At 43.3% G+C, this 144,179-nt stretch overlaps 2 protein-coding genes across 3 annotated transcripts; both read right to left on the bottom strand.

Annotated features, from left to right (window-relative positions):
- Positions 1-26,646: 26,646 nt before the first annotated feature.
- DCAF7 (DDB1 and CUL4 associated factor 7) lies at positions 26,647-33,574 on the bottom strand. The gene is made up of 7 exons (XM_069751364.1): positions 33,350-33,574; positions 31,515-31,673; positions 31,316-31,427; positions 28,462-28,580; positions 27,999-28,208; positions 27,743-27,860; positions 26,647-27,081 (listed from the first exon to the last, which is right to left on the bottom strand). Exons 1-7 carry the CDS (start codon positions 33,485-33,487, stop codon positions 26,909-26,911), a joined length of 1,029 nt encoding a protein of 342 aa, XP_069607465.1. The 5' UTR covers positions 33,488-33,574; the 3' UTR covers positions 26,647-26,908.
- A 15,057-nt stretch (positions 33,575-48,631) lies between these two features.
- On the bottom strand, positions 48,632-91,733 carry LOC138664562 (voltage-gated inwardly rectifying potassium channel KCNH6-like). 2 transcript variants are annotated; one of them, XM_069751362.1, is made up of 11 exons: positions 91,617-91,733; positions 84,854-85,279; positions 78,292-78,691; positions 76,924-77,123; positions 62,224-62,476; positions 61,576-61,769; positions 61,316-61,415; positions 57,996-58,289; positions 50,204-50,384; positions 49,905-50,103; positions 48,632-49,818 (listed from the first exon to the last, which is right to left on the bottom strand). In XM_069751362.1, exons 2-11 carry the CDS (start codon positions 85,025-85,027, stop codon positions 49,549-49,551), a joined length of 2,265 nt encoding a protein of 754 aa, XP_069607463.1. In that variant the 5' UTR covers positions 85,028-85,279; positions 91,617-91,733; the 3' UTR covers positions 48,632-49,548. The 2 variants fall into 2 exon arrangements, with proteins under 2 accessions (XP_069607463.1, XP_069607462.1); XM_069751361.1 differs by lacking the exon at positions 91,617-91,733 and having other exon boundaries at positions 84,854-85,477.
- Positions 91,734-144,179: the final 52,446 nt, after the last annotated feature.

Genomic DNA, 144,179 nt, shown 5'->3' with positions numbered 1-144,179 from the left:
GAACGGTATAAACGCCTCCCCCAAAAGAAATTCATGAATAGCTGGTTTTTGGTCATTCTGCCTCACAAAAATCGGAATAAAAAGCGATCAAAAATAGTCACGTGCCCGAAAATGTTAGCAATAAAAACGTCAACTCGTCCCGCAAAAAACAAGACCTCACATGACTCTGTGGACCAAAATATGGAAAAATTATAGCTCTCAAAATATGGTAACGCAAAAAATATTTTTTGCAATAAAAAGCGCCTTTCAGTGTGTGATGGCTGCCAATCATAAAAATCCGCAAAAAACCCGCTATAAAAGTAAATCAAACCCCCTTTCATCACCCCCTTAGTTAGGGAAAAATTAAAAATTTTTTAAAAAATGTATTTATTTCCATTTTCCCATTAGGGTTAGGGTTAGGGCTGGGGCTAGGGCTAGGGTTAGGGCTAGGGTTAGGGTTAGGGCTAGGGTTAAGGCTACAGTTAAGGTTGGGGCTAAAGTTAGAGTTAGGGCTAAAGTTAGGGTTTGGATTACATTTACGTTTGGGAATAGGGTTGGGATTAGCGCTAGGGGTGTGTCAGGGTTAGGGGTGTGTTTAGGGTTACCGTTGAGATTAGGGTTAGGGGTGTGTTTGGATTAGGGTTTCAGTTATAATTGGGGGGTTTCCACTGTTTAGGCACATCAGGGGCTCTCCTAACGCGACATGGCGTCCGATCTCAATTCCAGCTAATTCTGCGTTGAAAAAGTAAAACAGTGCTCCTTCCCTTCCGAGCTCTCCCGTGTGCCCAAACAGGGGTTTACCCCAACGTATGGGGTATCAGTGTAATCAGGACACATTGGACAACAACTTTTGTGGTCCAATTTCTCCTGTTACCCTTGGGAAAATACAAAACTGGGGGCTAAAAAATAATTTTTGTGGAAAAAAAAGATTTTTTATTTTCACGGCTCTGCGTTATAAACTGTAGTGAAACACTTGGGGGTTCACAGTTCTCACAACACATCTAGATAAGTTCTTGGGGGGTCTAGTTTCCAATATGGGGTCACTTGTGGGGGGTTTCTACTGTTTAGGTACATTAGGGGCTCTGCAAACGCAATGTGACGCCTGCAAACCATTCCATCTAAGTCTGCTTTCCAAATGGCGCTCCTTCCCTTCCGAACTCTCCCATGCGCCCAAACGGTGATTCCCCCCCACATATGGGGTATCAGTGTACTCAGGACAAATTGGACAACAACTTTTGGGGTCCTATTTCTCCTGTTACCCTTGGGAAAATACAAAACTGGGGGTAAAAAATAATTTTTGTGGGAAAAAAAAGATTTTTTATTTTCACGGCTCTGCGTTATAAACTGTAGTGAAACACTTTGGGGTTCAAAGTTCTCACAACACATCTAGATAAGTTCCTTGGGGGGTCTAGTTTCCAATATGGGGTTACATGTGGGGGGTTTCTACTGTTTAGGTACATTAGGGGCTCTTCAAACGCAATGTGACGCCTGCAGACCAATCCATCTAAGTCTGCATTCCAAATGATGCTCCTTCCCTTCCGAGCTCTGCCATGCGCTCAAACGGTGGTTTCCCCCACATATCGGGTATCAGCGTACTCAGGACAAATTGGACAACAACATTTAGGGTCCAATTTCCCCTGTTACCCTTGGAAACATACAAAACTGGGCGCTAAAAAATAATTTTTGTGGAAAAAAAAATTTTTTTTATTTGCACGGCTCTGCGTTATAAAATTTAGTGAAACACTTGGGGGTTCAAAGCTCTCACAACATATCTATATGAGTTCCGTAGGGGGTCTACTTTCCAATATGGGGTCACTTGTGGGGGGTTTCTACTGTTTAGGTACATTAGAGGCTCTGCAAATGCAATGTGACGCCTGCAGAAGATTCCATCTAAGTCTGCATTCCAAATGGCGCTCCTTCCCTTCCGAGCCCTCCCATGTGCCCAAACGGTGGTCCCCCCCCCCACATATGGGGTATCAGCGTACTCAGGACAAATTGAACAACAACTTTTGCGGTCCAATTTCTCCTGGTACCCTCGGGAAAATACAAAACTGGGGGCTAAAAAATAATTTTTGTGGGAAAAAAATGTTTTTTTTTTATGGCTCTGCATTATAAACTTCTGTGAAGCCCTTGGTGGGTCAAAGTGCTCACCACACATCCAGATATGTTCCTTAGGGGGTCTACTTTCCAAAATGGTGTCACTTGTGGGGGGTTTCAATGTTTAGGCACATCAGTGGCTCTCCAAATGCAACATGGCGTCCCATCTCAATTCCTGTGAATTTTGCATTGATAAGTCAAACGGTGCTCCTTCCCTTCCGAGCTCTCCCATGCGCCCAAACAGTGGTTTACCCCCACATATCGGGTATCAGCTTACTCAGGACAAATTGTACAACAACTTTTGGGGTCCAATTTCTTCATTTACCCTTGGGAAAATAAAGAATTGGGGGCAAAAATATTATTTTTGTGAAAAAATATGATTTCTTATTTTTACGGTTCTGCATTATAAACTTCTGTGAAGCACTTGGTGGGTCAAAGTGCTCACCACACCTCTAGATAAGTTCCTTAGGGGGTCTACTTTCCAAAATGGTGTCACTCCAAAACGCATCATGGCGTCCCATCTCAATACCTGTCAATTTTGCATTGAAAAGTCAAATTGCCTTCCTTCGCTTCCGAGCTCTGTCATGCGCACAAACAGTGGTTTACCCCCACATATCGGGTATCGTCGTACTCAGGACAAATTGTAGAACAACTTTTGGAGTCCATTTTCTCCTGTTACCCTTGGTAAAATAAAACAAATTGGAGCTGAAGTAAATTTTTTGTGAAAAAAAGTTAAATGTTCATTTTTATTTAAACATTCCAAAAATTCCTGTGAAACACCCAAAGGGTTAATAAACTTTTTGAATGTGTTTTTGAGCACCTTGAGGGCTGCAGTTTTTAGAATGGTGTCACACTTGGGTATTTTCTAACATATAGACCCCTCAAAATGACTTCAAATGAGATGTGGTCCCTAAAAAAAATGGTGTTGTAAAAATGAGAAATTGCTGGTCAACTTTTAACCCTTATAACTCTCTAACAAAAAAAAATTTTGGTTCCAAAATTGTGCTGATGTAAAGTAGACATGTGGGAAATGTTACTTATTAAGTATTTTGTGTGACATATCTCTGTGATTTAATTGTATAAAAATTCAAAGTTGGAAAATTGCGAAATTTTCAAAATTTTCGCTAAATTTCCGTTTTTTTCACAAATAAACGCAGGTAATATCAAATAATTTTTACCACTATCATGAAGTACAATATGTCATGAGAAAACAATGTCAGAATCACTGGGATCTGTTGAAGCGTTCCAGAGTTATAACCTCATAAAGGGACAGTGGTCAGAATTGAAAAAATTCGCCTGGTCATTGACGTGCAAACCACCCTTGGGGGTAAAGGGGTTAAAATCTATTAAAAATTAATACTTTTATTTGTGGTAAAGTTAATTTGTCCATTTACATTTGAGCCCCTGAAATTAGGAGGCTTGGTAGAAAATTGGTTGCAATTCCTAAACATTTCACAGAATATTTTTTTCAACCCCTTTAATTAAACCTGAAAGTCTACGCTTCAATTGAATGTCGGTTGCTTCATTTTAAATCCAAAATAGTGGCCTGCAGAGCCAAAATCACAAAGATTTGATCACTGTCCACGAAATCCACTGGCAAATGGATAATATTATGTAGGAGAAAAGAGGTCACACTCCAAACATGGTAAAAGACATGATTTTCTTTTCACGTTGTTTGCTATGTTTATACAGTCATGGCCGAAAGTGTCGTTATCTTTGAAATTGTTCCAGAAAATTATTGCAATTACACATTTGTTATATGCATGTTTATTTCCTTTGTGTGTATTGGAACACAACAGCCCCCCAGAAAATCAAGGCAAATTAAACATAATTTCACACAAAACCCTCAAAATGGGCCGGACAAAATTGTTGGTAACCAACTTTGTTTCAAGAATGTGATGCTTGTTCAAATTCACCAGTGGCAAGAAGCAATCATAAAAAGGGAAAGACCAGACTAATAGTGGTATGCACAACCACATAGTTGTAAAATATCCAAAACCTTTATTATCACCTTAGAAAATACATATAAAAACAATTAAAAACATAGAATACACAAAAAACACCCCCACTCATTAATAATAAATGTTCTATATCAAATTATGAGCCCGCTAGAGGAACAATACAAATATTGTAGAAGACTAATAAAGGCGGTTACAGGCTGAAAAACCCGTGTGCATAGTAATAAATACATTAAATATCAAGGGACAAAACAAAGCACTCCGGATAAATGCCATATGCAAATGACCCTTAGGGAGCTTTCCTAATATTGGTCACATGAATACAACCTGATACTTGATCGCAGAATTGTGCACCATAGTCCTATATTCCTAAGAGAGCTGTATGGGTCAAGTGGCTCATAATGCGAATACAGAAGCCGCCCTGTGGCAGGCTCAAAAGGATAAGACTCCTGAAAGGAGTAAGATGGGTATAATAACCCTAGAGTGGATGAGGAGGGTTGAGGCAAAGGCCCCACGCGTATCGCTGCTGCAGCAGCATCGTCAGGGAAAGTGAGCTAGAGGTGAGCAAATACGGTTTTAAATACATTCAGAAATGAAGTAAAGAACATACCGCTGTGTCTGGGTAGGACTGGAAAGCGCCAGGAGGAGCACTGGCCACATGGACAGGCAGAAGTGTACATGACGTCCATAGTGAAAGCAGCGTGTGCGCACCCACGACTCAGTGCCGAGTCGCGTTGCGCCTGCAACAGCTGTGGCAAAAAGCACGCTTAGGCATTATGAAAATCACACCCGAAACCAGATAAAAAGGGGAGAAGTTTGGCTCAGTCTTTGCATTGTGAGAACTGTCTAAGTACTTATGAACCAAAATGATTGAAAAATATCAACAATCTCCAGAGATCTTGATGTTCCTTTGTCCACAGTGCGCCACATAATCAAGAAGTTTACAACCCATGGCACTGTAGCTAATATCCCTGGACATGGACAGCAGAGAAAAATTGTTGAATGGTTGCGACGCAGGTAAATCCGAATGGTGGATAAGCAGCCTCAATCAAGTTCCAAAGAAATTCAACCTGTCCTGCAGGCTCAGGGTGCATCAGTGTCAGCGTGAACTCTCCTTCGACATTTGAATGAAATGAACTGCTACGGCAGGAGACCCAGGAGGACCCCACTACTTACACAGAGACATAAAGAAGCTAGACTGCATTCCTTCTGGGAAAGCATCTTGTGGACAGAGGATACTAAGATTGAGCTTTTGGTAAAGCACATAATTCTACTGTTTACCGAAAACAGAGCGAGGCCTACAAAGAAAAGAGCACAGTACCTACAGTGAAATATGGTGGAGCTTTAAAGATATTTTGGGGTTGTTTTGCTGCCTCTGGCACTCAGTGTCTTGACTGTGTGTAAGGCATCATGAAATCTGAAGATTGCTGTAGAATTTTGGGTTACAGCGCAATGTAGTGCCCAGTATTAGAAAGCTGGGTTTGCATCCTATGCCATGGTTCTTCTAGCAGGACAATGACCCCAAACATACTTGAAGAACCACTAAGAAATGGATGAAAACAAAGCACTGGAGAGTTCTGAAGTTGCCAGGAATGAGTCTGGATCTAAATCCAATTGAATACCTGTGGAGAGATCTTAAAATTGCTGTTGGCAGAAGGCACCCTCCAGATATGAGAGACCTGGAGCAATTTGCAAAGAAGAGTGGTCAAAAATTCCAGTTGAGAGGTGTAAGAAGCTTGTTGATGGTTATAGGAAGCGATTGATTGCAGTTAATTATTTCAAAGGGTGTGCAACCAAATATTAAGCCGAGGATGCCACCAATTATGTTTAATTTGTGTTTTTTTTCTCTGATATGTGCAGAGGCACTGATTTTTGTGGTGACCCAAGCTCAGTTCACATCCAGATCTTGTAAGTACTGTAAACCAATCTACCATATATACTCGAGTATAAGCCGACCCGAGTATAAGCCGACCCGCCTAATTTTGCCACAAAAAACTGGGAAAACTTAATGACTCGAGTATAAAGCTAGGGTGGGAAATGCAGCAGCTACCGGTAAATGTCAAAAGTAAAAATAGATACCAATAAAGGGTAAAATTAATTGAGACATCAGTAAGTTAAGTGTTTTTGAATATCCATATTGAATCAGGAGCCCCATATAATGCTCCATAAAGTTTATGGTGGCCCCATAAGATGCTCCATATCAAAATATGCCCCATATAATCCTTCATAAAGGTTAATAATGGCCCCATAAGATGCTCCATAGACATATTTGCCCAATATAATGCTGCACAAATGCTGATTGTGGCCCCATACAGACACTTGCCCCATATAGTGCTGCACAAACGTTATGGCCCCATACAGACACTTGCCCCATATAGTGCTGCACAAATGTTATGGCCCCATACAGTGCTGCACAAACGTTATGGCCCCATATAGTGCTGCACAAACGTTATGGCCCCATATAGTGCTGCACAAACGTTATGGTCCCATATAGTGCTGCACAAACGTTATGGCCCCTTACAGTGCTGCACAAACGTTATGACCCCATACAGTGCTGCACAAACATTATGGCCCCATACAGTGCTGCACAAACGTTATGGCCCCATACAGTGCTGCACAAACGTTATGGCCCCATATAGTGCTGCACAAACGTTATGGCCCCATATAGTGCTGCACAAACGTTATGGCCCCATATAGTGCGGCACAAACGTTATGGCCCCATATAGTGCTGCACAAACGTTATGGCCCCATAGATGCCTCATGCAGACACTTGCCCCATTTGCTGTGATAAAAAAAAAATCACATACTCACCTCTCCGTCGCTCAGGCCCCCGGCACTTTCAATATTCACGTGCTCCTCGTTCCGGCGCCGCTCCATCTTCAGCACTGGCGTTCAGGCTGAGGGCGCAAACTAACCACGTCACCGCGCCCTCTGACCTGAGCACCACTGCTGAAGATGGAGCAGCGCCGAAACGAGGAGCAGGTGAGTATCGCGCACCGCTCCCCCTCCCCGTTATACTTACCTGCTCCTGGCCGGGGAAGCAGGGACTGCACAGCGCCAGAAGCAGGTAAGTATAATTAGACAGCCCCCGCTCCCCCTCACCTGCCGACACCTGGGTATGACTCTAGTATAAGCCGAGAGGGGGACTTTCAGCCCAAAAAAGTGGGCTGAAAATCTCGGCTTATACTCGAGTATATACGGTAAATGGTTTCCAAATACCACATTCCTCATCAGAGGAGAATTTGTGTTTTAAACAGGTAGAGAAGAGTAAGCAGTTGCCAGAAAACTTTGGCAGCAGTTTATCTCCTGCAGAAACAAAGGATCAGACATTTCAATGAAAAATGCCGGATCCTTCTGTACCCCCAACAGATGATGCTGGGAGATAGCCGACCATTTAACCCCTTAGTGACAGAGCCAATTTGGTACTTAATGACCAAGCCAATTTTTACAATTCTGACCACTGTCAATTTATGTGGTTACAACTCTGCAACGCTTCAACGGATGCCGCTGATTCTGTGAATGTTTTTTCGTGACATATTGTACTTTATGGTACTGGTAACATTTCTTCGGTATGAATTGCGTTATTTATGAAAAACAAATGGAAATATGGCAAACATTTTGAAATTTTTGCACTTTTCAAACTTTGAATTTTTACGCCCTTTAACCCCTTCATGACCTTGGGATTTTTCATTTTTCCATGTTCATTTTTCACTCCCCTCCTTCCCAGAGCCATAACTTTTTTATTTTTCCGTCAATTTGGCCATGTGAGGGCTTATTTTTTGCGGGACGAGCTGTACTTTTGAACAACATCATTGGTTTTAGCATGTCGTGTACTAGAAAACGGGAAAAAAAATTCCAAGTGCGGTGAAATTGCAAAAAAGTGCAATCCCACACTTGTTTTTTGTTTGGATTTTTTGCTAGGTTCACTAAATGCTAAAACTGACCTGACATTATGATTCTCCAGTACGAGTTCATAGACACCTAATATGACTAGGTTATTTTTTACCTAAGTGGTGAAAAAAAATTCCAAACTTTGCTAAAAAAATATAAAATAAATAAAAATTGCGCCATTTTCCGATACTTGTAGCGTCTCCATTTTTCATGATCTGGGGTCGGTTTAGGGCTTATTTTTTTTGCGTGCCGAGATGACGTTTTTAATGATAGCATTTTGGTGCAGATACGTTCTTTTGATCGCCCGTTATTGCATTTTAATGCAATGCCACGGCGACCAACAAAACGTAATTCTGGCGTTTCGAATTTTTTTCTCGCTACGCTGTTTAGCGATCAGGTTAATGCTTTTTTTAAATTGATAGATCGGGCGATTCTGAGCGCGGCGATATCAAATATGTGTAGATTTTATTTATTTTTTTTTATTTTGATTGGGGCGAAAGGGGGGTGATTTAACCCCTTTACCCCCAAGGGTGGTTTGCACGTTAATGACCAGGCCAATTTTTACAATTCTGACCACTGTCCCTTTATGAGGTTATAACTCCGAAACGCTTCAACGGATCCTGGTGATTCTGACATTGTTTTCTCGTGACATATTGTACTTCATGATAGTGGTAAAATTTCTTTGATAGTACCTGCGTTTATTTGTGAAAAAAACGGAAATTTGGCGAAAATTTTGAATATTTCGCAATTTTCAAACTTTGAATTTTTATGCAATTAAATCACAGAGATATGTCACACAAAATACTTAATAAGTAACATTTCCCACATGTCTCCTTTACATCAGCATAATTTTGGAACCAATTTTTTTTTTTGTTAGGGAGTTATAAGGGTTAAAAGTTGACCAGCAATTTCTCATTTTTACAACACCATATTTTTTTAGGGACCACGTCTCATTTAAAGTCATTTTGAGGGGTCTATATGATAGAAAATGCCCAAGTGTGACACCATTCTAAAAACTGCACCCCTCAAGGTGCTCAAAACCACATTCAAGAAGTTTATTAACCCTTCAGGTGTTTAATAGGAATTTTTGGAATGTTTAAATAAAAATGAACATTTAACTTTTTTACACAAAAAATTTACTTCAGCTCCAATTTGTTTTATTTTACCAAGGGTAACAGGAGAAATTGGACCCAGAAAGTTGTTGTCCAATTTGTCCTGAGTACGCTGATACCCCATATGTGGCAGTAAACCACTGTTTGGGCGCATGGGAGAGCTCGGAAGGGAAGGAGCGCTATTTGACTTTTCAATGCAAAATTGACAGGAATTGAGATGGGACGCCATGTTGCGTTTGGAGAGCCACTGATGTGCCTAAACATTGAAACCCCCCACAAGTGACACCATTTTGGAAAGTAGACCCCCTAAGGAACTTATCTGGATGTGTGGTGAGCACTTTGACCCACCAAGTGCTTCACAGAAGTTTATAATGCAGAACCGTAAAAATAAAAAATCATATTTTTTCACAAAAATTATATTTTTGCCCCCAATTTTTTATTTTTCCAAGGGTAAGAGAAGAAATTGGACCTCAAAAGTTGTTGTCCAATTTGTCCTGAGTACGCTGATACCCCACATGTGGCAGTAAACCACTGTTTGGGCGCATGGGAGAGCTCGGAAGGGAAGGAGCGCAGTTTGACTTTTCAATGCAAAATTGACAGAAATTGAGATGGGACGCCATGTTGCGTTTGGAGAGCCACTGATGTGCCTAAACATTGAAACCCCCCACAAGTGACACCATTTTGGAAAGTAGACCCCCTAAGGAACTTATCTAGAGGTGTGGTGAGCACTTTGACCCACCAAGTGCTTCACAGAAGTTTATAATGCAGAACCGTAAAAATAAAAAATCATATTTTTTCACAAAAATTATATTTTTGCCCCCAATTTTTTATTTTTCCAAGGGTAAGAGAAGAAATTGGACCTCAAAAGTTGTTGTACAATTTGTCCTGAGTACGCTGATACCCCATATGTGGCAGTAAACCACTGTTTGGGCGCATGGGAGAGCTCGGAAGGGAAGGAGCACCATTTGACTTTTCAATGCAAAATTGACAGGAATTGAGATGGGACGCCATATTGCGTTTGGAGAGCCACTGATGTGCCTAAACATTGAAACCCCCCACAAGTGACACCATTTTGGAAAGTAGACCCCCTAAGGAACTTATCTGGATGTGTGGTGAGCACTTTGACCCACCAAGGGCTTCACAGAAGTTTATAATGCAGAGCCATAAAAATAAAACAAAATTTTTTCCCACAAAAATTATTTTTTAGCCCCCAGTTTTGTATTTTCCCTAGGGTAACAGGAGAAATTGGACCCCAAAAGTTGTTGTCCAATTTGTCCTGAGTACGCTGATACCCCATATGTGGGGGGGAACCACCGTTTGGGCGCATGGGAGGGCTCGGAAGGGAAGGAGCGCCATTTGGAATGCAGACTTAGATGGAATGGTCTGCAGGCGTCACATTGCGTTTGCAGAGCCCCTAATGTACCTAAACAGTAGAAACCCCCCACAAGTGACACCATTTTGGAAAGTAGACCCCCTAAGGAACTCATCTTGATGTGTTGTGAGAGCTTTGAACCCCCAAGTATTTCACTACAGTTTATAACGCAGAGCCATGCAAATAAAAAATATTTTTTTTTCCACAAAAATTATATTTTAGCCCCCAGTTTTGTATTTTTCCAAGGTTAGCAGGAGAAATTGGACCCTAAATGTTGTTGTCCAATTTGTCCTGAGTACGCTGATATCCGATATGTGGGGGGGAACCACCGTTTGGGCGCATGGGAGGGCTCGGAAGGGAAGGAGCATCATTTGGAATGCAGACTTAGATGGATTGGTCTGCAGGCGTCACATTGCGTTTGTAGAGCCCCTAATGTACCTAAACAGTAGAAACCCCCCACAAGTGACCCCATATTGGAAACTAGACCCCTCAATGAACTTATCTAGATGTGTTGTGAGAACTTTGAACCCCCAAGTGTTTCACTACAGTTTATAACGCAGAGCCGTGAAAATAAAAAATCTTTTTGTTTTCCCACAAAAATTATTTTTTAGCCCCCAGTTTTGTATTTTCCCAAGGGTAACAGGAGAAATTGGTCCACAAAAGTTGTTGTCCAATTTGTCCTGAGTACGCTGATACCCCATATGTTGGGGTAAACTCCTGTTTGGGCACACAGGAGAGCTCGGAAGGGAAGGAGCACTGTTTTACTTTTTCAACGCAGAATTGGCTGGAATTGAGATCGGACGCCATGTCGTGTTTGGAGAGCCCCTGATGTGCCGAAACAGTGGAAACCCCCCAATTATAACTGAAACCCTAATCTAAAGACACCCCTAACCCTAATTCCAACGGTAACCCTAACCACACCTCTAACCCTGACACACCCCTAACCCTAATCCCAACCCTATTCCCAACTGTAAATGTAATCTAAACCCTAACCCTAACTTTAGCCCCAACCCTAACTGTAGCCCCAACCCTAACCCTAACCCTAGCCCTAACCCTAGCCCTAACCCTAGCCCTAACCCTAACCCTAGCCCTAACCCTAGCCCTAACCCTAGCCCTAACCCTAGCCCTAACCCTAGCCCTAGCCCTAGCCCTAATGGGAAAATGGAAATAAATACATTTTTTTTTTATTTTTCCCTAACTAAGGGGGTGATGAAGGGGGGTTTGATTTACTTTTATAGCGAGTTTTTTAGCGGATTTTTATGATTGGCAGCCGTCACACACTGAAAGACCCTTTTTATTGCAAAAAATATTTTTTGCAATACCACATTTTGAGAGCTATAATTTTTCCATATTTTGGTCCACAGAGTCATGTGAGGTCTTGTTTTTTGCGGGACGAGTTGACGTTTTTATTGAAAACATTTTTGGGCACGTGACATTTTTTGATCGCTTTTTATTCCGATTTTTGTGAGGAAGAATGACCAAAAGCCAGCTATTCATGAATTTCTATTGGGGGAGGCGTTTATACCGTTCCGCGTTTGGTAAAATTGATAAATCAGTTTTATTCTTCGGGTCAGTGCGATTACAGTGATACCTCATTTATATCATTTTTTTATGGTTTGGCGCTTTTATACGATAAAAACTATTTTACAGAAAAAATAATTATTTTTGCATCGCTTTATTCTCAGGACTATAACTTTTGGCGGCTCTTTTTTTGCGGGACAATATGACGCTTTCAGCGGTACCATGGGTATTTATATCTGTCTTTTTGATCGCGTGTTATTCCACTTTTTGTTCGGCGGTATGATAATAAAGCGTTGTTTTTTGCCTCGTTTTTTTTTTTTTTCTTACGGTGTTTACTGAAGGGGTTAACTAGTGGGACAGTTTTATAGGTCGGGTCGTTACGGACGCGGCGATACTAAATATGTGTACTTTTATTGTTTTTTTTTTTTTTATTTAGATGAAGAAATGTATTTATGGGAATAATATTTTTTATTTTTTTTCATTATTTTGGAATATTTTTTTTTATTTTTTTTACACATTTGGAAATTTTTTTTTTTACTTTTTTACTTTGTCCCAGGGGGGGACATCACAGATCAGTGATCTGACAGTTTGCACAGCACTCTGTCAGATCACTGATCTGACATGCAGCGCTGCAGGCTTCACAGTGCCTGCTCTGAGCAGGCTCTGTGAAGCCACCTCCCTCCCTGCAGGACCCGGATCCGCGGCCATCTTGGATCCGGGGCTGGAGGGAGCAGGGAGGGAGGTGAGACCCTCGCAGCAACGCGATCACATCGCGTTGCTCCGGGGGTCTCAGGGAAGCCCGCAGGGAGCCCCCTCCCTGCGCGGTGCTTCCCTGCACCGCCGGCACATCGCGATCATCTTTGATCGCGGTGTGCCAGGGGTTAATGTGCCGGGGGCGGTCCGTGACCGCTCCTGGCACATAGTGCCGGATGTCAGCTGCGATAAGCAGCTGACACCCGGCCGCGATCGGCTGCGCTCCCCCCGTGAGCGCGGCCGATCGGCTATGACGTACTATCCCGTCCAGGGTCAGATAAGCCCAGGGCACCTCGACGGGATAGTACGTCTAAGGTCACAGAGGGGTTAAACTTTTTTATTTTTTTTTATTTTTTTCACATTTTTTAAAACTTTTTTTTTTTACTTTTGCCATGCTTCAATAGCCTCCATGGGAGGCTAGAAGCAGGCACAACCCGATCGCCTCTGCTACATAGCAGCGATCTGCTGTTCGCTGCTATGTAGCAGAATTGCAGGTGTGCTGTGAGCGCCGACCACAGGGTGGCGCTCACAGCTACCGGCGATCAGTAACCATAGAGGTCTCAAGGACCTCTATGGTTACAATGGAGAAGCATCGCCGACCTCCGATCATGTGACGGGGGTCGGCGATGACGTCATTTCCGGCCGCCCGGCTGGATGCGGTAGTTAAATGCCGCTGTCTGCGTTTGACAGCGGCATTTAACTAGTTAATAGGCGCGGGCAGATCGCGATTCTGCTCGCGCCTATTACGGGTACATGTCAGCTGCTGGCTCACCACCGGAGCCCGCATCAAAGCGGGGCTTCTGACCTCGGACGTACTATCCCGTCCGAGGTCAGAAAGGGGTTAATCAGAGAGAGATGTCACACAAAATATTTAATAACATTTCCCACATGTCTACTTTACATCAGCACAATTTTGTAAATATTTTTTTTGGTTAAGAAGTTATAAGGATTAAAATTTTACCAGTGATTTCTCATTTTTACAAAAAAATTTACAAAACCATTTTTTTTAGGGACCACATCACATTTCAAGTCACTTTGAGGGGGCTACATGACAGAAAATACCCAAAAGTGACACCATTCTAAAAACTGCACCCCTCAAGATGCTCATACCCACATTCAAGAAGTTTATTAACCCTTTCACAGGAACTGAAGCAATGTGGAAGGAAAAAATGAACATTTAACTTTTTTCACAAACATTTTACTTCAGAACCATTTTTTTTATTTTCACAAGTGTAAAAAGAGAAAATGAACCACAAAATTTGTTGTGCAATTTCTCCTGAATACACCGATACCCCATATATGGGGAAATTGACTGTTTGGGTGCACGGCAGGGCTTGGAAGAGAAGAAGTGCCCTTTCACTTTTTCAACGCAGAGTTGGCTGGAATTGAGATTGGGCGCCATGTCACATTTGGAGAGCCTCTGATGCGCCTAAACAGTGGAAACTCCCCACAAGTGACCCCATTTTGGAAACTAGACCCCCAAGGAACTTATCTAGATGTGCAGTGAGCACTTTAAACCCCCAAGTGCTTCACAGAAGTTTATAACGTAGAGCTGTGAAAATAGTCATATTTTTTCCACAAAAATTATCTTTTCGCCCAATTTTTTAATTTTTTCAAGGGTTAACAGGAGAAACTAGACCCCAAAAGTTGTTCTACAGTTTGTCCTGAGTATGTTCATACCGTATATGTGGGGGTAAACCACTGTTTGGACGCACGGTGGAGCTCGGAAGGGAACGATTGCCGTTTGACTTTTTCAACGCAGAATTATCTAGAATTGAGATCGATTGGAGAGCCCCTGATGTGCCTAAACAGTAGAAACTTGCTACAAGTAACCCCATTTTGGAAACTAGACCTCCCAAGGAAAGTATCTAGATGTGCAGTGAGCACTTTGAACGCCCCAGTGCTTCACAGAAGTTTAAAACGTAGAGCTGTGAAAATGAAAAATATTTTTTCCACAAAAATGATCTTTTTGTCTCCAATTTTTTATTTTCTCATGGGTAACAGGAGAACTTAGACCCCAAAAGTTGTTGTGCAATTTGTATTGAGTATGCTAATAACCCCATATGTGGGGGTAAACCACTGTTTGGGCGCACAACAGAACTTGGAAGGGAAGGAGCGCCATTTGACTTTTTCAACGCAGAATTGGCTGGAATTGAGATTGGACGCTATGTTGCGTTTGGAGAGCCCCTGATGTGCCTAAATAGTAGAAACCCCACCACAAGTGACATCATTTTGGAAACTAGGCCCCCCAAGGAACTTATCTAGATGTGTGGTGAGCATATTGGACCCCCAAGTGCTTCACAGAAGTTTATAACCTAGAGCTGTGAAAATAAAAAATCATATTTTTCCACAAAAATGGTATTTTTGCCCCCAATTTTTATTTTCCCAAGGGTAACAAGTTAGACCCCAAAAGGTGTTGTACAATTTGTCCTGAGTATGCTGATACCCCACATGTGGGGGTAAATCACTGTTTGGGCTCACGGCAGAGCTCGGAAGGGAAGGAGCGCCGCTTGACTTTTTCAACGCAGAATTGGCTGGAATAGACATCGGATGCCATGCCGTGTTTGGAGAGCGCCCAATGTGCCTAAACAGTGGAAACCCCACAAGTGACACAATTTTGGAAAATAGACCCCGCCAAGGAACTTATTTAGATGTGTGGTGAGCTCTTTGAACCCCCAAGTGCTTCACAGAAGTTTATAACGTAGAGCTGTGAAAATAAATATTTTTTCCACAAAAATGATCTTTTCGCCCCCAATTTTTTATTTTCCCAAGGGTAACGAGAAATTAGACCCCAAAAGTTGTTGTGCAATTTGTCCTGAGTGCGCTGATACCCCATATACAGTGGGGCAAAAAAGTATTTAGTCAGTCAGCAATAGTGCAAGTTCCACCACTTAAAAAGATGAGAGGCGTCTGTAATTTACATCATAGGTAGACCTCAACTATGGGAGACAAACTGAGAAAAAAAAATCCAGAAAATCACATTGTCTGTTTTTTTAACATTTTATTTGCATATTATGGTGGAAAATAAGTATTTGGTTAGAAACAAAATTTCATCTCAATACTTTGTAATATATCCTTTGTTGGCAATGACAGAAGTCAAACGTTTTCTGTAAGTCTTCACAAGGTTGCCACACACTGTTGTTGGTATGTTGGCCCATTCCTCCATGCAGATCTCCTCTAGAGCAGTGATGTTTTTGGCTTTTCGCTTGGCAACACGGACTTTCAACTCCCTCCAAAGGTTTTCTATAGGGTTGAGATCTGGAGACTGGCTAGGCCACTCCAGGACCTTGAAATGCTTCTTACGAAGCCACTGCTTCGTTGCCCTGGCGGTGTGCTTTGGATCATTGTCATGTTGAAAGACCCAGCCACGTTTCATCTTCAATGCCCTTGCTGATGGAAGGAGGTTTGCACTCAAAATCTCACGATACATGGCCCCATTCATTCTTTCATGTACCCGGATCAGTCGTCCTGGCCCCTTTGCAGAGAAACAGCCCCAAAGCATGATGTTTCCACCACCATGCTTTACAGTAGGTATGGTGTTTGATGGATGCAACTCAGTATTCTTTTTCCTCCAAACACGACAAGTTGTGTTTCTACCAAACAGTTCCAGTTTGGTTTCATCAGACCATAGGACATTCTCCCAAAACTCCTCTGGATCATCCAAATGCTCTCTAGCAAACTTCAGACGGGCCCGGACATGTACTGGCTTAAGCAGTGGGACACGTCTGGCACTGCAGGATCTGAGTCCATGGTGGCGTAGTGTGTTACTTATTGTAGGCCTTGTTACATTGGTCCCAGCTTTCTGCAGTTCATTCACTAGGTCCCCCCGCGTGGTTCTGGGATTTTTGCTCACCGTTCTTGTGATCATTCTGACCCCACGGGGTGTGATTTTGCGTGGAGCCCCAGATCGAGGGAGATTATCAGTGGTCTTGTATGTCTTCCATTTTCTAATTATTGCTCCCACTGTTGATTTCTTCACTCCAAGCTAGTTGGCTATTGCAGATTCAGTCTTCCCAGCCTGGTGCGGTGCTACAATTTTGTTTCTGGTGTCCTTTGACAGCTCTTTGGTCTTCACCATAGTGGAGTTTGGAGTCAGACTGTTTGAGGGTGTGCACAGGTGTCTTTTTATACTGATAACAAGTTTAAACAGGTGCCATTACTACAGGTAATGAGTGGAGGAAAGAGGAGACTCTTAAAGAAGAAGTTACAGGTCTGTGAGAGCCAGAAATCTTGATTGTTTGTTTCTGACCAAATACTTATTTTCCACCATAATATGCAAAAAAAATGATAAAAAAACAGACAATGTGATTTTCTGGATTTTTTTTTCTCAGTTTGTCTCCCATAGTTGAGGTCTACCTATGATGTAAATTACAGACGCCTCTCATCTTTTTAAGTGGTGGAACTTGCACTATTGCTGACTGACTAAATACTTTTTTGCCCCACTGTATATGTAAACCACTGTTTGGGCACACGGTAGAGCTCAAAAGGGAAGGAGCGCTATATGAGAGACGAATGTGCCACTAGACGTGGTAAACCAAAGCAAGCTCCCACCCGCGAAGGTAGGAACCGCTGTTTTTTTTCTTCAAAACAGATTATATTCAGTATGTAAAATAGGAGGCAGGTCATTGAGGAATCAGTGACATGTCATAAGCCATACAGATGAATACTGTATGTAAGCAAAGCACCACATAATGACCCCCCACAGGCCACTCCAAAGCACAAGCATATCATTAACTGAAAACTACAAAGACTAAACAACAATCACAAGGTATCAATTTAATCAGTATAATAGCGCCAACAGGACAGTGTCTGAAGGTTACCGAGCACAATCGTGCTGACAGGTTCCCTTTAATGCTTCATACAAAAGCCTTTATTGGTGATGACAGCTTCAAGATGCCTCCTATACGGAGAAACTAGTTGCATGCATTGCTCAGGTGTGATTTTGGCCCATTTTTCCCACACAAACACTGCAAATCCTGAAGATCCCATGGGCTTCGAGTTTTAGTTACTTTCATGCATTTTCTATTGGATTCAGGTCAGGTGATTGGCTAGGCCATTCTAGCAACTTTATTTTCTTTCTCTAAAACCAAATCAGAGTAACCTTGGCTGTGTGTTTTGGATCTTTGTCTTGCTGAAATGTTTAGCCTCGTTTCATGTTCATTATCCTAGTACAGTGGTAGTGAACCTATGGCACGTGTGCCAGAGGGGGCACACAGCCCTCCCCGTGTGCATGTGTGCCATCGCCTCAAAACTAGCGTCACCATGACTCTCCTCAGCCCGCTTGCCCTCTCCCTCATCAATAGTGCTGCAGCCATCCCATCAGGCCTCGCGCCATCCCATCAGTCTGCCGCGTGCTGAGTAGGGGGATGGCGCATGGGCGCAGGAGAGTGGCGGCGCTATTGCTGAGATGCCAGATCAGCGTTGAAAAGGGCAAATGTGAGTAGTTTTTTTTTTTTTTAATGTGGGGCCATTATACAGTATGGAGCATCATGTGGGGCCATTATACAATACTGTATGGAGCATCATGTGTGACCATTATACTGTATGGAGCACTATGTTGGGCCATTATACAATATGGAGCACCATGTTGGGCCACTATACAATATGGAGCACTATGTGGCGCCATTACACAGTATGGAGCACTGTTGGGCCATTTTACAATATGAAATCAGCTTCGGTGGTTTGTCTAACCCCTATTCATCTACCCTCATGGTGTCAATAGAATTAATAGCTATTAGGCCGGCGTCACACATGGCGTAAGACAATACGGTCCGTATATTACGGCCGTAATACGCTGAAAAGTCCCCCAAAAAGTGGTCCGTAGCTCCTCCGTAGGCAGGGTGTGTCAGCGTATTTTGCGCATGGCATCCTCCGTATGTAATCCGTATGGCATCCGTACTGCGTGTTTTTCTCGCAGGCTTGCAAAACCAACACACGGCTATACAAGGGATCCATGTGTTATATATATATATATATATATATATATTTTTTTTTATGTCATTAGACACATATATGTATATATATTATTACTTCATACAGCGCTAGATAGCTTTAAAGCCGGTAATTCAATTACCGGCTTTTGCTATCTCCTTCCTAAACCCGACATGATTTGTGACATGGTTTACATACAGTAAACCATCTCATATCACCTTTTTTTTTTGCATATTCCACACTACTAATGTTAGTAGTGTGTATATGCAAAATTTGGCCTTTCTAGCTATTAAAGGGTTAAATGGCTGAAAAAATTGGCGTGGGCTCCCGCGCAATTTTCTCCGCCAGAGTAGTAAAGCCAGTGACTGAGGACAGATATTAATAGCCTAGAGAGGGTCCATGGTTATTGGCCCCCCCTGGCTAAAAACACCTGCCCCCAGCCACCCCAAAAAAGGCACATCTGGAAGATGCGCCTATTCTGGCACTTGGCCACTCTCTTCCCATTCCCGTGTAGCGGTGGGATATGGGGTAATGAAGGGTTAATGCCACCTTGCTATTGTAAGGTGACATTAAGCCAAATTAATAATGGAGAGGCGTCAATTATGACACCTATCCATTATTAATCCAATACTAGTAAAGGGTTAAAAAATACACAACCACATTATTAAAAATTATTTTAATGAAATAAAAACAAAGGTTGTTGTAATAATTTATTCTACGCTCAATCCACTCACTGAAGACCCTCGATCTGTAACAAAGTCAAAATAATAAACCAACAATATCCTTACCTTCCGAAGATCAAAAAAAAGGTGATATGAGATGGTTTACTGTATGTAAACCAGGTCTCATATCATGTCGGGTTTTAGGAAGGAGATAGCAAAAGCCGGTAATTGAATTACCGGCTTTAAAGTTATCTAGCGCTGTATGAAGTAATAATATATATATATACATATATGTGTCTCACTGATATATATATATATATACCTATTCTATGTGTACACATTTATTCTACCTATTCTAATGTAAGCTGTCAGTGTGATTTTACTGTACACCGCAGTGAATTGCCGGCTTTTCTAACACCGCTGCGTATTTCTCGCAAGTGATACTGCTGGTCCGTGTGTAATCCGTATTTTTGGGGCTTCCATAGACTTTCATTGGCGTTTTTTTGCGCAATACGGTGACAAACGCAGCATGCTGCGATTTTCTACGGCCGTAGAAAGCCGTATAAGGCCATGTTCACACGATCCTTTTTTTCATGCGGAATTGCCGCGATTTTCACGCTGCGGGTCCGCAGCTGTTTTCCATGCTGGGTACATTACATTGTACCCTATGGAAAACAGGAACTGCTGTGCCCACAATGCGGAAAATAAAAAAAAAAGCCGCGCTGAATAGCTGCGGGAAAAAAGAAGTACCATGTCACTTCTTTTTTCGGAGCCGCAGCGGTTCTGCACCCATTGACCTCCATTGTGAGGTCAAACCCGCAGTAAAACCCGCAGATGAAAAAAATATCTGCGGGTTTTACTGCGGTTTGTGGTGCAGAACCGCTGCAGCAGGAAGTGCGGGGAAGCGGGCGGAAGTGCGTGGGCGGAGTGTGGCTGCCCCCCCGTGCTCCGGTCCCGCCCCCCGTGCTCCAATCCCACCGCCCCGTGCTCCGATGCCCCCCCCTAGTGCTCCGATGCCCCCCCCGTGCCCTAATCTCCCCCCCTTATACTTACCCGGCGTCCCGGTGTCCGTCCGGCCGTCTTCTCCCTGGGCGCCGCCATCTTGCAAAATGGCGGGCGCATGCGCAGTGCGCCCGCCGAATCTGCCGGCCGGCAGATTCGTTCCAAAGTGCATTTTGATCACTGAGATATAATCTATCTCAGTGATCAAAATAAAAAAAAATAGTAAATGACACCCCCCCCCTTTGTCACCCCCATAGGTAGGGACAATAAAAAAAAAATTAAGAATTTTTTTTTTTTTCCACTAAGGTTAGAATAGGGTTAGGGGTAGGGTTAGGGTTAGGGTATTTTCAGCCATTTTAACCCTAAAAAACTTCCTAGAAAACACACAGACTCTGCATAGAAAACTGCATAAAAAAAGGATCAAAAAAAGGATCAAAAAACGCATCAAAAAAAGGACCAAAAAAAGGACCTGCGTTTTCTGCCAAGAGCTGCAGTTTTTTAAAAAACAGTCCTGGAAAAAAAAGGATGGAAATCAGGAACGTGTGAACATACCCTTATACTGATCAGTAAAATACGGCAGATAGGAGCAGGGGCATAGAGAATAATTGTGCCGTTTGTTTGGCGAGTTTTACGGACGTATTTTCTGCACTCATACGTCCGTAAAACTCGCAAGTGTGACAGCGGCCTTAGAGTCCCATTTCAATAAAATATAACTTTTATTGACCAAAGTTAAAAAGGTTCCTCCAAACCTACAAACACACATAAACCAATACAATAAAGTGCTTGTGCATAAACAATGCTCAATTAAACAGATTGGTTTGATCTCACCAAATCACTTCTTCCCATAGCAGATGCAATCTGGACAGGACCCGGGAATATAATCCAAATAGGTTGGGCTTGAAAAATTGAAAGGGATATTTCTGTTCTTCCCTATTGTGCCCCTGTATTGCTCCTGTCCTTACAAGGACAGTCCCCTAGTGTGTACTGCTATGGGGTTCTCACCATCACGCTGTAATTTTATTTTCCCTACACGTTTCTTCCCCAAAAGCGGGTATTTCTCAGAGGAATTACTAAATCATATATAAAGTGGGCTATGAATTATCTCCCATCTTATTCCTAGGGAGTAAAAACCCTGCAGTGGCAGGTATCTTATTATCTAGGTGTGACCATCTGTGTTCTAGACCATATTTGAGTGGATGGCCATCCCTGACTTAAAGGGTTATTTTCATCATGATAAAAGGGCAACAATTGCAAAAAAACAAACAACTTTGCAATTTTACTTTTGATTAAAAATCCTCTCCATTCTCTAGAACAGACCTCCACTGCAATTAGTGGCTGTATCTTAGGCTTGGAGTTCAGCGCTTACAAGCTCTTCGCTAAAGACTGTATAGCGCGCTAATGTACAAGTTGTTTTCTAATCTAAAACCTCAGTATTCAGGTTAAATTGCTGTGTTGGCACTTTGCGGTAAATAAGTGGGTTTTGGATTGCAGTTTGGGTCCTTTGTCTCTAAAAGGTTCGCCATCACTGTCCTACTAGATGGAAACAGATTTTTATCAACAATGTCTCGATATATTTGTCCATTCATCCTTCCTTAAATTATATGAAGTTTGCCAGTGCCATGTGCTGAAGAACATCTGCTGATATGCAGTGCCTTTTGGCCTCCAAACATGGTGTGTATTGTGGCATCCAAAGATTTTGGTCTCATCTGACCAGACTATATTCTCTCAGTATTTCAAAGGTTTGTCTAAATGTTGTTGGGCAAATTTTAAATGCACTTCTTCAGCAATGAAGTTTTGCATGGCAAACATGCCTACATGCCATGAGGGTGGATTGCATTACTTAATATTTTTCCTTGAAACAATTGTATCTGCTGATTACAGGTCATTCTGTAACTCTAGGTGGTCCTTGTCTCTTGGACAACTCTTCTGATAATTCTTTACAGTCCTGTCTAAAAATCTTGCAGGGAGCACCTGGTCTTAGCTGGTTTATGGCGAAATGATAATGTTCTTTCCACTTCTGGATTATGGTTCCAGCAGTGCTCACTGGAACCTCAGTAGTTTAGAAATTCTTTAGTAACCAATGCCATTAATTTGTTTTGCAACAATAAGGTTTTGAAGGTATTGAGCAAGCTCACTGATTCACCCCATCATGAGATATTTTTGTGTGGCACCTTGTAATGAGATATCTTTTTATATGGCATCAGTTGAACCAGCTGACATTATTTTTCACTAAGTGGAAGGCTAGCTTTTATTATTATTATTATACATTTTTATAGCGCCATTTATTCCATGGCGCTTTACATGTGAATACGGGGCAAATATAGACAAATACATTAAACATGAGCAGATAACAAGGCACACGAGTACATAAGGAGGGAGGACCCTGCCCGCGAGGGCTCACAGTCTGCAGGGGGTGGGTGAGGATACACTAGGAGAGGGAAGAGCTGGCTGTGCGGCTGTTCAGTAGGTTGAGGATCACTGCAGGCTTTCTAATTATTGATAGAATTCAGCTCGCGTCATGACTTTCCATGGCCTTTTGCACATCTCTTACAATACTTATTATTATTATTAAATAGAACTTAATTTATGGACATCTATGGTTTGATTTCTTTGCCTGTGTAGACTGGATGGGTTGCTACCGACATCTGGTGAGAATTTCATGTTAATACCACCTTTAGAAATATATGTACTTTGAAGATTGGTGACAAGTTCAATACTTATTTCACTCGCTGTATACAGGTCCTTCTCAAAAAATTAGCATATAGTGTTAAATTTCATTATTTACCATAATGTAATGATTACAATTAAACTTTCATATATTATAGATTCATTATCCACCAACTGAAATTTGTCAGGTCTTTTATTGTTTTAATACTGATGATTTTGGCATACAACTCCTGATAACCCAAAAAACCTGTCTCAATAAATTAGCATATCAAGAAAAGGTTCTCTAAACGACCTATTACCCTAATCTTCTGAATCAACTAATTAACTCTAAACACATGCAAAAGATACCTGAGGCTTTTATAAACTCCCTGCCTGGTTCATTACTCAAAACCCCCATCATGGTTAAGACTAGCGACCTGACAGATGTCAAGAAGGCCATCATTGACACCCTCAAGCAAGAGGGTAAGACCCAGAAAGAAATTTCTCAACAAATAGGCTGTTCCCAGAGTGCTGTATCAAGGCACCTCAATGGTAAGTCTGTTGGAAGGAAACAATGTGGCAGAAAACGCTGTACAACGAGAAGAGGAGACCGGACCCTGAGGAAGATTGTGGAGAAGGACCGATTCCAGACCTTGGGGAACCGGAGGAAGCAGTGGACTGAGTCTGGTGTGGAAACATCCATAGCCACCGTGCACAGGCGTGTGCAGGAAATGGGCTACAGGTGCCGCATTCCCCAGGTAAAGCCACTTTTGAACCATAAACAGCGGCAGAGGCGCCTGACCTGGGCTACAGAGAAGCAGCACTGGACTGTTGCTAAGTGGTCCCAAGTACTTTTTTCTGATGAAAGCAAATTTTGCATGTCATTCGGAAATCAAGGTGCCAGAGTCTGGAGGAAGACTGGGGAGAAGGAAATGCCAAAATGCCTGAAGTCCAGTGTCAAGTACCCACAGTCAGTGATGGTGTTGGTCCACTGTGTTTCATCAAGGGCAGGGTCAATGCAGCTAGCTATCAGGAGATTTTGGAGCACTTCATGCTTCCATCGGCTGAAATGCTTTATGGAGATGAAGATTTCATTTTTCAGCACGACCTGGCACCTGCTCACAGTGCCAAAACCACTGGTAAATGGTTTACTGACCATGGTATTACTGTGCTCAATTGGCCTGCCAACTCTCCTGACCTGAACCCCATAGAGAATCTGTGGGATATTGTGAAGAGAAAGTTGAGAGACGCAAGACCCAACACTCTGGATGAGCTTAAGGCCGCTATTGAAGCATCCTGGGCCTCCATAACATCTCAGCAGTGTCACAGGCTGATTGCCTCCATGCCACGCCGCATTGAAGCAGTCATTTCTGCCAAAGGATTCCCGACCAAGTATTGAGTGCATAACTGAACATTATTATTTGATGGTTTTTTTATTTGTTATTAAAAAACACTTTTATTTGATTGGATGGGTGAAATATGCTAATTTATTGAGACAGGTTTTTTGGGTTATCAGGAGTTGTATGCCAAAATCATCAGTATTAAAACAATAAAAGACCTGACAAATTTCAGTTGGTGGATAATGAATCTATAATATATGAAAGTTTAATTGTAATCATTACATTATGGTAAATAATGAAATTTAACACTATATGCTAATTTTTTGAGAAGGACCTGTATACTGGCTTTTACAGGCAAGAGAGGAACAACTTGCTCATTTGTATCCACTATGTACAACATAAATATACACCAAGAGACTTTTACTTTGATTCATGGACTTGAGGGGCAGAACCCATGTGAAATCTCATGTCTTATTCTGTTATCCCACAGTGGTGGAGGAGATCAAGCAGCAAGCATAACCATTATCATACAAAATGTATGCACATTGCAATAAAAAGGGGTTAAAACAAGCGCACTCCCATACCAGTTAGGTCAATTGAAATTTATTGGGGGGCCGTTCTGCCGACATTCACAGTTCACGGTACAGCACATAGAGTATGGAAAGTCAATGGCTATTGTTGAACTTCCTCAAGAATGCACTGCAGGTAACAGCCAAGATAGCCTGCCAGAGGCATAGAGTGCGGCTGAGCTGTACCTATGCAATGTCTATTTCCCAGCAAAATACCTTTTTCAATCCACCATTTTTTTTATTTATTTATTTATTTTTTTTTAAGAGTAACAAATGAAAGATTCACACACATGTATATTCAATAATATCCCCACCCATAGCAAAAAAGGGCGCTTTTGTAGGAGTCATGTAGGATTAGAAATGCTTCACTTCAATAGAGCTGAGTTGCAATGCTACACACAGCCCAAGGTCAAGATTAGAGCTATTTCTGAAAGAAAGTAGTCATGTTTTTCTAATCCTGGAAAACTCTAAAAGTCCACAAACACATATGCTACTGTTGCTACAAAAGCGGTATCACATGAAAAGCATTCAACATAAACATGATTGCCCTTAAAAAAGTAAATAACCTTTTTAGTTATTGATCAGCCTTTGCAAATTATTTTATTATTGTAATTTACTCTATTTTATTTTGCTTCCTTCTGTCAAACACCATGCTGAAAGTGCTGTTTATCTTCTTCGGTCATGCTCTTCAGAAGGTGCTTTGAACTGCTGCTCTCACAAGAATCCCTACTCTAAAGGTACCGTTACACTAAACGACTTACCAACGATCACGACCAGCGATACGACCCGGCCGTGATCGTTGGTAAGTCATTGTGTGGTCGCTGGGGAGCTGTCACACAGACAGCTCTCTCCAGCGACCAACAATCAGGGGAACGACTTCGGCATCGTTGAAACTGTCTTCAGTTGTAAAAGTTAAAAAAAAAAAAAAAAAAGAAAAAAAAAAAAAGGACATACTCACATTCCGATGTCTGTCACGGCCCCCGCCGTCAGCTTCCCACACCGACTGTCAGCGCCGGCCGTAAAGCAGAGCACAGCAGTGACGTCACCGCTGTGCTCTGCTTTACGGCCGGCGCTGACAGTCAGTGCAGGGAAGCTGACGGCGGGGGACGTGACAGACATCGGAATGTGAGTATGTACTGTTTTTTTTTTTACTTTTACAAAGGTAACCAGGGTAAATATCGGGTTACTAAGCGCGGCCCTGCACTTAGTAACCCGATGTTTACCCTGGTTACAAGTGAACACATCGCTGGATCGGCGTCACACACGCCGATTCAGCAATGACAGTGGGTGATCAGCGACCAAAAAAAGGTCCTGATCATTCCCCACGACCAACGATCTCCCAGCAGGGGCCTGATCGTTGGTCGCTGTCACACATAAGGAGATCGTTAGCGGGATCGTTGCTACGTCACAAAAAGCGTGACGTTGCAACGATATCGTTAACTAAATGGTTATGTGTGAAGGTACCTTAACACTATTTACAAACACTTTCCCTGTGAGCTTCTTTGCTTCCTTCCCCATGTTCAGACAGTGATAATGTTTGTAAAGTGATTCTTGATACAGCAGCTGTTCAAAGTAGCTGCTAAAGGAGAATGAACTGGCAGTTAAAACGGCACTTTCATCACAGTGTCAGAGAAAAAGCAAAATAAGGTAATATTACAAAGATTCTTAACTTTGCAAAGGCTGATCAAAAATGAAATAGAAAAAAAAGTCTAGCTACTGTTTAAAATAATAAAATTAAAAAGACAGAGAGAACATATTGATGTTCAACAAGTAATCTACACTGAGTAAAAGAAAAGAAATTACTCTGGGGGAGTGGATTATCATCTGTCAGCTCCTGTTTGTGGGTCTGGTTTATTATTTTGGGATAAGTCATAAAATGCCAATAAATTAGACAGTAACTATATTACCCATTAGGCATCCATATGAAAACACTGCTGCTTATACAAGATAACCTAAAAAAAAATAACAGGAGTATATGGAGATTAAAAGTAGAGACACTAATCATGTACAAAATCCCAAGATTCTTGAATGGGATGAGGGGGGGAAGGAGTAAACGGAGTTTGGAATAAATAAAGTCAGACTCTGAGGATCTCCAGGCAGTTGTTGTAACAGATGGCGATCCAGTCTGGTTGGGTGCTCGCCCACTGGACATTGTTGATCTCTCCTTCTGCTGTGTATGCCAAGATCGGGTCCTCAATGGCTCGTGGCATCTGCTGGATGTCCCAGATCAGCGCTTGGTGATCATCAGCTAAAATAAGACAATGAATCAAATACATCATATAAACGAATATTAATACCACAGTCAGTTCCACTGTCAAACCATAGAAACCATTCAAGAGGTTGCCTTGTTTAGAGGACCCATTTTCGATTACCAGATTATAGAATTAAAGGGGTAATCCAACTTCTAAAAAGAACGTAAGCAATTTAGCCAATCAATGCCCACAATGTCACGTACCATACTACTGGCATCATGGCGCAGACCAGGAGGCATGCCAAAGCATCAGCATCATTTAAAACCCTCATATTCTTCAGAGTGGCTATTCATCCTGTATGACCCAAAGTGTCTGAGCACTACATGTCCAGCCCATAGATCTCAAATATGCTACAGTAATGCTTTAGTTTCCCTGTGGAGGTGCTGGTGGGAAAGTGAACATTTGCTTAAAAGTTATCCCACAAATTAGAACAGCATTAGAGAACTAAAACCTGCCTGGTATTGTCAGGGACCATTCCAAGCGGTCTCTCTCTTTAAGGCAAAGTTCTCAGTAGGGATATTTGCAAAAACTGAACTCATGCAAAATGAATGGAAATCAAAACAAAATTTCATTTACATGCAGAAATAAAAAATAGTAATAATAATACACTGCACATTTTTCGGCCCACCCATTGTAATACTTCTTATTGTTACTCACCTGCAGTACAAATGTGACATGAAGAATGTGGAGCCCAGGCAATGCCGTTCACACACGCGCGGTGGTTATTCAGCCTGGCCACTGGGGTGCAGGGCACTCGTACATCCAGAATCACTACCTGTGCATGGACAGATGAAGCATGGATGCTTACAGACAATAGTTAATCCTGACGATTGTGTAGTTGTACAGATCACAAATATAGATCACTATAGAAGTCCTCCAGAGAAACTGATGGGTGACTTCCGAGGCTTCTTACCTCCATCCCATCCATGGCCATGGTTGCCAGATAGTTGGGGTCTTGCTTGTTCCAGCACAGTCTGAGCAGAGGATGGTGCTGGGGGTCTTCATAAATAATGGTGCTGTGCTCTAGGTGGCGCAAGTCAAACATTCGTACAGAGCCATCTGCTCCCACCGAGGCAAACATGTCCCGGCCACCGCCTGCGCGGCTAAACGCGATGTCATATACCTATAATGTAAGGGACAAGACACATTTATCATTTCGTTAACAAAATCAATTGCAACTTAACAACACATACTGGTGTAGGAGACAATGTTAGCCAGGTGGGCCTCAAAACATTCATTTCTGCCCCTTGGTTCATTCTGCATGGGAGCACTAGATGGATACCCCTCCCATATCCCACTGGTTTTATACATCCACACATATCATCCTACAAAACTTGCATACAGCACATGTTCTACTAACATCACGTTGGTCTCACCTCTTTGTCGTGAGCAATAAGCTGTGTTTTCACGTGACCAGACACCAAATTGACTCTGCCAAGAACTTGCCCGGTCTCCAGACCCCATATGGTACAGGTTGTGTCAATGCTGGAAGTTCCTGGAATCAAGAAACTCATTGATATTCTTTTTTGTTTGTTTTACCCCAAGAATCATAACTTTTTTTCCCATCCACATAGCTGTATAAGTGCTTATTTTTTGAGGGACGACTTGTAGTTTCTTATGACACCATTTGATTTAGCATATAATGTATTGTAAAACGGGGAAAAAAAATCAAATTGAGGTGAAATGGTGAAAAAAATGCCACTGCGCCATTATTTTCAGGAATTAGAATTCATGGCGCTCATCGTATGGTACAATTGACCTGTCAAAATTATTTACCAAGTTACATACCATTTTGGGGTGCATGCCCTGCTTTGAGCAGTTATTATTTCAATTACTGTAAGGCAATGTGGCTACCGCAAAAAAAAAAAAAAAAAAAAACACACACAAAAAAAAAACAGTACCGTATTTTTCAGGACCATAAGACGCACTTTTTTCCCAAAAATTTTTTGGGGAAAATGGGGGTGCATCTTATGGTTGGGATGCACTCACCAGGAGACACATCCCAGGGTGATGCGCAGCAGTTTGGCAGATGATCGTCTCCCAAGATCTTATTCTGCGCATGCGCCGCTCAGGTGGCCATTTTCATGAAGATCAACTCATCATTACAGCAATGGAAGTGCGAGGGCTCCAGCCTTTCACAAAATGCCGGCGGAGCCCCCGCACCACTGATCATCTGCAAAAGTGCCGCGCCAGCCCGGGATGGATGTGCAGGGGCTCCGGGATTTCCACAAATACCGGCGGAGCCCCCCGCATCACCTATCATTTGCCGATGTGGATGTGTGGGGGCTTTCACAAAATGGTGGAGCCGCCGCACCACCAAGCCTGCTGCACCAGCCTGGGATGAGCTAGACAACCGAACACCTCCTAAGACCCCGCTCCACCAGCGCTCCCTATTACACCCTACCCCCCAGGTAAGCTGAATAATTCGGACTGTAAGACGGACCCTCATTTGACGCACTAATTTTTTCCCTAATTTTCTTCTGAAAAATTGAGGTGCGTCTTATGGTCCGGGGCATCTTATAGTCCGAAAAATACGGTAATTAAGACCTTTTTTAAAAAATATTCAGATATGTTAATAGTTTGGGCAATTGTGCCTGTGACGATACCTAATTTGTTATACTTTTTTTTACTTACTTTTACAATACAAAAATGTTATAATTGTGGCTTTTTTTAATGGTTTTTAAAAAATATTTAATGTATCTTTACATTTATAATTAATTTCCTTGCGCATTTAAAGGGAACCTGTCAACTGATGTGCAGCATGCATCAACCACTAGCTATAGTTTCCCAGCCATGTAGGTCTGTCTCTGATTCGCTGCAAAAAGGGCTAAAGTTAAAGATGATACATATCCTTTGTATTTGAAGCAAAAAAATAAATTATATATATACATATACACGATTATGCTGCAGCGCAGGTGACACGGCCGGCACCTGCCTGCAGGTTTTTTTCTTCAGTATGTACAAATATTCATTATGTAAACTATGGGGCAGATCAGTGAGGGATCAGTGACCTGTCAGCAGTCTGGGTTATGAATACCTAATAAGCACACCACATGAAGACCCCCACCACAGGCCGCCCCGAAGCACGAGCATATCATTAAGTGAAAACAGAAAATAAAGATTAAAAAATAACCACAAGACGGATTTCATCAACCAAGGTATAATTTTAATCAGTATAACGGCGCCAACCTGACACTGTCTGTACGTTACTGTGCACAAACCTGCTGACAGGTTCCCTTTAATCTTTTTGTGTTACATGTATTTTTTTTTAAACTATTTATGGCAATTTTTTTTTTTAAACCTATTGCAATCTTTCAACTTTCACACAGGCCACTGGGGCTTTTTTAGACTAACTTCCAATTCCTTACAAAAGACTTTCCAAAAGTTTTATAATGATTACATGCAGTATTACACATCAGACCACGGCCTTGATGATGGGAGGTGCAGTACTGCACATCAGACAGTGACCTTATCTTTTGAATCTTGAGCCTGTGCAAGAGGGAGCAGGGTCAGCTGTGATAAGAACTATTGTGACTGGTGGATGCTGTGTTATCAGCTGTGTATAAAGGTACCGTCACACATAACGATATCGTTAACGATATCGTTGCTTTTTGTGACGTAGCAACGATATCGTTAACTAAATCATTATGTGTGACAGCGACCAACGATCAGGCCCCTGCTGGGAGATCGTTGGTCGCTGGGGAAAGTCCAGCACTTTATTTTGTCGCTGGATCTTCCGCTGACATCGCTGAATCGGCGTGTGACGCCGATTCAGCAATGTCGTCACTGGTAACCAGGGTAAACATCGGGTTACTAAGCGCAGGGCCGCGCTTAGTAACCCGATGTTTACCCTGGTTACCGTTGTAAATGTAAAAAAACAAACACTACATACTTACATTCCTGGTGTCTGGTCATGTCCCTCGCCTTCAGCTTCCCGCACTGACTGGTGAGCGCCGGCCAGCCGTAAAGCAGAGCACAGCGGTGACGTCACCGCTGTACTTTACGGCCGGCGCTCAGTCAGTGCTGAGTTAGGGAAAAATTAAAGCGCGGCCGATCGCGTATGACGTACTATCCCGTCGGTGGTCATACGGGCCCAACCCACCTCGACGGGATAGTACGTCTAATGTCAGAAAGGGGTTAAGGTGACAGGAGGGCGCCTTTCATACCAGGAGTCAAACCTAACTGGCGCCTCTTTCATATGGCAGCAGCGGGCACATCCAGGACACTCACCAAGTAAGTTGGGATCTACTTCATTCCAATCAAAGGATGTGAGAGGCGCACAGAAGTCAGAGTTCTTGTTATTGTTCAGCAAACACTCCAAGCGGGTCTCCGTCTCGCCAACCTACAGCAGAAGAAAGACAGAATATCTCACATGGACAACATGAGAAGAAGTGAAAGTATGGCTGCCCTGTATGTGAGATGTACGCACCCTCCAGACACGCAGATAGTCCCCGCTTGTGGCCAGCAGATCTGGATACACACCCTTGGTGTCAGGAATCCACATGAGCTTTGTGGTGGGGTATGGGTGGTCAAAGGTGTTTCTACAGATAAACTCGGAGCTCTCCTCATCCAGACCAACCAGCTGCACCTGTAGGAGAAGACGCCATGTGTAGGATTGACAATGGAAAAGAGTAATGTATTCTGCCCTGTGAAGCTACGGTCCTACATAACACTGCTATAAACGGTGACTCCTGATGTCATTCTTGGAAGAGGACTTGAACTCTATGGTCACCTATTGGATGTAGCAATCCAAAAAGTCACTATTAACCCTTTAATGAGTCTTGCAATATGACTTATGATAAAAGCCAAACCAGAATCTCAATTTGCAGACATGTTTTGGGGTGTTGCCCATCCTCAGCGCACAGCATGAGATCTGAGATGTTCCTACCCTAATTTTCAAAAGTAATTAACAAACGCCACAATACCAGTATGCCCCATCTAAAAAATCCTTAAAGGGAACCTGTCAGCTGATTCATGCTGCCCAGACTGCGCACAGCATGAATCACAGCCGGTTATGTGTTCCTCTGAATCGCTCTTGCATTTCAGAGAAAACATAGTTTGAAGCTCCAGCTGAGGACCATCGGCAGAGACGAGACTAGTTTGGTGATGCCCCTATACAGCTTTTCCCCTGCACCTCTCTGGTTGATTGACAGGTATCTCCCGTGTGTGTACTTGGCAAGAGATCTGTCAATCACCTGGAGCCGTGCTGGGATCTTTCAACTATATTTTCTCCAAAACATCAGAGTGTTTCAGAGCAAAACATAGGTACCTGCAATCAAGCAGCCAAGCTCCGAGTCATGATGCCTGTGGTTTGGGTAGTGACACTGTTAGATAGTAAGCCAAATACGCACCCGTCTATTCCCAGCAGTCCCATAGACAATGAATGGAGCGGCGGTCGTATTACACACCTTTACTCCATCCAAGACAGGGCTGTGCACAGAGAGGAACCGGAGAAGTGTTTTGCTGATTAATGGGGCTCCCAGTGTTCGCACCACAGCGATCGGCAAATGATCCCCTATCAAGTTATCCAAAAGGAATAACTTACCATCTTGGAAAAAGCTCTTTAAAAAGGACCTGTAACTTAATGAAAAAATTTGCTTGACGCCGGGAAGTACCCTCTGCCCCCTGATGCCGGGGAGCCCCCTCCGCCCCCCCTTGACGCCGGGGAGCCCCCTCCGCCCCCCCTTGATGCCGGGGAGCCCCCTCCGCCCCCCCTTGACGCGGGGAGCCCCCCTACAACCCCCCCTGACGCCGGGAAGCAAACCTCCGCCCCCCCTCCTGACGAAGTACCCTCTGCCCCCTGATGCCGGGGAGCCCCCTCTGTCGCCGGGGAGCCCCCTTCACACTCCTTTAGATCAGGGGTCCCCAACTCCAGTCCTCAAGGCCCACCAACATGTCATGTTTTCAGGATTTCCTTAGTCTTGCCCAGGTAATAATTGCATCACCTGTGCAATGCAAAGGAAATCCTGAAAACATGACCTGTTGGTGGGCCTTGAGGACTGGAGTTGGGGACCCCTGCTTTAGATGACCACTTATACTTGACAAATAGTGGTATTTTTACTGCAGGGGCTTCATAAAAGCAGAGTTTTCCTCTAAGCCAGCAGTGGCGGCCCATCACTCCTACTGAATGGCACAGTAACCGCAGGCCATGTACCCACTGCTCCACCTACATCTGCCCCGATGTAACCTGTAAGAGGGGGGCACACACCAGCTGGCAGCAGGGCAGCCCATATAAGCGCACGGCATGACTGCACCCCATGTTACCTTATTGTTATACTCCTCCACAAAACTCCCCAGAGCCAAGCGGAACCTCTTGTCCGGTCTCACGCTCCAATTCATGGCGTACACCGTCCATGGCGCCTCGTACTTGTAGATCTCCTTCCGTTTCCCGTGCAGGGACATGGTGGCGGACAGTTCAGACCGTTACCGAGACCACAATCACCGAGACCTCCGTAGAACACAGCAACGCATGCGCAAAACCCCAGACTCGCAAACAGCCACTCAGAGAGAGGGGGCGGGATATCGGCATAAACATTCCTAGAGATAGCGACAACGCTGATTGGATGCCGAGCAGAACGTTTTCTAACCCTGATTCGATGTGCCATTCAGTGGGCGGGATTTGTAAGGACAGTTACTGGTTGGCTAGGCTTCACGTGCGTGTCAAGCCTCTCTTGGATTATGATTTGCGATTTGTGGTAGGCGTGGTGAGTGTGAGAGTCTCAGTCTGTAGTTGGGTAGCAGGCTATTTTCTGGTGTTTCTGATGCAATTTATTTCTACATATAATTGTTATAAATATTTATCACCATGGTGATAATTTTTATGCAACATTGCATCTATTAGTTGTCTATGTGGGATAGGGCTGTAGCCAAACATCCAAATCACTGGTCACTGGGGCTAAAAGGCAACTTTGGCAAAGAAAGACCTGTGCAGCTGCAGCAGCGCTGCATTATACAGGGGTACAAGGTTTTCGCAAAAAAAGCTGAACTTTTTACAATTTACTTCCACATTACGCCACGATTGAGCAGCGGCACGGAGTGTTCATTGGCCACATGACCCGTGTCTCCAAAGTTGGCGACTAGCCCCGGTTCTGTATATGGCAGTGTGTTCGGTCTGCGACCTGCTGCTATTCGGTGCTTGTTTTGTTTGTTTTTTAACTGCTAAAAGCAACTTTAAAATAGTCAAATTGCCACTTTCTGGGTTGCGCGATTTTTCTGACACTTGATTGTCACTCAGATGAAGTCACTGCTTAAAAATATCTGTATAAAATATTAAAGAATGTTCTATTAAGAAAAGCGGAAGAGAATCTAGTTGGCATGTGACCATCCACTCATGCTGGAAATAGGGCTGAATGCTGACAGTGTTCACATTACACACTGTCACAGTTCGGAAATCTGCCTCCTATACCAGTAGGGTAGCGGATCAGAGCAGAAGGGGTTAAACGGATGGTCAGTACAAGGTCAGGCAACGAAAGATAAACATACAGAACGCAAGGCACAGAGAGAAAAAACGCACTTAGCTGAATGTTCGTATTTGGTTTGATCCTAGGTCGGCAGAGCTTAAGAGATTGCGGGGGTTCGGTCAGTGGAGGCACATTGGCATTTGGTTTGTGTCTCAGTTGCTTGATGGGGATGTTATTAAAACATTCAAGACACTTAGGACTGAGTTTCCTTTGTCCCAGAAGACGTTCTTTTAGTACCTGCAGTTGAGACACGCCCTAAACTGTCAAAATGAGGGGTCGCGCGTGATTCTGCAGTCAGATAGCATGTTGAACCTTATTGGGCTTCGGAGGAGTACGAGGGGGTTCATTACCTTGATGTACAGGGGTCAGATGGATTCCTTTTTATTGAAGCATCCGTTAAGGATTAAGGAGAAATGGGTGGTGGATATGGGCCCCTTGTCAGAGTCCCAGTGGGAGTCCATACTTCAATACATCCCCAGGGCTTCCCTGAGTGAGGCTAAAAGGGTGTCGCAGTTATACCTGGTGTATAGGACCCCGGTATGGATGATGAAGGCAGGACTGAGAGGTGACTCAAAATGCCTCAGGTGTGGTGAGGAAGGCGCTGATCTGCTACATATGATGTGGTCGTGTGCTCGCCTCCAACCCTTTTGGGTGAAGGTGCTTAAGTTGATCCAGGAGGTTACAGGAGTAGATGTGGTGCGTAACCCGCTGACTTGGCTTTTGGGTTGTATGGCTGATATTGCTACGGATGAATGTGGAAGGCTGACTATCGCAAGATTGTTGTATGCTGCGAGAAAGCTTATTGCAATGCATTGGTTGGATGAAAAACCGCCAGGGAAAAAGGAATTTATCAACAAGATACATTTTATTGTCCTTATGGAAAGGAATATATACAGTAAGAGGTCAGAATACAAAATTTGAAAATGTGTGGGATGGATGGATGGATTACCCAAGTGTAGCGTCTGCTGAGTTACTGCAAAGTAGAATGGGGGTTGTTTCGTTGATTCTGGGGGGACTCCTACATGTACAGGTGTGTTTTTGTAAAGCTTGCTATCTTTTCTCAAGAGGTAATGTCAGATGGTTTTATTGGATAATGGGCAAGAGATTGGGGGGAGGGAGGGGAGAGGGGGTTGGTTAGGGGGTAAGGGTGTTGATTAGTAAAATGAAAATGTATTATCAGCTCATGTATCTATTGTACTCGTCTGAAAATTGTATCAGACTGTGTTAACGACGTGTCATATGCTTTAATAAAAAATACATATTTAAAAAAAAGGAAACTGCAGAAGACGGCGATCGGTAAATACACATTAGTGATGTCTAATGGAGTGAGTAAGAAAAAAACTGCTGAAGTGCTTCTTTAAAGGTTACAACATCTAAAGTAGTGTTTCCCCAAATACTATTGCGCAGGTGAGAGAACCTGTGGCAGTTTTTGATGCCTTTATAATAATTCCATCACCTGTGCAATACTAAAGGAATCCTGAAAGCACAATGTGTTGGGGCCCCTGAGGACTGGAGTTTGGGAAACGCTGATCTAAAGGATGCATGTTTGCCGTACTGCATTGATGTATCTGTCCATCTCACTCTTCTGCAGTACCATTCTCTGACAATACCTTCCTACTGATTCACTATGTATAATGGAGGTCTTCACAACTGATGATCCAGGGGATAAAGAGAGGCAGAGTTAGTTTGCGATGTGCTAATAACCATTAACTGCTTTGCACTTGCTTTTTTTTAGGAATATTTGTTTTAGCCCATAAGCTTTCAATGGTTAAAAAATCCAACATTTTAATACATTTTAAGTTTTTACATTTTTTTTTCTAGCCCTAAGGTAATAATTGCATAAAATAGTTATATTAACACAAATAAATGGCCAGAAGATTGTAATAGATTTATCTGGCAAAACAGAAGATAGTAGTGCTGCTTATTGGCCATCCAAGTCTTCTGAGATTTCTTGCCAACCACTTGTTTTTTAGTCACTTCCCAACAGTTGCCTTATAAGTACAGCAGAAGGTGGGAGCAATTGTATAGAACGGGCTCATGTGCTGAGCCTGCTCCATACCCAGGGGCAGAACTACCGCGGTCGCAGGGGTCACAGCTGTGACTGGGCCCGGAGTGCTTAGGGACCCGCCCAGTCCAGCAAAGACTGGGCGGGCCCCTAAGCACTGAGCTACAAAATTGTCCGCCGTCCCTTTAAATCAGGGGGCGGCTTTTCATGCGGCCGGCAGGCAGGTCCGCAATGCTCCGGCAGCAGCCTGCTGTATAGTGCTGGCTGTCAACCCGTTAACCCCCGAGTGCAGGGTAAGCAGCGTTCATTACAGAACTGTTATGATCTGGTGGCCTTGGAGCAGCATGAGACGTACTCTGGAGAAGGTGGTCCCTGTACTGACCACAAACCCTGAACCTAGCAGCGCAACTAGAAGTAGCCGTGGGGGGTACCTAACACTCCCTAGACCCCTCGGCACAGCCTAAGATCTAACTACCCCTAAAGACAGAAACAGGAAACCTATCTTGCCTCAGAGAAAATCCCCAAAGGATAGATAGCCCCCCACAAATATTGACTGTGAGAGGAGAGGGAAATAACATATGCAGATATGAAATCAGATTTTAGCATAGGAGGCCATACTAGCTAAAAAGAAAGAACAGAGTACTATGCGGTCAGTATAAAAACACTAGAAAATATCCACCGCAGAAAATACGGATCACCACATCTGACTAAAGACATGGGGGGTATATCTGCATCTCCAGAGAAATAGCTAGGCTGCAAAAAAACCTTCACAGACCAAGCTGGACAAGACAAAAACATGAAAATGCACAGAACTATAAGGTCCACTGCAGGTGGACAGCAAAAACAAAGCCAGGACTTATCTTTGTAGAAAAACACAGCAAACTGGAGAGACCAGCAGGGAAGTGAATCCTTCAAGAACAATGGACAACTGACACTGACTAAAGAATCCAGCAAAGCTATATACCCCAGTCAGTTTTGCAATTAGTAGATACACCTGTCCACTCCTGCAGTCCAGGCACAACTGCATTACCCTCTACAACCACCGGAGGGAGCCCAAAAGCTGAATTCACAACACAGAACGCTGCCTGTCCTGCACAGGAATGATGTCATAGGGGTGGGCGGGGTTACCGGGTGGGCGGAGTTACCACCCAATGCTCTCTTGTCCCGAAATAGGAGCTGCTGCCCGACACAGACTCCAGATCGATCGCTGTTCTTGCAGCTTTGTGCCTCTCTGCAGGTGATCTGTGCCCCTCAGCTCTGTGCCACCCCTCACTGTTTGCCCCAATATGATCTCTGCCCCCCCGCTGTGTGCCCCAATATCTCTCTGCCCCCCCAATATGATCTCTGTACCCCCACGCTGTGTGCACCAATATGATCTCTGCTCCCCCGCTGTGTGCCCTAATATGATATCTGTGCCCCCACGCTGTGTGCCCCAATATGATCTCTGCCCCCCCGCCGTGTACCCCAATATGATCTCTGTGTCCCCATGCTGTGTGCCCCAATATGATCTCTGCCCCCCTACTGTGTGCTCCAATATGATCTTTGGAGCGCCCCCAGACGCAGGGCCGCGGGTTACTCGGTACCGGTCCTCTCTGTCTCAGTTCTAGGGTTGTCACGGTGGCTAGACCCGGTCCGTGACCCTGCTAAGGGGCGTCCAATAATAGGTGGTAGTGCGTAGTGCAGAACGCGAGGAATAACAAGGACACAGGGTTGCAGTCTCTTTACCTTTTTACTGAAGGTTTCGGGATCCGCAATCCAGAGCACTGCTAACAGGGCTGGCTGAGACCGGCCGGTCCGAATGCACATGCAGAGTTCCCTTTGCAGGTGGAAATCAGTGTCTACCTTCTAGCGCCTGTGTGTTGTAGTCCTTCCCTGCTGAGCACCACGGTATAGTCCTCACAACTGTCGTATCCATCCTCTCTCTTCTCTCCGTCCCCCAGTATGATATGGCTAGGACGCACCCGTATGACAGGTAGGCCTGGAGTTATTCTGGGACCCTAGCGATGCCCCTCTCCCACGATTGCCTCCTATTCAGGTGATTTAAGTTAGACAGCCAACCTGTAGTTAACTGTCTTGCCGCTGTTTGAAGTAATGCGTAGAGTCTGTTACTTCCTCGGTGCTCCGGCCACCGGCTACGCGCTTCAGTAGGATGTTGCCGTTCTCGGGGCACGACTCCTACTGGCTCTATCTCCTTTGTACTCTGATCCCGTTTCTCACTGCTCTACAGTATCCTTCTCTTCGTGTCCTTTCTAAGATGCCGCCGCAAGGTAGTGCAGGCGCGGCTCTGTAACAATCAGTCATTTCTGCTAGGTCCCTGTCAGGAACCCACCTCTGACAGGTCCTCCCTGGAGCTCTCCCAGGCTACTTTCTGTCCTAACTTCCTATCCGACCCCTAGTTTTACCAGTGTGAGGAGTGACCTAGTAAATAGTGCCTTTTGCTCCCCCTAGTGGCCGGAGTGTGAAGTGTAATGTGTGCTTGTGATACCTGGTCAGATGAACTCCTTTAGTGCAATCAGACATAACATCACCCTCCTTAGCGGCAGAGCGACATTACTGCAACGACCAGGTCTCTGGGGCGCTGCATCTCCCCCCCCTGCTGTGTGCCCCAATATGATCTCTGTGCCCCCACACTGTGTGCCCCAATATTATCTCTGCCCCCCTGCTGTGTGCCCCAATATGATCTCTGTGCCCCATGTGATCTCCATGCCCCCCCAACTATAAGCCCCCTGTGATCTCTGTACCTCTCAGCTATGTGATCCCTGTGCCCCCCAGCTATTTGCCCCCTGTGATCTCTGTTCCCCCTGTGGCCCCCAGCTATGTGCCCCCTGTGATCTGTGTACCTCTCAGCTATGTGATCTCTGTTCCCCCCAGCTATGTGCCCCCTGTGATCTCTGTTCCCCCGTGCCCCCCAGCTATGTGCTCCCTGTGATTTCTGTGCCCTTTGTGAGTGCGGCCCTCGTTTGTGCTTGGGCATGCGTCTGCAGCCCTGGTCAGTGTGGGCACACAGGAGAGCGTGTGCACACCAGGGCCTGTGCAGAAGTGAGAAAAGGCCACACAGACGCCTGAGCCTCACTCTGAACAGATCTCTCCTCACCGATCCCAGGCCAGCATCAGCTCCAAGTCTTCAGCACCTCCGACGCTGGCTGGACAGTGGACCCTCCTCATCCTCCTCCATCTCAGGTGAGTACCAGCATGAAATCTTTTCATGTATACGCAGCATTTGCATTTTGACCTGTATGCTATGTATAGACTGCTGCATGTAAAATATATAGGTGACACTGCTGTATACAATCACCGTATCACCTATATAATGTATGTTCAGCAGTCTATATACATTATATAGGTGACACTGTGACTAATGTGTATATACGTGATACTGCTGTGTATATATATATATATATATATATATATACTGCGACTATACACTGCAATCACAGTATCACCTATATAATGTATGTACAGCAGTCTATGTACATTGTATAGGTGAAACTGCGACTGCGGTATGTAAGTTATATAGGTTATACCACTGTGTGTAATATACTGCGACCGCTGTGTATAGCCCATATAGGCTAGCCACAGTGTGTGTGTTATATATGCACATATACACACACACACACTGCGGCTGGCCTATATGGGCTATACACAGTGGGCACAGTATATTACACACAGTGGTATAACCTATATAAGGTACATACCGCAGTCGCAGTTTCACCTATATAATGTATGCGTGTGTGTGTCTGTCTATATATATTTATACACACACACAGCACTCTGATTGATTGTGATAAAAGTGTCGGACTCTTTATTGGCCCAAGTGGCAACGTTTCGGATCAATAACTGAACAATTCTCTGATATGAAACTGAAATGTTGCCTCATGGGCTAATAAAGAGTCCACTGTTTAAAGGGATTGTTTCCCACTAGAACAACCTCATCTTAAACTGAATGTTCGGCCCCAATAAATTAATAAAGCCTATACTCACCTCCTGTGCCGTCGCCGTTCCCACAGTGGCTGTGATGACCCCCTCGGGGCCATGATGTGCTGTTGTGCTTCCCGGCACCAATCAGCGCTGGTGTCACTGTCTCCATCTTCGGACAAACTGAACATGAAGAGGAAGTCCCGGACGACCCTCCACGAGGATGGAGGTTGTGGTCTGTATACAGACAGTGAACTTCACTCTTGTGAACACAGCCTACAACTAATTCTGTAATGGTGCATGTATACTAACGCAGATCGTGTTCGTTTGTGCGTGTCGCTATTTCTAATTCACCTATATATTTTGGCATAGTGGGGGGCCCCATTTGAAAGTTCGCACCCGGGCCCATAACTTTGTAGTTACGCCACTGTCCATACCCCTCGGGTGCCAGCTATTTTACAAAGCAGGCACCTGCCAGAAGCTGCTGCAATGTTTCTTTTTTTGGAGGAGGGAATAATTTAGACATTTGCTATGGGGCTTTGTGATTTCTATGGACATCCCTAACTATATGTCAATCAATTTATCCCAAACCAAACCAACTGCATCGCTAATAAAATCGCCAAGCCGGTCTCGTAATTAACTTGTCAATTTCCTTTTTGATAAATGGTACAAAGCTGATGAAGAAACAATGCAAACATCAATTTTTGGCAAAAATGCATATTTATTAAAGTTTTTTTTATAGTAATTGCTAAAACTCAAGAATCAAAACGTTCACAGTTTTCTCTATTGTCTGGGTATTTGGTATGTGAAACCCAGAGGTGCCAGCGTAATTTATTCCAATCTCTGTCCTTGCTCTCAGCAGGGGGTTTACAGCCATTGACCAAAATCCTTATAAACTCTTCTGAGCTATTGAAGTGTAATAGAGGGTGGTAAAGTACATTATAGGAATCAGAAAAAATACTGGCCGTTAGATTATTGTTACACAACCCTTTGATTTTGGTGGGACGGGAAACCATCTACTAGGTATAGGGTTTAGGAGCCTCTCAACAGCTGATGCTGAAAGGAGAAAGAAAACAGATGAACTTCTACATGTCTGATCTTATTGTCCTACCTTCTAAAAGCTGCCGGCTTGGGTGCCTGGCAGGGTCCTCTGTCCTCTTGTATGAGGGGGATGGAAGAGACAGCTGTCAAGTATATGGCCAGCCTAAGGATGATGGGTACTATAGCCCAATATACCTAAGGTATCATTTGGGTAACAATGGAAAAAACAATAATAAAGGAACCTGATTCTCGCCCATTTGAGAACTGTTCTGACTATGTATATATCATGTCTGAGATAGATTAGTGAATCCCGCATTGAGCAGGGGGTCAGACACGATGACCCTACAGGTGCCTTCCAACATTAATATTCTATATATGACTTATTCAGTTGGGCTGAGTTCACACATTGGTTGTTATTTCCGCTTTATAAAAAAAATGATGGCGCCCCCAACATGAATGCAACCACAGCTTGATGCTGACCACATGGAGTCTGACTTTTTATGAGAGGACCGTGCTGGGAATCATGTCACATATGGGGCAATATAAGGTTCTTCTACGGTCCATCATGTCTCTGTTAACCCATTCTCCCATCATCCCACTTATAAAGGGGAAGCTTCAATTGTCTGTTGTGACGGTGGGACTCGGGAGGTTTAAAAATAGGAAGAATATCTCACCATGAAAGTAATAGGACAGTATTAAGCTATAATGAAACATATTGTCCTCCAGCCCAAATATTAGCAGCCGTGGTTAGAATAAACCAAACCAAAGCCGACGATAGATGTTACATTAATAAACTCTATGAGGCTGGCCAGTCAGTTTTCTGATTTCCACTTTCTTTCAAAAGAATGTCAGAAAATCACCTATTGTTTAAAATCAGATTTTTTCTTTTCCATATTACAATCTGTATTAAAAAAATTATAAATCTTGCAGCTTTCACATTGGTCACCGGGCTATTTTTGATTCATACTAACTTTTTTTTTTAATGGAAGACTTTTCAGTAGGCTCATTATTATCATAGGCATGATTACTGCACACAGCTTCTCCCAAAGGATCTACTAATTACAATAAGTCATACAGCTCCCCCTCCATTTACAATGACCTTTGCACACGGTCTTTAGATGCCTCAATACAAAAGATAGGGTCTGAGTCGGTCTAATTGCGGCTAATGTACATGTGAGTTTCCTGAAAAAAAGTAAGCAGAAGTGTAGAAGAGCTCCAGTGACCAGTGTGGAAATTGCAAGATTTCTATTTTTATTTAATACAGATTATACTCTGAAAATTAATGAAAACAAAAACTTAAAAAAAAAATAATAATAATACATGTAAAAACAGATTTAAACAGCAGATTATTTTTTGATGAGACGATCACTTAAATATAAACATTTGATAGGTAATGACTATATGATGTCTATGATCACTTTAAAGGGAACCTGTCACCCCCAAAATGGAATTTGAGCTAAAGGTACCGTCATACATAACGATATCGTTAACGATATCGTTGCTTTTTGTGACGTAGCAACGATATCGTTAAGGAAATCATTATGTGTGACAGCGACCAACGATCAGGCCCCTTCTGGGAGATCGTTGGTCGCTGAGGAAAGTCCAGAACTTTATTTCGTCGCTGGACTTCCCGCTGACATCACTGGATCGGCGTGTGTGACGCCGATCCAGCAATGTCTTCACTGGTAACCAGGGTAAACATCGGGTTACTAAGCGCAGGGCCGCGCTTAGTAACCCGATGTTTACCCTGGTTACCAGCGTAAACGTTAAAAAAACAAACACTACATACTTACCTTCAGCTGTCTGTCCCCGGCGCTCTGCTTCTCTGCACTCCTCCTGCATCCTGTGTCAGCGCCGGCCAGCCAGAAAGCACAGCGGTGACGTCACCGCTCTGCTTTCCGGCTGACCGGCGCTGACAGTGCAGAGGAAAGCACAGCGCTGAGGACAGACAGCTGAAGGTAAGTATGTAGTGTTTGTTTTTTTAACGTTTACGCTGGTAACCAGGGTAAACATCGGGTTACTAAGCGCGGCCCTGCGCTTAGTAACCCGATGTTTACCCTGGTTACCGGGGACCTCGGGATCGTTGGTCGCTGGAGAGCTGTCTGTGTGACAGCTCTCCAGCGACCAAACAGCGACGCTGCAGCGATCGACATCGTTGTCGGTATCGCTGCAGCGTCGCTTAGTGTGAAGGTACCCTAAGCCCACCAGCATCAGGGGCTTATCTACAGCAGTCTGTTGAGGGCGGAGCAAAGTACTGAAGTGCGCAGGCGTTGGGCCTCTCTGACATTTCCCGGCGCCTGCGCACTGCAGTACTTTGCCCTCAACAGGACAGACAAAGTACGCCGGAGCCGCAGCGTGAAGACAAGAAGAGGACGTCATCGTAAGAAGATGGGAGGCGCCGGACCGCGACGCCCACCGCAGCGGGACCGCCCCTGGGTGAGTATAATCTAACCTCTTTTTCTCATCTTTCAGGTTACAGAGTGCTGTAAATAAGCCCCTGATGCCGGTGGCCTTAGCTCAACTTCCATTTTGGGGGTGACAGGTTCCCTTTAAGACAGGTCAGCATTATTATAAACTTATGGTATCATGTGTGATTCACCGCAGGTCACTTACACCACATCTTCACACATTCTGCATAGCGAAGGCTCTTCACTTATCAACAGTTAGGCCACGTTCACAAGTTCAGTATTTGGTCAGTTTTTACCTCAGTATGTGTAAGCCAAAACCAGGAGTGGGTGATAAATATAGAAGTGGTGCATATGTTTCTATTACACGTTTCCTCTGATTGTTCCACTCCTGGTTTTGTCCTACAAATACTGAGGTAAAATACTGACCAAATACTGCTAGTGTGAACGTGGCCTTATATATAAAGTCACCAGGAATTAAACAGCTTGGAAATTAGGATTTGTTTTAATTGCTTTTCACTCCAATGTTGTATTATTTGAATGTTTTCTGTAGCCAACTACGCAATAATCTTCTCTGTTTATTGTGTTTTTGCTGCATTTTTTTTGCTGGGTTTCCCCCCTAATATTTTTTTTTATGTAGATTTCAAGCAGCGCTTTTAATCAGTTTTTATAGTACAGAAAAGCCTATATGGAAAATATGTACCAAAAATGCTCATATGAGAAGACTAAAAGTTCGGGGCCTTTTTTTTTTTTAAAGATTTTACATTGGGGCTCACTAGCTAAGCCATTGGACTTGCCATAAATTTTACCTTTTTGCAGTCAAAGAAATCTGAAATCCATGGCGTACATATTGATATATTGCAAATGTGAAATCCTCACTGCAGGTCAATTCATGCTGCAGATTTATTTTTTTTTGCAGCACATGAATAGTAAAACCTTATGTATAATGTTGCTACTGGAAAAGGCTGCAAATGTCTGCCTGAAAATTCCTCATGTAGAAAGTAGAAATATCGTTGATGTTACAACTTCTGCCTGAACACACTGAGGATCAGGCAGGAAAAATAAATGCTAAAATGTTCAAACAAAACTATAGTAAAAACCCTACATGTACATTGAGTTTTCTTTTTTCTTGTGTTTCGCCGTGCTCCCTCCTGTGTCACGTATATATAGATATAGCAATTAATAGTATAGTATACAGGAGCTGAGACTTCCCTGACTGCTCCTTTATGGCCTGCACCCTTCATCTTGTTGGGTTCTAGATTTTGGAGCACAACAGATGTTTTGTTTTATTTTGAACAGGGACTCTAGATGCCACGCTCTGAAGCTGTCAAACCGATGTTGGGATAGCGTTAAGGTACCTTCACATTAAGCGACGCTGCAGCGATCCCGATCGCTGCAGCGTCGCTGTGTGGTCACTGGAGAGCTGTCACACAGACCGCTCTCCAGCGACCAACTATGCGAAGTCCCCTGGTAACCAGGGTAAACGTTAAAAAAAACAGACATTTTTTCCCAATCCTCTCCTCATCCTAGAAAATTGGATCACAACTGTGATAAAACTCTGATCAGAGTACGATGGACCGATTTTCTGGGATGAGACAATATATTCATGTTACCCTAGCCTAGAGGTAATCTGTTAGCAGAAGTTCACACCCCAAACTATTTTTATGTGCATATAGCTCCTTCAAACACAAGTCCAGCAATATCTTTCCATGGTCAGTCCGTTCCTCCATTACTGAGATGAGAGTATTTCAATTGATATGCAAATGAGGCTGAAGAACTGTGGTAGATCTGAAGATTATGTCACTCCAGCTCTATTCCTCACCCCGAGCTGTTTCCTCCTGCTTGACTGACGTCTTCTTTGCCCTAGGTCACATAGCATAGAGGCTGTCAGTCAAGCAGGAGGTGGCACTGGGGAGGGAATAGAGCTGGAGTGACAGAGGCTTCAGGCCTACCATAGCACTTCAGTCTCATTTGCATATCAATTCGAGCGCTGATTTCTCAGTAGCGGAGGAATGGACTACTCAGTTAAACATACGTATGGACTTGTCTTTGAAAGAGCTATATGCACATATAAATAGTTTTTTGGGGGGGATCCTGCTGACAGATTCACTTTAAGCATATCTGTGTGTAGATTCTGAGCATCACTGAGAAGGTGATCATCACACCTACAGTCACACATCTAAGGGGTGGTAAAGAGGGGCAAGCCCTACAATTGGAATAAGCGTTAGGCTGACATTGGCAAGTACGTCTTTAGTGACGGCGCCATTGTCCAAGCAGGAGACTGTTATAGCTGTCACTCAAACAGAGGAGAGAGGGGTTTGGGCGCGTTCTGTGCAGAGAGCCAAAGCTGCAAAAAGGCGATCACACTCAGAGCACTTGCAATTGCAGCAAGAGGGGATTAAGGGTACCGTCTCCCAGTGGCACTTTGGTCGCTACGACGGCACGATTCGTGACGTTCCAGCGATATAGTTACGATCTCACTGTGTCTGACACGCTCCTGCGATCAGGGACCCCGCTGAGAATCGTACGTCGTAGCAGATCGTTTGAAACTTTCTTTCGTCGTCTAGTGTCCCGCTGTGGCGGCATGATCGCAATGTGTAACAAAGGTGTGCACGATATTGTATACGATGTGCGCATAGTAACCAACGGCTTCTACATCGCACATACGTCATGAAATTATTGCTCCAGCGTCGTGCATTGCAAAGTGTGACCGCAGTCTACGACGCTGGAGCGATAATGGAGCGATGATGGAGCGTCACGGATCGTGCCGTCGTAGCGATCAAAATGCCACTGTGTGACGGTACCTTTAGACTTTGTTAGTCTTGCTGATACTGAGAAAATACACCAAGGTATGTTTATATAGCCTTCCAGCTCTCCTATCTAATACTGTCAGCAGTTTAGCAGTGAAAGCTGCAGACAGATTTAACAGAAATGAGAAGTCCAGCAGTCTAAAATAGATGACCTATCCTTATGATATATCAACAATGCCAGATCAGTGGGAGCCCGACACAGGCACCCCCACGCCCCGCCCCCACTGATCAGCTATTATTAACTCTGGCGGTGGTTGTACGATGTCCAGTTCCAGCTCTGAACGTTGTATACACCCTGCTGTGGCAGGAGTAATACTAATAGTAGCTAAACAGTGGGAGTGAAGGGTGTCAAACCTCCACTAATCTAGAATGAAGACTTCCTAAGGATAAGTCATCAATGCTAGAAGCCTGGACAACTCCTTTAAAGTTCAAAATTCTGCTACAGTGACCACTAGGGGGAGCATTCTGCATACAAGGTTCCCTCGAATGGAGGCTGCAGGCAACCAAAATGTTATGTTAAAGGATATTTCCACCTTTGACGTTGTTTTTTTCCTTGTTGGCTAAAAAGCATGTTTTTTCTGTATGAACTTTGACGCAAATATATAACCAAACCAAATCATAAATCAGCTTTGAAGATAGTTTAGAAGAGAAAAAAATGTCACAAACTCTGCTGTCAGACTGAGCTCACTGACTGATTCACCGCAAACACATTCTGTAGACTGCTATGTTCTGTGAAACATAGAGGCTGTAGTAGACTAAAATGGTTCAAAATTCTAATAACAGCATAATGCAACATTTTTAACTAAAAATATATGCATTTAATGAAACAAAATGTATTTTATGGTGTCCAAAGACACGAAAGGGAACCACTGGCAGCATATATCAGATACTGGCTGTATGATTTTCCCGGTGGCTCCCCCACCTTCCCCGCTACCAATGGCTGACGGGTCTCTCACTGTACATGCAAATTGCCTCTTCAGAGAGGAAGAGGACTTGAACCTGGGCTCCACATATCGGAAATAGCAATCCTACAAGTCACTATCGACCCTTTAATGAGCCATAAGATAAAAGCTAAACCAGAATTCAAATTTTTGCAGAAACGTTGTTTCGGAGTATTGCCGCTCGTCAGTGCAAAGTATGAGATCTGATTTGGCTAAGTGATTGGCTAAGACTGTCATGCCAGACCTGGCTTGTCACTCTCCACAAGGAGAAACCTTACCCCTTAGATTCCTATACACGCATAATGGGAGAGACTCATTACTCAAGGGAGCAGGCGAAGAGAAGCCTCCGGTGACCCACCTTTCTGACTAGTCTCTCTCGGACCCCACGCAGCTTTTCAAGTATATTTATTTTTCAATGGTCAAGTTAAAACAAGTCATCACTTATTCAATACCTATGGGGCTGCTGAAAAACGCCAAGCACACTGCTCGTCAACCCCATAGGGAATTAATGGAGTGGCAGCCAGACATCCGTACTGCCGCTCTAGTCTAACGGGGATAAAAGTTCCATGTTCTGCCGATCAATGTAGGATTCAGCGGTTGGACCACCACTGATCAATAAGTTATCGCCAATCCTGTGGATAATTGATTTTTTTTTTCTCCAGACAACACTTTACGCTGTGGAAAACGCCTGAAGTAACATCAGCTGTGAACCTTGAGGTATTTAAATCACAAAATACTATTCTGAATAGATGGAAGTTTGCTAGAAATACAACTCACTAAGTTCTATATAGGAATTTTAGAGAAATCTGGTCAGTGCAGACAATATTACCCACCCACTAATTATTAATCATCATTTTACCCCAAAGAACACCCTCTTGAATTCATGAGTCCCTGCACCTCCCCAACTATGGGTGGGAATCATGACAAGCTCAAAGTCAGAGACGGAAGACTTGACCCGTGAAATTCTTTACAGAACATTTTATAAGATATTTTGTATTTTCTTCTCTACTTCCACTAAGAGGATGGGAACTGAACAGCCTTATAACAGCATTGTGTACTAATTTTATGGCTTTTTTTTCAAATATATAATTATTATGTGCAAAATTGAGTCACAGAAGTTGGACGTAAGAATGACAAGATTACAAAAACAGGATGAGAGAACCATGGTAAAAGTGAATGAGGGATAAGTGAACTGCCCAGCCGAGGTCCTACCACATTTTGCAGTGTACATATTATGTCTCGAATGAATGATGTGCAGTAATATATTCCAGGACAGGGATCAATATATTATGATGCTAAGTCAGAACTGTTGCTCTATATGACGATATTAAATATGTAAGTCTGTGAAGCTATTATAGGAATACATTGCCTCATTGCATTACTAGCATAACTCTCTCGTCGAGGCGCTGACCGTTGTAATCGCCTTCCTAAAATTCACCTTCCACGCAAATCATGGTCATTATAAGATTGCATGCACTAGGTATGATCCAGGATGGAAGATCTAATGATTTCTTCAGCTTTGTGTCTTCTCCATCATTGCTGTGTCAACGCTCTCATCTGTAGACATCACGCAGGTTTGCTGAGAGTCTCTGCAGGTGTCACTCTCCACAGCGTAGTCTTTGCCTGTAGATAAAATTCTTACTAGCAAATAGTATTAATAATTATGAGATGTGAAGAAATAGAGACCCATTTCGTAGTAAAAGAGGTGGAGCGTTTGTGCCACCTGACTTCTTGGAAGTACATTTCCTTCTTACTTCTCCCAGTAGAAATGACCCACAATAAATCTAATCTATGCATAAAAAGGAGGGGGAGCTCAATCTAAAAACATCTTTCTCCCCTCCTCAACCGTGCAATAAAGACAAGTAATCTTCTTCTTCTCCTTGGCTCTAACTTCCTGGGAGAATTGGGTCTGAAAAGTGTCTTTGAAATTCCAGGTCCGGTGGAGAAGGGCACTCCAGATGGTCAGGGAGAGATGGAAAGCGTAAGCTCCCCAAGATTGCCTGGGAAGGGGTCTCTGAAGGTGGGATAAGGTGGGTCTGAGGATATCCAGGTCTTGGTATTACACCAACAGGTTCTTGGGGACTAGGATTGAGATGGAGAACATTGGGCTTAAGGTTAAGCGGTTCTAAATCATTGTAGTCAGTCAGCCCTGGACTCTGAAAGGAAAGGGGAAAAGAAAAGTGTTAATATATAAATTATATTAATACCTGTCCATGCTGCATGAACCCAGACGTTCTCTAACCTGAAGAGGCGAGATGGGGGAGTCCGTTGGAAGCGAGGGGCTGCTCTGTATTGGCTCCAGGCTCTTGGATGCTGAGTGATAGAGTCCTAGAGTTTGGGAGCTGGGAGAGATGGGGCTGTATGCAGGAGGGATCTGAGAGAGTTGTCTCTGCAGTAACTGCAGGATTATATTGATATCTGCAGACATCCTAGACTCCAACCTAGAAGAAAACAAGTTCAATTTTAATACAGTATCACAGACTTAAAACTAACATGAGAGGTAAAGGAAACGTAATGTACGTTCTAGTGGATAGCCCATACCTGTCTAGCTGAGCCTGGAGGAGTTCCAGGCGTGACTCCACCTCTCCTGGTCGGTCATCAGGACTGAGTGGGGGATCCAGAGAATTATGCACCATAGAAAAGTGTTGTGGGGCATCCGGACAAGCAGTTGACCGTCTGTCTCCCCAGAAGTTGAACAAGTTGGGAACCTCAATGGGAGAAGCTGATAGGAGAATGTGAATACAATTAGATAAATGAATACGGTAAGAAATAAAAGAACGATAAACTTACGTGACACTTCAGTTACTCTTACAAACATTTGCAGTGTTCACATGCAAAAGCTTCTGGCGTATATGTAAGAGATACCTAAGCCCCACATCATCCAACGGGCCAATTGGACTCTCTTGACTATTGGCTAGCATACGTCGGTATACCTCTGTTATTCCGTACACAGACATCCACCAAAAAATATACTGTGTTATTGCATTTTTACAAAGTATTCCTTTACAGTACCATCAGACAAAGAAAAATGGCAGGAAACCCTCTCTTTATCGAACACTGCTAACACAATAAAGACCCCAGTACACGTTACACCAAAGTGAACCAAAGCTGCCAATATCGACTGGTTTGGCCAACAGTCTTCGACTTATCCCGACAGATTATTGACAGTGTAGTAAAGGATCAGACATGTCCGATTTTGAACTACCAATCCTTGTTTTTTCTCTAGGGTATGCCGCTATCAGAGATGTCTCTATCACAGAGAACACAGGAATGCTTGGTAAAGCTAGCACTCCTATATATGGGAGAGTTAGATGAGATGTAGTATTCGGCGGGCAAACCATCGTTTGTTCAACAGCTGCCAAAAGTGTACGGGGAGGCTTAAGGTACCTTCACACTAAACGACGCTGCAGCGATCCAGACAACGATCCGGATCGCTGCAGCGTCGCTGTTTGGTCGCTGGAGAGCTGTCAAACAGACCGCTCTCCAGCGACCAACGATGCCGGTAACCAGGGTAAACATCGGGTTACTAAGCGCAGGGCCGCGCTTAGTAACCCGATGTTTACCCTGGTTACCATCCTAAAAGTAAAAAAACAAATGCTACATACTTACCTACCGCTGTCTGTCCCCGGCGCTTTGCTTCTCTGCTCTGGCTGTGAGCGCCGGGCAGCAGAGCGGTGACGTCACCGCTCTGCTTTCCGGCCGCTGTGCTCACAGCCAGTACAGGAGGAGTGCAGAGAAGCTGAGCGCCGGGGACAGACAGCGGTAGGTAAGTATGTAGCGTTTGTTTTTTTTACTTTTAGGATGGTAACCAGGGTAAACATTGGGTTACTAAGCGCGGCCCTGCGCTTAGTAACCCGATGTTTACCCTGGTTACCAGCGAAGACATCGCTGGATCGGCGTCACACACGCCGATTCAGCGATGTCAGCAGGAGAGCCAGCGACCAAAGAAAGGTCTGGCCCTCTAGCCCCGACCAACGACATCACAGCAGGATTCTGATCGCTGCTGCGTGTCAAACTAAACGATATCGCTAGCGAGGACGCTGCAACGTCACGAATCGCTAGCGATATCGTTTAGTGTGAAGGTACCTTTAACTGTTCAAGTGATTAACATGAATATCTTAATGCAATCTATGCAGCAAGACTCCCCAACTTTAGCATGCAATTAATGAGAATAGTTATTTTATGTAGCAGAAAAGCTGTTGGACGCTCTTATGGAATAGGGTCCGATATTCAATTGCATCCCCTAATATCTTAAAGTTACTGCCAGCACTTTGGAAGAACAATAGCTGTTATGGCTGGCAATCAGGCAACACAGCGTGCAGTAATCAGCGCACATACAGAGATCTGGCAATAACCAAAAACAATAGGACGAGCTCTGAGACGTGGAATCTCTGTAGACTGCAGTACCTGATCTATCCTCACACAACTATAAGCAGCAGTGGATTGCGCCTATCACTACCTATGCAACTCGGCACTGCCTGAGGAGCTGACTAGCCTGAAGATAGAAATACAAGCCTGACTTACCTCAGAGAAATACCCCAAAGGAATAGGCAGCCCCCCACATATAATGACTGTTAGCAAGATGAAAAGACAAACGTAGGAATGAAATAGATTCAGCAAAGTGAGGCCCGATATTCTAGACAGAGCGAGGATAGCAAAGAGAACTATGCAGTCTACAAAAAACCCTAAAACGAAAACCACGCAAAGGGGCAAAAGACCCACCGTGCCGAACTAACAGCACGGCGGTGCACCCCTTTGCTTCTCAGAGCTTCCAGCAAAAGTTAATAGCAAGCTGGACAGAAAAAACAGAAAACAAACTAGAAGCACTTATCTAGCAGAGCAGCAGGCCAAGGAAAGATGCAGTAGCTCAGATCCAACACTGGAACATTGACAAGGAGCAAGGAAGACAGACTCAGGTGGAGCTAAATAGCAAGGCAGCCAACGAGCTCACCAAAACACCTGAGGGAGGAAGCCCAGAGACTGCAATACCACTTGTGACCACAGAAGTGAATTCAGCCACAGAATTCACAACAGTACCCCCCCCTTGAGGAGGGGTCACCGAACCCTCACCAGAACCCCCAGGCCGACCAGGATGAGCCACATGAAAGGCACGAACAAGATCTGGGGCATGGACATCAGAGGCAAAAACCCAGGAATTATCTTCCTGAGCATAACCCTTCCATTTGACCAGATACTGGAGTTTCCGTCTAGAGACACGAGAATCCAAAATCTTCTCCACAATATACTCCAATTCCCCCTCCACCAAAACAGGGGCAGGAGGCTCCACAGATGGAACCATAGGTGCCACGTATCTCCTCAACAACGACCTATGGAATACATTATGTATGGAAAAGGAGTCTGGGAGGATCAGACGAAAAGACACCGGATTGAGAATCTCAGAAATCCTATATGGACCAATAAAACGAGGTTTAAATTTAGGAGAGGAAACCTTCATAGGAATATGACGAGAAGATAACCAAACCAGATCCCCAACACGAAGTCGGGGTCCCACACGGCGTCTGCGATTAGCGAAAAGCTGAGCCTTCTCCTGGGACAAGGTCAAATTGTCCACTACCTGAGTCCAGATCTGCTGCAACCTGTCCACCACAGAATCCACACCAGGACAGTCCGAAGACTCAACCTGTCCTGAAGAGAAACGAGGATGGAACCCAGAATTGCAGAAAAATGGAGAGACCAAGGTAGCCGAGCTGGCCCGATTATTAAGGGCGAACTCAGCCAACGGCAAAAATGACACCCAATCATCCTGGTCAGCGGAAACAAAACATCTCAGATATGTTTCCAAGGTCTGATTGGTTCGTTCGGTCTGGCCATTAGTCTGAGGATGGAAGGCCGAGGAGAAAGATAGGTCAATGCCCATCCTACCACAAAAGGCTCGCCAGAACCTCGAGACAAACTGGGAACCTCTGTCAGAAACAATATTCTCAGGAATGCCATGTAAACGAACCACATGCTGGAAGAACAAAGGCACCAAATCAGAGGAGGAAGGCAATTTAACCAAAGGCACCAGATGGACCATTTTAGAAAAGCGATCACAGACCACCCAAATGACCGACATTTTTTGAGAAACGGGAAGGTCAGAAATGAAATCCATCGAAATATGTGTCCAAGGCCTCTTCGGGACCGGCAAGGGCAAAAGCAACCCACTGGCACGTGAACAGCAGGGCTTAGCCCTAGCACAAATTCCACAGGACTGCACAAAAGCACGCACATCCCGTGACAGAGATGGCCACCAGAAGGATCTAGCAACCAACTCCCTGGTACCAAAGATTCCTGGATGACCGGCCAGCACCGAACAATGAAGTTCAGAGATAACTTTACTAGTCCACCTATCAGGGACGAACAGTTTCTCGGCCGGACAACGATCAGGTTTATTAGCCTGAAATTTCTGCAACACTCTCCGCAAATCAGGGGAGATGGCAGACACAATGACTCCTTCCTTGAGGATACTCGCCGGCTCAGATAACCCCGGAGAGTCGGGCACAAAACTCCTAGACAGAGCATCCGCCTTCACATTTTTAGAGCCCGGAAGGTATGAAATCACAAAATCAAAACGAGCAAAAAATAACGACCAACGGGCCTGTCTAGGATTCAAGCGCTTGGCAGACTCAAGATAAGTAAGGTTCTTATGATCAGTCAAAACCACCACGCGATGCTTAGCACCCTCAAGCCAATGACGCCACTCCTCGAATGCCCACTTCATGGCCAGCAACTCTCGGTTGCCCACATCATAATTACGCTCAGCAGCAGAAAATTTCCTGGAAAAGAAAGCACATGGTTTGAACACTGAGCAACCAGAACCTCTCTGTAACAAAACCGCCCCTGCACCAATCTCAGAAGCATCAACCTCGACCTGGAACGGAAGAGAAACATCAGGTTGACACAACACAGGGGCACAGCAAAAACGACGCTTCAACTCCTGAAAAGCTTCCACGGCAGCAGAAGACCAATTAACCAAATCAGCACCCTTCTTGGTCAAATCGGTCAATGGTCTGGCAATGCTAGAAAAATTACAGATGAAGCGACGATAAAAATTAGCAAAGCCCAGGAATTTCTGCAGACTTTTTAGAGATGTCGGCTGAGTCCAATCCTGGATGGCCTGAACCTTAACCGGATCCATCTCGATAGTAGAAGGGGAAAAGATGAACCCCAAAAATGAAACTTTCTGCACACCGAAGAGACACTTTGATCCCTTCACGAACAAGGAATTAGCACGCAGTACCTGGAAAACCATTCTGACTTGCTTCACATGAGACTCCCAATCATCTGAGAAGATCAAAATGTCATCCAAGTAAACAATCAAGAATTTATCCAGATACTCACGGAAAATGTCATGCATAAAAGACTGAAAAACAGATGGAGCATTGGCAAGTCCGAACGGCATCACCAGATACTCAAAATGACCCTCGGGCGTATTAAATGCCGTTTTCCATTCATCTCCCTGCCTGATTCTCACCAGATTATACGCACCACGAAGATCAATCTTAGTAAACCAACTAGCCCCCTTAATCCGAGCAAACAAGTCAGAAATCAATGGCAAGGGATACTGAAACTTAACAGTGATCTTATTAAGAAGGCGGTAATCAATACACGGTCTTAGCGAACCATCCTTCTTGGCTACAAAAAAGAACCCTGCTCCCAATGGTGACGACGATGGGCGAATATGTCCCTTCTCCAGGGACTCCTTCACATAACTGCGCATAGCGGTGTGTTCAGGTACGGACAAATTAAATAAACGACCCTTAGGGAATTTACTACCAGGAATCAAATCGATAGCACAATCACAATTCCTATGCGGAGGTAGGGCATCAGACTTGGACTCTTCAAATACATCCTGAAAGTCCGACAAGAACTCTGGGATGTCAGAAGGAATGGATGACGAAATAGACAAAAATGGAACATCACCATGTACTCCCTGACAACCCCAGCTGGTTACCGACATAGAGTTCCAATCCAATACTGGATTATGGGTTTGTAGCCATGGCAACCCCAACACGACCACATCATGCAAATTATGCAGTACCAGAAAGCGAATAACTTCCTGATGTGCAGGAGCAATGCACATGGTCAGCTGGGCCCAGTACTGAGGCTTATTCTTGGCCAAAGGTGTAGCATCAATTCCTCTCAACGGAATAGGACACCGCAAAGGCTCCAAGAAAAATCCACAACGTTTAGCATAATCCAAATCCATCAGATTCAGGGCAGCGCCTGAATCCACAAACGCCATGACAGAATACGATGACAAAGAGCACATTAAGGTAATGGACAAAAGGAATTTGGACTGTACAGTACCAATAACGGCAGAGCTATCGAACCGCCTAGTGCGTTTAGGACAATTAGAAATAGCATGAGTAGAATCACCACAATAGAAACACAGTCTGTTCAGACGTCTGTGTTCTTGCCGTTCTACTTTAGTCATAGTCCTGTCGCACTGCATAGGCTCAGGTTTACTCTCAGACAATACCGCCAAATGGTGCACAGATTTACGCTCGCGCAAGCGACGACCGATCTGAATGGCCAAGGACATAGACTCATTCAAACCAGCAGGCATAGGACATCCCACCATTACATCCTTAAGAGCTTCAGAGAGACCCTTTCTGAACAAAGCCGCTAGTGCAGATTCATTCCACAGAGTGAGTACTGACCACTTCCTAAATTTCTGACAATATACTTCTACATCATCCTGACCCTGGCATAAAGCCAGCAGATTTTTCTCAGCCTGATCCACTGAATTAGGCTCATCGTAAAGCAATCCCAGCGCCTGGAAAAATGCATCAACATTACTCAATGCAGAATCTCCTGGTGCAAGAGAAAACGCCCAGTCCTGTGGGTCGCCGCGCAAAAAAGAAATAATAATCAAAACCTGTTGAATAGGATTACCAGAAGAATGAGGTTTCAAGGCCAAAAATAGCTTACAATTATTTCTGAAGCTCAGGAATTTAGTTCTGTCACCAAAAAACAAATCAGGAATCGGAATTCTTGGTTCTAGCATCGATTTCGGATCAATAGTATCTTGAATCTTTTGTACATTTACAACGAGATTATCCATTGAGGAGCACAGAGCCTGAATATCCATGTCCACAGCTGTGTCCTGAAGCACTCTAATGTATAGGGGAAAAAAAAGACTGAAGACAGAGCTAAGAAAAAAAAATGCTGTCAGGATTTCTTTTTTCCCTCTATTGGGAATCATTGGTGTGGCTCCTTGTACTGTTATGGCCTGCAATCAGGCAACACAGCGTGCAGTAATCAGCGCACATACAGAGATCTGGCAATAACCAAAAACAATAGGACGAGCTCTGAGACGTGGAATCTCTGTAGACTGCAGTACCTGATCTATCCTCACACAACTATAAGCAGCAGTGGATTGCGCCTATCACTACCTATGCAACTCGGCACTGCCTGAGGAGCTGACTAGCCTGAAGATAGAAATACAAGCCTGACTTACCTCAGAGAAATACCCCAAAGGAATAGGCAGCCCCCCACATATAATGACTGTTAGCAAGATGAAAAGACAAACGTAGGAATGAAATAGATTCAGCAAAGTGAGGCCCGATATTCTAGACAGAGCGAGGATAGCAAAGAGAACTATGCAGTCTACAAAAAACCCTAAAATGAAAACCACGCAAAGGGGCAAAAGACCCACCGTGCCGAACTAACAGCACGGCGGTGCACCCCTTTGCTTCTCAGAGCTTCCAGCAAAAGTTAATAGCAAGCTGGACAGAAAAAACAGAAAACAAACTAGAAGCACTTATCTAGCAGAGCAGCAGGCCAAGGAAAGATGCAGTAGCTCAGATCCAACACTGGAACATTGACAAGGAGCAAGGAAGACAGACTCAGGTGGAGCTAAATAGCAAGGCAGCCAACGAGCTCACCAAAACACCTGAGGGAGGAAGCCCAGAGACTGCAATACCACTTGTGACCACAGAAGTGAATTCAGCCACAGAATTCACAACAAATAGCATGTAAGAAATATTTTGCAGTAATGCTTAATTTAGTGTAATCTAAATGAAGCGGAGTCAAAAATAGACATGAGGTCTGAACTATGACAATTTCCATTGTTGGTGTGCTTAAAGGGTTTTTTCAGAATTAACACTTAGTTGATGAGTCTCCCAAGTTATAAGTGTGTGATTATTGGTGGTCCCACTGCTGGGGCCCTCAGTAATCATAAGAACCCCAAGAGTCCTGTGACTATTTACAGTCTATGGGACTGGCAGGAATAGCCAAGTACGGTAATAGGACCTCCTCCATATCAAGTGGAAACTATGAGTCTTTGATAATATAGCCTGACTATTTAGTTGTCTCAAATATTAGTCACCTGAATAAGTCTCCACTGTCTCAAACATCTTCCTGCCTCCCTCACGGCTGCTAATGTTGGCTGTCACCAAATTCACTACAGCTGGGATAAACTCTTGCTTGTCCGCAGGTGGTAATCTGTCCATACGTCCTGAGTTTAGCGGTTTGGTTTCATCATCACTGGTCTGGGAGCACGGAGTGGTGCTGCTCGCCATTTCATCCCACTGCTCTCTACTCAGCGGCCGCTGGAGATTGGTCAGTTCCGAGTATGTGTGATATTGTTCGGCATCTGAATTTACATCTTCTATGCCATCCACTAGGCGAAAATTAATATTTTCTTAGCACAATAAGTACAAATTGTATACAAGACATTCACAAGTACAGTCCAAGACATTCACAAGTACAGTCATAAAAAAACTAAGTACACTCTCTTTGAATTCTATAGTTTTACTTTTCAAGACATAATAAAAAAAATCTGGTCTTTAAAAGGTCTTAAAATTAGATATATACAACATCAGATGAATAATACATGATAAATTACACGGCATCATTACACGTGTAATTTTACGATCTCTTTGGCGAATATTTGATTGATGGTCTTGGTGTTGAGTAACGCAGGTAGCGCAATGAGACATCTTGCTGAATCTCTCCACCACCACCAAAATTACTGTATTACCTGCAGACACAGGTAGATCAGCAATGAAATCTATCCATAAATGAGCTTAAGGTCTGCTCGGAGTCGCCAATGGTTGGTGAGACCCAGACAAATGAGTATTAGGGGTTTTTGAAAGTGCAGAAACACTGCAGGCAGCTGCATACTCTCTAACATCCTTGTGTACCCCAGACCACCAAAAACACAGAGTAAGGAGATTTGCGGTGGCTTCACTACCAAGATATCCGACCAGCACTGAATCATGATGTTCAGCTCCTAAATCAGTCCTTATCTGTCCCCTCCTCCACCAAGGGAAGTGGGAGTAGCAGTGTATGCATATACACAAATCAGACTAACATGGGAAGACAAACAGGGATAAATGAGAATACCAATCATACAAATATGCACTCACAAAAGAGTGGAACACCAGCAAGAAAGGGAGGAAAAACTAAATAGGAGAGGAAGAGAATATACACACAGACAATTCACCAAGCAACAGTCTTTAGAACAACACTCCAAACCACTCCGAACAACCAACACCTCCAACTCCAGAACCAGGCAGTATTTAACATTGGCAGTCCCTGCATGTCAGAGGCAGTTAATATAACAGGAGGGAGTGGCCAACACTGAACAGCTGAGACCATCAAAGCAGGAAAGCTCCAGGAGCTCTAAACTGAACAGATTAACCCCTGCACTGCTAGCAGAAACGCTGTTTCATATAAAGGTGAATGTGAATACTTTTCTGCCAAATGATGACAAAAGTATTCTAGGAGTGATACCTTTACTGGCTAACCAGAAAATAATATGTTTGCAAGCTTTCAGAGCACAAAGGCTCCTTCTTCAGGCAGGTTACACATAGATTAATAAGAAAAGAGCAAAACATTTAAATGATACTATAGTAGGACATTGGTCAGGGGGGGGGGAGGTGTGATAAGCCAAGGAAATCAAATTAGGCATTCTCTTACAAATGGAGAGGCAGTGGGAATAATGTTCTTAGTTATCTGGAGTCTGTCTGGTGGAGGTGTGAATTGTATCCATGTAGTGACTCATAAATCCAGGTGTTAAATTGAGTCCTAATGTTAAAGAATTGAACATCTTCATCAATTTGAATTCCCAAATTTTTCTTTCCCTGTCACCCTTAAAATGACCTTTTAGTATTAAGACTTTTAAATCTGTCAGTGATTTTTGAGTACCAAATGAATAGTATCCTAAAATAGGGCTTGGGCAGCCCTTTCAGAATATGAATTGTTTATTGCGGTACCTTGTCAGCATGTAATTCGATGCTGCCGTCACACTCAAATCAGGAGAGCAGATGGCCAGTCCGAGGATTGCGATGCGATCCTCGCCTAAGTAAACGGCAATCTGACTGCACCCAATTACTGACGTCAGCACAGAGGGGTGGGCGGGATTATGGGCAGGTGAATTTTAATTTTGGATTTACATATAGTTGACTAGCCACGGTAAGAAAACTGGGCAACATACAGGAATAAAAGTTACATATTCTGAAAGGGCTGCTGAAGCCCTATTTCAGGATACTATTAGTATGATACACAAAAATGACCCGACAGATTCCCACTGTAGAGATCCACTTTCTCAGGTGGACATCAGGTAGCGTTGAATTAGGCAATGCAGTTTGGTCCAAACAAGTTCAGTTTTATTGCTTTCATGAAACTCTAAGGGATTCAAAACCAAAAAACAGCCTTTTCTGAGCACAAAGGTATCACAGCAAATAAACAGTTCATTCAGCAGGGCACATATATGTCAGTGCAGTCTCACATGAACAGCTTACAGTACTTTCTCCCAGAATAAACTTCATACAGAGAATAGGCCTGATCCCTAAAGTATCGGTATCCCCTTAAGCCTGAGCTCCAGCAGCTTCCAGAAGTCTTCAACTTCGGGAACACTTCACATTGAACAGGTCCTCTGGAGCGCCCACACACTGACTGCTCAGCTTTCCCAGCTGACCCATGTAATCTCCATTTAGACAAAGACATCTCTCTCTCAGCTACTGCTCACATTTTGACTGGACACTCTCTATCTCCAGCACACTCAACTCAGCTCCATCTAGCAGACTAATACACCTAGTGAACATAGGCCATGGTTCTAGTAAAAACATAGGCAGGTGCATCTAATTAAATCCTGCAGAGCTAGAGCTTAACTCTGTCCTACCTGACTGTGTTATACCACCTATTTTTTTCCATCTGTTTCCGCTTTTCTCTGCCTCGATAAAGTCAGAGCTGTCAGTCGAAGAAGAGGAAGGGGGTGAAATAGAGGGAAAAAAATAGATGGGAATGAGCACTTAAAGTAACTGTAAGCACAGAATGACTGTTCAAACCAAGTACAGGCGCTTGGTGCTTCATGGTTTAGCCAAGCATTTAAGTGCAGCTTCCCACGTTCCATCTATCTCTGCCCTCCTCTAGCTCTATTAATCCAGAGCAGTCATTTTAAGATGAGAAAGGGGTTGGAGATAGCTGGAAATCAAGCATGTGGAAAGGTGTAGCTAAATGTTTGACCCCTCCATGATGCATCGAGCATCTGTATTTGGTTTGAACTGTCCATTTAAGACCTTTTAAACACCAGATTTTTTTTTAATAATGTTGTGGCATGTAAAATCATAGATTTCAAAGAGGGTGTACTTAATTTTTCTCATGACTCTACTAATTGTTGGCTAGGGATCTACAATCATTTACCGTGTTTCTTCCGGCGGCGTCCTATTTGTTTGCATCTACGTGGCTTGCGGTAACTGCAGTTAAACTCTTCACTCCCAGGGGAGCGAGGAATACTGTCGGCCTGATGTGGTTGGAGAATTAAAAAGCAGGTTATGGACAGCACAATGATGACAACTAAAATTCTTCCACAGCAAGAATTAGAACATAATGTCCAATATTTTACCAATATTATTATTTGATTTCATTCTACGATATTCAACCCATCATGAAAACCTCCTTACATCTCTTAGGTTGAAAGTGATCTCCAGGTTGCTCCAGAAGCAGTCAGAGAATGTTGGATACATGTCCAACACCTCTAGAAGGTCTTCTCTTTGGATCTTGTGAAGGTCACAATACGTCAGAGCTCTCACGTCTGCATTTGACTTTCCAGGACGGGCATACAGACTGATCGGCTCTCCAAAGATGTCGTTTTTTCCTTTAAGTAGATAATATAAATGTCTATGGATTGTTAAATATTTAGAATTGAGAGTCCTCAGTGGTTGATACCTTTTAATGGCTAACTGAAAAGATGGTAACAAATTGCAAGCTTTCGAGACTACACAGGTCTCTTCATCAGGCAAAGACTAAAACAAATTCTGAAGAATCACATATTTATGCACAACATAGTATAGGGAAAAAAAAAAAAAAAAAGGAGGGGAAAGAAAAACCATGGATAAGCCAGGTGACATGAAGCAGAATTACCATGGGTGATAAACAGTTACGTCCATAAATATTGGGCCACTGGCTAACACGGTACCAAGATATATTTCTTTCCTGTATGGATTGTTAAAAATACATCTGTCATAGGCTGAATGCTAGATTACTAGTTGTACAAACAAACCACTATAGCCACCAATAAATACGACTTTGTTAAAGATGCATATTGTTACCTAAAATAGCCACCACAATGTCATCCCTGAGAATCTCGATGGACCCACGAGAGATGAAGTAGAGGGTGGTGAGCACGTCCCCATAGTGAACCAAGGTGTCCCCCGGTGGGGCATGTGTAGTCTTGAACTTCATGGCCAGCGCCCTCAAGCATCCTTTGGTGGCTCCCCTGAAGGCTTTACAATTTTGAAGCAGTGTTCGATTGAGGTGCAGACATATGTCCGCCTGTAGGCACTCCGGGAATCCTTTCAGCACCTGTATAGGACAGAGACAAACGGAAAGAGAGGAAAAGGTAGAATTAAAACTTGAGAAATGTGGAATGGTAATAGAGGAAATAAACTACATGTAGATTTTTAATAAGAGGTTGGATATTGAGTTTTTTAAAAAGGAAGACACTAGTTTTGGGTTTGGTGAGTTTATATTGACCATTGGATGAAATCCATTGCTCACTGAAAAGATGTGAACATATATACACATACAACATAACAAGGGTCAATGGCAGCATTAAGTAGTAATATGCCTAGATGGGATGTGAAATGGATGCGTACAGATTTAAAGAAAAGACAATAAAAGGGTTGAATAGTTTAGAAAATAATTTTCATATACCCTATTAGGGGATTCCGAGTTAATAGAGTTGGGTCCTCTGTTCAGGATCCTCGTCTCTTGGACAGAGTGGAGAGTGGCTACAAAGAGCGTCTCTTGCTCTGGTGGACCTGTCCTGTCCTGCATTACACAAACCATTGATTTGAATGGGCACTGTGTAATTCTTAATTTCACCTGTGGTGGCACTGCAGGGAAATTACACATTTTATGTCAGGTTTCCTTACAGATTACAGCTGATCACTGTGGCTCCCAGCAGAGGGGATACTTTGTGATCAGCTTATAGATCAAGGGACTTTTCTAGCTACAAATTAATGGAATGATGTACATCAAGAGGGGATTTGGGTGGCAGTTATGGTTAGTTAAAAGGAAATGAGATGATGATTGGATAAATGGAAGTCAACTAGAAAAAGGGAAAGTTTCATAGTTATAATATGTAGAGAAGTAAGGGTGGCAAAGATGTGGAAGGAAAATAAGGACATTAGATAGGACACAGGAAACCCGATCTACATAAATATATATATATATATATATATATATTTGTATATAATATAATTGTACAGAGAAGATGTATTGGAAAGATGTGAAGTGAACATGGGGCTTGGTGTGGAATATTGATCAGTGGGGTGATGTATACGGGGATTTGAAGAAAGAAAATGCATAACTGAGACTCGACCAAACATCTGGGTCTATGCATTAAAACTGGGGATTGACTGGTAGGAAATGGATTAGTCTGTGAGATCTGTCTTAGCACATGAAGGACCCTTGTCTTTTGGTGACAAATTAGATCTGTAAAAAAAACAAACAAAAGAAAAAACAACTGCATTTTACCCTCAACAGGGTTCCATTTCTTCGGAAAAGTGTCCCCTTATACCGTAGCACATACCTGAGCTATAAAAAGTGCTGTAATAACCATGGTCTACAACCACTTATATATTTATACTTCCTTTTCCTGTTCCTTCCCTTAAAGTGGTTTTCCGTTCAGAATTTTTAAATTCTGCTGGCTTGGATAGGTAAAAAATACCAAAAATAGCAATACTCACTCTCCGAAGGTCCATTGATGTCTCTCCGTTGCTGCCCCCAGTCTTTGGTGACAGACTGCTGTGGTGACACCACATGTGTCATCTACACTGACATAACCACTTAGCCCAGTGATCGGTTGTAGTGGTAATGTGTGGTTTTATCATGATATCACTGCTGCAACTTGTCAACAAATATCAGGGACAGGGGCTTTGATGGACTTGAGGAGGGTTAGTATCACTGTTTTTGGTATTTTTAATCTCCCTGAGCCCATAGTATAAAATAGGATAAAATAGTGATAAATGGAAAATCGGGTTTAAGGTTTTGGAACATCTGTATATGTTAATAAGACTGCAGGGCTCATGTAAAATCCACTACCTTGTCAATTACGATATTGTTGACTATCACATCATCATATGGGTCATTCATTTCTAATAGCAGCTGACTGATGATGATCAGACCTGTAAGCATTGATGACGGACTCAACTTTTCAGCAGGATATTAAACCTGATGTCTGAGCAAATGTGAATTCATCCTGTTTTGTTAACCCTTACTTACTGAACACATAGGGACGTTAAAATAGGGTAAGGAGAGATAGCTTATATTCCAGTTTATTCTTGAACTTGGTTTGATACATAGACCAATTATGAGGACCAACTACTGTACATTACTGAGATGGTAAGCTTCAATCATTGGTCTGCATCTCTCATCAGCATCATAATCAATATACGGATATTGGAGGATCTCAAGTCCAATGCTGCCGTCCACTATCAATGCCAATGACGTGGTAATGTGGGTCTTCTACCATTACACCACAACCAAGTAGGACTTTTTCCTAGATAATGATATAAAGATAATTATAATACTCCATTATCCTGTATATAGATTGTAAATTCAGGGTATACACAATGGTATGCCACAAATTATTGGCATGGTTTTCTCCTATCATAAGGGCCAGTAATTCCTGCCAGAGCACAAAATTGGTGGCAAAGGAGCGTCTTTAAGGTAGGTGTTCCTCTAAGTTTTGAGACTGCAAATGTTCTAGGGTCACTATGTATGGTTGAAAACGCTTTGGGTTTGTTGTGTCTGGCAGCGTACTGGAAAACTGTAGTTGGCACAGGATTTGGGAGTGTTGTGGTTAGCAAAACTCTGGGAAATCTGTAGTTGATGAAGGACTCGGGGGCTTTGTGGCTGGCTGGCATTGGTCTTGGGACATTTGAGCTTGTTCAGCACTTGGGACAATATGTCTGGTAATGTTATTGGGGGATTTTGGCTGGCATTGCTCTGTAAAGGAAGCATTGTAGTTGGCAAATGTACAGTATGGGGGCATTATGGTAGATAATTTAATAGAGACACCGTTGCTTGAAAATGTTTCAGGTGTAGTGTGGTTAGAAAGGTTTCCAGGCACTGTTGTGGCCCTGTTATATGGTGCACAGACAAGATAACTGAAGGGAAAGCTATCATTGGAAAACAACCGCTTATTTTATTTATTTTCTTTGTGTGTTAAATGTATTTTTAAAGCATTTTGGTAATGTTTTTACATACTAAATTCTTGCAATTTTCCAACTGGCCACTTTGGCCATTTCAAACTCGTACTTCTGTTCTTTACAGAAGACTTTTCAGAAGTCTCCTTATCATGACATACAAATGACAGGTAACCCCTCTATAAACCGCTGATAGCACAGGAAGGATCCACCAATCACAGTAAGCAAAGTCACTGCTCCTTCTCCTTTCACATTGGCCTTTGCACATGGTCATTAGATGCTTCAGTACAAAAGATAGGACCTGAGTCAGTCTACAGCTGCTAATGGAATGTACCTCTGGATTTCCTGAAAGAACCAGAAGTATGAGTCTGGAATGACTCCAGAGGACAGTGTGAAAATTGCAAAATTTCTAATTTTTTTTATACAGATCGTGATATGAAAAATGTAAACATTACCCACATTTTTCAAAAATACTTGTAACAAAAACTTTTTTACATTTTCGAATTATCACTTTCTGATGACACATTCCCTTTAAGGCTAGTTGAGTGAAGTACATGCTTCAGTTATGTACTGACTGATAGATCTACTAATACATATGAGATATTAGGTATGAGATAAATATTAGTATAAAAAGATGATAGAAAAATGCATAGAAAGATCAATTGATCTTTTCTGATCTGTTGGTCTAATGATCCTTCATTACTGATGTGTAATCTCTTCATTACACATTTGCTTTTAATGCTAATCAATAACCTAACATTCATTGTGAATTTACTACATTTTCGATGGGGTTGAAATTCCAAAATGAGCTTTTCTAACATTTTTGATCTGTAGCATTATATGACTTTATAATCTGCTAATCCAAAAAAAAAGTAGGAATAACTTCTCTCCAGCAAATAGTACTTGCATATTGAGGGTTATCTTTGGCAATCTGATCTATGTGTATTATAAATGATTATGGAAGTCAGTGTCAGTGTTTGTTATGTCATGGACGGCACTCGGCCCGCAGCTGTGGAATGACCTTGCATTAATGCTCGCTGTACAATCCCCCTGTCAATAAGTCACCACTCCTGGGCCATCATGTAAGATGCACCACAGTTCCATGCTACCAGCTGACCGACATGGAGCAGGAAGGAAAGTTTATGCCCTTGCCTGGCAGATGATCTTTGCTTGAGATCCAGCCGCAGGATGAATATTAGCCTTTCAAAGGGAAGAGAAACCATGAGGCCCTGGCAGAGTACAACATCCAACACCATCCCAATATAATCCTAGGCAAACTGTATGGGTTCAATGAACACAGGAATCCTGTAAAGACAAGATCACAACACACACACACACAGGATCCCTATCACACTCACACCCTTCTAATATACCAAAATCTAATAATCACCAAAATAGTCAAGTTGTTAAGAATTCTCTTCTGCCGTTTCGTCGTCATATCTGTTCTGTGTAGCTCTGATCTACAACCGATAGAGCTTCTACATGGTTGTAATAGGTTGATTTTTATGATGGATTATTATCAACCATCGTTTCCAGACTCCACAATGTCAAATCTTTGACTCACTTGTATTGATGCACAAACTATCTGTACGTTTGGGAAATCTGTACGTTAATCCATTCCCCAAAACAGATAGAAGAACCAGCTAAAAGAGGACCTGTAACTTACCAAAACTATGTCGTTTTTTTTTACACCTGGTCTAAATGCTGCTGTTCTCCCCAATCTGCCATTGATTTTCTTTTCTTCCTGAAATATGGCCCCTTCCTTCTAAGGCCGGGATCACACATACGAGAGATACGGCCGAGTCTCGCAAGTGAAATCCCTCCTCTGGCGCCGGCACTCCGGAGCGGAGCGTGCAGCCGCACAGCAACACATGGAGCCGCACGCTCCGCTCCCAAGTTCCGGCGCCAGAGGAGGGATTTCATCTGCGAGACTCGGCCGTATCTCGCGTATGTGTGATCCCGGCCTAATACGTAAATCTAGTCTATTTTAGCCAAGTGGATGTTGTCCTCAAGAACACTCAAATACAGAAGAGTTGATGACTACTCCCACATCGCTAAAAAACTAGATTTACACAAAAAGATGAGGAGGCCTGTTCTCCTTAACGCAGAGATGCAGGAACAAATGGAAAATAGCACCAGATTACGGCGAACAGCTGCATTTATACCAGGTAAGACGAAGTACATACTTATAGAAAGTGACAGGTCCTCCTTAACAGATTCTAACAACTTGACCAAGGGGTAAATAAATAAAAAAACATATTTAGGGAAGGTTTTTAAGGACATGTTTTAATGGTAAATGTAAAGTAAATGTCCTATCTTCTGACATGTAACGGGATGTAACAGGAAATAGCATTAGTGGCATCTTAGTGTGAAGCTATCTCAGCAACTGCTTAAAGTATTATCCTCCCCCCCCCAAAAAAAAAAAATGAATCCCTTACTCTCTAAATTTGCTGTAGGCTGGGGTTCTGACCCATGTGACCATGTGGGAGACCAAGATTGGTGCTTTGAAACCCCAAGAATGGGGTCCTGCAGCCATATTCTGAATGGCTGCATAGCCCCGTTGTTGGGATAACTTGGGGTTCCAGTGAAAAGACCCCCACTTATCAGAAAATGATCCCCTTTAAACAAAGTGGCCTGTGGCATTCTTCTAAGGCTACTTTCACACTAGCGTTAACTGCAATCCGTCACAATGCGTCGTTTTGCAGAAAAAACGCATCCTGCAAAAGTGCTTGCAGTATGCGTTTTTTCCCCATAGACTTGTATTGACAACGCATTGCGACGGATTGCCACACGTCGCATCCGTCGTGCGACGGATGCGTCGTGCTTTGGCGGACCGTCGGGAGCAAAAAACGCTACATGTAACGTTTTTTGCTCCTGACGGACTGCTTTTTCCGACCGCGCATGCGCGTCCGGAACTCCGTCCCCACCTCCCCGCACCTCACAATGGGGCAGCGGATGCGCCGGAGAAATGCATCCGCTGCCTCCGTTGTGCAGTGCGACGGGGAGATTCCGACGCTAGTGTGAAAGTAGCCTAAGAACTGTGCCTCTTGGGGTCTCTTTGGCTATGCTCAAATTTAAATGGGAGTGAGCCCCAGGGAATGGCTGTACAACATTGCTGCCAAGCTGACCTGATAGGAGAATGGTCCTCAGAAGGCCCCAGGTCCCTGCTGCAGTCCCCTTTCACTAGTGATTGGATGGGGTCTAAGATACTATTTCCAAATAACATTTTAGGACATGTCAGAAAATTGTACACCATTTACTTTAATGCCCATCTTTCCTGCACATACCACAATCCCCTTTTGCAACAAACATAAAAATGACACTCACCTTTCTAGTACAAAAAAAAGCACATTAAGGTTATCCAGTAATACACTTAATATATGTATATACATTCCCCAAACACAATATCGACATGCAGACGAAACAACAAACACGACAGAGAGACAACGTATACATGGGAGCACAGGTCTATGGTCTAACACAGGTACTACACACAGACAGGATTCCTGAAGATGTGGTGATAGTCCCAATGACTGCGGGATGCTGAGATGTCACCTCCAACCGATCCTATTGGTGAATGGTTGTAGTAATTTTCCTAATAGATTATTTCTCACTGCAAAAACCTCAATGGCCTGGAGGGCACTTACCCCGTGACTGTGATACTTACATGAAGAAATGCTCACCATTGTTACTCCCTTCAAGAAGACTTATTTGTCAATTATGAATACATCACCATTATGTTCATTCACAGTGTACCCTTTAGTGCTTACTACCTCTGATTGCGATTGTGTATAATCTTTCTCCAACCTGGCATATTTGCTTGGGTCTAAGCTGCTGTTTGCAAGGGGTGTCAGGTGTACTATTCTATTCGATGGCTAACAAAACAGTGCCTTTTTACATAAAAATACAACTTTTTTTATGTCGTCTCTCCATTGCGGAAATATTAGCTTTCAAAATATTTGGCACCTAATTAATTAACTTTTGGTAAGTCCAAGAGGGCTTGTACAGTACTTCTTCTCCCTATGTGATGCTGACCAATTATAAGCAGCACAGCAGAAAAAGAATATGGTCCCACTATAGCTTAGGTTTCTTGTGTATGATTATAAAGTGTTAGGAGATTGCTTTGAGCACAACAGACATAAGTGTGACTCATCTCAGGACAGGCAGGAGGTTAGACCAGGAGATCAGAGCTGTATCATTACATTTCACACACTGAAAAACCTAAGCCATGCTGAGGGTGTGTTCTTTTTCTGCTGTGTAGCTGCCTGCTTATGATTGGTCAGCATCATACAGGGAGAAAAAGTACACGCCCCCAATGAAAAACATTTGATAACACCTACTTGAGCGCAACAAAAGTTAACCAATTAGATGCCAAATATTTTTGATGGCCAATATCTCCACAACGGAGAGGCAAAATTAAAAAAAGTTTTATTCCATTCTGCAGCCACTATTAGATTGTGTGTCTGGGTCAACGTGAATAATTTGGTGAAAGGTCCTCTTTAAGTGCCTGAACAATTAGTTATCAGGGAAGATAAGCAGCGACCAGAGGTGTTTAGCAGAGGTTCCTCTCTCCACATTCAGAACACTCGGATGCTTGGCTGAGCTGAGCATGCATTTGAAGAAGGGATTGAGAGAAACAGCTGTCAGTCAGCAACTATTAATCGCTTATGGGCACCTTTAGCCCAGTAAGGACACAGCTTTGACAGCTCTATATCTCTGTATAAGGAACACCTTGCAAAAAGCAGTACATATCTGACCTTTCTGAACCCCTGTAAGTATACACTGGGTGGAAGATAATGCTCAATGTTCTGACTGGAGTTACACTTTAAATGCTATGGATTCATTTCTTGTCCAATCATTAGGTGGAAAAATATTTTGATCTTGAAAGAAGGATCAGTGTCATCAGCTTGATGGATGGTAAGTAAGAAGAATATTGTCTGTGGGTGAAGATGGGTGTTCTGCTTCATATACTGCAATAAAAAGCTAATTCAGAAGCCATTATAGTAAGCAGATGCAAATTTTATACACTCAAGTGTTGTTACCCCTCTATATAATCTACTATATAATTGTCTAAGGGTCACTTCCGTCTGTCTGTCTGTCTTTCTGTCACAGATATTCATTGGTCACGGCCTCTGTCTATCATGGAATCCAAGTCGCTGATTGGTCGTGGCAAAACGCCCACGACCATTGTCACGACCAATCAGCGACGCCCGCAGTCCGGCGGCAATATGGCCGCTCTTTCCTCCCCGCAGTCAGTGCCCACTCCATACTCCCCTCCAGTCAGCCCTCACACAGGGTTAATGCCAGCGTTACTGGACCGCGGAGTAACGCACTCCGGTTACGCAGCTATTAACCCTGTGTGACCAACCTTTTACTATTGATGCTGCGTATGCAGCAGCAATAGTAAAACGATCTAATGTTAAAAATAATAATAAAAAAAACAAAACTTTATTCTCACCCTCCGCCGTCGCGTACTGTCCTCAGCACTGCAAGCGGCAGGTTCTGCTTCCAAAGATGCTATGGGAGAAGGACCTTCCATGACGTCACGGTCATGTGACCGCGACGTCATCACAGGTCCTGCCCTCATACCAATCCTGGGACGGAAGCTGCCGGGTGCACCTCACACAAGCGCCAGAACTACAACGGGCTTTTCGGATGGTGAGTATATGTTTCTTTTTTAATTTTGTAACCTGTTACATACGTGCCTGGGCAATATACTACGTAGCTGGGCAATATACTACGTGTCTGTGCTGTATACTACGTGAATGGGCAATATACTATGTGTCTGTGCTGCATACTACGTCGCTGTGCAATATACTACGTGACTGGCCAATATACTACGTGGCTCTGCTGTATACTACGTCGCTGTGCAATATATTACGTGGCTGGGCAATATACTACATGGCACTGTGCTGTATACTACGTCGCTGTGCAATATACTACGTGACTGGGCAATATACTACGTCACTGGGCAATATACTATATCGCTGGGCAATATACTACGTGACTGGGCAATATACTACGTGACTGGGCAATATACTACGTGGCTGGGCAATATACTACGTGACTGGGCAATATACTACGTGACTAGGCAATATACTACGTGACTGGGCAATATACTACGTGACTGGGCAATATAATACATGGCTGGGCAATATACTACGTGGCTGGGCAATATACTACGTGACTGGGCAATATACTACGTGGCTGGGCAATATACTACGTGACTGGGCAATATACTACGTGGCTGGTCAATATAGTACGTGACTGGGCAATATAGTACGTGACTGGGCAATATACTACGTGGCCGGGCAATATACTACGTGGCCGGGCAATATACTACGTGGCTGGGCAATATAGTACGTGGCTGGCCGATATAGTACGTGGCTGGCCGATATAGTACGTGGCTGGGCAATATAGTACGTGGCTGGGCAATATACTACGTGACTGGCCAATATACTACGTGGCTGGGCAATATACTACGTGACTGGGCAATATATTACTTGACTGGGCAATATAGTACGTGGCTGGCCAATATACTACGTGACTGGGCAATATACTACGTGACTGGGCAATATACTACGTGACTGGCCAATATACTACGTGGCTGGGCAATATACTACGTGACTGGGCAATATAGTACGTGACTGGGCAATATACTACGTGGCCGGGCAATATACTACGTGGCTGGGCAATATACTACGTGGCTGGGCGATATAGTTCGTGGCTGGCCGATATAGTACGTGGCTGGGCAATATAGTACGTGGCTGGGCAATATAGTATGTGGCTGGGCAATATTCTACGTGGCTGGGCAATATACTACGTGGCTGGGCAATATACTATGTGACTGGGCAATATACTACGTGGACATGCATATTCTAGCATACCCGATGCGTTAGAATCGGGCCACCATCTAGTAGGAAATATATCTCTACAAGTATCAGTGGTATGTCAATCAAATACATTAAAGGGCTATTCCTATCTTCAAAGATGGATCTTTTGAGATAGTGCTTGAAAATCAGACACCTTTGCAATTTCTTGTCTTTTAAAGTTTGCAGCTGTTTTTCCAGATAGTAATATGTTTCTTAACATCTCATTTTCCAGATGACTGATCACCGCTGCTGTCTATCGTGTAAGCACTTTACTAATGCTGGCTGATATTAGGAGCCAACAATATTCTACCCGGATCCTGGCCAGCTTTAAAACAGTGCTTACAAACTCAATCGAAAAGAGCTTGTAACCACTCTGTATGTTCTGCTGTCTAGCTGTGGTGGTCAATCTCCAAGGCAACAAGCTGTAAATAAAAAGTGTTAGGCTGTATGCACATGGTGCATTTTTGGTGCATTTTCACAGCGTTTTTTCAGAGTGGAATGGGTCAAAAATGCTAGGGAATACTCATGTCAGCTAATTCAATGAGAATCCTGAAGTGCTGTCCACATGATCAGTGATTTTCCTTTGAGTATTTGCAGTGTGTTTTTTTTTTTTTTTGCAGCATGTCAATTCTGTGTGCGGATTTTTAGCGTTTTAACATGCATTGACTTCAATTGAGTCTGTCAAATCCACTGCAAAAACGCAGGTATAAAAATGTGGATTTGTTGAGTTTTTCTTGCGTTTTTATAGACTTCCTATGGTGTGTCCTACGCTGTCATGTGTGTGACAGCTCAAGAAATACTGGCGCGCCGGTTCTGATTGGCGGTAACGTTACTGCCGGTAAGATTGTTACCATTAGAGCACTGCAGGATCACGCTGTCAGATATCAGCGTGACCCCGCAGCCATGAGTGTGACCCGTGGTAAAAAGCTTACCGCAGGTCACCGGCGTCTGCTAATGAAAGACTATTACCCCCATCAGCCAACATCTGCTATCACTGATAACAATGATAGTAGGCGCCTCTGGTGGGAGAAGTAGTCTCTCGTTAGCTGGCGCTTGTGCTCAACTGAAATAAATAAATAAAACATTCAAAATAATTAAATACATAGTCAAATAAAAATAAAAAACACATTATACTCACCTAACACCAACTCCCTGATGCCTTTGTTTCCTATAGAAAAATTTCAAATATAAAAAACAACATATACTCACCTTAACGCCTAATCCCCAATGCCCATGTCCCTGGTAAACAATCAAAAATAATAAACAACCATATACTCTCCTGTCTGCCATACTCCACATAATCCAGAGTGTCCCATGGCGATCTCACTTGTACAACAGTCACATCAGGAGATGTGACTGCTCTAACCGGCCGCCATCTACACATTGATATGCTACACACTGCAGGAGTGATTACTTTCTGTGTCTGTGTGTAGCCAGCTGTCCTTGAGAGCAGTCACATCAGTGACACATCAAGGTCATCAGGATCGTCGTTGGACAGTATGGATTATCATTTTCTTGGCGGACAGGAGACGTTGGATTCAGTGGATTGAGGATGACATGAGTATGGTTAAGTTTAGATTCAATAAAGGAGTCTGGGTCATTTATTATAAAGGACTTTATTCTGGGTGTGTTTTTTTATATTACTATGGGTATAGTAATGGGGGCATCTTATAGAGGCCTCTCCATTACTAACCTCTGAGCTTGATGTCACTTGACATTACAAAGGTGACATCAACCCCCACAACTATCACCCCACTTGCCACCATACCAGGGCAAGTGGGAAGAGCAAGGCTAAGCGCCAGATTTAGCGCATCTTATTGATGCGCGATTTCTGGGGTGGCTGAGATCTGATGTTTTTAGTCTGGGAGGGGGCCAAAAACCATGGCCCCTTCCTGGGCTATTAATATCAGCCCGCATCTGCCTGCCAAGACTTTGCTGGTTAGATTTTATAGGGGGGACCCTTTGTCAATTGTTTTCTGCGGGCCCCCTGTAAACGAGCCAGTAAATGCTAAACAAACAGCTGTGAACTGATATTAATAGCCTGGGAACCTTTATGGCTATTGGCTCCTTCGCAGAATATTATCATCATCATCCATCAGCCGTTGGCTTTCCCTCTGCTGGTTATGAAAATTACATGGGAGCCCACACAATTTTTTTCATATTTTTGTAAAAATTAAATGGTATCGCGATGCACGCTGATTTCAGCTAGTTGATGTTTGGTTACAGACAATGTAGGTTAATTTTGGTAACGCTCCTACATAGGCTGGTGACAATGTGTGTGTTTATTTAACTTTTTAATTACTAGTTTAGCAATGAGGGTGTCTGGCTGACAACTCTTCATTACTAAACCTAGAGCTTGGTGTCAACGACAGCTGCTGACACCAAGCCCTAATCCCATTTCTCCCTGATGCCACTGCATCAGAATGAAAAAGGTGGTGTTGAACTAAAAAATTGCATCACAAAACATTTATTTTTAAAATATCTTTATTTAGCTCAACCTAGCATTCATTGCTATACAAAATGGCATGGAAAAAAAACTAAACAAAATATGTTTTTGACGCAGCGGTTTTGCTGCTAAGAGATGCAGAAGCCTTGCAGAAACTTCTGCAAGCAAATACTCATTATGCGCACATAGCCTAAATATCTCAATAACAGCTGAAAATGTTATGTAGTCGTAAATTAGAAAATTGCTAGCATTTACAAGCACTGTCCAACAATACTGATTTTTGAAGATAGGAATAAACCTTTAAAGGCCAATACACAAGATTAGTCCAGTCTATTTTTAATTTGACGTGCCTAAAGGTGGAGATGAGACATCGGCAAGTAAGGGAGCCTAGAATGGCAAAATAGAGATATATTCTCCTCATGGTAATGTTGGGTCTCATAGGTGGATATGCCATAAATGATTTCCTTTTGTTGTATGGTTGTATTGTTATAAAATATTGTAAATTTTCCAACAGGGCCCCAACTATCACAGGTCTTTAATAATAATAGTCTTCCTATATTGGCTAAATGGACATTTTGGACCCCCTAGATTCCAGGGCTCGGGTGTACCTGCACCCACTATAGTTATCTCATGTCAGACAGCCATATCAGTAGTCAGGGACACATGCATGATGGTGTGAGTGGCCTACTAATCAGAAAAGGCCCCAGGGATTGTGATAACTAGGAGGAGGTTTGCATGGCTCCTGTCTGGCAGCCATTGACCACTGATGTTGTAGGATCCAGGTCTTGTGAATCGACTTGCTCATCTCTACCCAGCATGTCATACTTCCACAATATTTCTGCAATGACACCACTTGATACTATTCTCCTATGCTACAAATAATATGGGGCTCAGACTAATTCATATCTGATAGAAACAGTGGAAAAGATAAATGTTTTATCATATAGTCCAGGAAGTTAAGCAACCCCTCCTCTTGATAAAATGTCACAGTTACAAAACCACATAAGGAAACCATAAGATAACACATCAGAGCGTGATGTGTTATTTCTTTCTTCACTGATGGTACCAAAATAATTATAAGCATGATTAAATTGGAGCTAGTCTATTTTATTTGCTGTCATATTTCTGCTCGGCCTGTCATCTCTGCAGACACTCTGTAAAACATTGGATTATTTATTAGCCTCTAGAAGCCGCAGAGACGGGAGATTTACTGTATACAAGTTGTATATTCGCCATGGGATTAATTCAGCTACAGTGAGAACTTTATTTCATTATTGGAGCAATGACGTGAATAGTAACCAACTAGACTTTAACCCAACTCGACTATAAAATCCTATATATACGGGAAAAAGCAGGTACAAATATACAGATTTCCACATTGTAGTAAGGACTATATAGACTGTCATATGTAAGAATAACATATGACAAAAACATCCTGAATCGATTCTACAATTAAACTCTACTTAAACTTCCCAAAAATAATTTTTGACTGCTCATCTGCTGATTAAGTTTACATTTTGTCCAAATCAGTCCCATAATAGTCTAGGGTGCTGATCTCTGGGGTTCTGATTCTGGAGAAGGTTTTGACAGACATGTTTTATCCGTAAAAGCAACTCTCCAATCCAAACCTAAAATTTCCCTGTATTTTATTGAACATACCTTGTGATCTCTTGATGAAAGATCCCGCTGCCGGTCCTCTGTTCCAGCTCATGCTGCTCTTCTTCAAGTCAACACCTCATAGATGCTGGGCCTATTCAAGGGTAGTGGAGGGGGTGGCCTTGCGTCTTTAACTACTGTGTTCTCAATGGTGCTTTTTAATGCAATGACGGCCATTTTGAACAAGAACATCAAGGGGCCAAAACAGAGAAATTGTGCCAGGATGCTTCATAAGTACAGAACCAGGTATGTTCGCTATACATGGTCCATGTATAAGGACAATTTTGGTTCAACTTGAGCATCACATTAAAACCTGAGTCAAAAAGAAGGTCACCAAAGACAACAACATTCCCATAATGTCAGATCTGTGCTCCTAGTGATTTTCTAGTGCTGCTTCTCAACATGAAGAATCTGGCAAACAGTAACATTAACCTCGGCTTTATGAGCCTTTTTGATCAGGTAGCGAAAGTCTTTACTCCAGTCAAATAGGAGATGTCCTAGAAAAGTGGTAAAATATCTTTCTGTCTGTACTTTTTTCCAACTGTGTGTAAGTCCGCTGTGAAGACCAAATTTCTAACAACATTTTTTTAGTTATGTAAGAATTAGATGGTAACATGTACTCACCGCGTTCATATCGATGCCATTGGTGTAGGACCAAGCATGCTGGAAATACTCCTCCAGTCGCTGTCTCAGTGGGTTGGGGATCTGATGAAAGCGGATAAACTCTTTCACACGTAACATCTGGGTGTGGTAACGGGCAGTGCCAGAGTACAAGCGCTGGATAATGGCGGATACATTGCCAAAGATACTGGCATACATGAGGGCTGAGAGAGACAAATATAAGAGGTGTAATATTTGGGAATTCAGAAGTCAGCTGAGGTACTAATAAGTATGTTTCTTCACTCCCCAGATATAACCTAAACCGAGCACACAAGGGCTTGAGCAGTTGCCCTCACTAGACTGTGCTTGGTATTACAGCCCATCCCCATTATGTGTAGGCTTCAATTTTTTTCATTTTGGCATCACTACATCCAGAGAGCTGTAACTCCCATAATAATTTTTGTCCCATTAGGGGACTTAAGAATGCAATCAGCTGAACATTTCAACAATGCTTCAAAGTACTGAAGCAACCTTGTCTGTCAGTCTGTGCCTTTGACATGACCTAATAGGCGTTCAGCCATGGTTGGCTTTGGGAATTTGTTTGGTCATCCTTTTAGCGAACATGCCTCAGGACTCATAGAGATATCAGTTTTTAACAGATTTATACATGTTTTTCACAGATAGAACTCGTACCTATTATAGCCTGTGGGGCTGTTCACATGTCCATGTACTTTTTGCAGTTTGAATGGTCTATTGGCATGTCCAATTTTACTGAGTCATGAATCAAAACTCACCAATGCAATGCAACTCATCTTTGAAAAATATTGGACAGCACTCGGATGGTAAAAACTGAAACAATGACCAAACTATGATAAAACTCTGATCAAAAACAATGATGAAACTCAGACCAATTTTTTTGAATACGAGAAAAATCACTGCCGTCTGAATGAGGCCTTAAAAGTTAGGCAGCCAAGATCAGAAGATTCTCTGATCCTGTTTGCTGCAGAGAGGGCCTACCTGTCAATCATCACTGGGCTCCATCAGTGATCGCACAGGCAAATCTTTGACATACATGTACATCATGTAGGGGATAAGAAATTGCTGATTTTTGCAAAAGAATGCCTCATTTCTTGTGTAAGTGACTAGGGCTAAGATGCAATAACACAGACGGCCTATGTGTACATGATGTGTACAGGTACTTTGTGGTTATTGGGGTATTAATATGTATCAAATAACAGAAAAATAAGCCCAATCTGCTAAAACTGATCAAACCAATTCCTATAGGTCAGACTCGATCTGAAGCAGGTGATTATTGTGAAAAACCACAAGGTACCACCTGATGGCTATAGCTACATTCCAGTATGGGAATACATTTTTCCAACTGTTTCTTACCTCCAATCAGCATGACACATATAGAGAAGATCTTTTCTGAATTGGTGTTAGGGGAGACATTGCCAAATCCGACACTGGTCAGACTGCTGAACGTGAAGTATAGAGCTGTCACATATTTGTCCTTGATGGAAGGCCCTGAACCCATATCAGTGTCATTATAGCTTTTTCCAATTTGGTTGGCCAAATTATCCAGCCAACCAATTTTGTGCTCCATGTAGGGTCTCTCTACGTTGCCAATAGCATACCAGATGCAGGCAAGCCAGTGGGCTATGAGGGCAAAGGTGCACATGAGAAGGAACAATACGGCGGCCCCATATTCAGAATACCGGTCCAGCTTCCGGGCGACACGCACTAAACGCAACAAACGTGCGGTCTTCAGAAGACCAATCAGAGTGGTTGTCTGTAGGAAAAACAGAAATAATCAGCATGTTATGTGTCCTTTCCAAAAAAACAAAGCATGAGAGTCTCTATCAAAAAATTAGATATGGGCTTTTATACAGGACTAATTTTTATTGTACTTACTAAACGGATGGGGCTCAAAGGGTGATAATGCAGAACAACCTAAAGACACGTCCCCAAAGAACTCTGTGAGAAATGCCTCCTTGGTAAAGACCATACAGTTTAGCACTAACTAAAAAGGCCCATATGTCTGAAACCCATATGCTGCGTTAAAAAACAAACAAACACTGAAATACTCAGGGGAGCAGCCTGAATAAAATAATTGCACAAACTGCATACTATTGACCTGGTATTAGAAGGTCTTTAACCCCTTCAGACATGGCGATTTTCCGTTTTTGCGCTTTCATTTTTCCCCTCCTATCTCCACCCCACCAAAAGCCACATCTTTTTTTATTCTTTCATCAATATACAGTATATATATAGCCATATGAGAACTTATTTTTGAGGGACGAATTATACTTTTGATTAACACCAGACATTTTATCATGTGATGTACAGTAAAATGGGGGAAAAATCCATGTGTGGAGAAAAAAGCGCAATTCTGCAATTGTATTTTTATTTTTTTTATGGCATTCATGATATGGTTAAAATGACATGGTAATATGATTTTTAAAGTTGGTACCATTGCAGTGATAACAAACATGAATACTGTTTTGTTTAAGTGGTGAAAAAAAATCAGACGTTTGTAAAAAAGAAAAAAACTGCTTCTCTGGCATTATCTGGGACCTGTAACTCTTTCATTTTTCAGCCAGAGGTGCTGTGTAAGGTCTCTTTCACACATCTTGATTAGTGATGAGCGAGTATACTCGTTGCTCGAGTTTTCCCGAGCACGCTCGGGTGTCCTCCGAGTATTTGTTAGTGTTCGGAGATTTTGTTTTCCTTGCCGAGCAGCTAGATGATTTGCGACTACTTGACAGCTTGATTACATGTGGGGATTCCCTAGCAACCAGGCAACCCCCACATGTACTCAAGCTGGCTAATAGCTGTAAATCAAGCAGCTGAATCAACAAAAACTAAATCTCCGAACATTAACAAACACTCGGAGACCACCCGAGCGTGCTTGGGAAAACTCGAGCAACCAGTATACTCGCTCATCACTAGTCCTAATGTTTCCGGTACTGGGAAAACCAGTACCGGTGCTATCCATGTCCGTGTGTCCTTGTGTAACATCTGTGTGCCATCCACGTGCATCATCAGTGTGACACACAACGGCGTCTGGGAAAAGCAATACAGTTTGTGATGTGCCCATGCACCGGGTGCTGAATCCAACTCTCATCATCGTCGCCTGGTCTCACTGCGATCAGAATGACCAGGCAACACCAATGACAGCTGTAGTCAGCACCCATCATCTGTGTATAGCGCGCATTAAACAAATTAAAAAAACGGCGTGGGGTCCCCCTTAGTTTTCCTAACCAGCTGAGAGAAAGCAGAAGACTGAGGGCTATTGTTACTTTTCTGCGAAGGGGCCAATAGCCATAAAGGTTCGCAGCCTATTAATAGTAGCTCACAGCTGTCTGTGTAGCTTTTACTGGGTAGTAAAAAGGGGACCCCCAAAAACACGACTTAGGGTACCCCCTATTTTTACAAACCAGCAAAGGCTAAACAAACAGCTTCGGGCTGATATTAATAGACTGAGATGGTGCCATGGATATTGGCCCCGTCCCAGATTAAAAACACCAGACCGCACAACCTCTTTAATATGTTCCTTGACTGCTGCTACCAAAAGGAATGGTCTTCTTTAGTTCTGTGGCACACGGACATCATTATAAAACGCAGTAGTTGAAAGTTACATTGATAAAACTGTTGGGGTTTTTGCTTAGAAGGCCAATCATTGGGGAAAGTGACATCATTTTTGCCAATATTACCCCTATTTGATTAATTTAATCTCTCGAAAATCACATGACTTCATGGCATGTCCACCATAGGGAAGATGAGAGCTTTTATCCTGTCATGCCCTAAAACATACATCCAGTACAATCGCCAGGTTAAATTCCCATGGAGTTCCTCCTAACACTAAAATGGGACATAAATGGTAGATTAGTGTTAGGAGGAGCATGATTTAGATGTGCATACATGGAAATGAGCCCGTGTGATCAGCTCTGTATAAGTCAGGTATAAAACTGTGGACCAGATCAAGGAATATAATGGGCTATGATTAGTGTTCATAGTGTGGAAGGAGGGCAAATAGGGGAAAAGAAAGGTGTCAGCCCTGATGCGTTTCTCCTGACTTATAGCATAACTGAAATGACCATTATGGTTATCTGGGCAGCATGGTGGCTCAGTGGTTAGCCCTATTGCTTTGCAAGGATAAAATCTGCAAGGAGTTTGTATGTTCCCTGTGTGTTTAAGTGGGTTTCCTCCAGGACCTCCCACACTCCAAAGACATACTGACAGGAAATTTAGATTGTTAGCCCCGATGAAGACAGCGATGACAATTTCGGTAAAGTTCTGTGGAATTTGATGATGCTATATAAGTAAGCATAATAAATAAATAAATTAGCTCTTTTGAGGACAACCTGTTCCATATGCTCAATTAGATATCATAGAGGTGGTCCACAAATTTGGTACTCCTAAATATGGCTGGCCATATGTTAGATATAACTTGTCCAAACTCGGTAGGATCGGTTAATGATGTAATGTGTATTGGCACTTCCCGACTGTCCCCAGTGGCAGATGCCAGGCTGAATAAGAAATGGCATGTTGGATTTTACAATGCCCAATACCGTGTTCACTCAGGAGATAAGTGACTGCCATAGAGGGAATTCACTGTACGCCTTAAGGCATTCTTGGCCAAGATGACAGCTATTGAACATGTATGGCATTTGGTGAGCCGATAATGAGGGACAATTTTAGATAAAATGGGGCCCTGGGCAAAAGTTAAAAGTGGGGCCCCAAATGCTAATATACTGTACCATCACACAAAAACATTTAGGTTGCATTTAAGTGAGCTGAGTTCAGGCCATTAAACCAGTGCCATCGACAATATTCAAATAGTTTGGTGTTTGTTTACCGGACTCTTTATACAGGATGATGAAGAATCGTGGGCACAGAATGATCACTAGTTGATAATTATGTCTCCTTACAGCGTTATGTTATCAGCAGCACATCTGCAGTTTACACCAGTCGGATGTGGATGCTACATACACACACAGTATCTGACACATAGTATGTTACACACTTATATACACATAATTAATATTACAAACACACAAACACATTGCACTCACACATATATTCACAGAACACAAACATACACACACAAACATGTATTCAACAAGCACATGCAAATACACATGTATATAGACACATGCAAAGACCACATATACACATGTATACACAGAGCACATACATACACACTAGAGATGGGTGAAAAATTGGATTGGTATTAAATTTCACTCAAATTTTACAAAAATCTGCATTCACCAAAATTTTGAGGTTTTTTTTGTAATTCGCTTTCGTGCAGATTCAGTAAACCAAATTCAGCAAAAACACAGAAATGAATCCTAATAGACTATCCAAGTGTTAAAAAAAAGTGAAAAAAAGTCCTTATTATTAACTTCAACACTAACCTCCTCCTCTCCTTATGTCACCTGTCCGATCGTCACAGGATTTTCAGATTGTCGCCACTCACGCTAAAATTTCCAAGCCTCTCTTGCTGGGCTCAAACGTTTGGGTTTGACTAGACTGGTGACTGTTCTTCACATGCTTTTGCAAAGGTTGTGATGCCATGACGAGACAGTCATGGGATCATGACATCATCGTGTGTGCCGTGAACTTTGCAGGCGCATGGGCAACACACCCCACAGCCTAGTCAAATATAGAAGTGCACGACTAATGTGAGCAGCGGAAATCTGAAGATGCGAACAAGACGGAATGGGTGACTGTGAGAAGTGAAGGATCCAGCATGGTGAGCAGTAAGTATGTGGGTTTTAATTATTTTTTACATATAACGTTTATTATGCTCTGGGATCTGGAGAGAACCCAGGACATAATAAAGGACATTCAATTCCTGGAAATTACTTCTTTGCAAATTGAATTTCCTGGGAAAATCTGCACGAACAAAGAAATTCAAATTTTGCTTGATCTGATCATCTCTAATACACACATATGTACAGTATATACATGCTCGGACTGGCCCATAGGGGAATCCCCGGTGGACCTCTGTGCAGATCTAGGCCCCCAACCTTACTGTATGTAAGGCAGTACTTGTCATAATTTACTTGATTCTCTCTGTACAGAAAAAAGCAGCATCCCATCATTCATTGAACAAACTACCCAGTTTATTATTATTATATAGAGATATAAGTAAATTTATGAACCAGGGTCATGTAGTATTTGCATGCAGGTGAAAAGTGGGCCCCAAAGTCAATGTTACCGGTGGGCCCTTGGCACCCCAGTCCGACAATAAGTATATATTTATAGAACACATGCACACACACACACACACACACACACACACACACACACACACACACACACACACACACACACACACGTGTACAGAGAGAAAATCCACACATACATACAGTCACATTTATACACAGGAAAACATTCAATAAAGGAAAACCACCTATGCCAAACATGGTATCCATCCACAGACAGCTGTTTCTGGGTTTTTGCCCCTCATCAGTGTGGAGTAGGAAACTGGCTATCAGGAGCAGTGCCTAGTAGAAAGTCTATAAAGGCCTGGATGATTGACCTCGTGGAGACTAAAAACATCCAACACCGCGGAGACACCATCACGTGTTTCTCAACGCAGTGATCCAGAACACTGCCCCCAAATATGCAAATGCATGTAGAGGAGCTGTGGAGACACCATCACGTGTTTCTCAACGCAGGCAGTGAATAGCCAGGCCTTTCCCCGGGAAGGAACAACCAAGGGAAGGGCAGCATCCAATAAAGGAAAGGAAAACCACCTATGATGCCCTTCCCTTGGTTGTTCCTTCCCGGGGAAAGACCTGGCTATTCACTGCCTGCTTTGAGAAACACGTGATGGTGTCTCCGCAGCTCCTCTACATGCATTTGCATATTTGGGGGCAGTGTTCTGGATCACTGCGTTGAGAAACACGTGATGGTGTCTCCGCGGTGTTGGATGTTTTGGTCTCCACGAGGTCAATCATCCGTGCCTTTATACACAGAACACACACATGAAGACATATGTATACACATAGCACATACGTACAAAAACATGCATACACAGAGCAGATACATACACACATACACCTATACATTCACACACTATAGAGGACTTACCAGTCTGTCTCCTATTCTTCAGATCCTCTAGACTGCCGCAGGGTACAGATCTTGATGCAGTCTCAACAACAGAAACTACACTAAAGGTACTGTCACACTCAGCGACGCTGCAGCGATATAGACAACGAGCCGATCGCTGGAGCGTCGCTGTTTAGGTTGCTGTAGAGACGTCAAACACAGCAACTCCAGAACGATGCAGGAGCGATCCTGTGACGTAACGGCGACTCACTTATCGTTCTAGCTCCATGTAAAACGTTGCTGGCATCGTTGCTTTTGATGTCAAACATGAGGATACACGCCGAACTGACGACGAAATAAAGTTCTGGACTTCTAGCTCCGACCAGCGATGGCACAGCGGGATCTAGATCGCTGCTGCGTGTCAAGCACAACGAGATCGCTATCCAGGACGCTACAACGTCATGGATCGTTGTCGTTCTCGTTGCAAAATTGCTGAGTGTGACGGTACCTTTATAAAACAGAACAGCTATTATCAATGTAGTTTCTGCTGGAAACGCTGAACATCCCTAACTGAGCAATGGCCATGAGCATTATCTCCTCCTTAATGTCCTGCCGATAATAACGGTTACTCCCTCTATAATGGACTTGACCCAGCCATGTATTACATACTTCGATGGTTTCCATTTAAATAAATGGTTGCAACAAGAAAAATGTCGTTATTTACAATATTCACTGATCGCCAGGAGTTACAGGCTCTGGACTCACAGTAATCAGCTGATCAGAACTGATCACTAATCATATTATTGACCTGGCTCCGTTTTATGTATTTTCTTAGGTGGAAAAATTTACAAGCAATATATTTGAGCTTCAATTTCACAACATTTTCGCTTACCTCGTCTGAGCCCGTCCTATAGATAAGAAGATCAAATGGAATTGCCGCTACCATATCTATAAGGAACCAGCCTTTAAAATAATGGATGGCGATCTTGGCAGGGTGACTGACCACCTCATCATTTGTGTTGACGTAGGTGGTGCGGAAGTTGATGATAATATCTACGATGAACATTATGTCCACTATCAGGTCCACGATGTCCAGGGGGTTGCAGGAATAGCCACATTCCCAAGTTCTTTCTTCATCCTGGTCGTTCAGCAGAAAGGCCGCTGAATATGGGGTAAAGATGGCGGTATAGATGACCAGCAGCAGGATTAACCAGTCCCACACTGCTTTGAAAGGGCTGTAATGGAGGATGGTCCATCGGTGTATCCGCGGTGCCTGCAGTTTGTACTCTGGCAACACGTCTGCCCCCAGGGAAAGGACCTGTGGTGGTGAGAGAACAATTATTGAGCTTATGTCATGTATCTCATTTAATGCTACTTTGTGACTCATCTTCACCCATCATATGCACAGATGTGAGAGTGCACACGTCACTAAGCTGCAGAAATATAAATGTAGGTTACACAGTTATATGATGATGCGAATCTGTAAAACTATAGATGGAGACTGATTTACACTCCTATCCCCACAACCTGTTCATGATCAATACTCAATTAAAGGGTTACACTCATGTTATGAAATAGGTACAGGCAAATAGACCTCAAGCTTGTAACGCTGGAAGGTAGCAGACCTTGAGTAAGTGGGACAAGAGAAGGTTCCTGAGTGGAAGTTTCAGTGCTCCAGTAGCGGAAAAAGGATGCAAAACCGCAGAACAAGTAGATGACACTTGTTCATCAGGACTGTACAGTAGTGTTAAAGCTGGGCTGGGTTTGTGGTGACTTAGGGAGAAACAGCAGATATAAAGAACCCTGATATATACTACTAAAAAAGGAAACTGTGGGAATAATGCCTCAAGTTGTAAAGGAAACATTGTTAAGAATGTGCACCCTCTATCCCTTGTATATAGCCCTCACCAAGTTACCATTCAGTAAAGAGTTTATTTTTCAATGGTGGTCTCCCTCATTGCGCTGCGAAACATCTGGTCCTGGCAAACCAGCAACCATGGTTATATGTTGCCAACAAGGCACACAGTTACAGTGGGGCAAAAAAGTATTTAGTCAGTCAGCAATAGTGCAAGTTCCACCACTTAAAAAGATGAGAGGCGTCTGTAATTTACATCATAGGTAGACCTCAACTATGGGAGACAAACTGAGAAAAAAAAAATCCAGAAAATCACATTGTCTGTTTTTTTAACATTTTATTTGCATATTATGGTGGAAAATAAGTATTTGGTCAGAAACAAAATTTCATCTCAATACTTTGTAATATATCGTTTGTTGGCAATGACAGAGGTCAAACGTTTTCTGTAAGTCTTCACAAGGTTGCCACATACTGTTGTTGGTATGTTGGCCCATTCCTCCATGCAGATCTCCTCTAGAGCAGTGATGTTTTTGGCTTTTCGCTTGGCAACACGGACTTTCAACTCCCTCCAAAGGTTTTCTATAGGGTTGAGATCTGGAGACTGGCTAGGCCACTCCAGGACCTTGAAATGCTTCTTACGAAGCCACTCCTTCGTTGCCCTGGTGGTGTGCTTTGGATCATTGTCATGTTGAAAGACCCAGCCACGTTTCATCTTCAATGCCCTTGCTGATGGAAGGAGGTTTGCACTCAAAATCTCACGATACATGGCCCCATTCATTCTTTCATGTACCCGGATCAGTCGTCCTGGCCCCTTTGCAGAGAAACAGCCCCAAAGCATGATGTTTCCACCACCATGCTTTACAGTAGGTATGGTGTTTGATGGATGCAACTCAGTATTCTTTTTCCTCCAAACACGACAAGTTGTGTTTCTACCAAACAGTTCCAGTTTGGTTTCATCAGACCATAGGACATTCTCCCAAAACTCCTCTGGATCATCCAAATGCTCTCTAGCAAACTTCAGACGGGCCCGGACATGTACTGGCTTAAGCAGTGGGACACGTCTGGCACTGCAGGATCTGAGTCCATGGTGGCATAGTGTGTTACTTATGGTAGGCCTTGTTACATTGGTCCCAGCTCTCTGCATTTCATTTACTAGGTCCCCCCGCGTGGTTCTGGGATTTTTGCTCACCGTTCTTGTGATCATTCTGACCCCACGGGGTGGGATTTTGCGTGGAGCCCCAGATCGAGGGAGATTATCAGTGGTCTTGTATGTCTTCCATTTTCTAATTATTGCTCCCACTGTTGATTTCTTCACTCCAAGCTGGTTGGCTATTGCAGATTCAGTGTTCCCAGCCTGGTGCAGGGCTACAATTTTGGTCCTTTGACAGCTCTTTGGTCTTCACCATAGTGGAGTTTGGAGTCAGACTGTTTGAGGGTGTGCACAGGTGTCTTTTTATACTGATAACAAGTTTAAACAGGTGCCATTACTACAGGTAATGAGTGGAAGACAGAGGAGACTCTTAAAGAAGAAGTTACAGGTCTGTGAGAGCCAGAAATCTTGATTGTTTGTTTCTGACCAAATACTTATTTTCCACCATAATATGCAAAAAAAATGTAAAAAAAACAGACAATGTGATTTTCTGGATTTTTTTTCTCAGTTTGTCTCCCATAGTTGAGGTCTACCTATGATGTAAATTACAGACGCCTCTCATCTTTTTAAGTGGTGGAACTTGCACTATTGCTGACTGACTAAATACTTTTTTGCCCCACTGTATATGCCCTGTTATATACCCTTACAGCACAAGTCCACACACCCAGCCAGGATCTCCACTTTCATGTAACGTGCCAGAGTGCCACATTAGACAACATGGACAAAAGCCATTATTTTTGCATTCACTTACAAAGGCAAGCCCATTGATAAGTCTTGTCCAAAAAGTGGCTTGTTTTTTTCGAATACGCATGGTCCGAGTTATCAAAACTGATAGAAGCTTCAGCTTTATTTCATTAACACATTCACATGAATGGGCAACTACTGTTCATAAAACAACCCCATAAAAGCACACATACCGCAAACGCTAACGTGAGTAAGGCGTTACTTCTACAGATTCTGTCCAGTGATAAGTGGTACCAAATTTCAGCATCTATTGTATATTTGTGATATGGACCAAGAATATTTCAGTGGATCATATTTTACAAAAAAGAGTATGACACAATACTGAATGAGGATGAGATGCAATGCCAAACACAGACGATGGACAATGGTGGCACTATTGTAGGGGCTTTCTACCTAATCTTGTACCCTCTTGTTGATGTAAAGTAGCAGGTTCTGAATTATTCCTCATTAAAGTCCTCACTATTTCGGCTCATTCACACATCCAATTTTTCCATGTAAGAGAGAAATGGTGCAATTATTCTGATCAGTCCTTGATCATAATGTAGAATGAGTGTCATCCTTTTTTCTAGTACGTGGATAAATAATAACAACATTTCTTCACCGTCTCTATTCTGACAGTCCGTGAAAATCCAAGTGCGGTCTGACTTGTTTCATGGACCCATTGACTTGCATTGCTGATTTTGATCCAACCCTCTGATCAAAAGTTGGACATGTCTCTGTGATTTTCTAAGGCTGTGAAAAACCACAGACGTGAATGGCCAAATGGACTATCATAAGTACAAGTGCCATCTGCGTTTTTCAATATCGCAGATCAAGAGCTGGATCAAAATCGAAAGTGCCAGTCAATGGGTCCCTGAATAACTCGGGTCCCACTCAGATGACATCCGAGTGTGGTCCGATTGTCACGGACAGTCAGAAAGGAGGATAGACTTTTTTTTATTTCTCCATGTATGAAAGAACTGGATGATCCTCGGACCACACTGGAGCCACGCTCAGGTCAAACTCTGGTCAGAATAATCAGTCTGTTTTCCTTGTATGTGGAAAAATTGGATGTGTGAATGAGCCCTCATTCAAAGAATTTATTCCCAAGAACCAAAGGAACTGGAAAAGCAAGAGTGGTCTTTCTCTTGCCCATGCAGGACATAGAGATGCTAATTCTTATGGACACAGTGCAGGAGTCTGCAAAGGGCATTGGAAAGGAGACTGGATGCTAATTAATCCCAATCAATGTGGGTGCCAGCGGGGTGCATGAGTTTTGTCAGCCAGGCAGAAGCTCCCTTCCCCCAACCCCTACAGCCTGTGATTAACCCCTATTCACCCTTGAGATTGAAAGCATCGAACTACCATAGAAATTAAAGGACCTGTTAACTGCTGGAGAGGTTAGGACCCAGTATGGAAAGATTAGAATCGTGTCATCTTCCATTACATGTGCCATATTAGGGAGATAGATCTACATGGCATGTGCACCATATGACGGAGCCGTAGGCGGTCTTGTCAGAAAGAATGCAAATATATATCACTAGAGTAAAAGGGATGAAACGTTTAATTGGTTTATATTTTCCTGTGTGCCTTCCACGAAACGGGCCCTACGTGTATGATGATGAGCTTGCCTGAGTACAGATAATGTATGATAAGCTCCACTGAATACATGCAGTACATACACTGTCAGTACACTGCGGTTATGTAAAGCAATGCCACTTATATAACTGATAATAAAGGTATTGTGATCTACCATTGTGGATTGTCCATAACACATTACTGGACTCTATGTAACGGGGATCTCCATGTGGTATATAAGGTACTCTATCCGTGGGATATAACATAAATGTATAGTAGATGCAACTATCAGTGAAGAGGTTGTCCCTTTCATTTGTATGGACCACATCTCCACTATACAGCTCTGACAAAAATTAAGAGACCACTGCAAAACTTTCAGTTTGTCTGATTTTTCTCTTTATAGGTATATTTTTGAGTAAAATGTAAATTTTTCATTTATTCTATAAACTACTGACAACATGTCTCCGAAGTTCCAAGCAATAGATTTGTATTTATTTTCTGACAAAGAAAAATGGTCAAGATACCCCCCCCCGCCCCCCCCCCCCCAATTGCTTTCAGACCTCAAATAATGCAAAGAAAACAAGTTCATAATCATTTAGAAACCACAATACTAATGTTTTAACTCAGGAAGAGTTCAGAAATCAATATTTTGTGGAATAACCATGATTTTTAGACACACTTTTCATGCGTCTTGTCATGCTTTCCATCAGTCTTTCACACTGCTCCTGGTGCAAAAATGTAAGCATTTCTTCTTTGTTTGATGGCTTGTGACTATCCATCATCCTCCTGATTACATTCCAGAGGTTTTCAATGGGGTTCAGGTCTGGAGATTGGGCTGAACATGACAGGGATTTGATGTGGTGGTCTCTTAATTTTTGCCAGATCTGTTCATGATAGATGTAAGTCCCATCAGCTACACACCTTCATCTACTATACATTTATAGCATATCCTGGAAATATGTCTCACTTGTACATGATGCGAATACCCTTGAATCATAAAGTATCTTAAATGGAATCTGTCAGCAAGATTTCACCCTTCAAACTCCTCCAAACTATTTATATGTTCCCTTAGCTCTTTCAAAGATAAGTCCAGCAATAACTTTAGATGTCCAGTCCATTCCTCCATTACTGAGAAATCAGCATTTGAATTGATATGCAAATGAGGCTGAAGGGCTATGGTAGATCTGAACCATTTGTCACTCCAGCTCTATTTCCCACCTAGGGCTGCCTCCTTCTGCTTGACTGATGACTCCTTTTCCTGATGTCACATAGCATAGAGGGTATCAGTAAATCAGGAGGAGGCGGCGGCGCTAGACAGGGCACAGAGCTGGTGTGACCAAGGCTTCAGATCTGGAGCCTCATTTGCATATGTATTCAAATACTGATTTCTCAGTAATGGAGGAACGGACTGGACATCTAAAGTTATCGCTGGACTTGTCTTTGAAAGAGCTACATGAGCATATAGTTTGGGGGTGGGCAGGGTGTATGTGAAATTCTGGTGACAGATTCCCTTTAAGTAAGATGTGTGGGTATGCCATGAATATACACAATGAGAATACTACTTTAAATTTATTATAAATCTGTCTGATGGGTGAGTATAATAAAAGCTATTTTTTTGTTTTATGGAGAGCACATTGGGGACATATAGACAGCATTCTAGTATGCTATCACACAGGGCTTACAGGCGCTGGCCATACTTTACATGGGAAAAACCTGGTGACAGGTTCCCTTTAAGATAATTTTTTGATAACAGCGGTATAATTTTGCAGGTAAAAGGTCTGCCCTTAAAAAATGCACACAAAAAAAACAACAATCTTGTCATGCCCCTGTGGGTTTACAAATAAAATAACTGTTTACTTTGAAAACCACATAAAAGTGGAATGGACACAGAAAAACAATTTAGTTACTCTGCAAAATATGCAACATGCTCTGTTCTAAATACTAGCCATAATGCTGCCATGTTACTTTAATATTCGGCTCCTGCAGTATGGGAGCACTGCCATAGTATCCAGGCCGGGTAAGTTAGGGATAACGATAACACATGGATGCACTGCCCTATTTATTACAGCACAGGGCTGCCGTCTCCCTTACTACTAGGTCTATTCATTGCTGTGCACACAATATATTGTTACTTTATCCCTTTAAATGTGTCCATACATAATTCATCTGTTCTCCATGTATTTCTGGCTGCACACAGACTCTTTTATATTACAGATAAGAATCACTAACTGAACTGTAAAACCCCAGGAAGACCATGCTCTCTTTTCTTGCTTGAGGAAGACTTAAGACAAACAGGAAGGGAACTTTGGGGTGCACACTGAGGATCAGGAGGAGTGGGGTGTCACCTACCTCCCACGCACCCACAGGTAGATTTAGTGTGGTCAGCGACAGATCAGAGCCAGGATGAGCTGTCACTATTCAGAGATGCTTCTATGATCTTATGCTTTCCATAACAGTTCATCCCACAACCCCTCCTACTGACTCAATATAGCTCTGTTGTCATATTCGCCCAAGTCAAAAGGGGGGAGAACAGTCTGTGTCTAACAGAAGACGAAAGAGGAAACTGGTGGTGTTAACTATTCAACTGATGAGCGTGCAAACACAACACTTCGCAGAGAAGGCACGGGATATGTGCGAAGAAAGGCAAAGCGGAGGATGTGGCAAAACGGTGCCAGGCTGCAATGCTGTGACAGTACCACTCACTTACCGGCTCCGGCGGGGTTTTTCGGCTCATACTTCGTGTGTTCGGGTGACTCTCAGACACATTCGCAGCTCTGCCCTACGTCACATCACTTCTCCAAACACGCACAGCCCTTGCTTCATCTTTTTCTGCATCAGCACCCAGCACCTCTGCTTTCTTTTCTAAAGTGCTGTGTGCCACCTCTGCATCCTGATCGCTGTGTTCAGAGGCTTATGACACAGGAACTGTCGCTTGCGATAAATACAAATAAATTTTTTTAACCAAGTGTAAATGCTGCTATTCTCCTGAATCTGACTTTGTTTTTCTTTTGTTCCTACGCCTCTCCGTTCCTGAGATATGACCCCCCTCTTTCCTGTTGTATATCTACTATTTATAGACAAATGGGCGTGGTCATGAGCTCCTTGATGGACATAATCTTGAGGACCTCACCCAGTTATATAACTAATTGGTTATCTACACCCGAGTTAAATACCTATTTGACTATATATCAGGAACGTAGAGATGAAGGATAAAAAGAAAACTTCCAGATTCAGGAAAACACCATGAGAAAAATATATATTAAAGGGATAGTCTAAAGCCAAAGGTGATTTTTATACTAAATGTCTATCTATTTTAATAATTGAATCACTTTTACCATATACTTCAATAAAAAATGACCTATGGTTCCCTGTCTCTTTTTGTTATACTTCCAATGATGTCTCATTTGAGAATTCCCAGTGCAATGAAACATCATAAGTGGAACCGAGGCTGTGGTCACTGACCCAGTTGCTGTCCTCACCCTGAAGGGAAGTGTCAGTGACATGTGTTTAAGAGGCTGGGCTAGTGCCCGCTTTACTGAGCATGTGCCAGTTGTCAAATTCCAACACATGCTCAATATGCTCTACCTCCTCTATAGTTCTTTAAATGGCATTCACATTACGATCCCTTGCCAGCTCTAAAGATAAGTGACGAGCCAACAAGAGAGTGCACTGTAACTGTGCTTTGAAAAGGAGAAAAAAAATAGCAATTGGGGGAGCAAAGACCAGCCAAATCCCTGAAACTGACATTAGTGATAACTTCCCATTGTAGGGAGGTGACATCTGTTTCAGGGGCTGGGCTGGCCTCTGCTCTCACTGATTGCTGCATTCTCTTTTTTACAATGTGCCATGACAGTACACTCTCTTGTCTGCTCGTCACTTATCTTTAGATCTTGTGAGGAAATGCAGTAGCAGTACGCATTCAAAGGAATATAAAGAAGAGAGCAGAGAACGCGTACTGAGCATGTGTAAGAATTGACAGCCAGCACATGCTCAGTAGGATGGACTAGCCCAGCCCCTGGAACAGACATTGTTGATGAAACTTTGTTTCAGGGTGGGGACAGCAGCTGCGGCAGTGACCACTGCCCTGATACGCTGATGATGTCCCATAGAGTATTCCAACATGTACTAGGGATTCTCAAACCAACTGTCATCAGAATTGAAAAAAAGCAGGAAATTAGAGAAGGAAATGGTAGGGAATTTTTAATTGAAGAATATTTGAAAAGTGATTGGATTATTACATTACAAAGCTAGACATTTAATATGAAAATCACCTTTGCTTTCGGAAAACCCCTTCAAAAGTACATTTTCCTATAAGTCACCTGGAAATGTAAATCCTGGAGGCATCCGATCCTGTTCAGTTCTTTTCTCCTATAAAAAACACTAAAGTCTGGTAATCAACCTGAGACTCCACAATTACGTCACTAAAATCACCGTGGAGATAGTCGTAAATAAATTATATAATGAACCTTTTCCAGTTAATTCTTACTTGTGTCGCTTCCTGGAAAACTTAGGAGAAGATCAATATGGCTACAACTATGATCCTCCTTAGGGTACGTGCACATGGAGGTTATTTATGTAACAAAAAGGTGATATGTACTTGCAGGCTGACCCCTGGGTTTCTGGGTACCATGGATTTGCAGATTGAACTTCGGCAGAGCCACATGCAGATTATCCCCATTTAATTTGCGCAAAAACCTCTTTAAGTAACAAGTTACTTATTAACTTATTTTTTAAATCTCAGAGGAAAAATCCACAGTTGTCTAAATGCCGGTGTGAATTTCTCATTGTTTCCAATTTGCAGACATTTTGTAGATTCATTCTGATTGTACACTGAAATCCATTTGTAAGGGTACATAGTTATAGTTAGGCTGGACTCGGTCTAAAACATCCCCTGGTGGCCGGGAGGTAAGCTGGCTCCCTGACAAGACTCTGACAGACATCAGATCTTAAAAATAACTTGAATTTTATTTGCAGTTCTTCCAATATAAATAAATAATATAATATTCCAGTAATAAAACTTTGAATGTTGTAGAACTTGAACAGGGAACAATTATGACATCCAATACAGCATCCTCCGCCCAGTAGTGAAATACGGTGTACGTAGACCTGCACTACCGCCTGCTTCCGACCTAATTGTCGTAGCATACACATCGGTTTCAGTGAGGCCAAATCCTTTCAGGTATGGTCACTACTAGTCTAGTTCACTCAGGCCACCACACCTATGTTTCCTCAAAGCAGCCCAACAGGCACCAGCCCGTCTCACTCAGTATTGGGACATTCTTATCCTGGGTACTGTCTCACTCAGGACTATGGCCTTGTTTCCATGGTTTCTCTACAATTAAACGGAACCTGTCAGCTGTTTTGGCTTATCTAAGATATGGCCACTGCCTTTCAGGGCTTATCTACAGCATATAATGCTGTAGATAAGCCCCTGATCCGGGCATTATAGAATGCTGTAGATAAGCCTTGAAAGGCAGTGGCCATATCTTATATCAGCTAAAACAGCTCACAGGTTCGCTTTAAGGGTACCGTCACATTAAGTGACGCTGCAGCGATATAGACAACGATGCCGATCGCTGCAGCTTCGCTGGAGAGCTGTCACACAGACAGCTCTCCAGCGACCAACGATGCCGAGGTCCCCGGGTAACCAGGGTAAACATCGGGTTACTAAGCGCAGGGCCGCACTTAGTAACCCGATATTTACCCTGGTTACCTAAAAAAAAAAAAAACACTACATACATTCCGGTGTCTGTCGCGTCCCTCGCCGTCAGCTTCCCGCACTGACTGTGAGGGCCGGCCGTAAAGCAGAGCACAACGGTGACATCACCACTGTGCTTTACGGCCGGCGCTCACAGTCAGTGCGGGAAGCTGACGGCGAGGGACGCGACAGACACCGGAATGTAAGTATGTACTGTTTTTTTTTTTTTTTAGGTAACCAGGGTAAATATCGGTTTACTAAGCGCGGCCCTGTGCTTAGCAACCCGATGTTTACCCTGGTTACCAGTGAAGACATCGCTGGATCGGCGTCACACATGCCGATTCAGCGATGTCAGCGGGTGATCCAGCGACGAAATAAAGTTCTGGCCTTCTAGCTCCGACCAGCGATGTCACAGCAGGATCCTGATTGCTGCTTCGTATCAAACACAACGATATCGCTATCCAGGACGCTGCAACGTCACAGATCGCTATCGTTATCGTTCTAAAGTTGTTCAGTGTGAAGGTACCTTAAGCTCTACATGGCTGTCTGCTTATGACTCCATCCTGTTATGTGCATATTACAATCAGGGTAGTCTGGGCTACTGCCCAGTGCCCGGATCTCGGTGAGGCCCATAGCCAGACTGCCCTCGTTAGGCCGGCGTCACACTGGCGTATTGCATCCGATGCGATATACTAATGACACTCGGCTCCTGCTCGCAGCAGAGCACGAGCCGAGTGTCATGCGTCTGTGCTCCGATTCTCTCGCACAGGGAGGATTGGAGCACAGCTGCGGAGGAGGCAGAGAAATGAATTTCTCCATCTCCTCCATTGCCGGGGTCCGCTGATAGCGCACATCACGCGGATGATATCCGAGTGGTGTGCGCTGTCTCACTCGCACCCATAGGCTTATATGGGTGCGAGTGAGCCGAGAGTTTTCCTCGGTCCGAGACAATCGCAGCATGCTGTGATTGTCTTGGACCGAGGAAAACGGCCGACAAAAAGTCGGCTGCTGGGAGCGGCCTCATATGTTAACATTGGTCCGAGTGCAATGCGATTTTTTATCGCATTGCACTCGGCCATTTTAAACGCCAGTGTGACGCCGGCCTTATGGTCTTTTTCGCAATGTTGTTGGCATGCATCGCCAGGCAGGGAACATTTCTCCAGCTCCACTGCTGGCAATAGTAAGTCTCATAGTACTTTGATTCTGTATACAGATAACGGTCCGCTACGAAGCTTGCTACTGTCAGTCCCAGCCACTTTGCCTTGGGACGCATCTCCAATACTGTTGCCTTAGGGCCTGAAGTGTTTTCTTTGAAAAAATTATTTTACAAAGCTGAAACCACGCATGAATACTTCAGCTAGGGATAATGGAATTGTACTCTGTTTCTATTTTGTGTTTGTTCATACTGGGGCCATGATTAAGAGGGGACCCAGTGGATCACAAAGTGAAGAGACTGGACGCACTCTCAGTCATCCAATCTCAAACCACCCACAGGCGAGGTTGCAGAGTACACACAGGATTCTGGAGAGGCAATCTGATAAACGTGTACCACATCCAAGGAAGACAGAAGTCAAGCAAATTAACCACTTCTCAACTGAGTCAGCAGCTAATATTGCAAGACAGGATAGCCATCCATGACAATTTAGAGGCTTTTTAAATGGAATGAGTAGTTAAATCCTTTAATGAGCATTAGGCCCGGCCACAAAGAAGAGTGAAATTATTTTTTAGGCACACTATTCATACAGAGTACACAGAGTTTTTTGTGCACAGTACCCCCACAAAAGCTAATAACAAATTGATTGGCTGATTTGCAAGGAGGTGAGGTGGAAGCCATATGACCATGGTCCTCAGGTGCCAACTGTGCACTTTCTGCACTGGATCAGGTCGAAGATAATATGAAGGAACTGGAGCCACCCTCTGCCACCTAAACTAACAACTTTTCAACATTTTGTGGCTCACCACGCGTGCAGTGGTATTCGAGCTTACGAAAGGACGCATAATGTCCTGTCGCCTGCATGCACCAGAGGAAAGTGTTGTATTCGGGCACGTAGCAGGTACAGAACGACCTCGTCGCCTCCCTGTATCAGCTACACTACCACCAACATCAGCAGCTACACCAGCACCATCATGGCCATGTCCACATCCCATATTTAATGCTCTTCGCATTTTTGGAAGTTGATTTTCTAATCACTACTCGCAAAGAGATGGCGGAAGAGTAGATTTTTTTATTTGCAGCAATACTAGAAAAACACAGTGGTCCTGAAAAATGATTTCTTTGGCCTAGAAATGCAACTAGATAGCTTATGCAATATATTAATTTGCCAAACTACTAGAAAACACATAGCGGTCCTGAAACAATTATTTATTTGACCTAGTAATGGCAACGAGACAGCTGATGACACTTCTTTATTTCTCAGACTATTACAAAACACACACAAGTCCGGAGAAATGATTTTTTGGGCCTAAAAATGGGAATGAGACGGCTGTTGTGATGTATTGATTTGCAAAACTACCGGAAAACACACAGCAGTCCTGAAAAATTATTTTTGGCCTACTAATGGCAATGAGACGACTGATGGGAATATTTTATTTCTCAGTCTACTAGAAAACACTTAACGGCTTAAAGTATCAGTACTCCCACAGGCAGGGGTGCAGAGTAATCACAGATGCTTAAAGGACAGTACTCCCACAGGCATGGAGTGCAGAATACACACAGTAGCTTAAAGTATCAGTTCTCACACAGGAGGGGGTGCAGCGTAATCACAGATGCTTAAAGGACAGTGTTCCCACAGGCAGGGGGTGACGACTACACACAGCGACTTAAAGGACAGTACTCCCATAGGCGGGGGGTGAAGAGTACACACAGCGACTCTTAGCACAATACTGCCACACATATGGGTTGCAGAGTGCACACAGAGTGCGCAGTCACCATCTGTTCCTCATCCAGCTGCTTCCTATCCCTACACTAATGAGAGCATTATGGCAGCTGCACTCATGATCTGGCCTTTATGCAGGCTGGGTCACGTGCTGCACTGGCCAATCATTGCCATGTCAATACTTGGCATGGCTGTGATGGTTCTGGAAGTGTCCACAGTCTAAAAGCTTGTTGATTGGCTGCGCTGCAGCCTTTCAACAAGCTTTATTAGACTGGTGAACCTTAACAGGAAACCTTGCATACAGTAAAAAGTCTGTGTTTGGGGTTCGGTATTGGACACTCTCCAGTATACAGTTTCGCTCATCCCTAATCATGAAATCATTGCACCTGCTGCAGCATTTAGCATGTCAGAAGAGCATGGAGGCAGTGTCACAGGGGCCCATCTGGAAAGGTAAGTGATTCAGTTTTTATTTCTTTAACACAGTGGAGGAGAGTGGGTTGGCAGACAGGGCATGTAATGAACTGAAGGGAAGAAGACAGGTAATTGTAATGATATGGGGGCTGGGTTGGAGAGAGTCCATGGAATTGTAATGATTTGGGGGTAGGTGGGAGAGAAAACATGTAATTTTAGTGAATTGGGGGAAGTGAGGATATATAACTAATGAATTTGGGGATACGATATGTAATAGTAGTGAACTAGGGGGAAAGAACATGTGATGAATTTATCGGGGGAGAGGGCATGTAATTGCAATGAACTGGGGGGATTGAGAAAGAGCTGATTGATCGCGTCCGGCCGCGCGCAACCAATCAGCGAAGCGTGGTTCAAATCTCACGCCAATTTGCGGCTGGACTGCGTCTATCACTGATTGGTCACAGAATGTTGGGGGCGCAGGATGTCGGGGGTTCGGAGCGCAGGATGTCGGGGGTTCGGGGCGCAGGATATAGTACAGCCACGTAGTATATAACACAGCCACGTAGTATATAGCACAGCCATGTAATATATAGCACAGCCACAAAGTATATAACACAGCTCACGTAGTATATAGCACAGCCACGTAGTATATAACACAGCCACGTAGTATATAGCAGCCACGTAGTATATAACAGCCACGTAGTATATAGCACAGCCATGTAGTATATAACACAGCCACGTAGTATATAGCACAACCACGTAGTATATAGCACAGCCACGTAGTATATAGCAGCCACGTAGTTTATAACAGCCCACGTATATATAGCACAGCTTACGTAGTATATAGCACAGCCCACGTAGTATATAACAGCCCAAGTAGTATATAGCACAGCCCACGTAGTATATAACAGCCACGTCGTATATAGCACAGCCCACGTAGTATTTAACACAGCCCATGTGGTATATAGCACAGCCATGTAGTAACAGCAACATAGTATATAGCAACATAGTATATAGCAGCCATGTAGTATATAACACAGCCCATGTAGTATATAGCACAGCCACGTAGTATATAGCAGTGACTTAGTATATAGCACAACCACGTAGTATATAGCAGCCACGTAGTATATAGCACAGCCACGTAGTATATAACAGCCCACGTAAATAGCACAGCCACGTAGTATATAACACAGACAGCCATGTAGTATATAGCACAGCCACGTAGTATATAGCAGCCACGTAGTATATAGCACAGCCACGTAGTATATAGCACAGCCACTTAGTATATAGCACAGCCACGTAGCACAGCCGCGACCAATCAGCGACGCTGGATTTCCATGACAGACAAACAGACGGAAGTACCCCTTAGACAATTATATAGATAGATGGTGTAGTGTATATTTGTTTTCAGGGCCACAGTATGGGGGACTGATTATGCAGGGGGCAAATGTAGATATATCTGTGTGAAAAATATGAGTGCTGACTAGGAGATGTTGACATGAAGGTCCGACCAAATGGAGAAGATATGAAAAAAATGACACTTAGCAGCTGAGATGTAAGCAGTAAGTTACTAGGTATACAGTGGGGCAAAAAAGTATTTAGTCAGTCAGCAATAGTGCAAGTTCCACCACTTAAAAAGATGAGAGGCGTCTGTAATTTACATCATAGGTAGACCTCAACTATGGGAGACAAACTGAGAAAAAAAAATCCAGAAAATCACATTGTCTGTTTTTTTAACATTTTATTTGCATATTATGGTGGAAAATAAGTATTTGGTCAGAAACAAAATTTCATCTCAATACTTTGTAATATATCCTTTGTTGGCAATGACAGAGGTCAAACGTTTTCTGTAAGTCTTCACAAGGTTGCCACACACTGTTGTTGGTATGTTGGCCCATTCCTCCATGCAGATCTCCTCTAGAGCAGTGATGTTTTTGGCTTTTCGCTTGGCAACACGGACTTTCAACTCCCTCCAAAGGTTTTCTATAGGGTTGAGATCTGGAGACTTGCTAGGCCACTCCAGGACCTTGAAATGCTTCTTACAAAGCCACTCCTTTGTTGCCCTGGCAGTGTGCTTTGGATCATTGTCATGTTGAAAGACCCAGCCACGTTTCATCTTCAATGCCCTTGCTGATGGAAGGAAGTTTGCACTCAAAATCTCACGATACATGGCCCCATTCATTCTTTCATGTACCCGGATCAGTCGTCCTGGCCCCTTTGCAGAGAAACAGCCCCAAAACATGATGTTTCCACCACCATGCTTTACAGTAGGTATGGTGTTTGATGGATGCAACTCAGTATTCTTTTTCCTCCAAACACGACAAGTTGTGTTTCTACCAAACAGTTCCAGTTTGGTTTCATCAGACCATAGGACATTCTCCCAAAACTCCTCTGGATCATCCAAATGCTCTCTATCAAACTTCAGACGGGCCCGGACATGTACTGGCTTAAGCAGTGGGACACGTCTGGCACTGCAGGATCTGAGTCCATGGTGGCGTAGTGTGTTACTTATGGTAGGCCTTGTTACATTGGTCCCAGCTCTCTGCAGTTCATTCACTAGGTCCCCCCTCGTGGTTCTGGGATTTTTGCTCACCGTTCTTGTGATCATTCTGACCCCACGGGGTGGGATTTTGTGTGGAGCCCCAGATCGAGGGAGATTATCAGTGGTCTTGTATGTCTTCCATTTTCTAATTATTGCTCCCACTGTTGATTTCTTCACTCCAAGCTGGTTGGCTATTGCAGATTCAGTCTTCCCAGCCTGGTGCAGGGCTACAATTTTGTTTCTGGTGTCCTTTGACAGCTCTTTGGTCTTCACCATAGTGGAGTTTGGAGTCAGACTGTTTGAGGGTGTGCACAGGTGTCTTTTTATACTGATAACAAGTTTAAACAGGTGCCATTAATACAGGTAATGAGTGGAGGAAAGAGGAGACTCTTAAAGAAGAAGTTACAGGTCTGTGAGAGCCAGAAATCTTGATTGTTTGTTTCTGACCAAATACTTATTTTCCACCATAATATGCAAAAAAAATGATAAAAAACAGACAATGTGATTTTCTGGATTTTTTTTTCTCAGTTTGTCTCCCATAGTTGAGGTCTACCTATGATGTAAATTACAGACGCCTCTCATCTTTTTAAGTGGTGGAACTTGCACTATTGCTGACTGACTAAATACTTTTTTGCCCCACTGTATATATGTATTTTAATTTTATTCTTTATCTTCACTTTATGACTTGCTGAATGATGATGGGAGTACTCTTGTTTGTAAGTGAAACTCCCTTACTATGCATAGCCTGATTCCTTAGTATAGAGTGTACTCTCTTGTCATGTCTACTGCCATCCTGTTATCACATAGCATTGTCTCTTATTATCTTCAATGCTGCCCCTTATTAAATAGTGTCCTCTTTAATTCCATAATGTCCTCTATTATATATAGCACTGTGTTTCACTACATAGCGTCCAATCTTATTTTGCATAGTGTATTTTCTTTATCACATAGTGCCCTCTTGTTATGTATAGCATTGTCCCTTATTACTGTGACATCTCTTATTATGTATAGTGCCTTCTCTTATTACCGTGTCCTCTTTTGTTATTTTAATACCCTTTTCCGTTATTACACAGTGACCTCTTTTATTTTGTACCGTACCTTCTCTTGTTGCATAATGTCCTCTCTTGCTATGTATAGTGTCATTCCACTATTAAACAGTGTCCTCTCTTACTATGTAGAGCGCCTTCCTTTATTAGATAATGCCTTCTCTTGTTATGTATAGCACTGTATAAAAATAAAAATAATTGACAGGGCCAATTAATTGTGCTGCGCTCTCTGCTTTCAACTGAAAATGAGCACATGTGTGGTCTTTCATGGGTCCTCTCACGTGATGCTGTGACTAATATCTCTATTTTGCTGGTAAGGGTTACTGACCTGTGTTAAAGAAGTTCCAGTTTGCATCACAGATGTTGCCACTACCTGGGTAAGAAGTGAGTCTCTAGCTCCAATTCAGCACAACCCCCTGCTTCTGCAGTGCACACTCTTCTGTTCAATACTTCTTTTTCTCCACACTGACTCTTCTGTTTGCATGGAAAGTCTCATGCCAAATTACATTTGTCTGACATCACATCATTTTCACATCAAACACTATATCACATACATTAAGGCTATGTGCACACGTCAGGATTTCTGGCAGAAATTTTCCTGACAAAAACCTGACATTTCTGCCAGAAATCCGCATGCGTTTTTTTTGCGTTTTTATGCGCGTTTTGATGCATTTTTTGCGTGTTTTTGATGCGTTTTTTCTTGTGTTTTTTTTACAAATGCATAGAATAGCGGGGAAAATGCGAAAAAAAACGCAAAATTAATGAACATCCTGTTTTTTTTACCGCGATGTGTTTTTCGCGAAAAAAAAACGCATGATGTGCACAAAAATTGCAGTACGCATTCTAAATGATAGGATGCATATGTCTGCAGTTTCTAATGCGGTTTTATCGCGTTTTTATCATTGTAATCAGAGTTTTCGCTGCTGTTAAAAGCTTCCCCCGCACACACCACTGATCAGCAGATTTCTATGTACATTGTATATTGACAGTAAGCTGCTAATCAATGCTGGGGGCGTGGTCGGATCAGGTGGCACTCAGGCAGCTAGTTCAGTAGTGACAATATCCTTCTCATAAAACACTGATTGTATTGAAACAATAGCACACAGTCCAATAAGTGACACATCTCTGTAATCAGTGTTTCAGCCCCTACCTTATGCTGCCCTCAGATTACATAGCAAAAACCTGGTGACAGATTCCCTTTAAAACCCTAGCAATGCTCCTTGCACCATGACTTGACGCTGGTAGATTGGAATACATTTCCCGTGACTGGTTCTCTGTAAGGAATGGAAAGTAACTAATGAAAAAATAGTCGTAAAACCATTTTAGAGACACTGTGGTGGAATCACATTTAGACATAACGCAACAAACACATGTGAGCGCGGGACATAGAACAGGCAGAAACATGCTGTGAGTTGTGACACACGGAATATAGGAATGGCTGGAAAGAATCTCATGTAAACAAGTAACTTAAAGGAATCATCAGAGAGGAGTGACGCTTCCCAGAAACACTGCAGCGTACATGACTGAAAGTCACGGCCCTCATTACAGTTACTGAACTGATAATTTATGTGAATTTAAAAATCTATGAAAGATCTAAGTTGTCATTTAGGGATTAGGCACGGCAGAGAGATTGAGCACTTAGTATCCAGGTTCTGCACCATCACATTGGATGTTTGATTTTAAAGTAAACTCTGACGAACTCCAGAATCTGAAGAGGTTTAGTCAGTACCCATGAGATCAGCACCTGGAGTTCCCACTGATGTTGGAGCCATGCCTGAAAGGCCATTAGGGACACCAATGCCAATGCCTTAAAGGGACTCCAACACGCAGCATTTTATTAAAGAGCAGGAGCGGTTATTATGTCCTAAGAGGTTTCTAGTTTCTATGTAAATAACACTTAACAGCTGTATAATGATGATGTGTTTCAGTTTCTTCTATGCTCCTTTGAATTCCTAAATATCTCCCAGGTTATTCCATTGACTGGAAACATACTTAGGGATTGTTCGCATGTTGCTTTTTGCCACTTTATTTTTCATCAAATAACTTTTACTGAGTTTTTCAAGTTTATAAAGTCAAACATTTAAACCAGAGATAATAAAACAGGGGAATTAACTGGGTAAAGGGAAAAAGAGGTGGGAAAATGTGAGGAGGGAAGGAAATCTAACAAACTTTATTGGGCAGGAAAACGGGAGGGAGGCATGAACTGTTACAAACAAATAACTGAGAATTTATAACTAATCAAAGTTTGGTATTCAAGATTCTGACCGTCTTAAACATTTGCATTAGTTGCGGTATTGGCCTTGGATTGGAATTCTTTATTCCAGAGATACCATTTGACTCTTTATTTTTGGAAACTTTCATTTTTAATTGCGCATGATAGTTTGAATGAGTTATGGGATGATATTTTATCTATTATATCTTAATTAGAATGAATATTGGATGACTTCCAATTGGTTGCCAACAAATGTTTCCTAATCAAAAATGTATCATAATGAATCTGGAATTAGTAGGAAAATCATCTATGTCTGGTGAAAATAACTATGCCTGGGAAGCCTCCCTTTTATGTTGGTATTTTTTATTTAAAAGAATATATCATCCCATAGCTTCCTGATCTTGGGGCAATCCCATAAAGTATGTTAACTCTAAAGGTACCTTCACACTGAACAACTTAACAACGATATCGCTAGCGATCCGTGACGTTGCAGCGTCCTGGCTAGCGATATCGTTGTGTTTGACAGGCAGCAGCGATCTGGATCCTGCTGTGACATCGTTGGTCGGAGCAGAAAGGCCAGAACTTTATTTCGTCGCTGGATCTCCCGCAGACATCGCTGAATCGGCGTGTGTGACGCCGATTCAGCGATGTCTTCACTGGTAACCAGCGTAAACATCAGGTTACTAAGCGCAGGGCCACGCTTAGTAACCCGATATTTACCCTTGTTACCAGTGTAAATGTAAAAAAAAAAAACACTACATACTTACATTCCGGTGTATGTCGCGTCCCCCGGCGTTCTGCTTCCCTGCACTCCTCCTGCATCCTGTGTCAGTGCCAGCCGGCCGTAAAGCAGAGCACAGCGGTGACGTCACCGCTGTGCTTTACGGCCGGCGCTTACACAGTGCAAGGAAGCAGAACGCCGGGGGACACAACAGACACCGGAATGTACGTGTGACGGTACCTTTAGTCTCCAATCTCCCCAATATTTTTCCAGTCAGAGAATGCAAATTTCAACCTTGTGGGAGTGTAGTTCCGTTTAGTTAGAAGGACCCATTAAGACTGGTGTTGGTTATAATTGTATAAGTAAGCGTAAGGGCTCTTTGCCAGTTTTTAAAATTTAATTGTTCACCCAACTCCTTTTCCCATTTAAGAGAGTAAGAAGAATTGGAAAAAGATGACTTTGCATTAAATATTGCATAGATTTCCAGAGATTGTTATTAGATGGGCTTTGGATGAGAAGTAAGACATCTTTAAGTAGGAGAATTGGAGATTTTAGATATTTCCTACCTAGTTTCCTCATTTCTAGAAAGTTGAAAAGTCCTTATTTAAAATACTGAAATTGGAATTCAATGCTTGAAAGTTTATGAAAGAGTTAGGTTTGTTCACTTTTATTAGCAAAAAATCTTGGATTCCTAATTTGTCCCATTTTTTACATGGAAAGTTGGAAATCAGAGCATTTTGAGAGGTAATAGGAATATTATTTAGAGGAACCTAAATAAGAAGAGCGTTGTATCTGTTGACTAATTTTTTCCAAGCAGCAATAGTTGAACTGATCATCGGGTGAGATGGGAGTAGAAGGTTGGGAACCATTAAATGGGCTAAGATTAAGGAAGATAGAGATTGCTGATTCATATATTCAGATTCTATTTCTGCCCAAGAAATCTTTTTGGTCTGAAGAAACTAACTTCTGCTTTGCAAAATTAGGTTTGCTAAGTGATATGCTTGTAAATTAGGTAACCCTAGTCCTCCTTTTTGTTTATGTTCTGTTAAAATCTGTTTTTGCAATGCTGGTGGTTTTCTGATTCCAAATGTGTTTCATTAATTGTTTTTCCAAACAGTTGAGCCAGGTATATTGGAAAATATACTGAAATGGTTCTAAAAATGTATTGTATCTTTGGATGGACATTATAATTCTACCTAGCCATGAGGAATCATTTTTTTCTATGTTTGTAATACTATCTTGGATATCAGTATAAAGATCCTTTTAATTGGTATTGGAACTTGGGTTTGTTATTTTTATGAATCTTTTAAAAAAAATCACATTTTTGAAAGTTGATTTTGTGGTAAGATATGTCGGTGATGGTATTATTAATCTTGGTCTGTTCTCTGAGAGAATTCATCAGGTCCGATAAAGTAAAAATGGTATAATTTGTAAAAAGGTTTATTTTATATTGTTGTCTATTGTTAGTATGAATTCCCTTGATTAGGGGGTTAGTTCTTACTGATTATGTGATTATGTTAAAGGGAACCTGTCACCCCGAAAATCGCGCGTGAGGTAATCCCACCGGCATCAGGGGCTTATCTGCAGCATTCTGTAATGCTGTAGATAAGCCCCCGATGTTACCTGAAAAAGGAGAAAAAGACGTTAGATTACACTCACCCAGGGGCGGTCCCGCTGCTGGTCAGGTCGGATGGGCGTCTCCGGTCCGCTCCGGCGCCTCCTATCTTCTTTCCATGACGTCCTCTTCTGATCTTCAGCCACGGCTCCGGCGCAGGCGTACTTTGCTCTGCCCTGTTGAGGGCAGACAAAGTACTGCAGTGCGCAGGCGCCGGGCCTCTGACCTTTCCGGCGCCTGCGCACTGCAGTACTATCCTCTGCCCTCAAGAGGGCAGAGAAAACTACGCCTGCGCCGGAGCCGTGGCTGAAGATCAGAAGAGGACGTCATGGAAAGAAGATAGGAGGCGCCGCAGCGGACCGGAGACGCCCATCCGACCTGACCAGCAGCGGGACCGCCCCTGGGTGAGTATAATCTAACGTCTTTTTCTCCTTTTTCAGGTAACATCGGAGGCTTATCTACAGCATTACAGAATGCTGCAGATAAGCCCCTGATGCCGGTGGGATTACCTCACCCGCGATTTTCAGGGTGACAGGTTCCCTTTAAGGGTTTCTGTGGTGAAATATGTATATATCTATATGTGTGTAGTGACATATGTCTAGGGTTATATGTGTAACTAGCAGTAGTTGAACATCTGTCCTGAAACTGCAGGCCTCACTAAGGTCACAGCATACACATCTTGAGAAGGCAGACTACTGTCTCCACCCCCGCCAGGGGGTTGTGCTGGGAACCAAGAAAAAGGGAAACATTTGACACCTCTAAGCTCTTTGAAGAGAGATGTGCAATTACAGCGAGACACTATCTATTTGTGAGAACTTTTGCACAGGGAATCTCAGCAAATAATATATTCATTGGGGGAGCGGCCGCGGTCCAATCAAAAACAAGCAATTATGATATTAACCTGAGGGTCTGGTCTAGAAATCTGACCTCCAGTGTAAAGCTATAAATTTGGCCTGTATACATAGAATCGTGTTCACATGTGAGGGCAGCCTGGGAAGCTGATGTGTTCCACCAACTCCATATTCACCCCCCCCCCCTCAGGGAGCAGAAAGCAGACTACAAAGTTAGACGTTTCTGTAAGTTTTCTCCTGTTTATTTTTATACTGTTTTGCATACCAGTATGTCTTTTTATTGTCATATTTTTATACCTTTTTCTTACTTTAAGCACTGAACCTTTTTGTATTAAAGCATAAAACTTTAACAAGTTGAACCGTGAATGTTCTAAAAGAATCCATAGCCCTAAACTGTGTGAGCCTTATGAGTGGTGAACAGTATTAGTAGTATTTCCGGGACTCATCGCCCGTGTATTCGGTGAGTGGTGGCAGGCTGTATGAGCGGGTGTGTGGCTTGGGTCGGTGTGTGATTTATGCTCCCATTACAGCTTAGGACAGAGGTTGAATGCTGGACTGAGAGAGGGGAGATAGATTAACCCTTGCAGGCACAACCCCCAAGTCACATGCTGAGAGCAAGTACGTGACAAATTAGTGACAGCATGTAAAGGGATCCGTGACAGTTTCATTGTTAACGTAAACAGAAGCAGTGATAAAAGGCAACCTTGCCTAGTTACATTGGAAATTATTTTTTTTTAGTTAGGCAATTGACAACAATGTAGGCAAATGGACAAGTATATAATGCTTGAATAGCGTTAAGTATGGGTCCTTGAATCCCCAATGTATGATATCGAACACCTATTTAGCTGTTATGAAAGGCAATTCAGAATCACAATGGACATGGAGGTCAGAGCACATACAGTGAACTGACAGTAACCCAAAATAATAGAACGAGCTCTGAGACGTGGGAACTCTGCAGACCGCAATCCCTAAGCCTATCAAACCACACTAAAGGTAGCCGTGGAGCGCTCCTGACCAGAACCTAGGCGCCTCGTCACAGCCTGAGAAACTAGCTAATCCTGAAGATAGAAAAATAAGCCTACCTTGCCTCAGAGAAATTCCCCAAAGGAAAAGGCAGCCCCCCACATATAATGACTGTGAGTAAGATGAAAACACAAACATAGAGATGAAACAGATTTAGCAAAGTGAGGCCCGACTAGCTGAACAGAACGAGGATAGGGAAGATAACTTTGCGGTCAGCACAAAAACCTATAAAAAACCACGCAGAGGGGACAAAAAGACCCTCCGCACCGACTAACGGTACGGAGGTGGTCCCTCTGCGTCTCAGAGCTTCCAGCAGGCGAGAAAAACCAATAAAGCAAGCTGGACAGAAAAATAGCAACAAAATAACATAAGCAAAACTTAGCTTTGCAGAGCAGCAGGCCACAGGAATGATCCAGGGAAAAAACAAGTCCCACACTGAAACATTGACAGGAAGCATAGATCAAAGCATCAGGTGGAGTTAAGTAGAGAAGAAGCTAACGAGCTCACCAGATCACCTGAGGGAGGAGACTCAGAAGCTGCAGTACCACTTTCCTCCACAAACGGAAGATCCCAGAGAGAATCAGCCGAAGTACCACTTGTGACCACAGGAGTGAACTCTGCCACAGAATTCACAACAGTACCCCCCTTGAGGAGGGGTCACCGAACCCTCACCAGAGCCCCCAGGCCGACCAGGATGAGCCACATGAAAGGCACGAACAAGATCGGGAGCATGGACATCAGAGGCAAAAACCCAGGAATTATCCTCCTGAGCATAACCCTTCCATTTAACCAGATACTGGAGTTTCCATCTTGAAACACGAGAATCCAAAATCTTCTCCACAATATACTCCAATTCCCTCTCCACCAAAACCAGGGCAGGAGGCTCAACAGATGAAACCATAGGTGCCACGTATCTCCGCAACAATGACCTATGGAATACGTTATCTATGGAAAAAGAATCTGGAAGGGTCAGACGAAAAGACACAGGATTAAGAACCTCAGAAATCCTATACGGACCAATAAAACGAGGTTTAAACTTAGGAGAGGAAACCTTCATAGGAATATGACGAGAAGATAACCAAACCAGATCCCCAACACGAAGTCGGGGACCCACACGGCGTCTGCGATTAGCTAAAAGTTGAGCCTTCTCCTGGGACAAGGTCAAATTGTCCACTACCTGAGTCCAAATCTGCTGCAACCTGTCCACCACAGTATCCACACCAGGACAGTCCGAAGACTCAACCTGTCCAGAAGAGAAACGAGGATGGAACCCAGAATTGCAGAAAAACGGTGAAACCAAGGTAGCCGAGCTGGCCCGATTATTAAGGGCGAACTCAGCCAAAGGCAAAAAGGACACTCAGTCATCCTGATCAGCAGAAACAAAGCACCTCAGATATGTTTCCAAGGTCTGATTGGTTCGCTCGGTCTGGCCATTTGTCTGAGGATGGAAAGCCGAGGAAAAAGACAAGTCAATGCCCATCCTACCACAAAAGGCTCGCGAAAACCTCGAAACAAACTGGGAACCTCTGTCAGAAACAATATTCTCTGGAATGCCATGCAAACGAACCACATGCTGGAAGAACAATGGCACCAAATCAGAGGATGAAGGCAATTTAGACAAGGGTACCAGATGGACCATCTTAGAAACGCGATCACAGACCACCCAAATGACTGACATCTTTTGAGAAACGAGAAGGTCAGAAATAAAATCCATAGAGATATGTGTCCAAGGCCTCTTCGGGACCGGCAAGGGCAAAAGCAACCCACTGGCACGAGAACAGCAGGGCTTAGCCCGAGCACAAATCCCACAGGACTGCACAAAAGCACGCACATCCCGCGACAGAGAGGGCCACCAAAAGGATCTAGCCACTAACTCTCTGGTACCAAAGATTCCAGGATGACCAGCCAACACCGAACAATGAAGTTCAGAGATAACTCTATTCGTCCACCTATCAGGGACAAACAGTTTCTCCACTGGGCAACGATCAGGTTTATTAGCCTGAAATTTTTGCAGCACCCGCCGCAAATCAGGGGAGATGGCAGACACAATTACTCCTTCCTTGAGGATACCCGCCGGCTCAGATAAACCCGGAGAGTCGGGTACAAAACTCCTAGACAGAGCATCCGCCTTCACATTTTTAGAGCCCGGAAGGTACGAAATCACAAAGTCAAAACGGGCAAAAAACAACGACCAACGAGCTTGTCTAGGATTCAAGCGCTTGGCAGACTCGAGATAAGTCAAGTTCTTATGATCAGTCAATACCACCACGCGATGCTTAGCTCCTTCAAGCCAATGACGCCACTCCTCGAATGCCCACTTCATGGCCAGCAACTCTTGGTTGCCCACATCATAATTACGCTCAGCAGGCGAAAACTTCCTGGAAAAGAAAGCGCATGGTTTCATCACTGAGCAACCAGAACCTCTCTGCGACAAAACAGCCCCTGCTCCAATCTCAGAAGCATCAACCTCGACCTGGAACGGAAGAGAAACATCTGGTTGACACAACACAGGGGCAGAAGAAAAACGACGCTTCAACTCTTGAAAAGCTTCCACAGCAGCAGAAGACCAATTGACCACATCAGCACCCTTCTTGGTCAAATCGGTCAACGGTTTAGCAATACTAGAAAAATTGCAGATGAAGCGACGATAAAAATTAGCAAAGCCCAGGAACTTTTGCAGACTTTTCAGAGATGTCGGCTGAGTCCAATCATGGATGGCCTGGACCTTAACAGGATCCATCTCGATAGTAGAAGGGGAAAAGATGAACCCCAAAAATGAAACCTTCTGCACACCAAAGAGACACTTTGATCCCTTCACAAACAAAGAATTAGCACGCAGGACCTGAAAAACCGTTCTGACCTGCTTCACATGAGACTCCCAATCATCCGAGAAGATCAAAATGTCATCCAAGTACACAATCAGGAATTTATCCAGGTACTCTCGGAAGATGTCATGCATAAAGGACTGAAACACTGATGGAGCATTGGCAAGTCCGAACGGCATCACGAGATACTCAAAATGACCCTCGGGCGTATTAAATGCAGTTTTCCACTCATCACCTTGCTTAATTCGCACCAGATTATACGCACCACGAAGATCTATCTTTGTGAACCAACTAGCCCCCTTAATCCGAGCAAACAGATCAGATAACAATGGCAAGGGGTACTGAAATTTAACCGTGATCTTATTAAGAAGGCGGTAATCTATACAAGGTCTCAGCGAACCATCCTTCTTGGCTACAAAAAAGAACCCTGCTCCTAATGGCGACGATGACGGGCGAATATGCCCCTTCTCCAGGGATTCCTTCACATAACTGCGCATAGCGGTGTGCTCAGGCACGGACAAATTAAACAATCGACCTTTTGGGAATTTACTACCAGGAATCAAATTGATAGCACAATCACAATCCCTATGCGGAGGTAGGGTATTGGACTTGGGCTCATCAAATACATCCCGGTAATCAGACAAGAACTCTGGGACCTCAGAAGGAGTGGATGACGAAATTGACAGAAATGGAACATCACCATGTACCCCCTGACAACCCCAGCTGGACACCGACATGGATTTCCAATCTAATACTGGATTATGGGCTTGTAGCCATGGCAACCCCAACACAACCACATCATGCAGATTATGCAACACCAGAAAGCGAATAACCTCCTGATGTGCAGGAGCCATGCACATGGTCAGCTGGGTCCAGTATTGAGGCTTATTCTTGGCCAAAGGCGTAGCATCAATTCCTCTCAATGGAATAGGACACTGCAAGGGCTCCAAGAAAAACCCACAACGCTTAGCATATTCCAAGTCCATCAAATTCAGGGCAACGCCTGAATCCACAAATGCCATGACAGAATATGATGACAAAGAGCAGATCAAGGTAACGGACAGAAGAAATTTTGACTGTACAGTACCAATGGTGGCAGACCTAGCGAACCGCTTAGTGCGCTTAGGACAATCAGAGATAGCATGAGTGGAATCACCACAGTAGAAACACAGACCATTCAGACGTCTATGTTCTTGCCGTTCAACTCTGGTCAAGGTCCTATCACACTGCATAGGCTCAGGTTTAAGCTCAGGTAATACCGCCAAATGGTGCACAGGTTTACGCTCACGCAAGCGTCGACCGATCTGAATGGCCAAAGACATAGACTCATTCAAACCAGCAGGCATAGGAAATCCCACCATGACATCCTTAAGGGCTTCAGAGAGACTCTTTCTGAATATTGCTGCCAGCGCAGATTCATTCCATTGAGTGAGCACTGACCACTTTCTAAATTTCTGACAATATACCTCTATCTCATCCTGAGCCTGACAAAGAGCCAGCAAATTTTTTTCTGCCTGATCCACTGAATTAGGCTCATCGTACAGCAACCCAAGTGCCAGGAAAAACGCATCGATATTACTCAATGCAGGATCTCCTGACGCAAGAGAAAACGCCCAGTCCTGAGGGTCGCCGCGCAAAAAAGAAATGACGATCCTAACCTGTTGAATTGGGTCACCAGAAGAGCGAGGTTTCAAAGCCAGAAATAGTTTACAATTATTTTTGAAACTCAGAAATTTAGTTCTATCTCCAAAAAACAAATCTGGAATAGGAATTCTCGGTTCAAGCAAAGAATTCTGGACCACAAAATCTTGAATATTTTGAACTCTTGCCGTGAGCTGATCCACACATGAAGACAGACCTTTAATGTCCATTGCTACACCTGTGTCCTGAACCACCCAAATGTCTAGGGGAAAAAAAAGACAAAACACAGTGCAAAGAAAAAAAAATGGTCTCAGAACTTCTTTTTTCCCTCTATTGAGAATCATTAGCACTTTTGGCTTCCTGTACTGTTATGAAAGGCAATTCAGAATCACAATGGACATGGAGGTCAGAGCACATACAGTGAACTGACAGTAACCCAAAATAATAGAACGAGCTCTGAGACGTGGGAACTCTGCAGACCGCAATCCCTAAGCCTATCAAACCACACTAAAGGTAGCCGTGGAGCGCTCCTGACCAGAACCTAGGCGCCTCGTCACAGCCTGAGAAACTAGCTAATCCTGAAGATAGAAAAATAAGCCTACCTTGCCTCAGAGAAATTCCCCAAAGGAAAAGGCAGCCCCCCACATATAATGACTGTGAGTAAGATGAAAACACAAACATAGAGATGAAACAGATTTAGCAAAGTGAGGCCCGACTAGCTGAACAGAACGAGGATAGGGAAGATAACTTTGCGGTCAGCACAAAAACCTATAAAAAACCACGCAGAGGGGACAAAAAGACCCTCCGCACCGACTAACGGTACGGAGGTGGTCCCTCTGCGTCTCAGAGCTTCCAGCAGGCGAGAAAAACCAATAAAGCAAGCTGGACAGAAAAATAGCAACAAAATAACATAAGCAAAACTTAGCTTTGCAGAGCAGCAGGCCACAGGAATGATCCAGGGAAAAAACAAGTCCCACACTGAAACATTGACAGGAAGCATAGATCAAAGCATCAGGTGGAGTTAAGTAGAGAAGAAGCTAACGAGCTCACCAGATCACCTGAGGGAGGAAACTCAGAAGCTGCAGTACCACTTTCCTCCACAAACGGAAGATCCCAGAGAGAATCAGCCGAAGTACCACTTGTGACCACAGGAGTGAACTCTGCCACAGAATTCACAACATTTAGCATCCATTGAGATAATTAAAGAGGGTGTTCTGTCTTTCTCTATCAAAGATATTAAGTCTAAAATCAGACGCCATCAGGCGCTTGCCTACCATGTATGAGTCTAACTTGATCAGTGTGGACTAGTTCAGGAATAATCTTAGTTTTTGGGCTATAATTTTTGCGTACAGTTTGATGTCAATGTTCAACAAGCATATTGGTCTATTGTTGGATATATTAGATAGATCGCTGTTTTGTTTTGAAATTACTGTTATTGTGGCTTGTAATAATTCTCTGGGAAAAATGGCTTCCTTGGCCATGTAGTTGAACATGCTGGTTAATGGGGCAGTTAATAGGTCATTAAAATTCCTGTTTTAGCTTGGATTTTGCTGATTTGATTTAATCTGGGGAAAAAAATTAGTATTTAGTCCTGATAGCTGTTCCTTATTAATGACCGCCAATACGTCTTTTAACTGACCTGAGATATAGGAGAATAACATCCCCATACAGGTGACAATCCAGCAGCTGTCGGCTGTACACTATAGCTGACAACATGCTGCATCAGCCACTATCAGGATTTGCACCGTCCAAATCTGTTTAACCCATTAGATGCTGCTGTCAATAGTGACTACATCGTTATAAATGGTTAACAGAGTGTGCCTTCTCCCTCTTTATCCCAATTGGTGCCCTTAGATCATGATTGTGTGGTCCTGGTGTTTGCCACTGCAATTCTTGACCAAATAGCGGCCTTAGAGTCTGACAGCTATAGTAATCAGAAGTTAGAGGCATTTAGGAGGTAAAAATACACTTTTTCATTTCTGTCATGCCACTTTGCATTAATTTCTGAAAAGCACCTGAAGGGTTAATAAACTACCTGACAGCAGTTTTCAATATGTCAGGGTGTGCTGTTTTTAAAATGGTATAACTTTTGGGGGTTTCCCAATATATAGGACCCCTAAAGTCACTTCAAACATGGACAAGTCCCTAGAAAAATAAATATAGCACATTTCCTTGAAATAAATGAAAAATTACAGCTACATTTTGAAACCTCCTAAAATGCTAACAAAATAAAAGAACATTTTTACAAATGATGCTGATGTAAAGCAGACATGAGAGAAATGTTATTTATTAATGTTTTGCTGTGGTACGTGGATTAAAGGGATAATCATTAAAAGTTTGAAAATTGCAAATTTTTGAACATTTTTCTCAAATTTCTGATATTTTTTATAAATAAACACAAATCATATAGACCTAAATTCACCGTTATCATAAAGTGTATAATGAGTCCCGAAAAACAATTTCAATATCACTGGGATTTTTTGAAGCGTTCCAGAGTTATTACTACATAAAGTGACAGTGGTCAGATTTCAAACATTTGTCTCTGTTACTAAGGGGTTGAGGAGTGTTGGTGTCTCGATCTAAATTGTACAGTGCAGAATAGTATGAAGCAAACGCGTTAGCTGATCTTCGAATTTAATTGTGAGGATTCTAGTTTTGGTCCTCTGAGTTTTTACTTTATTTGCCATAAGTTTTTACATTTTTTTATATGAAAAATTATGCTTAGCGCTGAGAGATTGGAACAATTTGTCATATTCCTCTATTTAAAGGACTTTGAGTTCTGTTCTTTATTTTAAGATATTTACGTGTATCATATCTGTGGGTTGCTTTTGCTGTTTCAATTCTTCAATATTAATTTTTCGTATAATCATTTGAATCTCTTTAGCACTTTACTTATATTGAGGGTTTAACTTAATTAATATACCTCGGATAACCACTTTGTGAGTGCACCAAATGGTAGATAAAGTTAATTCTTGTGATGAACTTTCTTTAAAATAAAATTTATTTGCTTTCTAATTTTTTTGCTTAGAATGTGATTTTTTAAAAAGATTCATAAAATTCATAAAACAAACAAACAAACAAAAAAACAGAGGTCATCTTAGAAAAAGAGGGAAAAAAAGTTTGTCAGAGGTTCTGCACATTATTTATAGGGCCTGGAAGAAATATTCATGTGGGATTGCATTTCGCTGCATTTATGGTGTTTGAAGTACTATTGAGAACACACTGGGATACCTTTGTGGTCCCACGGATACCCGTAATATACAGTGTAGACTGAAAGTTTGGACACACCTCATTTAAAGATTTTTCTGTATTTTCATGACTATGAAAATTGTACATTCACACTGAAGGCGTCAAAACTATGAATTAACACATGTGGAATTATATACTTAACAAAAAAGTGTGAAACAACTGAAATTGTGTCTTATATTCTAGGTTCTTCAAAGTAGCCACCTTTTGCTTTGATGACTGCTTTGCATACTCTTGGCATTCTCTTGATGAGCTTCAAGAGGTAGTCACCGGGAATGGTTTTCATTTCACAGGTGTGCCCTGTCAGGTTTAATAAGTGGGATTTCTTGCCTTATAAATGGGTTGGGACCATCAGTTGTGTTGTGCAGAAGTCTGGTGGATACACAGCTGATAGTCCTACTGAATAGACTATTAAAATTTGTATTATGGCAAGAAAAAAGCAGCTAAGTAAAGAAAAACGAGTGGCCATCATTACTTGAAATGAAGGTCAGTCAGTCAAAAAAATTGGGAAAACTCTGAAAGTGTCCCCAAGTGCAGTGACAAAAACCATCAAGCGCTACAAAGAAACTGGCTCACATGAGGACCGCCATAGGAAAGGAAGACCCATAGTCACCTCTGCTTCTGAGGATAAGTTTGTCCGAGACACCAGCCTAGGAAATCACAGGTTAACAGCAGCTCAGATTAGAGACCAGGTCAATGCCTCACAGAGTTCTAGCAGCAGACACATCATTCTCTACAACAACTGTTAAGAGGAGACTTTTTGCAGCAGGCCTTCATGGTAAAATAGCTGCTAGGAAACCACTGCTAAGGACCGGCAACAAGCAGAAGAGACTTGTTTGGGCTAAAGAACACAAGGAATGGACATTAGACCAGTGGAAATCTGTGCTTTGATCTGATGAGTCCAAATTTGAGATCTTTGGTTCCAACAACCGCGCCTTTGTGCGACGCAGAAAAGGTAAACGGATGGACTCTACATGCCTGGTTCCCACCGTGAAGCATGGAGGAGGAGGTGTGATGGTGTGGGGTTGCTTTGCTGGTGACACTGTTGGGTATTTATTCAAAATTGAAGGCATACTGAACCAGCATGGCAACCACAGCATTTTGCAGCGGCATGCTATTCCATCCGGTTTGTATTTAGTTGGACCATCATATATTTTTCAACAGGACAATGACCCCAAACATACCTCCAGGCTGTGTAATGGCTATTTGACCAAGAAGGAGAATGATGAGGTGCTACGCCAGATAACCTAGCCTCCACAGTCACCAGACCTGAACCCAATCGAGATGGTTTGGGGTGAGCTGGACCTTAGAGTGAAGGCAAAAAGGACAACAAGTGCTAAGCATCTCTGGAAATTCCTTCAAGATTGTTGGAAGACCATTCCCGGTGACTACCTCTTGAAGCTCATCAAGAGAATGCCAAGAGTGTGCAAAGCAGTCATCAATGCAAAAGGTGGCTACTTTGAAGAACCTAGAATACAAGACATATTTTGTCTCAAAAATTTTTTTTTGTTAGGGAGTTATAAGGGTTAAAAGTTGACCAGCAATTTTTCATTTTTACAACACCAATATTTTTTAGGGACCACATCACATTTGAAGTCATTTTGAGGGGTTTATATGATAGAAAATAACCAAGTGTGACACCATTCTAAAAACTGTACCCCTCAAGGTGCTCAAAACCACATTCAAGAAGTTTATTAACCCTTCAGATGTTTTACAGGAATTTTTGGAATGTTTAAATAAAAATGAACATTTAACTTTTTATCACAAAAAATTTACTTCAGCTCCAATTTGTTTTATTTTACCAAGGGTAACAGGAGAAAATGGACCCCACAAGTTGTTGTACAATTGTCCTGAGTACGCTGATACCCCAAATGTGGGGGTAAACCACTGTTTGGTCGCATGGCAGAGCTCGGAAGCGAAGGAGCGCTATTTGACTTTTCAATGCAAAATTCACTGGAATTGAGATGGGACGCCATGTTGCGTTTGGAGAGCCCCTGATGTGCCTAAACATTGAAACCCCCCATAAGTGACACCATTTTGGAAAATAGACCCCTTAAGGAACTTATCTAGATGTGTGGTGACCCCTTTCACCCAACCAGTGCTTCACAGAAGTTTATAATGCAGAGCCGTAAAAATAAAAAATCATATTTTTTCACAAAAATGATCTTTCACCCCCAATTTTTTATTTTCCTAAGGGTAAGAGAGGAAATTAGACCACAAAAGTTGTTGTGCAATTTGTCCTGAGTATGCCGATACCCCATATGTGGGGGTAAACCACTGTTTGGGCGCATAGCAGAGCTCGGAAGGGAAGGAGCGCCATTTGACTTTTCAATGCAAAATTGACTGGAATTAAGATGGGACGCCATGTTGCGTTTGGAGAGCCCCTGATGTGCCTAAACATTGAAACCCCCCACAAGTGACACCATTTTGGAAAGTAGACCCCTTAAGGAACTTATCTAGATGTGTGGTGAGCACTTTGACACAAGTGCTTCACAGAAGTTTATAATGCGTTTATAATGCAGAGCCGTAAAAATAAAAAAATCATTTTTTCACAAAAATGATCTTTTCGCCCCCAATTTTTAATTTTCCCAAGAGTAAGAGAAGAAATTGGACCCCATAAAGTTGTTGTCCAATTTGTCCTGAGTACACTGATACCCCATATGTGGGGGGGAACCACTGTTTGGGTGCATGGCAGAGCTTGGAAGGGAAGGAGCGCCATTTGGAATGCAGACAGATGGATTGGTCTGCAGGCGTCACGTTGCATTTGCAGAGCCCCTGATGTACCCAAACAGTAGAAATTCCCCACAAGTCACCCCACATTGGAAACTAGACCTCCAAAGGAACTTATCTAGATGTGTCGTGAGAACTTTGAACCCCCAAGTGTTTCACTACAGTTTATAACGCAGAGCCGTGAAAATAAAAATTCTTTTTTTTTCTTCACAAAAATGATTTTTTAGCTCCCAGTTTTGTATTTTTACAAGGGTAACAGGATAAATTGGACCCCAAAAGTTGTTGTTCAATTTGTCCTGAGTACGATGATACCCCATATGTGTGGGGGAACCACTGTTTGGTCGCATGGCAGAGCTCGAAAGGGAAGGAGCGCAATTTGGAATGCTGACTTAGATGGATTGGTCTGCAGGCATCACGTTGCATTTGCAGAGCCCCTGATGTACCCAAACAGTAGAAACACCCCACAAGTGACCTCATATTGGAAACTAGACCTCCCAAGGAACTTATCTTGATGTGTTGTGAGAACTTTGAACCCCCAAGTGTTTCACTACAGTTTATACCGCAGAGCCGTGAAAATAAAAATTATTATTTTTTTCACCAAAATTATTTTTTAGCCCTCAGTTTTGTATTTTCACAAGGGTAACAGAATAAATTGGACCCCAAAAGTTGTTGTCCAATATATCCTGAGTACGCTGATACCCGATATGTGGGGGGAACCCCCAAGTGTTTCACTACAGTTTACAACGCAGAGCCGTGAAAATAAAAAATCTTTTTTTTCCCGCAAAAATGATTTTTAGCCCCCCAAATTTTTATTTTCCCAAGGATAACAAGAGAACTTGGACCCCAAAAGTTGTTGTCCAATTTGTCCCGAGTACGCTGATACCCCATATTTTGGGGTAAACCCCTGTTTGGGCGCACGGGAGAGCTCGGAAGGGAAGTAGCACTGTTTTACTTTTTCAACGCAGAATTGGCTGGAATTGAGATCGGACGCCATGTCGCGTTTGGAGAGCCCCTGATGTGCCTAAACAATGGAAACCCCCAATTCTAACTGAAACCCTAATCCAAACACACCCCAAACCCTAATCCCAACAGTAACCCTAACCACACCCCTAACCCTGACACACCCCTAACTGTAATCCAAACCCTAATCCCAACCGTAAATGTAATCCAAACCCTAACTTTAACCCCAACCCTAACCCTAACTTTAGCCCCAACACTAACCCTAACTTTAGCTCCAACCCTAACCCTAACTTTAGCCCCAACCCTAACCCTAACTTTAGCCCCAAACCTAACCCTAACTTTATCCCCAACCCTAACCCTGTCTTTAGCTCCAACCCTAGCCCTAACCCTAGCCCTAACAGGAAAATGGAAAAAAAATACATTTTTTTTTAATTTTATTATTTTTCCCTAACAGGGGGTGATGAAGGGGGGGTTTGATTTACTTTTATAGCGTTTTTTTATAGCGGATTTTTATGATTGGCAGCTGTCACACACTAAAAGACGTTTTTTATAGCAAAAAAGTTTTTGCGTCTCCACATTTTGAGACCTATAATTTTTCCATATTTTGATCCACAGAGTCATGTGAGGTCTTGTTTTTTGCGGGACGAGTTGACATTTTTATTGGTAACATTTTCTGACACGTGACAGTTTTTGATCGCTTTTTATTCCGATTTGTGTGAGGAAGAATGACCAAAAACCAGCTATTCATGAATTTCTTTTGGGGGAGGCGTTTATACCGTTCCGCATTTGGTAAAATGGATAAAGCAGTTTTATTCTTCGGCTCAGTACGATTACAGCGATATCTCATTTATATCATTTTTTATGTTTTGGCGCTTTTATACGATAGAAACTTATAGAAAAAATAATTATTTTGGCATCGCTTTATTCTCAGGACTATAACTTTTTTATTTTTTTGCTGATGATGCTGTATGGCAGCTCGTTTTTTGCGGGACAAGATAACGTTTTCAGTGGTACCATGGTTATTTATATCCGTCTTTTTGATCGCGTGTTATTCCACTTTTTGTTCGGCGGTATGATAATAAAGCGTTGTTTTTTGCTTCGTTTCTTTTTTTTTCTTTCGGTGTTTACTGAAGGGGTTAACTAGTGGGACAGTTTTATAGGTGGGGTTGTTACGGACGCGGCAATGCTAAATATGTGTACTTTTATTGTTTTGTTTTTTTTTATTTAGATAAAGAAATGTATTTATGGGAATAATTTTTTTTTTTTTTTTTATTTAGGAATATTTTTTTTCTAGTTTTTTTTTACACATGTGGAAATTTTTTTAAAAAACTTTTTTACTTTGTCCCAGGGGGGGACATCACAGATCGCTGATCTGACAGCTTGCACAGCACTCTGTCAGATCAGCGATCTGACTTGCAGCGCTGCAGGCACTCTGCTCTGAGCAGGCACTTGGTAAGCCACCTCCCTCCCTGCAGGACCCGGATGCCGCGGCCATTTTGCATCCGGGCCTTGCTGCAGGGAGGAGGGTAGGAGACCCTCGCAGCAACGCGATCACATCGCGTTGCTGCGGGGGTCTCAGAAAAGCCCGCAGGGAGCCCCCTCCGTGCGCGATGCTTCCCTGCACCGCCGGCACATCGCGATCATGTTTGATCGTGGTGTGCCGGGGGTTAATGTGCCGGGAGCGGTCCGTGACCGCTCCTGGCACATAGCGCCGGATGTCAGCTGCGATAGGCAGCTGACACCCGGCGCGATCGGCCGCGCTCCCCCCGAGAGCGCGGCCGATCACATATGACGTACTATCCCGTCACTGGGAATTACGTCCCAGGGCACCTTGATGGGATAGTACGTCATATGGGATTAAGGGGTTAATGACCGGGCCAATTTTTACAATTCTGACCACTGTCCCTTTATGAGATTATAACTCTGGAATGCTTTCATGGATCCCGGTGATTCTCAGATTGTTTTCTCATGACATATTGTACTTCATGATAGTGGTGAAATTTCTTTGATATTACCTGCGTTTATTTGTGAAAAAATGGAAATTTGGCAAAAATTTGGAACCATTTCTCAATTTTCCACCTTTGAATTTTCATGCCCTTAAATCACAGAGATATGTCACATAAAATACTTAATAAGTAAAATTTCCCACATGTCTACTTTACATCAGCAGCTAGGAAGTTATAATGGTTAAAAGTTAAACAGAAATTTGTGAAAAAATGGAAATTTGGCAAAAATTTTGAAAATTTGGCAATTTTCCACCTTTGAATTTTTATGCCCTTCAATCACAGAGATATGTCACACAAAATAATTAATAAGTAACATTTCCCACATGTCTACTTTACATCAGCACAATTTTGGAACCACATTTTTTTGTTAGGGAGTTATAAGGGTAAAAAATTGACCAGCAATTTCTCATTTTTACAACACCTTTTTTTTTTTAGGGACCACATCACATTTGAAGTCATTTTGAGGAGTCTATATGATAGAACATACCCAAAAGTTGCACCATTCTAAAAACTGCACCCATCAAGGTGCTCAAAACCACATTCAAGAAGTTTATTAACCCTTCAGGTGCTTCACAGGAATTTTTGGAATGTTTTAAAAAAAAATGAACATTTAACTTTCTTTCACAAAAAAATTACTTCAGGTCCAATTTTTTTTATTTTACCAAGGGTAACAGGAGAAATTGGACCCCAAAAGTTGTTGTGCAGTTTCTCTTGAAGACACCAATACCCCATATGTAGGAGAATACTACCTTGAGGCATAGTGCAAAGCTCAGAAGGGAAGGACTGCCATATTGGAGTTCAGATTTTGCTGGAATGGTTTGAGGGTGCCATGTCACATTGGCAGAGCCCCTGAGGTGCCAGGACAACCTAAACCTCCTATATGTAAACTAATTTTAGAAACTACACTCCCCAATGAATTCATCTAGGGGTGCAGTGATCATAGTAACACCACATGTGCCTCACAGAATTTTATACCACTGAGTGGTAAAGAAAGAATAAATTAAATTTTTACCACTAAAATGTTGCTTTAGCCCCAAGTTTTTAATTTTTTTAAGGGCTAATAGGAATGTTTTTACAACAAACTGAGGTCCATTTTGTCCTGAGTGTGCCAATACCCTACATGTAATCAGGGAATATTTTTCAGGCACAGTGCAAGGCTTAGGCTGGTTTCACATTTGCGTTTTTTGCCGCTGCGTAAAAAAGTATGCCTTTTTTTTTCTATACTTAACATTAAAAACGCATGCGTTTTTTTGCATGCGTTTTGCCGACGCATGCGTCGTTTCTATGCTTGCATTTTGTTGCGGAAATGCAACCTGTAGTAATTTCTAGCGGCGTTTTTTTGCCCCCCAAAAACGCATGCGTTTTTTTGCGGCAAAAAAAACGCATTGCTGTCTATGTATGCATTTTTAAGCACATGCGTTTGCATGCATTTTTAAACGCATGCGTTTCAATAGAAAAACACAAGAATACACACTGATAAGCCACCCCCAACCCTAAACCTAACCCTAGGGATCCTAACCCTAACTCTAGGGTTAGGATCCCTAGGGATCCTAACCCTAGGGATCCTAACCCTAACCCTAGGGTTAGGGTTAGGATCCCTAGCAACTCTAGGTATCCTAACCCTAACTCTAGGGATCCTAACCCTAACCCTAGGGATCCTAACCCTAACCCTAAGGGTTAGGATCCTAACCCTAACCCTAAGGGTTAGGGTTAGGATCCCTAGGGTTAGAGTTAGGATCCCTAGGGTTAGGGTTAGGATCATTAGGGTTAGGTACCCTAGGGTTAGGGTTAGGATCCCTATCGTTACTAGGGATCCTAATCCTAACCCTAGCTATTTCTGTTTATAGTGGGTTTTCTAGTTGATTTTGTAGATTGGCATCTGTCACACACTTCTCATGATGCGTTTCAAAAACGCAAACGCAGGAAAAAACGCATGTAAACGCGTCAAAACGCCGCTTTTTTTACCACACGCAAAAACGCATGCGTCTAAAAAACGCAGCGTTTTAACACGTTTACATGCGTTTTTTGCACCACAACGCTGCATTTTTTAACGCAAATGTGAAACTAGCCTTAGAAGGCAAGGAGCGCCAGATTTTACTGTTATTGTTTGCAGGTGCCATGACCCACAGTGAGAGCCCATGAGGTGCCAGAACAGCAGAACCCCCCATTAGTGACCCCATTTTACGAACTACACTTCTCAATTAATTTATCTAGAGGTGCAGTGATCATATTGACAACATTGGTGTGTCACAGAATTTTATACCATTGGGCAGTAAAGAAAAAATAACTACCGTATATACTCGAGTATAAGCCGAGATTTTCAGCCCAAATTTTTGGGCTGAAAGTGCCCCCCTCGGCTTATACTCGAGTCACGGTAGCGGTGGGGTCGGCAGGTGAGGGCGCTGGGGTATACTTACCTAGTCCCAGCGATCCTCGCGCTGTCCCTGCCGTCCCACGGGCTTCGGCGCTGCAGCTTCTTCCTCTCTTCAGCGGTCACGTGGGACCGCTCATTACAGAAATGAATAAGCGGCTCCACCTCCCATAGGGGCGGAGCCGCTTATTCATTTCTCTAATCAGCGGTGCCGGTGACCGCTGATAGAGAAAGAAGCTGCGGCACTGAAGACCAGGCAGAGGGACAGCGCGAGGATCGCCAGGACTAGGTGAGTATAGCATATTCACCTGTCCTCGTTCCAGCCGCCGGGCGCCGCTCCATCTTCCCGGCCGGCGCCTCCATCTTCCCGGCGTCTCTGCGCTCTGACTGTTCAGGCAGAGGGCGCGATGACGCATATAGTGTGCGCGGCGCCCTCTGCCTGATCAGTCAGAGCAGAGACGCCGGGAAGATGGAGGCGCCGGAACGAGACGCCGGGAGCTGCAATCAAGGGAGGTAAGTATGTGTTTTTTTTTCTTTATTGCGGCAGCGGCGGCACAAATTTATGTGGAACATCTATGGGGCACAGTGAACGGTGCAGAGCACCGCACAGCACAGCTATGGGGTACAGTGAACGGTGCAGAGCACCGTATATGGCACAGCACAGCTATGGGGCACAGTGAACGGTGCAGAGCACCGTATATGGCACAGCACAGCTATGGGGCACAGTGAACGGTGCAGAGCACCGTATATGGCACAGCACAGCTATGGGGCACAGTGAACGGTGCAGAGCACCGTATATGGCACAGCACAGCTATGGGGCACAGTGAACGGTGCAGAGCACCGTATATGGCACAGCACAGCTATGGGGCACAGTGAACGGTGCAGAGCACCGTATATGGCACAGCACAGCTATGGGGCACAGTGAACGGTGCAGAGCACCGTATATGGCACAGCACAGCTATGGGGCACAGTGAACGGTGCAGAGCACCGTATATGGCACAGCACAGCTATGGGGCACAGTGAACGGTGCAGAGCACCGTATATGGCACAGCACAGCTATGTATGGGGCACAGTGAACAGTGCAGAGCACCGTATATGGCACAGCACAGCTATGGGGCACAGTGAACGGTGCAGAGCACCGTATATGGCACAGCTATGGGGCACAGTGAACGGTGCAGAGCACCGTATATGGCACAGCACAGCTATGGGGCACAGTGAACGGTGCAGAGCACCGTATATGGCACAGCTATGGGGCACAGTGAACGGTGCAGAGCACCGTATATGGCACATCTATGGGGCACAATGAACGGTGCAGAGCACCGTATATGGCACAGCTAGGGGGCACAATGAACGGTGCAGAGCACTATATGGTTCACACCTATGGGGAAATATGAACGGTGCAGAGCACTATATGGCACAGCTATGGGGAAATAATGATCTTTTTTTATTTTTGAAATTCACCGGTAAATGCTGCATTTCCACCCTAGGCTTATACTCGAGTCAATAAGTTTTCCCAGTTTTTTGTGGCAAAATTAGGGGGGTCGGCTTATACTCGGGTCGGCTTATACTCGAGTATATACGGTACATTTTTACCACCAAAATTTAGTTTTAGCTAAAGATTTTACATTTTCACACAAGAAGTGGGTAAACATGGTGTTAGGAGTCGAGTTCCCGCCGCTGCACAGGGGGAATCTCGAGCCGTGTCTGCTGCGGTCTCCCATTCTGCATCGGCTGCAGTGGAGCCTGCTCAGCGGAGACATCGGTCCCAGCGTCTCAATGAATCTGATACTGTGCAAAGGGTTACTGCTGCCTCTCCAGGCTCTGCTATTGTACCCTGCACTGGTCTGCGACGAGCAGGCTTTTCTGGGACTAAGTCCTGCTTTGCACACACTGAGCATGCCCAGGGTAAGATCTCTCAGTGGAGGTCTAGGGTCACATGCTCAGGTACTACAGCAACTTCCATTGGTCCTCCAGGAAGGCCCTGTACCTGATCAATTTCTGTGGCAGCCTTCCATTGGTCCTTCTAGGAAGGTCCTGAAGTTGCTGCAGCTATAAAAGGTTCTCATGACTGCACGGCCATGCGCTAGTATCAAATATGTACAAGCTCAGCGCCAGTGTAGTCGTGTGTGTGATCAGGGACCCGGCTGAAATAAGCCCCTAGAATGCTGGCACCTCCGGCGAGGCGTTTTTGTGTGTATGCAGTCAGGGACCCGGCTGAAATAAGCCCCTAGAATGCTGGCACCTGCGGCGAGGAGTTTCTCATGAGTGAATTCAGGGCTGGCTAATAGCCATTAGAATTCCGGCTCCACCGGAGAGGAGCAGCGTGTTTGGTTGGGACTGCATGACCACTGTCGGCTCTACTCAGTAGCTGTGTTCCCTGTGAGCTAAACAGGGCACAGCGTTCTCTTTGCTACGGGCTCTGTGAAGTAACAGAGTTCGTTTATGCTAATTTACTTCACCGCCTTACTTAGCAGCAGGTTCTTTCCTGCACAGTGGATCCCGGGTTCGAACGCACCTCTCTCATCTAATAAATATATTCGGTGCGCTCTGCCAACCCTAACACATGGCACCAAAATTTGTCGCACAATTTCTACTGAACGTGGCAATACCCCATATGTGGTTGTAAAGTGCTATTTAGCCATACGGAGAGATTCGGGAGGAATGGAGCGCTATTTGCTTATCCTTCGTCCGGCTGAGTAGGTACAATTGTAACTATTCCGTTTTAAAATTGCAATAACTTTTTTTTTTCGAAAAGCCGTAGAGGGGCTGAAATTTCGTGACATCTCTGCAGTTTTGGTTCAGAATATATTGGTCAAATTTCAATAAAATACATATGAAGGTACAATTGTACCTCTGCAGCCTGTTAACGTAAAATTATGCAGCCTGACGAAGGTTATTCAAGTGAATGGGTCTGTGCACATGTCAGTGTGTTTCCATGAACCATGTGTCCATGGGAAAAACATGCAGACATGTTTGTTTTTTAATATCAGCATGAATGACAAAACATCCCGCACACATGCATGCACATAACACACATGGATGTAATCCATGTGACATGCATCGGTGCCGGGGAAGAAGCGTTACAGTAAGCGCTGTTCCCCGGCACCGGGTGCTGAACACAGCTCTCATCATTCTTCCCTGCTTTGCTGGCGATCGATGCAAGGAGAGGAGAATGATGACAGTTACATTTAAGTGATAAAAGAGACAGCAGGCAGCAGCTGATGGGACTATTACTCCCATCAGCCTACCCCTGCCGCTGCTAATAACAGTGACAGCAGGAGCTGTCAATTAAAAAATATTCTCTACAGTACTTCCTGCAAGCTCCATTAATCTCCTCAATATATGATTGCTTCCAGCGTAATAACATCTGGAGCTAGCCCAACTAAATGTTCAGCCTCAATGGGAATTTTTCAGCAGGATTTCACACCCTGACCCAAAAATAGATCTTTCAAAGATAAGTCCAGCAATACCTTTACATGGTCAGTCTGTTTCTTCCTTACTGAGAGATCAGCTTTTAAATGGATATGCAAATGAGTGTAAAGAGACATAGTATATCTAAATCCTCTGCCACTCCAGCTCTATTCCCCACCCAGGGCTACCTTATTCTGCTTGACTGTGGCTCCTTTGTCTGAAGTTACACAGCATAGAGTCTGTCAGCCAAACAGGAGGTGGTGGTGCTGGGTGAAAAACAGAGCTGGAGGAATTGACTGGTCTTGTAAGTTATTGTGGCACTGCACTTGTCTTTGAAAGTGCTAAAGGCATATTTAAAGGGACTCTGCCACCCCAAAAATCGTATCTGAGCTATACCCACCGGCATCAGGGACTTATCTACAGCATTCTGTATTGCTGTAGATAAGCCCCGATGTAACCTGAAAGATGAGAAATAAAAGTTAGATTATACTCACCAAGGGGCGGTCCCGGTGCGGTCCGGTCCGATGGGCATCACGGTCCTGGTCCGGCGCATCCTATCTTCATTTGATGACGTCCTCTTCTTGTCTTCTTGCAGCGGCTCCGGCTCAGGCGTACGTTGTCTGCCCTGTTGAGGGCAGAGCAAAGTACTGCAGTGCGCAGGCGCCGGGGCTCTCTGACCTTTTCCGGAACCTGCGCACTGCAGTACTTTGCTCTGCCCTCAACAGGGCAGACAAAGTACTCCTGCGTCGGAGCCACTGCAAGAAGACAAGAAGAGGACGTCATCGAATGAAGATAGGAGGCGCTGGACCAGGATCGCGAAGCCCATCGGACCGGACCGCAGCGGGACTGCCCCTGGGTGAGTATAATCTAACCTTTATTTCTTATCTTTCAGGTTACATCGGGGGCTTATCTACAACATTACAGAATGCTGTAGATAAGCCCCTGATGCTGGTGGGCTTAGCTCAGATACGATTTTTGGAGTGACAGGTTCCCTTTAAATAATTGGGGGAGTAAAACCCTGCTAACAAAATCTCTTCAGAATGTTGCAAAAGAAGAACTTTTCAGTGTTCTTGGAGTAGTTAATGACAGAGTAGAACTAACTATTTAGAATGTTCCAAGAGAAGCATCTTTCAATGTACCTGCAGAAGAAGAGAAATGGAAGCATGTGACGCAAAGACGCAGGATGATGAGGAGGCAGTCAGCACCCATACCGCTGGAGAGCCGCTACCAGTCTCTCACGCAAGACAGTATGAAGATGTCCATCAAAAAAGTGCTTTGCCCACAAAGAACACCCCAGTAAGAAACCAGAAGACTCTTGAAGGGAGAAAAAGAAGCGATGTGGTGAAGAAGAAAAGGAGAGTGATGGTCATGGTTGATTCCCTACTGTGGGGAACAGAAGCTGGTATCTGCCACCCGGACAGTACCTCACAAGAAGTGTGCTGCCTTCCGGGTGCCCAAATCAAAGATGCGCCTGATAGGCTGCCAAAACTCTTTAGTGCTATAGACAACTACCCACACCCACTAATACACGTAGAAACAAATGACATAGCAAGAAAGGACCTAGAAACGATATGCAGAGCCTTTGAAGACGTAGGACGTAAAGTGACTGGAAGGAATAGAACTAAGCAACAGCACATGTGAAAAAGACTTGGGTATACTAATAGATCATAGACTGCGCATGAGAAACAGTGTGATACAGCAGCAAAAAAGGCAAATATCTGAAGGGATGTCACAGTGAAGAGGGATCATCCTTATTTTCATTTCCACATGGAAACACGAGAAGCAATGGAATGAAACTGAAAGGAGATAATACAGATTCGATATTAGAAAAAACTTTTTGACAGTGAGGGTGATCACTGAGTGGAACAGGCTGCCACAAAAGGTGGTGAGTTCTCCTTCAATGGAAGTCTTGAAATAGAGACTGGACAGACACCTGTCTAAGATGGTGCAGTGAATCCTGTGCTGCATTGAGCAGGAGGTTGACACGATGACCCTGGAGGTCCCTTCCAACTTTAACATTCTATGATTCTATGTCAATTTAAAAAGAAATAATTGTTTTGCCCATAAAATTGGTCATTAGACTACAGTTGGAACACAATGGGTGGTCAGCCAGTCATGCCAAAATCATTGGATCCAGCTGACATTCATCTAATGTAGGGGTGGGAACCTCAGGCATGAGGGCCATTTATGGCTCGTGATGACATTTTCTCCCCCTCCCCAGACAGATTACTGGAGAACGCAGTGCTTGGGCTGGCAACGGAATTTTGATGGCTGTTGGCCTTTTAATTTCTTCTTGCTCTGTGAGCAGGTGCACGAAGTGTTCACTACTGAATGCTGTGACGCATGCAATTAATGATTCCATTCTGACACTGGCCATATTTTGTGGGCGAAGCTTGCATGCGATGCGCTCATGTCCCACAGAAGGAGACAGCAGCTGCAGACCCAGAATTTCCTTTGATGTCTTTACTGTAGCCCCATGTCTCCTGTGATGTATATACCCCAGCCTCATGTCTCCTGTGATGCATACAGTGGCTTGCTAAAGCATTCACCCCCGTTGGCTTTTTACCTGCTTTCTTACATTGCAACCTGTGTGTAAATATTTTTGTAATCTGATTTGTGTGTGATGCATCAGCATTAAATATTCTAAGTTGGTGAAGTGAAGTGAGAAAAATATAAGAATAAGTTAATTATTTGGAATCAAATTACTAAAAATTGACATGTGCATATGTATTCACCCCCTTTGCTATGAAGCTCCTAAAAAATTCTGGTGCAAGTAATTACCTTCATAAGTCACATTCTTAGTGAATGGAAGTCCAACTGTGTGCAATCCTAAGTGTCACATGGTCTGTCAGTATATCCACACCTTTTCTGAAAGGTAACAGTGGCTAGCTACAACACCATTAAGCAAGAGGCACCACTAACCAAATACCATGAAGGCCAAGGAGATCTCCAAACAAGTCAGAGACAAATTTGTTGAGAAGTACAAGTCAGTGTTGGGTTATAAAACAATATTCCAATCTCTGATGATCACGCGGAACACCATCAAATCCGTTATCATCAAATGGAAAGAACATGGTACCGCAACAAACCTGCCAAGAAAGGGCTGCCCACCTAAACTTTCAGTTCAGGCAAGGAGGACATATACCAGGGGCATCACAGAAACCAAAGGTAACCCTGAAGGAGCCGCAGATTTCCCAAGCAGAGACTGAAGTATCTGTCCATATGACCACAGTAAGCCGTACACTGCATAGAGGTGGGCTTTTTGTGAAGAGTGGGCAGAAAAAAGACTTTACTTACACACAAATATTGTAAGGCTCAAATTGAGTTTGCCAAAAGACATGTGAGAGACTCAACAAATGTATGGAGGAAGGTGCTGTGGTCAGATGAGACTAAAATTGAACATTTTGGCTACCAAGGTAAATACTATGTCTGGCGCCAAACCAACACAGCTCATCACCCCAAGAACACTATCCCCACAGTGAAATATGGAGGTGGCAGCATCATGCTGTAGGAATGTTTTTCGTCAACAGGGACAGGGAAAATGGTCCGAGTTGAGATGAAGATGGATGGTACGAAATACAGGGATATAAAACCTGTTTCAGTCTGTCAGTGATTTGAAACTGGGACAGAGGTTCACCTTCTATCAAAACAATGACCCAAAGCATAATGCTAAAACAGCACTCAAGTGGTTTGCGGGGAAAGGGGAAATCATACATATAGGGGAAAGAAAAAGATATGCATATCAATGAGATTAACCTAAAAAAATATTGTTTCTGATAAATACCAGTACAAAGCACAACAAGGCAAGACACATTATGTTAAAAACATTTAAAAACCCAAGAAAACTGGCAGGTGAGCCATAAATTCCCCCCAGGCAAATAAACAAATATATGAGCACCTCATAACAAATAGATTAACCAGACAGTAGGTATAAGTAAATGAAGGACACAACAGGTTCCCTACCAATCTGCTGCAGAAGATTGATAACATCACAGACAGTTTGGGTCAACAACCCCCAGAGCCCTTCCTCCCGACTTCCCAGCCCTAGGCCTCCAAAACCAACTTCTCCACCATTACAGAAGATCGACTCTCCACTCTACGCTCAAGATCACATCTCACCACCTGTGCACTTGACCTGATCCCATCCCACTTCATCCCAAACCTCACCACAGTCTTCATCTCAACCCTAACCCATCTCTTCAACCTATCACTAACAACTGGTGTTTTCCCTTAAACATGCCTCCATCACACCTATCCTCAAAAAGCCCTCTCTTGACCCATCCTCTGAATCTAGCTATCGCCCTATATCACTTCTCCCCTATGCCTCCAAGCTACTGGAACAACACGTCTACCTTGAACTGTCCTCCCATCTCTCTTCTTCCTCCCTCTTCGACCGCTTACAATCTGGCTTCCGATCACACCACTCCACTGAAACTGCCCTAACTAAGGTCACCAATGACCTCTTAACCGCCAGGAGCAAGTGACACTACTCTGTCCTCCTCCTGGACCTGTCGGCTGCCTTTGACACAGTGGACCATTCCCTATTATTACAGACGCTCTCATCCCTTGGCATCACAGACTTGGCCCTATCCTGGATCTCATCATACCTAACAGACCGGACATTCAGCGTCTCCCAGTCACACACCACCTCCTCACCTCGCCCCCTATCTGTCGGAGTCCCACAAGGTTCAGTCCTAGGGCCCCTGCTCTTCTCCATTTGCACCTTTGGCCTGGGACAGCTCATAGAATCTCATGTCTTTCAGTATCATCTCTATGCTGATGACACACAGATCTACAGCTCTGGACCAGATATCACCTCCCTACTAACCAGAATCCCTCAATGTCTGTCCACTATTTCATCCTTCTTTTCCACTAGATTTCTGAAACTTAACATGGACAAAACAGAATTCATCATCTTTCCCCCATCTCACGTGACCCCCCAACGAACCGATCCATTACAGTAAATGGCTGCCCACTCTCCCCAGTCCCACAAGCTCGCTGCCTCGGGGTAATCGTTGATGCTGATCTCTCCTTCAAACCACATATCCAAGCCCTTTCCACTTCCTGCCGACTTCAACTCAAAAATATTTCACAAATCCATTCATTCCTCAACCAAGAATCTGCAAAACCCCTAGTCCATGCCCTCATCATCTCTCGCCTTGACTACTGCAACCTCCTGCTCTGTGGCCTCCCCTTGAACACTCTCGCACCCCTCCAATCCATTCTAAACTCTGCTGACCGACTAATCCACCTGTCCCCCCGCTATTCCCCAGCTTCTCCCCTCTGTCAATCCCTTCACTGGCTCCCCATTGCCCAGCGACTCCAGTACAAAACCCTAACCATGACGTACAAAGCCATCCACAACCTGTCTCCTCCATACATCTGTGACCTCGTCTCCTGGTACTTACCTACACGCAACCTCCGATCCTCACAAGACCTCCTTCTCTACTTCCCTCTTATCTCCTCTTCCCACAATCGTATACAAGATTTCTCTCGCGTATAATCTCTACTATGGAACCCTCTACCACAACACATCAGACTCTCGCCTACCATCGAAACCTTCATAAAGAGCCTGAAGACCCACCTCTTCTGACAAGCCTATAACCTGCAGTAACCACCGATCGACCAAACCGCTGCATGACCAGCTCTACCCTCACCTACTGTATCCTCACCCATCCCTTGTAGATTGTGAGCCTTCGCGGGCAGGGTCCTCTCTCCTCCTGTACCAGTTATGACTTGTATTGTTTAACCCCTTAGTGGCAGAGCCAATTTGGTACTTAATGACCGAGCCAATTTTTGCAATTCTGACCACTGTCACTTTATGAGGTTATAACTCTGGAACGCTTCAACGGATCCCGCTGATTCTGAGATTGTTTTTTCGTGACATATTGTACTTCATGTTAGTGGTAACATTTCTTCGATATTACTTGCGATTATTTATGAAAAAAACAGAAATATGGCAAAAAAATGTAAAATTTTGCAATTTTCAAACTTTGTATTTTTATGCCCTTAAATCAGAGAGATATGTCACGAAAAATAGTTAATAAATAACATTTCCCACATGTCTACTTTACATCAGCACAATTTTGGAAACAAAAATTTTTTTTGTTAGGGAGTTATAAGGGTTAAAAGTTGACCAGCAATTTCTCATTTTTACAACACCTTTTTTTTTAGGGACCACATCACATTTGAAGTCATTTTGAGGGGTCTATATGATAGAAAATAACCAAGTGTGACACCATTCTAAAAACTACACCCCTCAAGGTTCTCAAAACCACATTCAAGAAGTTTATTAACCCTTTACATGCTTCACAGGAACTGAAACAATGTGGAAGGAAAAAATGAACATTTAACTTTTTTTTGCAAACATTTTAATTCAGAACCATTTTTTTTATTTTCACAAGTGTAAAAACAGAAATGTAACCATAAATTTTGTTATGCAATTTCTCCTGAATACGCCAATACCCATATGTGGGGGTAAACCACTGTTTGGGCGCACCGCAGAACTTGGAAGTGAAGGAGCGCCGTTTGACTTTTTCAATGCAGAATTGGCTGGAATTGAGATCGGACGCCATGTCACGTTTAGAGAGCCCCTGATGTGCCTAAACAGTGGAAACCCCCCACAAGTGACACCATTTTGGAAACTAGACCCCTTAAGGAACTTATCTAGATGTGTGGTGAGCACTTTGAACCCCCAAGAGCTTCACAGAAGTTTATAACGTAGAGCCGTGAAAATAAAAAATCGCATTTGTTTACACAAAAATGATCTTTTCGCCCACAAATTCTTATTTTTACAAGGGTAACAGGAGAAATTAGACCACAAAAGTTGTTGTGCGATTTCTCCTGAATACGTCGATACCCCATATGTGAGGGTAAAGCACTGTTTGGGCGCACTGCAGAGCTTGGAAGTGAAAGAGCGCCGTTTTACTTTTTCAATGTAGAATTGGCAGGAATTGAGCTTGGACGCCATGTCGCGTTTGGAGAGCCCCTGATGTGCCTAAACAGTGGAAACTCCCCACAAGTGACACCATTTTGGAAACTAGACCCCTTAAGGAACTTATCTAGATGTGTGGTGAGCACTTTGAACCCCCATGTGCTTCACAGAAGTTTATAACGTTGAGCCGTGAAAATAAAAAATCGCATTTTTTCTACAAAAATGATTTTTTGCCCCCAAATTTTTATTTTCACAAGGCTAACAGGAGAAATTAGACCACAAAAGTTGTAGGGCAATTTCTCCTGAGTACGCCGATACCCAATATGTGGGGGTAAACCACTGTTTGGGCGCACCGCAGGGCTTGGAAGAAAAGGAGTGCCGTTTTACAATGTAGAATTTCTGGAATTGAGATCGGATGCCATGTCGCGTTTGGAGAGCCCCTGATGTGCTTAAACAGTGGAAACCCCCCACAAGTGACCCCATTTTGGAAACTAGACCCCCCCATGGAACTTATTTAGATGTGTGGTGAGAACTTTGAATGCCCAAGTGCTTCACAAAAGTTTAGAATGCAGAGTCGAGAAAATAAAAAATATTTTTTTTTCCACAAAAAATATATTGTAGCCCCCAAGTTTTTATTTTCACAAGGGTAACAAGAGAAATCGGACCCCAAAAGTTGTTGTCCAATTTGTCCTGAGTATGCTGGTACCCCATATGTGGGGGTAAACCACTGTTTGGACGCACGGCAGAGCTCGGAAGGGAAGGAGCGACGTTTTGGAATGCAGACTTTAATAGAATGGTCTGTGGGCGTTATGTTGCGATTGCAGAGCCCCTGATGTACCTAAACAGTAGTAACCCCCCACAAGTGACCCCATTTTGGAAACTAGACCCCCCAAGGAACTTATCTAGATGTGTGGTGAGAACTTTGAATGCCCAAGTGCTTCACAGAAGTTTAGAATGCAGAGTCGTGAAAATAAAAAAATATTTTTTTTTTCCACAAAAAAGATTTTGTAGCCCAGGTTTTTATTTTCACAAGGGTAACAGGAGAAATTGGACCCCAAAAGTTGTTGTCCAATTTATCCCGAGTACGCTGATGCCCCATATGTGGGGGTAACCCACTGTTTGGGCGCACGGCAGAGCTCAGAAGGGAGGGAGCACCATTTGACTTTTTGAGCGCAAAATTGGCTGTCGTGTTTGGAGACCCCCTGATGTACCTAAACAGTGGAAACCCCCCAATTCTAGCTCCACCCCTAACCCCAACACACCCCTAATCCCAACCCGATCCATAATCCTAATCACTAACCCTAACGATAATCACAACCCTTACCCCAAAACAACCCTAATGTCAACCATAACCCTAATCAAAACCCTAAATCCAATACACCCCTAATCCTAATCTCAACCCTAACCTCAAACCTAACCCTAATCCCAATACACCCCTAATCACAACCCTAACCTTAACCCTAATCCCAAACCTAACCTTAATCCCAAGCGTAACCCTAATGCCAACCCTAACCCTAATACCAACCCTAATCCAAACCCTAACCCTAATCCCAACTCTAACCCTAACTTTAGCTCCAACCCTAGCCCTAACTTTAGCCCCAACCCTAACCCTAGCCCTAAGGCTACTTTCACACTTGCGTCGTTTGGCATCCGTCACAATCCATTGTTTTGGACAAAAAACGGATCCTGCAAATGTGCCCGAAGGATGCGTTTTTTGCCCATAGACTTGTATTGCCGACGGATCATGACGGATGGCCACACGTCGCGTCCGTCGTGCACTGGATCAGTTGTGTTTTGGCGGACCGTCGGCACAAAAAACGTTCATTGTAACGTTTTTCGTACGTCGCGTCCGCCATTTCTGACCGCGCATGCGTGGCCGTAACTCCGCCCCCTCCTCCCCAGGACATAGATTGGGCAGCGGATGCATTGAAAAACTACATCCGCTGCCCACGTTGTGCACAATTTTCACAACGTGCGTCGGTATGTCGGGCCGACGCATTGCGACGGCCCCGTACCGACGTAACTGTGAAAGACGCCTAACCCTAAATTTAGCCCCAACCCTAACCCTAAATTTGGCCCCAACCCTAACCCTAAATTTAGCCCCAACCCTAACCCTGAATTTAGCCCCAATCCTAACCCTAAATTTAGCCCGAACCCCAACCCTAGCCCTAACCCTAGCCCTAACCCTAGCCCTAACCCTAGCTCTAACCCTAGCCCTAGCCCTAACCCTAGCCCTAACCTTAATTTTAGCCCCAACTGCTCTTCTCCTGCCGGCCGGCAGATGGCGATAGATGGCGGGCGCACTGTGCATGCGCCCGCCATTTTCTTTTCCCCAGCAGCCAGGAGGAGCAGCAGGAGGACCCAGGGACACCGGTGAGTATGATAGGGTCCCCGAATCCCCCTATTTCTCTGTCCTCTGATGTGCGATCATATCAGAGGACAGAGAATTACACTTTGCTTTTTTTTTTATTTTTGCGGTCGCCGGTAAACAGTTAATTACCGGCGATCGCAAAACAGGGGTCGGTAAAACCGACCCCGATCATGTTCTTTGGGGTCTCGGCTACCCCCGGCAGCCGAGACCCCAAAGATTCTCCTGGTGCCGGCCGGCGGGCGCACTGCGCATGCGCCCGCCATTTTGAAGATGGCGGCACCCATCGGGAGCCACGAGGAGCACCGGGCGAGACAGGTGAGTATCGGGGAGTTACCTGGGACCCCATTTCTCTGTCCTCACAGAGAAGTTAAAAAGAAATCGCGTTTTTGTTTTTTTTTTGCGATCGCCGGTAAACGGTTAATTACCGGCAATCGCAAATGCGGGGTCGGTAAACCCCCCCCCCGAATCATGTTCTCTGGGGTCTCGGCTACCCCCGGCAGCCGAGACCCGGGAGAAAATCCGACTCTGGGGGGCGCTATTTACTTTTTCCACAGCACCGTTAATTAACGGCGCTGTGGTTTAAGTACCCTTAGCGGCCGCCGTTAAAAGGCGTATTGGCGGTTGTTAAGGGGTTAAGATTATTGTACTTGTTTTTATTATGTATACCCCTCCTTACATGTAAAACGCCATGGAATAAATGGCGCCATAACAATAAATAATAATAATAATAATAATAGTAATAATATATCTTCGATAATTACGGTATACCCCAAATGTTGGATACAGATATGTCAATATAGGCATATTTACCAGGATTGCTGTGCATGAATCAGGGCCAAAAGGTGACACAAGACACCACCAAGGAGTCTGTAGCTGTTACTAAGACTAATGATGTAAAACCCTCAAAGTCTGGATTGTCAGATGAAAATGCAATGACCCATAATTAGGTGCCAGCCATAGGGGGAAAAAAGAACTGAAGCCCCACGCGTATCGACGCTGCAAAAGCGTCTTCATCAGGGGTAATGTAAAAGACACCGCCCAGCCCCATCTTATATATACACAAATTATGAAATTAAATAATTATCACCCGTGAAAGTGCTGCGGCGTGCAGGTTGGTCACAGCGTGTATACAGAGAAAACTACTTCCGGTTCAAAGATTTCACAGATTTGCGCCTGTGCAGAGGACCACTCCGCCGAGAATGTAAAGACTCAATGTCGGCGCGGGAATTCCCATCGTTACAAGTGACGCTTTGTTATTATAGTTATGCGCTTGCGCCTAGTAAAGGGGAAATATCCCAAACACATAACACCTCAACATTATTAAACTAGACGGAAACAGAGCAGATATAGCCTGCCAGGATATTCTCGTATACCTATCGATCTAAAAGGTAAACAGCCTAGTTAATATTGTCCAGTGTTGGTTGTGTGCGCATACAAATGCCGACACAAGCGAATAAAAAAGCCACCTTAGTACGACGCATCAATATGAGAATTTCCATGGCAGCAGAATGGTGTTTCCAATACATTAGACAGTCATATACTAATCAAGTTAGTTAGGACTGCTCTGATATGGGTATACCGTGAAGTTTGGTAGAGCAGCTTAGTATACATTTTTTGCAAAAAACGTATCAACCAAATACCCTGTTTTTTACATCTTTTACTAGCACTTGCGGATTACTGCAATTTTTTTCAAACTGAGTGTTTTTGGTTTTACTATTCTCTTTTGTGTCTTCAGGTTTCTTGGTGGTGTGTGAACATGTTCCTACAGACTTGTTCACTGTGCAGGTAGCCCATGTGATCCTGTTTCCATAATTGTTCTCTTGTGTCTACAAGACTGGGGAGTTGTCCAACACTCCTCTTGGGCTATCTGCACAAAAGCTGTTCTACTCTGTATGCACACATGGATTTTTCCTCTCTGAACCCTGTTCACACAGGTAATATACAGATGATCAGGTTTTTAAATACATCAGATAGGGATTGCATACATTAGTTAGGACTGCTCTGATATGGGTATACCGTGAAGTTTGGTAGAGCAGCTTAGTATACATTTTTTGCAAAAAACGTATCAACCAAATACCCTGTTTTTTACATCTTTTACTAGCACTTGCGGATTACTGCAATTTTTTTCAAACTGAGTGTTTTTGGTTTTACTATTCTCTTTTGTGTCTTCAGGTTTCTTGGTGGTGTGTGAACATGTTCCTACAGACTTGTTCACTGTGCAGGTAGCCCACGTGTTCCTGTTTCCATAATTGTTCTCTTGTGTCTACAAGACTGGGGAGTTGTCCACCACTCCTCTTGGGCTATCTGCACAAAAGCTGTTCTACTCTGTATGCACACATGGATTTTTCCTCTCTGAACCCTGTTCACACAGGTAATATACAGATGATCAGGTTTTTAAATACATCAGATAGGGATTGCATACATTAGTTAGGACTGCTCTGATATGGGTATACCGTGAAGTTTGGTAGAGCAGCTTAGTATACATTTTTTGCAAAAAACGTATCAACCAAATACCCTGTTTTTTACATCTTTTACTAGCACTTGCGGATTACTGCAATTTTTTTCAAACTGAGTGTTTTTGGTTTTACTATTCTCTTTTGTGTCTTCAGGTTTCTTGGTGGTGTGTGAACATGTTCCTACAGACTTGTTCACTGTGCAGGTAGCCCATGTGTTCCTGTAGTCATATACTAATACCTATTGACGCAGGGAAATAATAGAAAAATCATTATAATTTGAGATATATAATTCCAGATCTTACTCCTATTTGCACTAAATTGTGCTCCTCCACCCTATAATCTTAAATATTTATCAGTATAAGTGAATCAAACGATAATAAATAACAATTAAGTACCATCAATATATACTAAATACTAGCCCTATATAGAATTTCCCTAACCAGTATTTATCAGTAAGCAAGAGATGGTTGCAGGGACTGTGTCAGTCCCTATCCCAATCCATCAAACATCTTGCTAAGTAATTAGTAATACTCCATATAAATCAGTAAAGATTGAAGAAACCAAAAGATTTTGCAGAAAATGCCCACAGGCTCTAGCATATTATATGGCAAGCGTAGGTAGAACAAGTTATGTTATGGACCAGAGCATTAAAGTTGCTCATACATCTTGTTTATCATTTTATTATTGGTATATCTGGCCATTATGTGGCCACCCATAGGACCCCAGGTTGGAATAAGTATGAAATAACTCTCATATTGACGTAAGAAGTCACTACAAACAGCTACATGGGTAAGTAACCCCAAACCAACAGTCCCCAATACAAAATATAGCTGGCAGTAGATAAAGAGAATAGACAGCAAAATATGAACAAGCACACAAATTATAAATGCATCTGACAAATAAGGGGATGCAGATCCAGGACTTTTCAACTTTCGCGATAAATCTCCATGACATCCCTAAGAGATAACAAAAGGAACAAATACATCCAAAGGATCTAGAAGAAACAAAACAGTATACATAAGTAGGCAAAAAAAGCAAAAAAAACAAACAAATGCTCATGGTCACAATACCTCACGCTTGTTTGTAGAAGCCAGTGTATAAGAGTTCCTCATTAATGCCCACCGGGGCCAGGCTATTTAGATTATAAATCCACTTGGATTCCTTCCTCAATAAATCCAACATGACATCACCACCCCTGATATCAACTTTAACTCCTTCCAAGCCCATAACCCTTACTTACCCCGCTTGGTGAACCCCCATGTTCATGTAGGAAGTGAGCAGCCACTGATGAAAGCTTCTTACCTTTCTCAGAATCCTTCTGAGCCGTATTCACACTAGATAAATGCTGCTGTATCCGACGTCTCAATTCCTGAGTAGTGTAACCAATATATCATTTAGGGCAACTGCAGATCAAAGCATAAACAAGATTTCTAGTGCGACAATTAAAGTATCCAGACACCTGGATCCTTTCTGGGACATGTGGAAGAGATACCCCACAATCAGCAATCATGTAGCTACAAACATTGCACCTACCACAAGGGTATGATCCATGAGTTGTACCCCACGTCCCAGTTTTAATGGTCACTCATTTGAAGTGGCAGGAGACTGATTCATCCTTAAAATTGCGGGATCTCCTAGCCACTATTCTGGGGGTGTTGGAGAGGCATGGCAAAAGCTTGGGTTCCGTCAAAAGAATATCCTAGTTCTTATTCAGGATAGCATAGACATCATCCCACTGGTTATGGTATGTTGTGACAAGGTCAATAGTCCGGATCGGAGTCTTCCTTTTGAGCTTTAGTATCTCTTTCCGTATAGCATGTTGGGAGTGTTGGAATGCCCGGGATACAATCTTCCGACGATAGACTCTAGCCTGAAATCTGCTCGTCAATTTGCGTGATTCCTCTTGAAAGTCAGTGAGGGTAGAGCAGTTCCTCCTTAATCTAAGGAATTGGCCTTTAGGTATGCTGTTCCGCAAATGAGCCGGGTGGGCACTGGTATAGTGAAGCAGACCATTCGTTGCTGTTTTTTTCCGACGCAATCCTGTAACTACACGGTCGCCCCTAATGGTAATCTTTAAGTCCAAAAAATCAACCATTGTGGAAGATATATTTGAGGTCAGTCTGATTCTCCAAGGATTATCATTGAGCTGGTCAATGAAGAAGTTACATTCTTCAAGAGTTCCAGCCCAAAAGAATATTATATCATCTATGAATCTGTGCCATTTAGGCACATATTTTTGAAATAGACGATGACTGTACACATGTTCCTCCTCCCACCACCCCATAAACAAATTTACGTACGAGGGCGCACACTTCACGCCCATCGCGGTGCCGGAAGCCTGCCTATAATAGGCACAGTCAAAAACAAAATAATTCTTCTCAAGCACCAGTTTTAGAAGATCCAAGAGGAAGGAGTCATGGTCCCTATCCCTACTAGACTTTCGATCCAAGAAAAATGTTACTGCCTCAATTCCCAACCAATGCTCAATATTTGTATAAAGTGATTCCACATCCAATGTCACGATAAGAGTGTCCACCGGTAATTGTAGATTGTAAGCTCTCACGAGCAGGGTCGTCTTGTGTTGCTTTAATTATTGTATTGCTAACGTTGTTACTTATGACTGCTGTGTTTGAAGCTGTTAAACTGTAAAGCGCCTTGGAATATGTTGGCGCTATATAAATAATGATTATTATTATTTATTACAAACCCACTAACTTGTTCAATAAGATGCATGGAGTCCCTGATATATGAGCCTAGGGAGTAAACAAGAGGTTGCCGAAAATAATCAAGATAAGTGCAGGGTCTTTCAAACAAACCCCCAATCCCCAATATTATTGGCCTACCTGGGGGTTGTCCAGACATTTGTGCACTTTAGGCAGCATGTAAAAAGTCGGTATCCTTGACATATCTGTTGTTAAGAACTCCTCCTTCTTGTCAATTATCCCCAAGTTAAACGCAGTCAGGACGAAGACAATTGTCTCTTAAAGGTGACCGTTGGGTCTGAGGGGAGGACCTGGTAATGAAAATTATTTGACAGCTGACGCTTTGCCTCCAACACATATAGTTCTTTGGGCCAAATAGCCACATTACTACCTTTGTCAGCTTCTTTGATGACAAAGGAGTCCTGTTTCTTGAGGTGATGAAGACAATTCCTCTCTTCCCTAGTAAGGTTGTGCAGACCACCACTCTTCAATTTAAGTCTTTACTAACAGTATCACAAAATATTTGAATCACTGAAAAAAGGGAAAAGGTCGGAGTGGCTTGTGAAGGTATGCGCCCTGTAAATCTATTTGACTTACCAGATCCCCCTTCGTTCTCCTCCAAAAGTTCCAGTAAGTCACACAACACCTGTCTGTCTTCATCTGGCAACGTATCTATCACTGATGGTTTGTGATAAAGTAGTTTAAATGTTAGCTGCCTACAAAAGAGGTATAGATCCTTGGTAAGTTCGAATTTGTTAAGAGGATTGGTAGGTGAGAAAGAAAGCCCCTTGGAAAGTAAAGATACCTCCCCAGATGATAGCGGATAGGAGGATAAATTGATAATCTGCAACTTACCCGAGTCTCCAGCCCCATCCTGCTCATTCTCATGTTCTAATATCTCCGGTTGTTTCTCCTCGGGTACCTCCTGCGATTCGGGGACCAATTCTGGTTGTTCCTTCCCCTGGTTGTCACACTTACGCGGTTTGCATCTACCCCTCCTTCCACGCCTTCTTGATCGCTTGTTTCGGATGATAAAAAATCACTCGAGACAGGTTCCACATGTTCAGCCTGTGTTTTCTCCCCAGTGAAAACCACAGCAGTTCTGGCATTACCATGTTGTGATCAACCTGTACATTCTCTGGCTGTCAAAATCTGATTTATTGCGTTGAAACTTGCTTCTCTTCCCCCTAATGACTTCTTTTTCGAATGTAGCAATAGAAGTTTTCAGATGCTCTTTAAAGGGGGTCACTTGTACCTGTTTATCAAAGGCATCCAATTTCTGCTCTTTAAGGCTATGTTCACACGTTCATGATTTACCTCCTTTTTTTTCAGCACTAAAAACCGCAGCTCTTGGCAGAAAACGCAGGTCCTTTTTTTGGTGCGTTTTTTTATGCGTTTTTTAGTGCGTTTTTTTATGCAGTTTTCTATGCAGAGTCTGTGTGTTTTCTAGGGAGTTTTTTAGGGTTAAAATGGCTGAAAATACCCTAACCCTACCCCTAACCCTACCCCTATTCTAACCTTAGTGGAAAAAAAAAAATTCTTTATTTTTTTTATTGTCCCTACCTATGGGGGTGACAAAGGGGGGGGGGTTCATTTACTATTTTTTTTATTTTGATCACTGAGATATAACCTGTCTCAGTGATCAAAATGCACTTTGGAACGAATCTGCCGGCCGGGCGCCCAGGGAGAAGACGGCCGGACGGACACCGGGAGGCTGGGTAAGTATAAGGGGGGGAGATGAGGGCACGGGGGGGGGCGTCGGAGCACGGGGGGTGGCATCGGAGCATGGGGGGGTGGGATTGGGGCACGGGGGGCAGCCACACTGCAGCGGTTCTGCACCACAAACCGCAGTAAAACCCGCAGATATATTTTTCATCTGCGGGTTTTACTGCGGGTTTGACCTCACAATGGAGGTCAATGGGTGCAGAACCGCTGCAGTTTTGCAAAAAGAAGTGACATGGTACTTCTTTTTTACCGCAGCTATTCAGCGCGGCTTTTTTTCCCGATTCCCGCATCATGTGCACAGTGGTTCTTGTTTTCCATAGGGTACAGTGTACTGTACCCTGCATGGAAAACAGCTGCGGAGCCGCAGCGGCAAAATCGCGGCGGTTCCGCAGTAAAAAACGCACTGTGTGAACATGGCCTAAGCCTTATTTCCTCCTTTAGTTGGACTATGAGGACATGGTCATACTCTAACAACATTTCAATCAATATAGAGGAGCATTTTGATAAACCTGTCTCCCAGGACTTCCTAAAGGCTGGAT

The sequence above is a fragment of the Ranitomeya imitator genome, chromosome 2, assembly GCF_032444005.1.
Source record: "Ranitomeya imitator isolate aRanImi1 chromosome 2, aRanImi1.pri, whole genome shotgun sequence".
Taxonomy (NCBI): Eukaryota; Metazoa; Chordata; class Amphibia; order Anura; family Dendrobatidae; genus Ranitomeya; species Ranitomeya imitator.
Note: the sequence above shows the minus strand (reverse complement) of the source record. Positions and strands in the feature narration are given on the sequence as shown.

Excerpts from the sequence above, each read along its gene's own strand:
- DCAF7 (XM_069751364.1), bottom strand. The coding sequence starts at position 33,487 with ATGTCCCTGCACGGGAAACGGAAGGAGATCTACAAGTACGAGGCGCCA. Across the intron at positions 31,428-31,514 it reads ACTATCTGCGTGTCTGGAGG|GTTGGCGAGACGGAGACCCG; the intron begins GTGCGTACATCT and ends CTTCTGCTGTAG. Across the intron at positions 28,581-31,315 it reads AGTAGATCCCAACTTACTTG|GAACTTCCAGCATTGACACA; the intron begins GTGAGTGTCCTG and ends TCTTGATTCCAG.
- LOC138664562 (XM_069751361.1), bottom strand. The coding sequence starts at position 85,348 with ATGAGTCACAAAGTAGCATTAAATGAGATACATGACATAAGCTCAATA. Across the intron at positions 62,477-76,923 it reads ATGGCATCGATATGAACGCG|GTGCTGAAAGGATTCCCGGA; the intron begins GTGAGTACATGT and ends TGTCCTATACAG. Across the intron at positions 50,104-50,203 it reads CTCCAGGCTCAGCTAGACAG|GTTGGAGTCTAGGATGTCTG; the intron begins GTATGGGCTATC and ends GTTTTCTTCTAG.